The sequence below is a fragment of the Pelmatolapia mariae genome, linkage group LG8, assembly GCF_036321145.2.
Source record: "Pelmatolapia mariae isolate MD_Pm_ZW linkage group LG8, Pm_UMD_F_2, whole genome shotgun sequence".
NCBI classification, from domain to species: Eukaryota; Metazoa; Chordata; class Actinopteri; order Cichliformes; family Cichlidae; genus Pelmatolapia; species Pelmatolapia mariae.
Window position 1 is genome coordinate 17,394,314 of NC_086234.1, and position 117,881 is coordinate 17,512,194.

Here is a 117,881-nt window from a genome sequence, read left to right on the forward strand (position 1 = left end):
TGGAAAATGTTTTTGATGAATTCACAATGACAAGAAAGTTATTTTGAGGAATGGCTTTTGTCAGTTGGCACACCCAAGAAGTGAGAAAATGTTCTAGATGAATACATAACAATGACACCGAAGTTGTTTGGATGCATGGCCTTTGTCAGCTTGCACACAAAAAACACTCAAGGGAATAACGCATAATAAGGCGTGGAAGAGATGATTAGTGTTAAGGTATTGAAATCTAAATAACTCTCCAAAAGTTGATTCTGTTCATCTGGACGTAGCGTTTTGTGGGAGAAACGTTTCGTCACTCATCCAAGTGACTTCTTCAGTCTCAAGAAGTCTGAAGAAGTCACTTGGATGAGTGACGAAACGTTTCTTCTTCAGTCTCAAGAAGTCTGAAGAAGTCACTTGGATGAGTGACGAAACGTTTCTTCTTCAGTCTCAAGAAGTCTGAAGAAGTCACTTGGATGAGTGACGAAACGTTTCTCGCACAAAACGCTACGTCCAGATGAACAGAATCAACTTTTGGAGATTTACTTTCCTGGATGATTGAGAATGCATCAAAATCTAAATAACATTTTACACTGACATACAATGTAAACTCATAATTCCTCACCTGCTTTGTAGTGCAGTCCACGATCAGCTCCTTTATCTTGCTGACGTTTCGGAGGAGATTGTTCTCCTGGCACCAGGTCTCCAGCTTCCTAATCTCCTCCAGGTAGGCCTTCTCGATGTTGTCACAGATCAGGCGCACAACAATAGTGTCATCAGCAAACTTGACAATGGAGGTGGTGTCCAATGTGGCTACACAGTCATAAGTGTACAGTGAGTACAACAGGGGGCTTAAAATGCAGCCCTGGGGCACTCCAGTGCTGAGTGAGATGGAGGGGTAGACTTGTTTTCCCACTCTCACTTATTGGGGTCTGTCTGTGAGGAAGTTAAGGATCCACTGACACAGTGATGAGTCCTAGATCCTTCAACTTGGTGAAAAGCTTAGGGGGAATTATTTTGTGGAATGCTGAACTGTAGTCAACGAACAGCGCTCTAACATAATTCCCTCTGCCAGTGTCCAGGTGACTCAGGGATGTGTGGAGCAGGTGAGCTATGACAACTACTTTTGCTGAGTAAGAAGCTGCTCAGGAAGCATGTCAGTACTTGTACTGTCTCCTGGATTGCTGGTTATTTGTCAGAAAGGCCTCAGGTTTCTACGGCTGAGGGGCCACCCTCTCTGATGTGGTAGTAATACTAGGGGACCATTCATGTTTACTTTTCACACCTCAGATTTTGTATAACCGTGAAACATGCCACTTCCAGAAGTTCTCTAATGACACCGCAGTGGTTGGGTGTATTAAGGGTAAGCAGCACCCAGTGTCATTGTACCGCTTGATGGGTTTTTTTGGGGGACACATTTAAAGTTTTAGCAATTTTCTGGACTGCCATAATATGAATTCTAACAGTTATCTAAAGGGGTGTTAGTTGTGTAACAAGCGGACTTCTGCACAACACAATTAATGGTCCCAACCCTATTAAGAAGGCAAGAAATTCCATAAATGAACCCTTACAAGGTACACCCAATTCACTCACTAGTGCAGTGGTTCTTAACCTGGGTTCGACCGAACCCTAGGGGTTCGGTGAGCTGGTCTCAGGGGTTCGGCAGAGCCTCCACCGCAGAGGTCACAGAGGTCCAGACACACCTGAATTATCGTGTAAATTTGTGATGACACGCCCCCTTCTGGCCATCACTGGCTGCAGACTGTCATGCTACACTGCTTGGCCAATCAGGGCTGCGGGGAATGTAGCGCGCGCAGTAGTCAACAGGTGAATGTAGTGGTAGTACTTCGTGTGATTTATTTTAACATTTTAATCCATACTAACTATGTCGGGCAAAAGAAGAAAGTGGTCGGACGAATATGTACAGTATGGATTCACATGTATCACGGAACGTGATGGGAGTGAGCGTCCTATCTGCATGATTTGCAACGCCAAGTTGAGCAACTGTAGTCTCGCACCGGCAAAACTAAAGGAACACTTCTTGAAGCTGCATGGAGACGGGGAATACAAGAACACAACACTTGCTGAGTTCAAGGTGAAGAGAGCCAGATTCGGTGAAAGGCCCACTCTGCCTGCTCTTGGATTTGTAGCCGTTAACAAACCGATCCTCACAGCATCGTACGAAGTTGCTTACCTGATCGCAAAGCAGGGCAAGCCACACACCATTGGTGAAACACTCGTGAAACCAGCTGCGTTAAAGATGGCAAATCTGATTCTCGGAACAGCGGCCGAAGGTAAATTATCCCAAATTCCTCTTTCAAATGACACCGTCAGCGACAGAATAGAAGACATAAGTAAAGACATCTTGGCTCAAGTAGTCGCTGATCTGATTTCAAGCCCGGCAAAATTCAGCCTTCAGCTCGATGAGAGCACAGACGTTGCTAATCTAAGCCAGCTTACTGTTTTTGTGGACTATGTGAAAGATGACATGATAAAAGAAGATTTTTTATTTTGTAAGCCTCTTACAACAACAACTAAGGCAGCCGATGTGAAGAAGCTTGTGGATGACCTCTTCAGAGACAACAATCTTTCATGGGACATGGTTTCTGCAGTTTGTACGGACGGAGCTCCAGTCATGCTGGGAAGAAACTCTGGCTTTGGTGCGCTAGTAAAAGCCGATGCACCACACATCATTGTGACTCATTGTATTTTGCACAGGCATAAGATAAGATAAGATAAGATAAGATAACCTTTATTAGTCCCACACGTGGGAAATTTGTTTTGTCACAGCAGGAAGTGGACAGTGCAAAAGTTATGAAGCAAAAATTAGAATAAAATAAAATAAGAATAAATACAGTACACAACTGCATTGCATGCATTGGCAACAAAAAACTTTCCTCCAACAATGGCAGAAGTATTAAAAACTGTGGTGGAATGTGTGAACTATGTGCGAAATAGTGCTCTGAGGCACCGCATTTTCAGCGCATTTCAGCTAAGAAAGCCCTGGATTTTTTTATACCATTTGTTACAACATATCTTTGCGAGCAATCCTTTTCGACGATGCTGGACATAAAAACGAAGAAAAGGAACAGACTTTTCTGTGAAAATGACATGAGACTGGCACTTGCCAAGGTGAAGCCACGCATATCTGAACTGGTCTCTCAAAGGCAACAGCAGAAGTCACACTGATTTGCAGGTATGTAATTTCTTGTAAGTTCATGCATTGTGTTGGTTTTGTTCTTTGAACAAGGTGATGTTCATGCACGGATCATTTTGTGCACCAGTAAAAAAACATATCTATGTCTTGAATTTGAAAAAAAAAAAATTTCACTAAAGAGGGGTTCGGTGAATGCGCATATGAAACTGGTGGGGTTCGGTGTCTCCAACAAGGTTAAGAACCACTGTACTAGTGACTACATCATGAAACTCACTGAGAAAAGGCCAATGGTTTGCAGCACTCCCAATAAAGCAAAAGGTAGCTACTTTGAGGAATCTAAAATATAAGATATATTTAGAGTTATTTATCAATTTGTTTTCCATATAAAATTCAATATATCTTCCCTCATATATTTGATGTCTTCAGTATGCACCTATAATTTAGAAAGTAGTAAAAATAAAGAAAAAAACATTTAATGAGAAAGTGTCCAAACTTTTGACGGCAGTTAAATTTCCTTCACTATCCACTGCACCCTTATAGTGTCACCCTCTCATAATATAAGCCCCTTTACTGGGTGCATGTGGCATTTTTATTCATCTGTGCTGTTTATTTGTTGTGCACTGTAGACTGTACTATTTGTATACTTTATTGATCCCAAAAGGGAAATTTTTGTGTTACAGCAGCATGATAAAGAATCTATCCAGTTTTTAAGTTATCCCTTTAAATATGTTGAGTAATAGGATTATCTTTTGGTTGCCTTAAGTTGAGTTTAGTAATGTTTCACTTAGGTCTTCTGTGTTAGTCTGCCATATTTCTTGTCTTCTTGTCCATGTTGTCAAGTTTGTGTTGTCATGTCTGCGTTCCATGCTGTTTCCTGTTTTATTGTGAAAGTCCCTGTCCTATGTGCAGTGTGTCTAGTTTTGCTTCCCCTTGTCTCCTTAGGTCTGATTTGTCGCAGCTGTGTTCCCACCTGTTCCCCATCCCATCATTATCTCTCTGTGTACTTAAGTCCTCTGTCCTCTTTTGTTAAGTGTCAGGTCGTCTTTTGTGCCATGTTTCCATGTTCCAGGTCCATGGCAAGTTTCAGGTTTTGGGTTCTTCCTGTTTATCTTTAGTTTCTCCAGTTTAGGTTATTGTTTATTCTCGTTTTTGTTTGGCGTATGCATTACTTTGTATTTCTTCATATGTCACATTAGACGGCTCGCTATTTGTTCCCATTATGTTAATTTGTCTGCACCCAGGTCCACTATTCGCACTCCACAGTTTGTCTCTGCACACTGTGACACAGATGGGCTTACTGTAAAATGGCAATATAAATTTTCTGAAATCTATATGAAATTCATCTCAAATGGGAGCTTTTATAAGTGACGAGAAAAGATTAAAATGTCCTTGTTAAATTTATTCTGGGGTTTTTTCTCCAGCTTGTACCTTTGTCCTTGGCAGCTAGCCAACCTTCAGCACATTTCTTTGACATCACTGCCTTTGTCATTTTCACTCATCAAATACTTGTCATTCTCCAGTGGCAGTATCCTTTGTGCGTTGTTCAGTTACGGATCGGTTTGTTCAGTTACGGATCGGTTTAAGCTTTATTAGGAAAACCTCTTCCTTATCATGGTGACCTACTTTTCTCAATACCGTCAAATACCAGTTTTAAAAAACATTGCATACATATGAATTGAATACACTAAATCACATTATGTTTTATAATTGTTGAACTTGAGATTTCTTGTACAACCCTTAGTATAAACACTTTATACAAGCATGATTCAAAAATAATGAATTAACAACACTTCCTGTAATGCAGTTAAAATCAGCCAACTTCTATTTTCAAGTACAAGAAAGTATATTTGCCAACACACTGGACACCCTTCTGCTCAACAATAGCAAGTATATTGCCAAAAATGTAGTTGGTGTTATTTAATAACACTTTAAATATTATGAAATTTTAATCTTTATTTTTGTAAACAATTTAAACTTTAAAAACCTTACAATGAAACAAAGTCTGAGATTTAATTATTCTGAAACTAGGTTTAAGCTCCCCAAACTTTGTATTGCAAGTTACATTACTGACATAATCAATATAAAATGTATTTATTTTTAAGCCACAAGTGCAGTCTCTAGCTCAAGCAACACATTTGTTTAACAATGAAACTCAGAAGATTGTTATATTGTAACATTTGTAACAATGGTTTGTTTCCCAGTCCTGACATTACTGCCTGAATGACTGTCATGGATTTAGGTGATCCAAATGCAATGGTCTGATGAACATTGTTCGAGATGCAATGACCGTGAACCTGCATGTGGCCATCTTCACTGACCACACCATCTGAGATGAAGGGCTCATCTGTCCTGGTGTCCTGCAAGGAAACAATCCATATTCTTTAGAACACAAAGTTATATTTGCTTTTTAAAAACTTCTTTTTTTGCATTTGCTGTAGAACAGACCTCAAGTTTGACAATATTGTAACTTTGATATAAACAATTATACCATCCATCCATCCACCCATCCATTGTCTTCCACTTGTCTGCGAGGAGGCTGGCAGCCTAAATAAAGAATCCCCTCCCTCTCCCCAGCCACCTCCTCCAGTGGAATTCCAGCATCTCCCGGGTCTTCTCTGGGGCCTTTGTGTTAGCACATGGCCAGAACACTTCACCCAACAGATGCCCAGGAATCATTGTCATCAGATGTCTGTACCACCTCAACAGTCCATCTGTTGATCGCTTGTTCCCCCCTTTGCTCACTCGTGAACAAGACCCTGACATACCTAAACTCCTCCACTTGAGGCAGCAACTCATCCCTGATGTAGATTTCTGGCTGAGGACCATGGCCACAGAGGTGGTGATTCTTATTCCCACCGCTCCACAGTCAGCTGTGAACTGCTCCAGAGAGAGCCAGAGTCCACCACCTGATGGTTATCCAAGCCGGACAGGACCTGTCTTCAGCTTGATGGTGATTACGACTATGACAGGCATCAGCCACCTTTGCGGCCACTGCTCCTTGCAGCAGCCCCAGCTATCGATGTGCAGAACTACTGAGTTGATGATCTCCTGAACTGGGGTCTTTGTCAGACATCCTCAGTGCACCCTCACTATATGATTGCCATGCTCCTCCACCACCTGATCCAACTCACCGCCGAGTTTTGATCAGTTGATAGTGAAGACAGGGACTGAGCTGAGTGTAAAGAACATACAGCCACAGATAGTCAAGCTGTGCATTGAGATGAGTATCTCTCAACCTCTTGCACTCACTCCCCACCAGAGAGATGACATACAACCAAATTACACTAACACATATAGTACTTATTAATAAAAATAGTCATTTAAAATCTACCACTATGTCTAAATGCTCTCCTAAATGCATGGTATTGCAACATTTCTATTTCTATTTCTGTAATTGGCATTACAATTTCTAATGAGCACAATGACCAGATAAAACATGTGGCGGTGTTTATATTTAACATAGACTACCCCAAATTTTTCTGATTCTGATTATGGATATAGAATTTCACTTATTTATTTAGAAGCACAGACTAAATTACTTTTTTTCCCCCCCAACTTTAAAACCAACCAAGATGCTCAACATTTAGCAGGCCCCTAATCTGGTTCATGGATGTGTTAAATTTGGCTTTCATAACAAAACTTGTATCTGAATATAATTTTAAACAAAGCATATACTATTAAGACTACAAAAGGAAAGTTAGTAGTAGACTAGAAAAGTTTGCGTTACAAAACCTGTGCTGGCAAATGGTATGGACTGTAATAATTTTTAGATCACTTTAATAGTTAACTGCACTACTGAGCACTCAGAATAAAACAGAATAGAGCAGTTATACATTCACATGATTTGAGAGTTGTTTGTACAGACTTAGTGCAGGAATCAGGGAGTGAAAATTAGGACAAGGTCAAATAACAGTAAACTCTCACAGACAGTTCCTGAGGGATCACCTATTCCTAACTATTAAAAACTACTAGTATGAAATCACTGAAGCACCTGTTTGACACTCCTTTACACAAGTCTTCACTTAGCAATCAGTCTGCAAAGGTGCCACGTCTGTGTTGTTATTTACCAGCATGGATGGAGGAACTCAGAAGGCAGATGAGAGTCAGAGTAAGAGATAGAGGGGTCCGAGGAAGAGGAGTGCTCAGTAGTATTTGATAAACTGGAAATGTAAAGCTCATGTGTAATTTCTTATATTTTTAAATCAGATATTGGAACTGTACATGTGACATTATATTTTCTTTAAATTATGAAACATGCTGCAAATCAAACTGAGGTAGACTAACAGTGTTATTTAAAAACTGCATAAAAAATCCTCTGCAGGTTAGTACAGGATAAACAGGTTAGCCTGGTGTACTGTGTTGGTTTAAAGTAAAGAACAATGTGTGACTGGTGCACAGCAGCTGTGGTTTGTTTATCAGAGTGAGGTTACACGTGTAGCAGAGGTTCATATAAATTCTAGCTGATTATGCTTAGATCCACTGACTAAATTCTACCTTCACACCAAGTATAAGGAGCTTGAAAAGAAAAAGCATCTGAACTTCTTTAAGTTGCTTGAAGATGTTTCACCTCTCAAGCTTCTTTAGTTCTAGGGTCAAATGGTGGAGACTCACAGATTTAAGCCCTGTGGGAGTATCCCCTCAAGAGGGACAATGAACCCTCTAATGATCCAGGATTTGACGTCTGTCTGTGCCTCTCACCAGGGGCAACTCCAGACTGGGAGAGTCCAGCCCCTCTCCAGGAGACTGGTTCCATAGCCCAAACCGTGGGTTGAGGTGACCCTCAACGACTATATCTAGCTGGTACCTCTCAACCGCACTAACTCAGACTGCTTCCCCACCAGAGAGGTGACAATCCATGTCCCAAATGCCAGTCTTGGTAGCCAGGGATCAGTCTGCCATGACCTCCGCTCCTGGCTGCCTTGCAACACACCCAACCCCTAAGGTGCCTTCTGCAGGTTGTGGGCGTGCAGGAAGATGGGCCCATGTCCCTTTTTCGGGCTGTGCCCAGCCGGGCCCCATAGACTACGGCCCAGCCACCAGACGCTCACCCTTGGGCACCCCCCCTCCCTGGGTCTGGCTCAGGGGCAGGGCCCACGGTAAGCCTATCCCCAGCAGGGTAAACTCTTCCCTCCATGGTTTTCTCATAGGGGTCTTCTGAATCGCTCTTTGTCTGGTCCCTCACCCAGGACCAATTTGCCATGGGAGACCATAACAGGGGGCAAAATCCCCCAGACAACATAGCCCCTGGGACCCCTGTGACACACAAACCCCTCGACCATGATAAGGTAGTGATTCCCGAAGGGGGTCATCTACTGATATTTTATAATTATGTTAATATAGGACACAAAAATAGAAACGTCCTCCAAAGAGCCACTTTTAACTTTGTTACTTTGAGTACATTTCAGAGCCTGTACTTTTTCACTTTTACTTGAGTAAAGATGTTGAATCAGTACTTCAACTTTTACTGGAATATTTTTTAGCAGTAGTATTTGTACTTCTACTTAAGTACAGACTGCCTGTACTTTGGCAGCTTCACAGGTTTTAAACCGACAGAGAAAAAACTGGGGACTTTTGTGTTAAAGTACATTGTTTAAGCACTTGTGTTTAAGCACTTTTTGAGAAATAAGAATAGCAAGCTTGCAAAAGCTCAGATGGCTTCCACTAGTTAAGGGTAAAATGCAGTTATGAAAGACTCCAGTGAGCTATGTATCATTTCAAAATTTTCAGAAACTTCTAAGTCTTTATAAAAAGACAGTAAAACTGCAGAAACAGTCACAAATAATTTTAATTGTTATTTAATAAGACCAGGAAAGTCACACTTTTCTTTATGTTCAAGCAATACAGTACAGTATTAAGGACATGAGCAATATATATAATTATTTATAATATATAATATAAATAATTTTATTCATCTTAGAAAGTAACACTCAAAACCTTCATAACATGAACTTCATAAATGAGTCAGCATGCTTTATTTTTCCATTTTGTGAGTTTAGCTACCAGTGCATTTCAACTGTAGCACTGGCTGCCCTGATGGAGGCAAAAAAGGTTACAAAGCATGATATTGCTTAAAGTAAACAAGACTGATATGTAACAACAGGTAAGTGCAGGTAGCCATAATCACAAGATAGCAGAGATAACATGGGAGCAGAGGTAGCCTTCACCTAAACAGATTATTCTTCGCACTTTTCATGATTATGTCAAACATAAAGTGCTCCATTAGAAATCAGCAAAGGTCAGTTTTAGTTAAATGGGGAAATAACACATGTGCTGAAGTGAGGCAAGGGGTTGATCGGCAAAGTTGCTGATGGCGTCCTCTTTCTATTTTAGCTCCAACTCCAGCCCAGTGCAAAACTGAGGAGCAGAGGGCCCAGGGAGAAGCAGGTTGTGGAGGCAGAGGCCTTGATGCTCTGAGTCCAGACTTGCTGTGCAGGCTGCAGGCTTCTGTAGACGTTTGTCATCAGTTGTGAGGTGCTGTTGTTGAAGTGCACTGTGGTGCTGAAGAGGTCAATCTGGTCATGAGACATTTTTTGTTTCCAATTAGCTCCATGAACCACTAACAGGGCATCTATGCTTGCAGCAATGACAATTAGGAGACACAAGGAAGAAATGAAATAACACCTACCAGATCTTTGCTGACTTTAATCGGGTCCTTAAAAACGGTCCAGACCACCGCCTCACTACAATTGGGGGTCGTCAAGGATCCAAGGTAGCGGTAATACTTAGAGAGATCCACGCCGTTGAGTAGGTCTTTCAGAGAAAACCCGGCTGCAATTGAAACGTTCTGGCCTGCGAACAGAAACAAGATCTATATGAAGGAACTATGAATGACACAATTTAGAGCCAGAAACAGGAGAGAAGGTTTTTCACAAACAATGTTACCTTTTTCTGTGATGCTGGCCAAGTAAGAGGTCAAATTGCGCCAGCTTTCTGGTTGGCCAGTTGAGTTGCCTGACATTACCTGGAAAAAAGCACATTGATTGTACTGTTTTCACCACCTCATAGTATGAAATAGACCAACAAGGAAAAATACCCCCAAGATGGTGATTTAGCAATACTGAATCATTTTGTCTGAGATGTAATTGTTGTGTCTGAAGTAGACAGCAGGCATTATAAAACTTGTGCGTTGCTTCTCTCACCTCAATGAAGAAACTAAGTGCTGCAATTCCGGTGGAGTCAGTAGCAGCTTGAGTTATATTCCGATTGTAGCTTGACTTGGTGTTCACAATATGCAACTGGGAAAATTAAGTGATATAGTTGGATTTTTTTCTTGTTTGTAATATGAATGTACCAAAGAGACCTGTCAATATCACCATTATGGCATGAAAAAAAAATCTGTACCTCCATAGGATAGCGCTTTCCATCCACTGTGTGCTCTGAGCCGGGGACAGAGGAGCCATTGCCCCAGTGGAAGTGGAACTGCACGGCTTGATATTGTCCGGACAGGTTCCCTCCTGTAATGTTAACTCCTTCCTTAAGTTTAACTCTGACTGTAGATAATGGACAAACAAAAACAGGATGATGTTACACCTAACCTGCACAAAGTAAGAAGAAATGTTCAGGTGCAAGGCCAGTGCTTTTAACTGTGTAATAGGGAACTGCACTAAAATTCCAGCTAGACAATTTGGCATTTTTTGTTGTTTTGTTGTTGTTAAAGTAAGTTAAAAACATAACCTTTAGGGGACTAAAACACTATTGTAACCTCTACTTTCACATAAAGCCAAAAACCCAGTTCTCAGCTTTGAGTGCTCGCATAGAAAAAAGCACTGTATAAGAACCATTCTCACCTGTGTTGTCATTATTTTCTATGAAATCTATCTTGGAAGAGTCATTATAGTTTTCAAAATGAATTTCAGTCAGGTTATCATTTGGTCTGGCAGATGCTGAGATGATGTTAATGGGTGACTGTCGGGTTCCGTTGCAATACTGGGGGTAATTTATTGGCCATGTGGAGGCATCTATAAAAAAAAGGACACGAAGTCACCAAAGAGAGGTTACTTAGCAGGCAACGTAATAAATCAGTCATTGTGGAGGTATGCAAAGATGACACGAGAGCTCCCGAGGTTCTTCTGGGAACCGGAGTCTCAACCAGAAAATGTCTCCCTGAGTGTGAGTCCTCTATGAAGAGCAGCCTTTCCTTATCGCCAGCGGTTGCGGCCGCTACAGAGCGCTGGCGGGCTCGTTTCCCTGGGCAATTAAAATGGCAAGGCGGCAGAACGTGCAGTGCTGCGGCGACAAAATGCTGATGGTAAAAACATAGCCCTTTTTTGCGGTGCCGCCGGGCCGCAATCCCAACCACCGTCAATGAGTCTGAGGCTCCTGGGAGAATTGGTGGGGGCGCAGGAGATGCCGTTGGTGAGTCGGAAACTATCGCCTGGATGCTGAAGCTCCTGGTAGCCGGAAAAGTGCAATCAATTTCTTCTGTGAATCCAGCATGGCAAGGCCAGCTCGCACCGGTAACTGTCAGAGGAAGACGTGAGTGAAGAGGAATCTCATCTATTCCTAGGAGGGACAGCGTGCTCTCCATGAGCTCGAGAGCAGTAGCATTACCCAGCCCAGAGAGAGAGAGGAGTTTCCTGACCCGCTCTGTGTCAAAGAGGGAGTAAGGCTGCAGCAGCAGCGCCTTGAAAGCGGTGTATTTCCCTTGGGTCGGGGGATCCCAGAGGAGGGTCATCACAAGGTGGGTGGACAGCGAATCCAGCAAGGCCATCAGTATTAGTGATGGGATTTCCGGCTCTTTTTAGAGAACTGGCTCTTTCACCTCAGCTCACTAAAAAGAGCCGGGTCTTTCGGCTCCCAACTGGCTCTTCAGGTTGTTTTGTTGCTTTAATTAATTTATTATTAACAATAATATAAAATTATGCACAAAAAGAATTACTAATGTAAAAAAAAAGTGGTTTTATTTATATATGTTTATATATAAATATATACGGTGGACCCTAGAGACAAAACGCGTACAAACTCCAAAAAGCACGTACAAACTCCAAAACACATTTCTAACGTTAACTGAACTTCCAAAACAGAACTACCTAGATCACTTAAATTACACAATTGAAAGCATATGTGTATTGTTTGTGTATTAATACACAAGCACTCATATATATTCAAATAATTTTAAAAAATGTTCATTTACCTGTTACTACCACACACCAAATCCGGTCGTTGGTACTTCCTGGCTTGTGTAGCCACTAGGTAACAAAAGCTCAACACTGCGCCTAGCACAGGGGTGGGCAATCTCAGTCCACGAGGGCCGGTGTCCCTGCAGGTTTTAGATGTGTCCTCGAACCAACACAGCTGATTTAAATGGCTAAATGACCTCCTCAACATGTCCTGAAGTTCTCCAGAGGCCTGGTAATGAACTAATCATGTGATTCAGGTGTGTTGACCCAAGGTGAGATCTAAAACCTGCAGGGACACCGGCCCTCGTGGACTGAGATTGCCCACCCCTGGCCTAGCATCCTGGAGCACTTCTGGGGTTTTGTACGTGCTTCAGAGTTTGTACATGCTTTGTCTCTAGGGGCCACTGTAAATATATATATTTTTTATTCACTCCACATAAAATGTAATAAATAAATCATATAATACAAAAAGCAACTATTCACATTTCAATTTCTAACTATTTAAATTTTCAGCTTTTTCCTTTTAAATAAATTTAAAGTGAAGCAACAAAAACACTGCAAACCACAGCACAATTAAATATAAATTAAAATATGAAAACAAAAAGAAGATGCATATTCTCTGTCATATGGGCCTGCATGAATAAACTTTCTGAATCCTTTATCATCTGCAACTGAAAATAGTTGTGGATGATTACTATACCTTTCTAATGTGACGTTGTTGTCCCTGGCTCTCTTTCTCTCTCTCTCCCTCCCGCTCTGTTCCTGTGCTACTGAGAGTGTAACTACCGCCCCTCCCCCTCTTCCCAGCGCAAAGCACAAGGCTCGCTTGCGGAGTGAAGCGGAAAAAAGTGCGAGAGAGAGGGTGAGAGAAAGAAAAAAGAAAACCCACGGCTCCCAATAAGGAGCCGGCTCGCGTCGTTCACGTCAAAGACCCGGCTCTAAGAGCCGTTTCGTTAGCGACTGACACATCACTAATCAGTATTTCGTGTTGTCGGCTGAAACACCACAAAGAGCAAACTGAGCCAAAAACCTGGCAGCTTAACCACCACAGCAAAGATTCAGCTCCGCGATCACGTCCGACATAAATGAAGACAGAAAAATCCCACCTGCTGTGAATGTTTTTATGCAGTACAGTTGTTATTATTATCACTTGTCACATCCTGTTTATGACAGTTAAAATAAATAACATTCATATAAGAAATAATATTGTCTCGTAAAAACTGTGTATAGTGTTAAATAGGCCTATACTACTGTACTTTAATGTGGGTCACAAGGCTGGTACTTCAAGAGCCATATATTTTATGAGGTGATACTCATTGTGAAAAGTTTGAGAACCACTGTAATAGATAATAGATGTACTGAGACTTACTGCATATTTCATGGTCATAACACCAGCCTGGATGAGAAGGAAAAAAGTTAATATTCTGAATACCATGAGTAGAAATACAATTTCAAAATATCTCCAAAAAAAAGCTCATGAATAAATACACACTTGGTTCCTGTTGACAGGAAGCGGTGGGCACAAAGATGCACACTGTAAAGGCAGCTACTACAAACCACTTCATCTGAAACGAGCAATAAGCCACATTATTTACAACAACAACAACAACAACAACAACATAAATCAATTGACTAAATTAATTAATATACTAGGGTTTGAAATGACAAATTACCTATAAATAAACTTTGAACATTAACATAAAAATTTAGTGATGCTAAACCTTTAAATGCTACTGTCAGCTTCTATTTTATACTTTAGCCTAATTCTTCATTCTGTCTAGTTCACCTGAGCAGCACAGTGTCGTACCTTTGATGTATCTTTGATGTACCCGTGCCTCCGTTCAGCCTGCTTTCAGATTCAGCTCACCCTCCTTTTTATTCCCTCAGTCCAACCCTGCAGCTGGCTGAAAAACACCTCCAAAAGACATGTGACTAGACCGTCATCTCTGCAAAATAACTACATGGAACAGATTAATGATCTCTATATCTCTATCTCTACATTAAAATTAATATTTTTCACCTTGCAGAAGAACTGTCGAGGGAAAAGGGAAAACAGCCTTTTGCAAGAGAAAGAGGCTGCTTTGTGGCGGGGTTTTGCTTTGAATCATGTTAATTGTGTGAATTAATGATGAATAAGAGGAAGTAAATTGAGTGCTGGCTGCTATCTCAGTTTTTCCTTTTTCTTTTTTTATACCAACCCCTTTATATAAATAAAATATTAAAAATCCCCAACATATATGTGGTTTGCCCTGTACTTTCTGGGAAAAACAGAAACCAGTTCAGCAAATCCAAACAATCCTCTCAATTTTTGCTTCGAGCTTTCTGTTATAACATTTTAATTTAACTTCTTGCAACAGGACAAAATCACCAATCCCCAAATAATTCTGATCAAATGCTGAAACCTTAAACTACATACAAGGGATACAAGCTGACAGGAGACAGACTTTATCGTTTTTAATTTGGTTCCTGAAAGTTTGCGTACACACAGAGCCATCAGTCATCATCAATCATACATCAAACTTCACATACAGGAATCCATTCAGCCTTCATGAGCATTTCCTCTTGGAGACGTCATTAATCCCTTAGAAAATGTTTGATCTCAGTTTCTCCAAGACAGAAAGTACAAGAGCAACTACAAAATGTCCTCTAGGATTAATAAACTGATTTTTTAAAAACATTTAAATAAAGGTAAATTACAGCACTCAGCATTCAATACAGAGCAACAGAGACTACAGTAAATGCTTATGAAGGCTGGATGGATTGCCGCCAAAAGTACATTTTTATGTATGACTGATGTTGAGTGATGGATGGGTGTGTAAGTAGACTTTCAGGAATTAAATTAACTTTAGTCTACTTACACACCAAGCGATTACTCATACATGAAACTATACTTTTGGCAGCAGTACTTTCAGCCTTCATTAGCATTTGTCTTGAAGACTTCATTAATCCCTGAGGAAATTATGTGATCACAGTTACTCCAAGACAGTAAGGACAGGCGCAACTATTACCGCAAAATGACCTCTAGGATTAATAAAGTACTCTGATTTTGATTGTTTTAATATTTAAATAAAGTTAAATTACAGTCAGAGTCAGAGAGACTTTATGTATCCCCAAGGGGCAATTAAGATAGATGATACCTTGCCAACCATACATACAATACACAAACATCACATTGGGGAGACAGGTTAGGTTAGGTAGCACTGGCCGGTCGACCGCACGAGCAGCGACCCGAACCGAAACAATGGAAAATGCAAAACATGAGGAAAGACAAGGAGAAAAAAGGGCCCGGATGGCTTGGGGATAGAAGCTCCTCTTGAGTCTCTCTGTCCTTGCCCAGATGATGCGGAACCTTCTACCAGATTGCAGAAGTTGGAACAGTTTGTTGCCAGGATGGGACGGGTCCTTCAGTATCTGCGCTGCTCTAGTCCGGCATCTCCTGGTGTAGGTGTCCTGAAGCGGGGGGAGAGCAATCCTGCAGCAGCGTTCTGCTGTACGGGTCACTCTCTGAAGAGCCTTTTGGTCCGTAACACAGCTGTTCCCAAACCAGGATGTGATGTTCTGTGTGAGGATGCTCTCCACAGCGCCTGTATAGAAAATCCTGAGGATCTTTGGAGAGACCCTGAACTTCCTCAGTTGTCGTAGGTGGTACAGGCGCTGCCTAGCCTTTTTGGTCTGGACCTGAATATGGGCAGCCCATGTCAGGTCAGAGGAGATGTGGACACCGAGATACTTGAAGGACTGCACCCTCTTCACTGGAGCTCCATTGATGATAATGGGCTTGTAGTCTGTGCTGACTCCTTCTGAAGTCACCCATGCACACAGATGGCTGTTGATCTCTCAGCTTTGTGAACAGTCTGCTGGGCACTATTGTGTTAAACGCTGAACTGTAATCAACAAACAGCATTCTCACATAGTTACCCTATTTCTTGTCCACGTGGCTGAGGGTGGTGTGCAGGACGTGGGCGATGGCGTCCTCTGTGGATCTGTTGGGTCGGTAGGTGAACTGGAGCAGATCTGTGGTGTCTGGGATGGAGGAGGAGATGATGTTCTTCAGCAGTTTCTCGAACACCTTCATTACTACCGAGGTCAGTGCAACTGGCCGGTAATCGTTCAGGGATTAGGGTTTGCTGTTCTTGGGCACAGGGATGATGGTGGATCTTTTGAAGCATGTGGGGACCACAGACTTCGCCAGGGACTCGTTGAAGATGGAAGTGAACACACCTGCTAGCTGGTCAGCACAGCAGCGCAGCAGACGGCCGGTGGCGCCGTCTGGCCCCGCCGCTTTCCTTGTGTTCACTCTCCTCAATGCTGCTCGGACGTCATGCTCCGTGATGCTGATCACCAGTCTCTCACTGATTACGTCGCTGTCCTCGGTAGTCAGGCGGTAGATAGCATTAGCCTCCTGGCTAACCTCGAAACAGGCGTAGAACTGGTTCAGCTCATTGGTGAATGCAGAGTCAGCGTTGATCAGCGCAGTGTCCCTGGCTTTGTAGTCCGTAATGGTGCGTAGTGGAAGCGAGACTTCACCTGCTCCCGGTACTGGCGCTTGCCATCTCTCACCGCGCGCCGCATGCCGTATGAGGCTGCTTTGTAGGTGCTCATAACGCCAGTGGCGAGACCCACGTTGTAGGTGGCGGTCCTGGCGTTCACTGCAACAAAGCCATACCTGTGTCCACTTGCGGGGGGGGTGGGGGGGGGGGGGGTGTAGACCACCGTGGCGATGACCGAGGTGAACTCACGGGGCAGATAAGGGCGGCACTGAATGCTCAGGAATTCCAGATGTGGCGAGCAGCTGTTGGAAAGAGTAGAAATGCTCCTGGCATCACACCACCTTCTGCTTACCATGAAACACACTCCTCCACCTTTTTATTTTTATTTGACTCTGCCGTTCTGTCTGCGTGGAACACAAAGAATGAATCCGACGGCGTCACGGCCTGGTCCGGCACGGTGGGGGTCAGCCATGTCTCCGTGAAGCACAGAATGTTGCAGTCCCTCATGTCACGTTGGAAGGTGACTCTTGCTCTTAGGTCATCGAGCTTGTTCTCCAAGCTCGGGGGGGGGGGGGGTCTGTATCAGTGTACATGCGTGTGTGTGCGTGTTCCGTGTTCAGCCGAGAGAAAGTGTCCCTTCACCCGATTAGGCAAAAGTCGACAATCTTTTTTTGTTAATGAGGCATTAGAACTAAGTTAGCTTATTAACAGTGCTATCACCCACTCATCAACTGCAAGGCATATTTCCAATAGGACAGAAGAAACGTCAAACAAAACAGACATTTTGGATGTTTTTTCAGAGCATCAGGTGTCATCTGCAGAAAAAGGTGTGAATTCCTGATGATTGTAGTCTGAAGAAATCAGCTTAGATGTGATAAAGAGAAGATGTACATAGGCAGAGTTAATGGGTTACTCATCTGCCAGCCAGGTGAGATTGACAATCTAGTACACTGTAAAATCTAATTAGTTCCCAGAACTCAAAAAAATTATGGAAACTCGTTGCCTCAAAAAAATTGAGTAAAGCTTAGCTAAAAATGACCAAGTTAGGACAACGTATTTATTTTGAGTACTCTGTACAAGCTCATTTGTTCCCAGAACTCAAAAAAATTGGATCAAGTTTACGTAAGATGACCAAGTTAGGGCAACTTACTCATTTTGAGTACACTGTACTCAAAATGTACACAGCCGTGTTAGTTCCCAGAACTCAAAAAAATTATGGAAACTCGTTGCCTCAAAAAAACTAAGTAAAGCTTACTTAGGATGACTGTTAGGACAACTTATACATTGCAAGTCTGCAGTATTAAGAATAACTTGATATTTCTGACTGTACAATACTAATTGTTAACCTACTGACAAACATTTCAAGTTCAACTAAATGAAAAAACAATTTGTGGTAACCTGATTATGACTAAAAATAATTAACAACACTTTTTGTAATGATGTTAAAATGAGCACAACTTTTATTTTCAAACACAACAAAGTACAACAGCCAACATACTGGACACTGTTCTGCTGAATAAAAATTATATTGCCATCACTGTTATAATCTTACAATGAAACAAAGTCTCAGATGTAATTATTCTGAAAATAAGTTTAGGTCTACCACAAGTTTGTTTTGTACTCACTTATATAATCAAAATAAAATATTTATTGTTCTGTCACAAGTGCAGTCTCTAATTTAAACAACACATTCGTTTTTCATTCCAACACAGGAGCTGGAATGTTGTAATATTTTAAGGATGGCTTGTTTCCAGTCCAGGCATTACTGCCTGAATGACTGTCATGGATCGAGGTGATCCAAATGTAGGTGCAGAAGAAAGTCTTTAACTTCCCTTAAGTACAGTGGCAGTGGATGTGGGTTGGAGATGCAATGAGCTTGAACCTGCAGGTGACCACCTTCACTGACCACACCATCTGTGACGGAGGACTCATCTCTCCTGGTGTCCTGCAAGCAAACAATCATATTTTTGGAACATGAACTTAATTGCTTTCTTAAAACATTTTTTTCTGCATTTGGTATAAAACAGACTCCAATTTAGACAATCTCAGGCTCCCTCCCCGCCGGAGAGGTGACATTCAATGTCCCAAATTCTCAGTCTAGATAGCCGTGACCACCACGCAACACACAATATTGTCATGAAAGCATCATTTTAAAAAGGGCTATGCAAACATGGGCAATAACTTCCATTCTAATGATGTGCAAAATGATTTGTGGCACAAAACAGATTTTGCTGTTAGAAAACTTGCAGACTTCACTATATACAGTGTAGACCCTCTAAACTAAGTTTGGGGGATGTGAACTTTCAAGAAATGCAGACCAAACTGTTGTTGTTTGTTTACTTACACAGCATGTCTTGTAGAATTAACTGGAGTCACAGCAACAGCACAGTGCAGTCATATCTCAAGCCTAATAACAGACAGGAAAAGATCAGTAAAGAAACAACTTCCCCAAACCAAAGCACAAACAAAACAATAAGTAAAACAGGCTGATCTAAAGTATGATTAAAGTTCAGCCTGATTAATATAAATGTCACTGACAGTTGCTAATATATTGGAAAACCAAAATACTTACCACTGAGTTGATGTCTTTCTGTCCAACAACAGGAGTGCTGGTCCCGAGCCTCAAAGACAGAAAGAAGCAAGCAGAGGGAGAAAAAACAGAACATTTTTCAGAAACTGATTTGATCCTTAATGGCTGTGCAATCATTGTAACATAGAGTTTGCTTATGTTGTTAAATAAAGGCTAGATTTGACATTAATAGATGCCACAGATGTTCTAAAGCTGCCACAAAGCATGAAAAAATAGATGTCTCCGAAAACGTCGGAGCATTTTTGCAAATATGTGATGTCTTGATAAATCGAGCAGACATTTGAAATTCACACAGCTACATTCTCGCCTGAAAATATCTTAAAAGTTTATTTTGTGACCCAGAAAAAGTAGTAAGTTTTTTAGCCGCGCTCCTCCGCCATTGCCGCGCTTACAAGTGCGCACAGGCTCCGACAACCGTGGCCGACAAATGCGATCCTCCTTTTCACCAGACTACCCTTTCTGGGTCACAAAATAACCTTTTAAGATATTTTCAGGCGAGAATGTAGCTGAGTAATGCTCAAATATCTACTTGATTTATCAAAATATCACATATTTGCAAAAGTGCTTCCACGTTTTCGGAGAGCTCCGTTATCCACCCCCCACACCCACCCCACCCCTAACGGCTGCACCTCCCAAAGAATTTTGTCTGGGCTCTTATCTCACTTATTTATTTCAAACAATCAACAAAAAAATTCACCGACATAGTTTTATGTAAGGTTTTTAAGGCTGTGGTGTTAATTTTTAAGTAACATGAGCACAGCGGCAGCAGCAACGCTAGGCTAACACTAACTAGCTAGCAAGATTATAAACCTGGTGCTAAACTAAGAGAAGCCACAAAATCAGTTTGAATAAGAGTAAACATTTACTCACCAAGTCAGTAAAGATCCACAGCAATGACAACAATAATATCTCCAGGTTTGCCCAATATATTCCATAACAAATGCTGGCGCCATGAACATGCGGACTGATCCGGGAGGGAGGAGGATGGTAGTCACGTGGCATTTTCAAAACACATCTTTCATCCTTCCGCCCTGAGAAGCAAAACTTCCAGCTTACTTAGTTTTTCTAAGTTAGGACAGCTCAAATTAATCGAGTTTATCAGCATTTTTGCATAAAAAGTACTGGTAAGTTATTTAAATTGAGTTCTAATAACAAATTGATAAAAATTGAGTTCAGCCTATTTAATATTTTTAATTAAACACAATATTACATTTTACAGTGTAGTAAATCATTTAACAAAGTAATTTTGCATGCTATGTTTTGTTTGTTTGTTTGTTGTTGTTGTTTGTATCTTGAACTGGAAGATAAAGTGAATTCAATTAAAGTTAATTAAAATTAAAAAAACAAACAACAACATATTGATTATTCTTAGCATGCCCAAAAAGAAAGGCTTGCTTTGTATAACAAAAATAAATGAAAAATGAATTTGCTATGCACAGTTACAGCAGTTTGAGATTTTCAAAGTAATCATATCAGAAAACTTTTAAGTTTCCACACTGAAATCTTAATTATCTTAATTAAAGAATAATTGCTCAGAGCTCCAGAGTTCATAACTTAAAAATGTCTCACTTTGGTGCCCTCTAGTGGTAATGAAAGCAACACTATCGCTTCATTATTTATTATTAGTCCTTTATTTATCCAGGTAAAAATTCCAAGAGAGACCTGGAATCATGACAGCAAAAGTCAAAAACACATGCACAACATAACTCCTTAACAATTAAAAAAGTAACAGACTGCATCCAATTTACAGACTTTTTTTGTTTAAAAACTACTGCTATTATTCATTCTTCTTTGAGAAATGCTGCACTTTGTTTCAACATTGATCATTACTACTGCTATTTATTTATCTCTTTATTTGAATAGTAGTGCCCTTTTCACTGTGCAATATTTTCTATATTCAATGGTGCAATAGACTCACAATAGTTGAAATGTGCAATTACCTGGTATTCCTATCCTACTCATCGCTATTATATACTCTGTATTTATATATTTCTCTGAATTTATATATGTGTATATATGTATATATGGTATATTTTTTATTTCTGCTTACATTCTTTTGCCATTTCTGTCAGTGCTGTGCTACTGGAAACAAGGTTTCCTGGAGGAATCCACCCGAGGGAATAATAAAGTTTTATCTAATCTCTCTAATCTATCTAATCAGAACTATCATCTCTATTATGCCCCACAGCAATAAATAAACAAGAATAAAATACTGTTTAATAGAAAACATATGTAGTTTATTTAATGACAGTTTGCTCTGTCTTACATCATTGTCTGGATTTATATTTTTTATTGTGCTGGTCAGCGCTCCACTTGAATAATATGAACAAAATGGAATAGGGAACTGTGATGGTTTGCAGTTTGTTAAATGCATGAAGGTCAGTGTGCCTCCTAACTACCATAAAATCAGCTGATGTTTTTGTACATTAACTCAAGCATATTTAATGAAGCCATGCAAAATATTGTCTATAAACTTTGAAATAACCTTCCAAATAAATTTGACTGGGTCTGAATTTGTTTCTTTTTAATTCAGGTTTAACACATTTAAGCTGTGTTAAAGACTAACTAGTGTTGATATATTGACCACTTAAGTTATGGTGGCACAAAAATGCAAGGTTTTATCAAGGTAAAAATTAGCTTCTTGAAATGGGTCTAACTTTGTTTTTTCTTTTTTCTTTTTTTTTAATAAGCAGATTCTGAGGGATCATGTAGGATTCTTCACATTTTTGTGTGCATTTCTGCTCAAATTTCTTTTTGTTTCATGAATATTAAAAATTGATAAAAAAAAGACACCTGAACACTAAAACATGATTTCAATAAATGACTTCTCACAGTGGACTTTATTTATTACACTCCATTTGTGTCAAAGAGGTTCAGAGGCCTGTACGTGATTGCGGATTTGAGTGCAGAACCAAACACGGAGACAGCAGAGAACTTAAAGTATAAATAAAGGGGAAAACTCAACAAGGGACTCGTGGCTTGGTGATTTAACTTGGCGAGGTAAAACAGAGGAGTGATTTTACTGATACTTAGAGGAGGTAGGTGAAGGTCTGGTAAGCAAGCTGAGTATACTGACAGTGGGCTGGCCTGAGTTCCAAGGTTCCCGTGAAACCGGGGGCAAGAGGGCAGGCAGGAGGTGAAATCCTTCCAGGGAGACGGAGTGTGGAGCTGAATGACAGAAAATCAGAAATATATCATACTGTAATGATCATAGCATATGAATGCATGTCTGTATGTTCCTTGCAGATGAGTGGACAAATGTCAGTGATGCTTTTGATACTTGATGATACTTATAAATTTTGCCTGGTGCACTGTGAGTTTCAGCGTCTATATAATGTATACAAAAACTCACCCTGCCCTCTACTTCCTGAAGTATGGACACAGTTTGAAAATGTGAGTTGGTAAGTCCTGCTGTCCCCTACAAAGGACACATGGATCACATGATCGTATCATACAACCTCCCTTGTGGCCACAAAGTGCAGAAGCTGCAATCCCCAACATTTTGAAAAGAAAATCTGTGTGTTCTTTTAGCCCAAATCCCAAGAAATATGGCATCAATAGAAAGCCCAGGATGTCATCTTGACAGTAAAGTAGTACTCATATACATTGCATAAATGGTGCTTGGCATAGAGGTCTCAGAGTGATGTCCTCCACAGAGGACAAAAATTAATTATTGGATCTTTGGAAGTTATAAAACAGACAGTGCTGTCAGTATTGTAACTCCTATGATTTCTACATTTTGCCTTTAACAACTCCTCTGACACCATTTGAAGAAGTAATACCTCATTCATCTGTCAAGAAAAAACCCACTTTCATTTATTGTTTTTTCATGGGAGGAACACATTACATTGGATAATGTTACATCCCTGTGTCAGAACCACCGCCTATCAACGCAAGCCAAGAACAGGTTTAGAAAAGTTTAGGGGGAAAAAGCAGATCCCTTCGATAGTTTCTGTAGCCACACTATTCGTGGGATCCCTTCTGTCCCCTGAATCAGGCCATCTACTGTAGTAGCAAGGAAAGTGAAGCAGATCTTTTTAACATCACGTAAGACCTAATTTGAGCCACTTGCGTGCATGCGAAAGGGCGATGACTGTGGAAAACTTGTGCTGTGGTGAGTGCTTCCAAGGACACGCAGAAATGGATTCTTCAAATCACCGAAGAGGAGGTTGCATGTGTGAGAATCCTCGAAATGGGAGATTTTTTCTGCTTTGCATGTGAGTTTTGAAACTGCTGTTGTGCGGAGCCATAGTATCCCTTTAATATTTTTTATGATATATTACTTTTGAATGTTGTAATTTCTTATGATTCACTTTTTTCATGGGAGTAACACCATGTACAAAAGGAATTAAACGGAGAAAGAAAGCACCCAATGCTGATGTGGTCAGAGCTATCCCCTTTTCTGAATAATCCCCTTTTTAAATAAACAAGCACTTTATTGGAATAGTGGACTTTAACCCTCTCCCTGCCATTAATGTCAGCAACCAGATGCAGTGCGTTCAGGGCTCAAGCTCCAGGTGTTTTTTGAATAGCCGCGGATCTCATAAAATAACTGTTTCTTTAAGGGCAGGTGTATTTACCTGGGCAGGTGAAACTCTCCCGTCTCTGTCCGACCAAATTACCGTAATCGTAAGAACCAATCACAACTGAACACTCCACCACAAGGTCCAACCTAACATCAGGGCTGTGCTGATTGGCCTAACAAACTGGATTCAGTGTGGCGCGGGACACTAGCAACTGTGTTGCAAAGCAGGTAGAGCTGGTGGTGAGTAGCTAGATAAAACGTTTCAACAGGTGATCTAAGAAGCCCCTTTAAAAAGGGATAGATAGATGGCCACTGGCTAAAAGACAAACTCAGGTCGGTAAATCAGAGGCTGTCACTGCCTCTAAAGTGTTTATTGATACACTTTCAGAAGGTTGTTATCATCCATTCAGATGGAGGATCACTAACAGGAGAATGGGAAGACTCCAGAATCAAATGTCGCTGACTTACGGTGGATACTGCACTGTTTACAGGTAAGATGATAGCATTCCTGGAGTGATTATTATAAGTCAGCGAGTGCCAATAAGCACTCAATAATGTCAATGTGGTTCTGTTGAGTAATACAGCGAGTCCTGATATAACAGCTTTGAAATGCATTTGTAGATATTTGTCTTGATGCAAGCTCAATCATCCCATTAAGGAAATCCCAAATTCTGTACCTCAGGTCGTAGCGTTTTCAGTGGGAGAAAGGTTTCATCACTCATCCAAATGATTTCTTTATTCTCAGCTGACAGCAGGTTTCCCCAACCTTATACACAGTACCTTGCACAATATCTGAAACTAGCCCCACTGACAAACAATGGGCTGTGAGGTCAGTTTCTTGATCATTAATAAGCAAATTGTCATGACCACTGATCAACAACCACTGATATCATTGATCAGTGGCCATGATATTATATTATTACATGCTTCACTGTATTTGCGGTGCTTATGTAGGGTTTCTTATGAGAGAAGACAACTATGCTCCAATTATAAGTTTTCACAATTTATTGTCAAAATGGTTAGAACACCCTGTCTGACTCAGAGACAAAAGGCTGTGATAAACAGGACACTAAGGTGATTGGTCAAAAGTTGGAAGAAAGCCACAGTTCTCCTTATTTGGCTGAGATCCAGCACTTCGGCTCATATTTCTTCTTCTGCAGCTTTTTGGGCATCTCTTTATTTGGAGATGACACTTCTGCTGCTCTCTGCAACGCGCTCGTTCCCCTGGCAACCAATTCTTGCCTTCCAGTCAGGCCTGTAGACTTAAAGAAGGGGGGCAGAGTGCATTCCAGCAGGTTTATGGCCCACAGCAATATTTGCCTCTGTCATGGCTAACTTGTAATTAAGTTACTAGTTACCTAAAATGATCATTTTCAGCCACATGTTCTCAATAAATATTCTTATTAGCTATAGTTCTTCTAGCTCCAGTGCTTAATTTAAACTGTGTCACACAGCTCTGTGTCGTCATTGTCCACATGGGCGAGCGGGAACAAGATGCACACTGCTAATGTGCGACATTCAGCAGCATCCAGCATCCACACAGATAACATTTTCCATGGCCCTGTTGGACTTTGTCGTTTGTCTGTGCCTGGAGAGTCAGATTTTTGTTTAGGGTTTTTGCAGCACCCTGTGCAGGAGGAACAGACTCACACTTGCAGAGGTAAGTCAATTTGCAGAGGTCACACATTAGCTCTTCCAACAAAGAAGTTTGGTTATGTTTGTTTATAGTTTAATGATGGGACCACATGCTCTGCATCTTCAAAGTTTCTTTGTTATTATTCATACACAGTAATGTGATGTATAGTGATATCTAGTATAACTGGACCAACCTGGTCCTTCTTTAATTTATGAAGACTGTCTGAATGTTGGACCTTGTGTATCTTATTTATTTATTTATTTATTTTAACTTTGTTGACCTCAGTCTTTTTGCAGGATCAGAAAATAAAACCAGGAGTACTGTAAGTGCTTCTTCTCCAGGTGGATGATGATTACACTGTATGACACAGGATGTCACCTTTGGACTTGTGAGGAAGCAAAGCTCAGGAAAATGCTGCTGAGAAGGATGGATAGGGATGCCACAGCCAAATCCAGGCCTCGTCAGGTTGGTTGTAGTTGCAGAACACTAGGCCTGAGACAGCCGAGACTGTCCAACTGTAGCCAACTTCAACAAAAGAATAGAGCAGCATTCAGTGATCACCACAAATGACTGTGTTCCTGTAACATTCAGATCCCTGATCTGATCTGTCTCCTTCTGCTTTTAGTAACCCAGCTGTAGTAACCATACAGCAGTCACTCTCTAAACACATGCCATCCACTTTCTAACTTCCAGGTTACTGCCTGCCAGTTATTTTAGAAACCATGTGATAACCTGACCTAAAACTATTTCTTCTTGTTCCCCTCAATGTTGAAGAAGAGGACATTTCAAGAAGTCTTAAAAGACAGGGGACTGGGACTGAAGACTGGAGCAGCTGAGACAAGTACATCCTGTACCTCCATCAGCAGCATGCCATCAATGACACAGAAGAGCCTAGTGTGACAGCTTTTCCCATCCTGCATGTCAAACAGCTGGAAAAGAAATTATCCCACATCCCAATGTTTCACCAACATGTGCCAGACACTGTTCCTGCCATTCATGGTTACATCACCTGGGACAGTCACGCCTACCTCAGGACCTCCATTTGTCACCTGCTGATCATTATGATTATGAAGATGACAGTGAGAGCAATTAAGACTATAAACATTTGCTCTCTATAGTATTGATATTTTAACCTTTGCCTTAAGGCAAAGTCACGAGCGTGACTGTTTTGATGCTTTCTAATTATTAATGAGTATTAATAATTAGAAAGAGCATGTGTGTGCGTTTTGTCTATTTCTTTTGCCGTCGTTTATTACTAACAAAGTCAAACCAAATTCTGTAGTTTATATTCTGTATGCATTTTCATCTTTACCAGCCACACTCTAACTACAATTAAGAAACCAACATTCAGAAACTGTTGCCTCAGTGGCTTTATAAAATATGTAAGTAGTTCAGGTAATTTAGTCAGCTTTTGAATTACCACAAACACTTACCATATTGTACCTGCACAGCATGTTTTTGTATGAGACAAAAAAGTAAAAGAGGTCTTTCTCTCAGTAAGGTTGAAGTTATATAATTGATGGTAATTCAGTGAATATACTCAGGTGCTTCCCTTTGTTCCTTGGCACGTTGCTTTTCAGTGTCCTAGACTGTTTAATTGACTCCTTGTCTTTCTGTTTGTAATCACTGCCTGTTTTTGACTTTAATACAACTTCTATGTGTCCTATTCCTGTAAAATGTTTTGCTGATACATATGTTTTAATGTTAATAAAACAGCTTTCCTGTCAACAGCATGTATTCACAGCATATTTGAGAAAGGAGATGAAGTTTAGTACAGTAGTGATTTTATATACAGTGTGCCACTACCATTTTGGAGAATGGAATGAAAAAAGTACATAAGGACTAAAAAGTCACTTAAGGTTGAAGAAAGATTTACATTTTTTTTAACCTAGAGTATTATTTGTTGTTGTTGTGTTTCATGAGACAAGTTTCAGGCAGATCCACAAATGTAAGATGCATTCAAGTCCCAGTGTAAAACTGGGACATCTGTTTTTTGTTTGTTTTTTTTTCCCAAAAATGTGAACGCTCCTTTCTCTTTTTTCTAAATAAATGGAACAACTCATAAGCCTTTTACCAGAAAACTCAGATTTACCAATTACAGACAGTTAGCAGCAGCCTATAAAAGGTTTATATGTGGTTTCAATAATCTGCTGGATGTTCTGCTGGAAAAAATCAGTCAGTGCTCAGCTGCAGATGGGTGGGGCCGTCACTGTGGATCATCCTTTGCAGTCATTTTTACACTGGGACGAATGCATCTGAAATACGACCTCGATCTGCGCGTACCAGATGATTCATCCAAATGGTATTTAATGGTTTGTTAGTGAGCGAGAGAGATGTCACATATATTTTTCGACATTTGTACGCACAGAAAGGTAAAATAATCGGATTCGTCGAGCTGAACTTAATAAAGTAAGCTGTGCGTTAATGGTCATATTTAATTTTGTAAAATAGTCTTACGTGTGGTCAGGTTGCTTCGTATTTTGGTGTGGATTAAAGCTTGTAAGTCCTCAAATCATTGTACACATTTGTAACTCTTAGTTTACGCTTGTGGATCATATCGTATGCATTTACACTTTTAAAGCAAATGTCTCTCCATAGTATTTATTTGGTTCAGGACCGCAAGTGTCCTGTTGCAACTTGGCTGTAGTGTGTCTTTAAGGGAGAGTTGACGGGACAGAATTGCCTTAAATGATACAAAAGGAACAATTTAACAGTGTGTTAGGGAGAAGCGGAGAAAAGCAAACCAGGGGAAAATAAACAGGCTGTTATTTCTATTTGAAGGACTGGTAGAAACATAAAAAAGATTTGCATAAGAAATTACTTCCTGAATTTACAGATATATTTACAAGTATTGCTAACACAAAATGTTGTGGGAAGCCTTTCCAACGCTTTAAAACTAATTTACTTAGGACCCCACACTGGGACAGGAAGAGTGGACTGTTGTGGATTTCCCCAGTGATTTCCTGTTGCTTCCTAGCTGATAGAAAATACATTCAGTCTTACAGTTTCTCTGATATCCTCTACATGAATTTGTAATCTGACTCAAAACTTCCGGTACTAGTAGTGCTCTTTTTAAAAAAAAGAAAAAGAAAGAAAGAAAAGAAATCACACTTCATCTTTCGTTGGGAGCAACTCAATGGACTGGATATTCGGTGCTACGTTATTGTCAGGTAAGACAACTTTGTACCTTCTGATTTTGTTTTTCATTTTCTGTTTATGAATGACAGCAACCTGTGAGAAATCTTATAGCACTACCAATACTCTTGACATAATAATGGTTTCTTTCAAGTTGTGTTTTACCAACCAACATTGAACTGACAGTCGCCCCTGTGGCTTCACTACTTTTATGCTCAGTCCAGATGGTTGAAGCATGCACATGGTTGTGGCTGGGCACATGGCTCTGTAGCCACTTGTTTCGACCAGGTGCTGCTTTCCATTTGTTACAACCAATTGAGGTAAAAAACTTAAAAACTCCCTCTCATTAACAGTGCTGCCATATTTCTGACAGGGGAAAAAGAAGCATGCATCCTGCACAACAGAGTACTCCAGCCATGGTCGTGTGCCATACCAGGCAGGATTGATTGATCTTAATGTTGTACAACCAAATACACATTTGGGGTAACTACTCAGTATTGTGGTATATTGCAATTTAAGTCACTGGGTAGCTGAGCAGGTTGTTTTGGGGCAGCAATTGTTGGCAGAGGTACAGGAGAAGCAGCGCCTGTTGATGCCACAGGAGCAGACATGCTAGCTGCTGTCTCTGATGTACCAGCAACAGCATCATTGCTGCATTTGAGTGGCTGTAGCTCAGGCGGTAGAGCAGGTCATCTACTGATCGGAAGGTTGGTGGTTCGATTCCTGGCTTCTCCTAGTCTGCATGCCAAATATCCTTGGACATGATCCCCAAATTGCTCTCTGAGACTCTGTCCATCAGAGTGTGAATGTTAGTTAGAAAATGTGCTGGTGTGAATGCACAAGTTGTGTAAAGCGCTTTGAGTGCTCAGAAGAATAGCAAGTGCTATGTAAGAACCAGCCCATTTACTGGTACAGGCAGGAGCAGCACCACACTTTTTAAATGCTTGGGAAAAAGGATGCATCTCACAGCATTAACTTTCCTTTTGTGAGCTGCTGGAAGCTGGAGTGAAAGGTGAAGAAGCTTTACTAAAATCACTGTGATTACATCAGTATGTGAAATGAGAAAACTGTTGAGAGCAGAGTTGAAAACTGGGGCAGGTCTTTGTGTCGTGGTCTGACAGACACAGGCCCTCCAGTCGACTCTGTGCAGCAGACAGGCTCACAGAAAGAAACACTTCTCTCCCAGACTGAAACTGTGACAACAACAATGGACTAGTTGACTGTATAAATATGTTTGTAATTTTAGTTGTTAATTAACTCACAAGTTGCTATGATTTTGATGACAGAGATTTGCTGCTTCATTTTGCTCTGCCCTGCCTGCTGAGAAACCTGACACCAGGTCATTTGCATACTAACAGTGATTGGATGTTTAGCTGGGGGGAGGGTGAGTGGGGGTTCTCTGCCGAGTGCTGTGCGAGTCTGCGCACCAACAGAGCACGGAGGGAAAGCGCGAACGAGACGTGAAACCGTCTCATTTTTGCCTTTTCCAGTGGATTTTTCAGCTACTGTAGTAAATCTTGTCCATATTCAGTTTGTGGGTAATCTATTATTTTATTTCTTTATGCAATAAAAACTGCAGACTGCCTTCTAAATACACAAAGTGCAACAAAAATTCTAAATCAAATTTTAGGTTTTATTAATTTTGTGATATAGTGTACATTCACAACTGTGTAAAAATAAATAAAAAATGGTATATTCTTTAAAAGCCACAACAACACAATTCAGGCTGTGGTGAGAAGAAAAAGAACATTTGCATTTCAATGTAATTACAGAACATGTTGACATGCAAAAATAGCATCCTATGATATCATATTAACTTTTTTTTAGGAAGCTGTGTTATCATGTCATGGCATGACTTGTGTGGCAGGCATCAAGTCTGTCAATTAAAGCTGGTCATGGCCAACTAAATACAACTAATAACTGAATCATTCTTGAAATTATTAAGCTTTTGGGGAAGCAGAACATCTTTGCAATAAATATCGACTAAATCTGAATCAGAATACTTTATTAATCCCTAGCAAAATTATGTTATGTTATTATTGAAATAGTTAGTATTGGATTTACTAATGAGATATAAACATGTCCATTGGAATTTTTTGATTTCTTACATTTTTTGGATAACTTGGCATGCGTCGAGTCATATTGACCCAGGAACATCACTGCTCTGCCTAAGAAACTAACATAACAGGAGGGTTAAGTACAACTGGTAACTGCTTGAATTAACCATGAATGACAGTATAAAATAAATATTTATAAAACGTTAATGAATGCACTTGCAAACAATGAGCTCATATTCTAATCATATTCAATCATATATGTAAATCCACATCTAAATACTTGGTTATTCACTTATCTAGACTTTATAAAGATCTAAAGTTATCTTTGTACTGAATATAAGATTATCAATCAAGAGCAAACATCTAATAAACAAATCTGTATTTATAAATTACATACTAAGCAGGATTAAAGCTTTATAAATGATGGATTTAGCTCTTATTAATATATTACTAACTCTTTATAGTGTGGCATTATTATAAAGTGTTATTATGTAATATGGTAATATCACATAGCTTTATCAAACAAAAGGCACTCAGAAACTGGGGAAAACTCTGACAGGAAGAGGTCTGGCAGACCCAAAGCCACAACTGAATCAGAGGACAAGTTTCTGAGAATTAACAGCTTGTGTGATAGGTGCCTCACAGGACAACAGCTTTAAGCGCAGCTTAATAGTGGTCGTAGTAAGCAACCACTTTAAGCTGCAGGTTAGACAGGACGAGTTGCAGCAAGAAAGCCATTGCTACGATGCCACAATAAGACAAAGAGGCTTGTCTGGGCAATGAAACACCACCATTGGACTACTGAAGACCGGAAGAAGGTATTATGGACTAATAAATCGAAATTTGAAATCTTTGGTTCATCACGCAGGATCTTTATATGCCTTCAAGTAGGTGAAAGGATGTTTCCACAGTGTGTGGCATCAACTATCAGACATGGAGGAGAAAATGTGATGATCTGGGGCTGTTTTGCTGGATTCAGGGTCGGTGACTTATACAGACTGAGAGGCACCCTGAACCAAAATGGCTACGACAGCATTCTGCTTACAATACCCTCTGGTATGTGTCTAGTTGGTCAGGGGTTCATTCTACAGCAGGATAATGACCCAAAACATAAGTCCAAGCTGTGCCAGAACTACGTTAGGAAGAAAGAACAAGATGGTAAGCTTGAAAACATGGAGTGGCCATTACAATCTCCAGACTTAAACCCCATCGAGCTGGTTTGGGATGAATTGGACAGAATAGTGAAAGCAAAGCAACCTACAAGTGCCACACATTTATGGCAACTTGAGCAACAGACATTGGAAGAACTTTCTGAAGAATATTTGATTTCTATTTTCTGTGCAGTCAGTGCTGGTAGGGTTTGGGGTTCTAGGGGTGCTCCGCCTCTGCGCTGGGGCTCTGGCAGGGCCTTGGGGACTTGGGTCCTGGTTGGTGCGTCGCAGGGTTGTGGGTGGGAGCATGCGTGGGGGCCTCTGGTGCATCTGCGAAACTAGCAGCCTCTTCAACCGGTGGGGAGGTTGTTACATCCTTGAAGGAGATCCTGGGCCTCTAGACCCTGGGGCTCAGTCTGCTCTGGCTCGGTTGACTGCCGGCAGAGCCTGCGGGGACGTCACTGCAGCCCCCTCTGTGGCTTCTGCACCATGGCTGCTGGGTGACCCTACATCTGGGGCTCTCCTTAGCTCTTTCCAGGAGGGTGGCACGGGTGCACCCCCCCGGTGGCCCTTTCACACTCTGGAAGACCTCTGGATGTCTGGGGGCTGGATCTCCTCCATGTCTGCTTCATGCCCTGGGGGACGGGGCTATGGCTCCCCACACCTTCTAGCAGATCATTACATGGAGAAACCTTTTGAAAACAAGTGTGTTCATGCACACAGTTGTACACATAGGTGTACACACAGGTGTTCAAAGACACAAACTACCCTTCCTTGGCTCCGGTCTCAAAGCATACTGCGCACTGTCAGTCTTGCGTGCTCCTCAGTACCATCCAGTATTTATTATTTATTGTTACACTACTCATCTAGGTTGTTGCTGTGGTCTCCCTACTGTGTTGTTCTCTTTTTGCTTGTTTTCTTTTTTGTTCCAACAGTGATCCAGCTGATTTTTTTGTGTCTTCTCTCAGTGTCCCTCGTCTCCTCTGTTTTTCTTTCCCTCCCATTCTTTCTTTTTCCCTTTCCTAGCCTCCATTCATCTCTGTCCAGTCTATAATAACTTAAAATAAAATAAATAAATCAATAAATAAATAATAATAATGATAATAATAAAGATCAATCAAGTGGACCAATATGGGAAAGCCATACTCACCCACTTGGAAAAATAAATCCATTGACCTTCAGACAATAATTCTGATTGCTAAAGTACCGAACGGGACAGGCAAAAAAAACAAAACAAAATAAAACAAAAAAAGGGAAGCAAACAAACAAAATGGGCTCCACATTAAAGTTTTATAAGTGAAAAGTTACTACCTTTAAATTGTCTTACTCTAGTGCACTCTAGTGGTAATGAAAGAAACACTCTGGTACTCGAGAGGTAGAATGAAATTAGACTAACACAGCGTAAACAGTTTCCGAGATGTCATTATGATTAGTAGTGCTATAATAATAATGTTATCTTTCTTTACAGTGATTTTAATGATTTGTATTCATTATTCCTCAGTGTTAAATGCTGCACTTGGTTTCAATATTGATCCTGTGGCTTGGAAGACCCTAAGGAGCTCTGCTGCTGGTTTTGGATATCAGGTAGTTCAGAGACAATCAGAGTAAGTCACAATATGTTGTTGTTATCAATGTTGGTTGCAATTGCCTTAAACATTTGCTGTTTGAGATTATTGCTGTTTACTGTAGTTGCTTTTCTTTTCTTTTAAATTTTTGTTAGGTGCATGCCTGGAAATAAAACAGAATCAAGCATCAAATATTTATTAACAGAAAGAGTAAACTGTAGTTTACTTACAGACTTACATCACTGTCTGGATTTATTTCCTTAGTTTGCTCATCAGTGCTCCGCTTGAACAGTATTCACAAAATGGAAGAGGGAAAATATACAGGTGCACCACCTCTCCTCAAAACTGCCAGGCTATACTATTTCAAGGTAGTTAACCATTCATTTCTAAATATCTAGATATGCTGTCCTGAAACTTTGACAAGAAGTATTTCTCAAATGTTTAGATCTTGGGACATGAACTGAATTGAATCAAATAATAAACATAATCATATACTAAGATGCTTTGATTAATATATCACCTATGTCCTTCAGACATCTTAGAAGAGATTTATAAAAAATCTAATAATTGTCATGTCAGGGGGAGGTCCTTTACTCCTGGTAATTTGCAGTCATCAGTTAAACTTGTTTTCAAATGATCACATTTTTTTTTCATGAGCATTTTAATAAATATAAAATGCTTTAAATACAGCGCCAGGTTTTGCAGTCAACATGTCGCTTGGTTTGACAATGAAAAGTGATCCCACAACACGAAACACTCTGGTGAGTTACTGAACTCTAGACATTACCATGGCTTTAATGAGGATCAATATCCTCTGTGTGTGTCATATTGTTTTAGTAAGAAAATGCATGAAGGTCATTCCATGGGAAATCATTGTTCCTCCCACCTGCCCCCAATCAGCTGTTTTTTTTTTTTTTTAGACAAAGGAACTTCAGCATATTCAGTGAAGTCATGAAAAACTTTATAATTTGAATTTTTATTTTTTCTGAGGTTTAAATGCTTACATAAGAGAGATGACAATTTCACAGAACTGGGCCTAAATGTGCTTGTAAACTAAATTGTTTTTTGGTCCTGAAAACTTAATGTGGATATATCATCTACTTAAGGAGTTGTAGGGCCTCAAATGTGGAAACAAAAACTTTACGTAAAAATTTGCGTGGCTTCCTTAAATAGACTTGTTACTTCAACAAGTCGACAGATTTTAAAGTGCTGTGTAAGAATTGTTTTTACAATTTGTTGATATTATATGTAATGAATCATTGTTTAAGGGACATGACATGGAAATATTCAACCTGCTGTATTAATGGCAAGTTGATTTTGTCCCCCCTCAGGTGTGTGGTCCAACCATCTTACAGGACTGCAGAAATATCACCATGTACAGTGGTGTGTGCTTTCAGATCGGCAGTTCTAATACATTTGGACCACCCATACCTTCTTCTCCTCCAGGTACACACACGCACACACACACAAACCATGTATATCATTAATCCTGGTGCCTAAATACATTTAGTGATCACCAAATAAATGCCCTCTAAAATGTTTTAAGGGGACACTGTAAAGGGACTAAATTTAATGTTTGAGTGTGAAAAAATATTAAAATTAACGTTTAAAAATTAAATTAATTTTGAATCCATCTCTTTGACAGAGTGCCCACAAGTAGCCATTGCCTTTCTCTTGGATGGTTCAGGCAGCGTGTCTCAGCCTGATTTTCAAACTATGAAGAATTTTGTGAAAAAACTAATCAAATCATTACGATCAAGTGACACACAGGTGAGCAGCTGTTGTCTCTCTGTCAGAAAAATCACAGCAAAGACATAAAATAGCTACATTTTTATTTCCATTATGTATTTTTTCTCTCTTTTTCAGTTTTCTGTTTCCCAGTTCTCTACTTCACCGCAGGTTCACTTTAACTTTAAGAAATTTTCCTCATCTGGATCAGTGGAGACTGAGATCAATGGAATCAGTCAGTTGAGGGAACTGACTTACACAGCTAAGGCCATCAGACATGTTGTGTAAGTAATGCAGTAATAATACTGAAGCACTGCAGTTACATTATTGTCTGGACTTCCTGTCCAGATGACTTTTTACTGTGAAACTGACCACACTAATCTCACCGTGTGACTGAGGGAAGCCTTTTAAAAAGAGACACTGTACAAACTTGTGCTTCAGAGTATTATCTTCTGCAGAGTCAATGATACGGCCCCAACTAAGGCTAAATTAAAAAAATTGCAGATTTAAATTTGAAAAAATAATACTTATATTATCTTGATTTTTACAAATGTTTTTTTTTTTTTAAAAAGGCAAAACAGAGTGATGCATGCTGAAATAATAATCATGCAATTATAGAATCTAATTTACAAGATGGACTGTAAAACAATGTTTTAATATTATTATTTTTTAATTTGACAGGGAAAATGTTTTCACACCACAAAGCGGTTCCAGACAAAATGTGAAGAAGGTCTTGATAGTAATTACGAATGGAGAATCTCATGATCGGACTGATCTGAGAGGTGCAGCACAGCTAGCAGATAGTAAAAACATTGTTCGATTTGCTATTGGGGTAAGTACTTCCATTATTTAAACCTGCAGAATGTTGAGTTTTATACTAATAATGGGTTTTGTTCAGTTGTCACACTACAGTCAAATGAAGCTGCACTATAGGGAGAAAATTCCAGGCTAGTCGTTTACTTCTCTATAGGAATAGATCAGCTGGAGGATTAAGACTGCCTAATCTAATTGGTTATTATTGGGCATCCAGCATGCATAAAATATTATTGTGGTGCATGTCCCCTCAAACCAATTGGTGCCAGAGCGAAGCAGCCTCCTGCTCCTCGTCGTTACGCGCTTTAGCATGCGATGCCTTATAGTACCCTTATATAGTACCCTTATACCCTTATTAAGCCTACCTTCCAACCCAGTTGTTGCTGGAACATTAAAAATTTGGTACTTTGGATGGCTAACCCTCCCTCTAGCAACCCCGATTTGCAACAATCATTTATTTGTTCCAGCGAGAATGGACTCAAGATTTTCTGTCTTAGAAGATAAAGGACTTCATAGTCTAGGTGACTTATATATAAATGATGTTTTTGCAAGTTTTAATCAACTGGTTTCTCTGAATTTGAATTTTTTCAGTACTTCCAGTTGCGACATTTTGCAAAGAAATGCTCAACTTCTTTCCCACTTCAGAACTTCACATGAGATTTTCAGTGTCGTTCTGGGAGGGAGCTGTAGGGGCTGTAGGGGCCATTAATTCGTCATCTAGTTGTGCCAGACTTTCATTAATACAATTTACAAGTTTTCCACAGACACAGTAAAGAAAAACTGTCAAAATTATATCCAGATAAATTTGATGATAAATGTAATAGATGCTCACAGACACCTTGCAGTCTTACTCATATGTTTTGGGCATGTCCCAGGCTGTCTGAACTTTGGCATCAATTCTTCAAAATAATTTCAGATATATTAGGTATAAATCTAACTCCGACTCCACATATTGCTATATTTGGCAAACCACCAAATAACCTTCGTACCACAGCCATCCAAAATAACCTTATCGCCTTTGCTTCTCTTATTGCCCGAAAAAGAATTTTGTTGTCATGGAAATCATCTCAGCCACCATTAACCAAAGTCTGGTTACATGACATCCTAGGATATTTCTGTATGTACCTATGTGCTTTATGACTGTCTGGCATTTGTCTGGCATTTGATAAATAAAAATAAAAAATAGGAAGAAAATTCCTGAGCCACCCACTCATTACAGCTCTGAAAGCTGCTTGGCCAGAGAAAACCAGGTGATGAAACTCCTGTTGCACAGTTTTTGTGCTCTAAATGTTTCGACTTTAGAATAATACCACTTATAGTCAATCAGAGAACATACAGGAGCCATGAAATTTTACAAACTGACTTGCTGCAGCAGTGATATTGTATAGCAGTACCACACTTAAATTCAGTGAGCTCTTTAGAATGATGCATTCACAAATATTTGTAAATTCAGACTGCATGGCTAAGTGATTTTTTTTTTATGCCTGTAGTAATGTGACTGAAAACACTTGAATTCAAAGATTAAGAATTGTGATTATATACTGGCCACACACTTGTATATACACCATAAAATGTCTCTATAGTGCATTTCTTTAGATCAATTTATTTGTTTAGATAAAAGCTAATCTCACTGACCATGTAACCTTGAAAATGAAGCATGGTAAATAAATGAAATTATTAATGGAAACATGAGATATGTGGGTAATACATATATAGCTAGTTCAGGAAAAAAGATGTAAAAAAAAAACTATTTTATAGCATGAGATAACTGTTATCATGGATTTGGGTTCTATTCAGTGTTAGAGAGTTTAATACCTGTTTGTAAATATTAATATAATATAATATAATATAATATAATTATAAATCAGGTGAAGTTTAATGACTGTATTTTACTAAAGTGAGCAAATCATTTTGCATAGTATGAGGACTCAAACGTGTTTGTCAACAATCGTAGGTGGGGAATGCATTTAATAAACCTGATGCAATAAAAGAACTGCGCACCATTGCATCGTCTCCCTCAGACAAACACGTGTTTCAGGTGGAGAACTTCGAAGTACTTAAAGTAATAAGACAGAATGTGCAGGACAACATTTTCTCCATCGAAGGTACAAACATAAATTTATTGTTACAAGTTTATTGAAATTCTTGTAAATGTTCCAAAATTTAAAACATTGTTATTGTAATGACATTGTAATAATTGTTACTTTTAGCTGTACATGTATTCATAAAGGATTTTTCAAATCAGATGTCATTCCTAACATTACAAGGGTCTGGGTGTTCTTCTGCAATTGAAGCGGTGAATTTTTGTTTCTTGTGCAAACTGCTACACTACGAAGAAACTAAAATGACATTGTATAAGCTTTATTATATTGTTTAATAATAAACTGTATTTGAAATAATTACATGAAGCATAATGAAAGAATGAACGTGTGAAATTTATTTTGTTGTATTGTGTCTCTCTTTTACCTTCTCATTTATTTTTCTGTTACAGGATCTCAAAGCAGTGGAGAGTCACTAAAAATGGAAATGTCTCAAGAGGGATTCAGTGCAGTTTATGTGCCTGAGGTAATTAAAACTACCTGAAACTCACCAGACAGTCTAGTCACTGAAAAAAAGTCTCACATGTGCCTTTGTGCCAGTTTTTATGATCTAAAAGCAAACATACAGTTATAGAGTTAAATCAGTTTAATAAATTGTATATAAAATGTATTTTCTGTCTGCACTGTAGGGAATTCAGATGTCTATTGTTGGTGCAAACCAGTGGAAGGGAGGCTACGTGCAATACACAACAAGAGGCCAGAAAGTGAAAATATATGAGGATGTGTCTTTGGAGCCTGACAGTTATCTTGGTAAGAATATTATAGCTTTAACAATCTAACTCATACACATGTGATCATGTATATACACAGCTCTGCTGTAATTTTGTCACCCAAACACACTGATGAGTTTGCAAAATGGACACAATTTAAAGGAAGAAGAAGGAGTCTTAATCTGTCTTCTCCTTTTGACTACATAAATTCTAGGTTACTCCATGGCAATTGCTAAAAGCCGACATGGTTCACTGACAGTTGTTGGTGCTCCAAGATATAAACACAGAGGAGTTGTGGTCGCTGTTAACAGAGATAGCTTTAGAAATCAAAAGATTGAGCCCTTTCCATGGCAGGTACGTATGTGCAGTATAAAGTGATAGACCTGAATGACAATGTAAAATATATTTAGACTATATATAAACAAAACTGTACTATTTTCATTTATCTGATTCTTTTCATTTAATAATGTGTTCCTTACACATTATCAGACTGGTGAATATTTCGGGGCAGAGGTGTGTGCCATGGACATAAATAATGATGACATCACTGATCTAATCTTCATATCTGCCCCAATGCATATGGAGCCTGATAGAGAGGGAAGAGTTTATGTTTGCAGATTAACTGGTTTGGTAAATCACTGTTTTATCTACTCCAACTACATTAATCTGTTTATTTGTCATACTGTTATTGACCCTAAAATATTCACTCTCCTGCTTTCAGTTTGTTGAGTGTAATTTTGATGATCCATTAGTACTAAGAGGACATGCAGCTGTCAAAGGAAGGTTTGGCTCTTCTCTTGCTGTACTGCCTGATCTAAACTCAGATGGATTCAGGGATTTGGCAGTTGGAGCACCTTTGGAGAATAATGGTGAAGGCAGCATCTACATATTTAATGGTGAAGGAGGGGGAAGAATCAGTCCTACTTACTCACAGGTACACAACATCAAAGTACTCACAAAGATGACTAAACTCATTTATCACAATACAATCTGCAGCTTGATTAATTAAAATATTTCCATGTGTACAGAGAATTACTGGCTCTGAGGTCCAGTCAGGACTGAAGTGCTTTGGCCTGTCAATCAGTCAGTCGTCTTTTGACCAGAGTGGTGATGGACTGCCTGACTTAGCGGTGGGTTCAAAGGGCAAAGTTGTCTTACTGAGGTAAATGCAAGAAAGTGTAATTATACATTACTTTTGTCTATTGTAATTCTGCAGTATTTGTTGATATACATATTTAAGGTATGCATTAATGATCAAATATTTAGGTACATTTTAAAGTTCATTATTATAAAAATGGCACAGATTTTTATAATATCATATTTATATTTTTTAAAAAGCATTAATTATTTATTATACATTATTACATAAATCATTAACTCTAATTTACAGCATTTCTGGTAAGAATTTGGGGGTTTTGGGTGTGATTTAGAGCCTGTGTTTTGTTTCCTTGTTACCTATTTCCCTTGTTATCTGGTGTGTTTATATTGTCTGAGTCTCCCTCTGTTCCTTGTTGCATCATCACGCTAGACTGCATGTTTACCCTGTTTGCTTTTGTTTTGAAAAGTAGCATTAAAGCTACCTTTTGAGTTTAGATATTGTTTCTCGGGTCCATATTTTCCCTTCCACACAGCTTAACCCAGACAATTAGATGAACTCAGAAGTTCTCTTTCAAAAAGGAAATCCTCCCCTTTAACAGGAAGAAACATCTGGCTGAAAAAGGCTCGGGGAGGGGCAGCCATCTGCCATGTCATTCACGTCTTTTCTTACTTTCCAGATCAAGACCTATAGTAATAGTGAGAGCTGAGGTATCGTTTAGCCCAAACAAAATCCCTACACAGAATGTAGACTGCTCAAAACCATTGGAGAACACAGCTCAAATCTGCTTTACTATGAGGAGAGTGTCTGCAGTCAACACAGGTTAATCATCCTTCTCACTTCTTCTAAACCACGGTCCATCATTTTATTTTTAATGTATGTACATTTACAATATTTGAATCAAATTCTGTTTCTCTTTTTTAGCTCAAGCAATGATTAATTACACTATAACACTGGATGCCACTCGCAAGCCTCCAAACAACCGAGCTTACATCAGTGGGAAACAACGAGAGCAGTCTGGATCAGTTACTGTTGACTTAGAAAACAGACGGTGTTCAACTGTAAAATTCCTCATTGAGGTAAAATCTAATAACAATCTTAGAAAAAAGTCCTAAAACCAACAGAGTTTTAAGTCATTAAACTTAAGATTTTGTTTAATTAATTTTATTTTTAAGACTCCTACAACATTGAATCTAAACCTCTTCTTGCAGGCTTGCCCCGAAGATGCTCTCAATGAACTTTCCAATGAGCTCAAATTCACGTTTAATGGTTTGGCCTCAAACACAAATCCCAGACCAAGTCTTGCCCTGCAGGCCCAGACGACAACCATTCATCCTGTAAGTAAACTTATAAAAACCTATTAACTGACCAACTGAGGCTAGTCTTTATGAAGTTATGAGAAACCTTTAGGTTTGCCCTTACCTTTACTAAATCGTCGTTATTATAGGCATGCAACTGACTAATACTTCTTTGAGAGACTTCTTCTGAAGTACTGGAAGTAAATGATTCACCATTAGTGCAGTGATGGTTTGTTTAAAGCTGAGCCCATGAGGACATTCTGCCTGTTCACAAATAAACATCAAATTAAAAAAAAAAGTATTTTTTTTACAGGTTTATAAGCAATTCTACACTCCAGTCAAAAACATAAATAAGAAACATACTCTACATACAAGTTATAATATAATATAAATAAATGTACTTGTCCACTAGTTGATTACAAAACCATGTGAGGGCAGGGACCTCACAGCGCAAGCATACTCCCAACCTATTATATGACTGTGCTGTATGTTATTATATATAATGTTTTTTACTATAATGTCTACAAATGTAAAGAAGTCGGAAGCAAAGTGAGACCCCATCATAGTGCATGTTTAAACATGGAAGGTTTATTTATCAAACTTATTTATAGATTAAATAGACATAACATTATTTTGTCCACGTTCAAAGCACAACAGTAGCCTGATATCAGACAGAAATGTCACATGATATTAAACAGAGGTTAAATAACCAACTGAACTCTGTAGAGTGAGCAAGTATCATAAAGAAGTTCATTTTAATTTGTAGATTCAAGCTGGTCTTCATATTTTGGCCACCAGATGTCACCAAAGAGGACTGTGTCCAAACGCTTTGAGTAATGAGTTTGTGATGTGTTACAGACAAAATAGTATTTTACTTATTAATCACAACGTCCTTTTTTTTTTTTTTTTTTTTTTTTTTTAAACCTGTCCCGTTTGGTTCTTTTGCCATCAGAATTATTGTCTAAAGGCGAAGAAAGATGCCCAACGGATTTACTTTACCAAATGGACCATCCCAGCCTTGCCGTAATGGTCCATTTGATTTACCTTTTATTGTTTATTTTATTTTATTTTATTTTTTATTTTTTTACTTGCTAGATACGGGACAGGGGAAAAGAAAATGGAGAAAGAAAGAGGGGGGAAAAAACAAAACAAAACAAAAAAAAAAAACAGCGGAGAAGAGGGACGGGGATAAAGGGCAAAAAACAAAAACCAACAAAATAAGCAGACAAAAAATACATATATCGATCACCTGGATCACCTGTTGAGAAAGAAAAAAGAAAACAAGCAGAAGAAAACGAGAGTAATAGAATAAACAACATCACAATGATATATGGGAATATAACACTACATACTTAATATTAAACATTATTGTGCAGCACGTAAGATCGACAGCGCACAGTGTGCTTTGAGGTAGGAGCCAAAAAGGGTGTAGTTTGTGTGTGTGATCACCTGTGTGTACACCTGTGAGCATGAGCGCGCTTGTATTTAAAAGGTTCCTTAATGTAATGATCTGCTAGAGGGTGTGGGGGGCCACAGTCCCATCCTCCAGGGCATGAAGCAGGTATGGAGGAGATCAAAACTCCAGACATCCAGAGGCCCCCAGAACACAAGAGACCAAGGAAGACCAACAGAGGGGCAGCCGCGCCACTGTCCCAGAAAGAGCTGAGGAGAGTCCCAGATGAGGGATCACTCAGCAGCCGCGGAGCAGAAGCCAGGGGGGGTTGCAGTGACGTGCCCGTGAGCTCCGCCGGCAGCCAGCTGTGCCTGAGTGACCGAGCCCCAGGCCGAGAGGCCGAGGGCACCCCACCCCCGAAGTGGCCCGAGCGAGCCCCAGGTTCCAGGCCCCGATAAGCAGCCACCAAGGAGTGAGCCGGTGTGTACCCGGACGCCCACCCCCGGACACAAAGAACCACCAACGCATCGATGTCTGAGGGCGTCTGCCACCGGCAGGGGAAGTGGTGGAGGGAGATAGGCCTCCAAACCTTGGAGGGCCTGAGATGTCCCCAGAGAGGTGGCGTCTGATACCCAACCTGACATATAGACACAGACATACAGGCACACTCAAATACAAACATCCATTCCCACCCTCATGCTCTCATAGGCAATTACTCCACACTCAACCAACGTGGAGACAGACATAAAGAGACGCTGTACACACAATCACACTCCCCAAGCGTACTCTAAGAACCGGGTCTAGGTACCCTTGCCCCTGGAGGGGGAAACTGCACCCAGACCCAGGTGGTGTTACCCTTTTCCCTGCAGTGGGGAGAAGCAGACTGCCCCGACTCCGCAGCAGCAGGGAGGCCCCACACACCAGACCCCAGTCGGACGGCCAACTCCTCCTCCTAGCCCCCCCGCTCCAGCAGGCCGCAGAGACCGGGGGTGTGAGAAGACTCCAAACCTCCCTCTACCCGCTCATATGTAGTGTTGATGTATGTGTGTTCTAAGGTGCAATTAAAACCCAGGAGGGCATGGAGCTACCTGCCAGAGAGCAGCAGGTAAGCGCATAGCCCCTCCTGATAGCCCTCAATGTCTACGTGTATTTAAAATTGAGAGGTGGGCAACGACGCCAGGGGTGAGGTGTACACCCTGATGGTAATTTGGAGTCCGTGTTGTGAGCCCACCCCCAAGATCCTATATGTATGTGTTATGAGAGTGTGAGTAATGTGAATGTCTAAGTTGTGAGATAAAATTGAGGCAGAGGCAGCCAGAAGGGGACAGAGGGGGGGGGGATGCCTCCTCTGCACCCTGGTGACACACCCCTACCCCAAGCCCCTGCATGTGTGGGTGATTGTGGTGGAGCGGGAAGAGGGAGGCAGCTGGAGATGGGGAGGGAAGAAAGGGAGGGGCAAGTGACCCCTCCCTGGGGCCAGCTCCCCCGCTGACCCCAGTAGGCACCCCCATGCTCTGCAACCCGCCAGGGAAAGGGGGCCCAGGCCCATCCGGACCAGGGCCCAGTGCAGCAGCACCGCCCGGCCCCACAGAGCCCGGGACAGCCCACCCGACCCCACTACAGAGAAAACTGCACCCACCCCATCATCCACTCATCTTCCAGACTACACAAGACAATAGACGCCCAGGCTGAGATCTTCCTCCACCTCTCCTATATCTCCCCCTCCTGCAGAGAGAATTCCTGAGGAGAGGAAAGCTCCTGCAAGATGTGACAACCTCCCCCACCAGTTGAAGAGTCCCCCAGGTGGCTCGATGCACTGGCGGCGCCCTGCGCCAGGACTGGGCTCCCATATACCCACCCGCCCACAACCCCAGCAACACACCAACCAGGACCCGAGCCCCCGAGGCCCGGCCAGGGCCCCAGCCCAGAGACGGAGCGCCCCCAGAACCTCACGCCCGTCCCGGACCCACCCAGGGGCAGCCAGGCTACCAGGTCAGTAACCCACGTCCGTCAGCACAGACCCTCCCCTAGCCCCGCTGCACGCAGCCACGAGGAAACCGTCACCTAAGAGCCAACAGAGCCCTTAATTGGCCATGACCGCTACCCCGGGTTGAGCCCCCCAAGGAAGATGCTCCTGGGGAACCCCCCGACGCCCTAAGCCTGTCCCTACCCCCACACCAATCACAACAGTGAAGGCGGGACCAAACTATGACCCCCCACCCCCACTAGGTGATGGAGCTGATCAAAGGAGCCCAGAGCAATTGATCTGATGTGGTGGCAGAGGCTGTATCAAGACTAATGTAATCTAATAGATAATTTCTATACTGGTTAGAATTAAGATTATTTTTATTTTTCCAGTTCATGAGGACTGTTTTCTTGGCTATGCATAGGGCAGTGAAAACCATGTGGGCTATATTCTTTTCTGAAGTGACATTATCTAAGCTGCCCAACAAACACACTAAAGGAGAAGTTGGAATGTTACATTTCAGACACTTCGATAAGTCTTCACATATCTCACGCCAAAACTTCTGAACTGGTGGACAGAACCAAAGAGCGTGGATATAATTGTCCGGTGAATTGGTTTGGCAGTGTGAGCAGTTGTTGGTAGACGTAAAGCCCATCTTGAACATCCGATGACCTGTATAGTGCACTCTATGTAGTATTTTGTATTGAATTAATTGAAGACTGGGATTTCTAATTAGATGAAAGGTTTTTAAGCAAATCTGAGACCAGAAGTTTTGGTCTAAGTTAACTGATAAATCCGCTTCTCATTTTGCAATAGGAAGTGATATTGATTCATCTATTTTAGAAAGCATTCTGTATATTTTGGATAGTAATTTGGGGGTTTTAAGAGTAAGAAATTGAACCACACTTGGTGGTGTTTGTAGTTCAACTTGACCCGGTTTAAATTTCTTTTTTACTATGGATTTAATTTGTTGATATTCTAAAAATCTTTTCTTGTTGATCCCATATTGTGTAACTAGTCTGTCAAATGAAATAAATTCTGTTCCTTCTAGTATATGTTCTAAATATTTGATTCCTTTACCACTCCAATCTGAAAAGTTTATCATATTATTGTTTTGTAATATGTCAGGGTTGTTCCAGATAGGTGTACGTTTGCATGGGATTAATGAAGACTCTGTCAACTTCAGAAACTCCCACCATGCTGTCAGAGAGGAGCTAATGTTGACGCTTTTGAAGCATTCATGTCGTTGAATGTTTGAGCTGATAAATGGTAGATCTGAAATCTCTAGATTATTGCAAAGTGCTTGTTCTACATCTAGCCAAGGTTCATCTAAGAGGGTATGTTTTAGCCATCCTGAGATAAATTGGAGCCTGTTGGCTAAGAAGTAGTGCTGAAAGTTAGGTAGTTCTAATCCTCCTTTATCCTTGGTCTTTTGTAGTGTTTTTAAGCTTATACGTGGGGGCTTATTTTTCCAAAGGAATTTGGACATATATGAATCTAGAGATCTGAACCAATCTTGTGGCGGTTTAGTTGGGATCATTGAGAATAAATAATTTATTTTTGGTAAGACCATCATTTTTATAGCGGCAACCCTTCCCATGAGTGATATGGGTAGACATTTCCACCTAGCCAGATCGCCTTCTACTTTCTTTAAAAGTGGGATATAGTTTAATTTAGTTAGATCTGCAAGCTTGGGAGAAACATTAATACCTAAATATTTTATATTTCCCGATTGCAGTGGAGTAGAAGAGGAATTATGGAAGGAGCAATTAATCGGAAGGACTGTAGATTTTGACCAGTTAATTGAGTAATCTGATATTCTTGCAAAAGAGTTTATCAATTCAATCACCCCAGAGATATTGGTTTGTGAATTTTGGAGAAAGAGTAGCACATCATCCGCATAAAGGCTGATTTTATGTTCCACGTTCTTGCATTTTATGCCCTTAATTACTGAATTCTGTCTAATTGCTGCTGCTAGTGGTTCAATAAAAATTGCAAACAGTGAAGGGGAGAGTGGGCATCCCTGCCTGGTGCCCCTCAGGAGACAGAAGCTGGAGGATGTCTGGTCATTTGTTCTGACACAAGCTGTTGGGGAATTATATAATATTTTTAACCAGCTGATGAAAGAAGATCCAAAACCAAATTTGTGTAAAGTTGCAAATAGAAATTTCCAGTTAACTCTGTCAAACGCTTTTTCTGCATCTAAAGAAAATATTGTAGTTTCAAGGTTTTTACTGTATGAGTAGTCTATCAAATTAAGTAATCTACGTGTATTTGTTGATGAGTGCCTACCTTTTATGAAACCAGTTTGGTCAGGATGAATTAAGAGGGGGGTTATTTTCTCTAGTCTCTTCGAGAGAGCTTTGCAGATTATTTTAAGGTCTACATTTATAAGGGATATTGGACGATAGCTTGAGGGATATACAGGGTCTTTGCCTGGTTTTAGCAGGAGATTAATGTTTGCAGAATTCATATTTGATGGGAGTCTGCCATTTTCTTTGATTTCCAACAGCGTTCTGTAAAAAATTGGGGCTAAAATCGTCCAGAATTCTTTGTAGAATTCTGCAGGAAAGCCGTCTGGACCTGGAGCCTTATTATTGGGCATACTTATCAGGGCTTCCTGGAGTTCACCTGGTATCAGTGGCGAATCCAATGCCATTGCTTGAGAGTCTAATAATTTTGGGAGAGTTAGGTTGTCTAAAAACTGATCAATTTCCTTTTTAGATGGGTTTATTTGTGGTGAATACAACGTTTTATAGAAATCCCTGAAGATGTTGTTTATTTGTTTCGGGTCATATACTGTATTCCCAGATGAGTCTTGAACAGCACATAGAGTTGTTTTTTCTTTATTTATTTTTAGCTGGTTTGCTAGAAATTGACCGGATTTATTACCATGTTCATAATTTTGTAAGCGTAGTCTTTGTACTAAGAATTTTGTTTTTTTATCAATTATCTCATTTAATTCTAGTTTTGTTTTGCGTATTTTGTTCAATGTTTCCTGATCTTGGTCGGACGCATAGGCTTCTTCTAGTGATTTGATGGTTTTTTCTAATTCCTGGATATTTTTGTTTTCTTTTTTCTTTTTATGTGATGAGAAAGAAATTATTTTACCTCTCATCACAGCTTTCCCTGCTTCCCATAGAACAGAAGCTGATGTTCCGGGAGTGTCATTAAAGTCTAAATATGAAGTCCACTCTTTTTTAAAATATTTAATAAAGTCTTCATCTTTAAGCAGTGATGTATTAAATCTCCAGTTTTTACTAGGCGTAGTATTATTCTTGTGCATTAGTGTTAAAGATACAGGAGCATGATCGCTGACAGCTATAGGGTGAATCTCAGTGTCTGAAATGTCCCTCAGCAGTGAGCTGCTGACCAAAAAATAATCCAGACGAGAGTAGGAGTGATGAACATGTGAGAAAAAAGTATATTCCTTACTGGTGGGGTGAAGGGAGCGCCATGCATCGCAAAGACCAAAGTCGCTCATATACTGTTTGATTATATTTATGGACTGCCAATTACGCTGAGTTCCTGCTGTATTGAGCCTATCCATTTCTTCATTTAGTCCAAGGTTGAGGTCGCCTCCAAGAACAAGTGTGCCATCTAAGTGTTCAGAGAGTGCACTGAAAAAACCGTGAAAGAATGAGGGATCATCAACATTTGGACCATATACACTTACAATACATAGCTTTTTATCAAGTATAGATAGTTTAATGATTAAGAATCTGCCCTCTGGATCTATAACTGTATCGAGTACTGTGAAATTAATTTTTTTATGGATTAAAATTGCTACTCCCCTTTGTCTAGAATTATAACAAGCTGAGAACACATTAGGAAACTCAGGTGTTTTAAGTTCATTCGAACCTCTAAGAGGTCTGTGGGTCTCTTGTAAAAGGACAACATCTGCCTGTAGTTTTTTGAGTTGGTTAAATATTTTTAACCTCTTTTCTCTGGAGCTAGCTCCATTTACATTCCATGTAACGAATCTTAGTGCACCCATAGATGTCTGTGTATAACTAGGGGTGTGCGCTGTGTGTGTCGCTTAGACAGGTGGAGAGAATACATCACTTGTTCGTAAATAAAAAGAGGGGGAGAGAGAAAAAATGTGTGGTGAGTTGCTCCCTGAGTCTGACTATGTGTGTGCATATTTACTAATATGAGTACGCTTGGTTTAAGTGTGTGTATCCTATACGACTGTGTGCGCTGTCTGATGTAAATGTGCTGCCGTTGAGCGCATGGCTGTGCGTGATCGTGCTGTGCGTATGTGTCCAAATAAAGGATGTTGTTTGTGTATGAGTGTGGAAGCAGGTGATCGAAGCAGTGAAAGAAAGAAAAAAGAAAGAAAGAAACCAAGAACAAGGGTGAGCAGCATAAAAACAAGAGGGGGAAAAAAGAGAACAAAAAACGAGAAGAAAAAAAAAAAATCCGGAAACATTCTGATCAAACCATTGACGGAGAGTGACGGTGTTAATTCTGCTATGAAATCACACCTAAGATGTGATTTGATACTAGTAAGTTAAACAGATGTTAATGCAAGTTAGTGTGAGTGGGTGGGGAAAGGGTGTAGCGGATTCTTATCTGGTGTGAAGTTAATACAGCCACGGAGTGATGTCGGGGTCGCGGTGGAGCTGTCCGTCCACGTACAGCCGGTCCACAGCGATGACAGCGCGGGAGCCCTTCTGGATAAAGCTGCGTCGGATTGGGAAGAGGACCCTGCGTCGTTCCAGGATCTCTTTGGGGAACTGGTCGTTCACGCTGAAGTCCGTTCCTTTTAATTCCCTGCCGCGGCTTTTCACCTGTTCCTTTTGTTTGTAGTGGCCGAATTTGGCCACGATAGGACGTGGTCTCCCGGCCGCAGCCCGAATGGGGCCGAGGCGATGCACCCTGTCAAAGACGATGTTCTTCACCGTGTCCTCCGGCAGCTTCAGGTGGGTTTTGATGAAGCTTTTTACCGTGGTCTCCGCGTCCTCTCCAGCGGCTTCTGGAATACCAGAAAATACCAGATTATCACGCATGCTACGGGCTTGTAGATCTATAACTGTTTCTTTTATTTTTTTATTTTCTCTATTTAGCTGAGTAACATTTTCTGTGAGACATTTCACCGACTCCCTTAGCGTGGCATTTTCAGCAGCGAGCGTTTCCACCTGCTGCTGGCTGAACTCCAGGGACTCTCGCAAGGATTTAAATTCCCGGTGAAGAATCTCCACCAAGGACAGCCTTGCATCGAAACTGGACAGTCGTTGGTCGATTGCCTCCAGTATGTCGACAATATCTTTGCCGGCTGGCGATGTTGTGCCGGGGGAATCTGCCGGGCGAAGTCTTTTCGACGACGGCGTGTCAGGTTTGGCCGGGGAAGCTGCACTCTGAGCCTTCTTCATCACAAGATCCTGGAAGTACTGATCAATGTAATCTTGGAGAGCCTCTAAACTCTCCCCGTTGTTCTCCAGGGTGTTGGAGATGATTTAGACAAATGTTGTTAGTTATAAGACAATTGATAAGTGTATTTGGTTATACTGAAGCTTAAAGGAATTTATTCAAATCTAAACTACCATTCGCTTTAATTTTCCGCCAAAATCTCCGGCGTCTGACGTCAGTTACAACATGAGTCGCTTACCTTGTCCGTCACTTCCGTCACTTACCTCTCCAGCCTGATCTGCAGCTTCTACCTCCTCGCACAACGTCCTAATTCACCCACTTCTTAGAAAAAAAGACAACAGCAATAGGGGGTGACTATTATTGTTCTTCACAGCCTTGTGCAGTGGTATCTTCCTGCATACAAGCTGCACCAAGAACTATATAGTTTTTTACTTTTACCTTTACTGTCTCTTTACTTTCTCACTGACAAGAACCCTGTGCACTTGTGCTGCTTCAACAGTAGCAACAAATTTTAACTTTTGAAAAAATAACAAATTCAAAATACACAAACATTCACCTTATTAAAAGTGATTCTGTCTAACATCAGTTTCTTGGCTGTGCAGGGGACTAAGATGTTTTCCAGAAGTGAATGAAAAATATTAACAAAAATGTTGTTCCTGGTATAAAGTACCACTACTTGGTAAAACACACAAACTGGCTGCTGTTCATTAGCAACCAGCCATTGTTCCTCTTGGCCATCATGCATTAATTAATGACTGATTGATGCTTGTTTTATTTTTGAATGCAGGTGGTGTGAAGGCAACTCGTCTACCTGCAGAGAATGTTTGCAGAGTTGTCAGATGACTTAATATCACAGTTACAAATGCTCTAAATATTACTGTCTCTGATCATTTTGTATATTTAAAAAAAAAAAATCGTTCATCTGTCAAAACAAATACCAACCAAAATATCAAAAAGTATTATGTCAGTGCCATACATTATTACTTATTATAACTTTATTAGTGAATTTTCAAACTGTAAATTATCAGTACTTTTATTATGTGATATAATAACCATCTCTGTGGTACCAACACATCTATCATATTTTTCCTGTGAGAACTGTATAGCACTGTAGTATAGCACCTTGGAGAAACAGCGAAAAGATAACAATGACAAAAAGAATCTGCCAGGGAGAAAATATAGCAACAATAAACTACAAATTAAATGAGCTCTATAAAAACACACTTCAGTCTTACAGCAATGATATCAAATTTGCCAGACAATCCTACATCTCCCAACTGTTTAACAGTGATCAATCTGCTTTTTTATTTTTCTTTCTCCGATCAATAAATCGAAGGATGAACAACTTCATCCTTCCAAAACGAGACCAAGTAAATCTTTACACAAATAAATTTATCAACTTTGCTACTTACTTACTTACTTAACATTTTAAATATTAGAGATAATCTCTTAGTCTCTTATAGTAATTTATCTGACACCGCCTCATATTCGAAACACCCAGGAAGCAGATAGATGAGCAAGTACAGATCTTCCTTATTGAACTTACGCACAGGCGTCTTTATATTAGCAACAACTCCTCTCAAACTGGCATTTTCCTTGTTTCTCTCAAATATGCTGAAGATCATCAGTGATTTAGTTTCAGTCTTAGTCCTGTTTAGTCTCACTTATCCTTTGTTGATCATGGTATCTTAATTCAAATGCTTCATGATTCAGTTGGTTTACCAGGCCAGGCTTTTGATTAATTTTCATACTTAAAGGGTAGAAATTTTAATCAGGAGTTTTAGGTCTGCACAAAATAAACTTCAGCTCCCAAAACATCAATACTTGGCGCTTTACTCTTTCACTTTTGTATACATCTGTTTGATACGACCACAAATAGTGATGGGAATTGGTAAGAATTTAGTGATTCTGATTCCATTATCAATGTCACTTATCGATTCAGTTCTGTATTGATTCACATTGCGGTCTCATTGGTTCTGACTCTGTCATGTGTCAATGTCAATGTAGAGAGTGGGCCCAAATTGCAGACACGGTGACAGGAGTGAGCTCAGAACAGCTTTATTACTTGAGTTTGGGGAAGAAAACACAAAAAATATCAAAAACGGAGCCTAAACAGAAGCCAATAACTTAGTGATTACAAAACTGAATGAACAGAGTACACACACACTCACATAGGGAGAGAATGACAACAACGTGACAGTAATCATAGGGAGACAATAAATACACAGGAGGGATCAGGGCTGAGAGGAATCTAACTGACAAGAGACAGGAAGCAAAACTGAACATGAGACAAGGGACTATCAAAATAAGACAGGAAACGCATCACACTCAGAGACCGAAACCCAGACTTGAGAGACACAAACTTGGCAGAGGGACAGAGTGAGAGAGCAGAGAGACATGACTGAAAGAGGACACAAGATTCACCTGAAACAACTAACAAAGAGACCAGACAACCACAGAGACAAAGCACAGAGAGACATTTCAAGTTTCAAGTTTATTGTTATGTACAGAAACTTGAAATGTCTCTCTGTGCTTTCACATGAGAGTGACCACAGATGAAGATAACCAAATATTATTAACTGAGAAGATGGAACAAACACAAACAGACCAAAGGTAGCACATACAGAGGTAAAGGCTGACTACTCACAGAGACAAGACAAAGAGCAGGTGACACGAGAGGGGAACTAACAGTGATATGAACTAAGGGCTAAGAATAGAAATAATAAAACTCAAAAGCACAAAGAATGACATTAAACTAGGAGGACTAATATTAGAACTAGAATCTAAATTCTTTCACAAATCCAAAAATAAACTCATAACCACAAAAAGTCAAAATACATGGCTAAAAACTGGCATGCTCTTTGTTATGATCATGTTAGGGTCATTACATTACAAAAGTAATGCCTGACACATATTACAGATAACACTTACTTTCATGTTTCTCTGTAAAATGACCTGAAACCCCTCGTATTACCATTAATCAGTATAATCTATATGTCCACAGTCCCACACATGTACACAAATTCCTTTGCTAATGAGGACACACATAAGACCTTCCTCTTAGTATTTATGTATGAACACACAGCTGACAGGACAAGCAAAGATGAAAACCTGCAAAAAGAGAATTTCAGTGGATCGCCACAGTGATTCTACTTTAGAAACATGAACAGGTAGAAACAGAGGCCGCAGCCTGAGTGCCTGTCAGTTTGTTACCTGTTGAAGTTCAGGGTCTGGCTGCTGGCTTGAGGTCGACATTCACTCAGCTAACATCACTCTGACCACATGGTTAGCTTAGCGGCAGCATGTTGTCTGTGCAGGTGATTGCAAAGAGCTGAAGTTGTGTTAGCAGCATTATGCAGTTGTTTCTGTCCTTGGTGCACTTTACACTTTACCATCACGCTCTCATTCTTTATGAATAAAAGTACTGTCCATATCCATGCTGTAGATCACACCTTTATTTTCCTCCTCTGTCAAACAACTGAAACCAGCTGATTGTTGTTTGAGTACAAGTGGAACAGATGAGCGAAACTGAGGCAAGCAGTCTAACAATTGGAAGGGATTAAAATTTTGGGAACCTTTCTTGATTCTCACCCTTAACCACTTCATTGGCTCAATTGGTCAATTTAAAATCCTTCTTTTGGTTCTTAAAACACTTGTTTTTTATCCTCCAGTATAACTGCTTCCCCAGTCTCTCAAACAACCTCACATCAGATCAGGTGCAGCTTTTTGAGCTGTTCCCACAATTAGATTAGAGGTGTGCTAAGGGGGGGGGGGGGGGGGGGGGGGGGGGTTCTGTTACTGTGGCTCTGTGTTTACATTCAAAACAGGCTCAAAGTCCTTTTAATGTGTGCAGGGTTGCAGTTATTAACTGTGTTTTTGTGTGTATATATTAACTTCTATTTTCTGTCTTTGTAAAGTTTTATTTTGTTGATTTTATTGCCTGTAGACCTACATGTGGTAGCCCATTGGATCACCATAAAACCACTTATTTAGTCTTTAAATAATGTATATAATGTGTACTTTTCCATCATGCTCTCTTCCACAGTTAGGGTTTGACATCAACTGTGGCACTGATAATAAATGTGTTGATGACCTTAAAGTGGATTTCAACTCCACCAGGTGAGGCACAGTTACAAAACTTAAGCTTGTCTTATTATTATGTCTTGTCTTATTATGTCTTATTATTTTCAAGCTGAATTTAATGTTACTTAACTTGTCTTTACACAACCATCATTAATATTTTTGAAAGTAATGAGACTCAGTTGGTTTTTTTTTTGTGCTAACCAGCAAATATTAGAATGTTAACTCAGTAAAAAGGGATGAATTTTTTTTCTCACATTTAGCGGCAATATCTTAGCACAGCCATTTTTACCTTACTGTTTGAGCTGAAAAATAACATGGTTTATCAAAGCTCAAAGTACATTATATTTGATATACTCTGACATTAGTATGCCTGTAGTCTTGTCTTGTTTTCCCTTGTTCTCATCCAGCTTCATATGCTGACAGATCCTCAGAGGTTAAAGTGGGCATTGATGAGCTTTTGAATGTCACAGTCACAGTGGAGAACAGAGGAGAAAACTCCTACAACAGTCGTGTTATTCTCACGTACCCAGCTGGACTCTCCTACAGGAAGTTCACCATTCAGCAGGTAAGGCATCAGGATCAAGTCTGTATCAGTTCATCACTGATCTGCTGCTCTTCCAATACATCCAGCAGTCATTTTGTTTCTAATAAAGGGAAGAATTGAGTGCAACTCTGTGGACAGTGAAGATGGTTTATCCCAAGGAAGGACAGACTGCACTATTGACAAGCCAATTTTCAAGAACAGAACTGAGGTGTGTTTTGTTTGTTTTTTTGACCAAATGATCCATTCTCCCTTCTGCACAGTTTAGTAAAAACAGGAGTCATTCCAATCTGTCTTCTTCATTTCAATTTAGGTTTCCTTCATTGTCTCCTATGGGATTGACACCAACAGTCAACTTGAGAGGAAGATCTTTGTCACTGCAAATGCCACCAGGTACTGTTCATTTAGTCCAGGTGCACTTCATTTAAGCAATAACCTCACAGATACGGTACAAATCATTTCACTTTTCCTTTTCAGTGGAAATCAGGAGCATGCCCCTACAAGTGAACTCTACAAAAAGAAATATATTGATGTAAAATACAGCATTTTCATGACATTTGAAAGGTATGTTTTTTTGTGGTTTAACAAAAGCAAACCATTTAGAAATTAACAAATGATGTAATATTATTTATTGATATTATTTATAATAATAGTTATTTAATGATTGAAATATTTTTGTTTAGCTCCCTCAGCTACAGGAGTTTCACTTTGGGGATGAATAATTTGCAAAACCCCATCCAACAATCAATCAAGGTACAAATCTGTATATATCAGTATTTATTTTTTTACGGTTCATTGTATGATTTAGACCTAACTGTAATGATTGGTTGTCCTCTTCTTGTCTTGTTTAGGTTAAAAATGACATCAGAGCGCTTAATTTCACTGTGGTGATCAGGGTTCCAGTGAAGCTTGGCGAAAAAGACATTTGGGTGGATTTGAGCAGCCTACAGGTAATATGTCAGAGTTTTTTGCTGCTGACTCCAAAAATGGCTCAAGCTTAGCTGTGGGATGGGCACATGTGGCAAAGTTAGGACCATTCAAACAAAAAATGTAAATTTCAGATTCCAGACTGTCAGAGAGGAAATGATGAAGAATCAGATGTCAGAGATTTTGTTCCAATTATACAAAAGAATAAAGTAGTGGTAAGTATGCCTCTGCACCTTGCCTGATGACAAAAATTCAGAAATTCACCTCACACTGGTTCATGGCTTGTGTTTCATTTAGTCTCTCTTAAATCACCCACAGGATTCAATTCAATTCAATTCAATTCAATTCAATTCAATTCAATTCAATTCAATTCAATTCAATTCAATTTTATTTATATAGCGCCAAATCACAACAAAAGTCGCCTCAAGGCGCTTTATATTGTACAGTAGATAGCACAATAATAAATACAGAGAAAAACCCAACAATCATATCATATGACCCCCTATGAGCAAGCACTTTGGCGACAGTGGGAAGGAAAAACTCCCTTTTAACAGGAAGAAACCTCCGGCAGAACCAGGCTCAGGGAGGGGCGGCCATCTGCTGCGACCGGTTGGGGTGAAAGAAGGAAAACAGGATAAAGACATGCTGTGGACGAGAGACAGAGATTAATAACAGATATGATTCGATGCAGAGAGGTCTATTAACACATAGTGAGTGAGAAGGTGACTGGAAAGGAAAAACTCAATGCATCATGGGAATCCCCGGCAGCCTACGTCTATTGCAGCATAACTAAGGGAGGATTCAGGGTCACCTGGTCCAGCCCTAACTATATGCTTTAGCAAAAAGGAAAGTTTTAAGCCTAACCTTGAAAGTAGAGATAGTGTCTGTCTCCCGAATCCAAACTGGAAGCTGGTTCCACAGAAGAGGGGCCTGAAAACTGAAGGCTCTCCCTCCCATTCTACTTTTAAATACTCTAGGAACAACAAGTAAGCCTGCAGAGCGAGAGCGAAGTGCTCTAATAGGGTGATATGGTACTACAAGGTCATTAAGATAAGATGGGGCCTGATTATTTAAGACCTTGTATGTGAGGAGCAGGATTTTGAATTCAATTCTGGATTTAACAGGAAGCCAATGAAGGGAAGCCAAAACAGGAGAAATATGCTCTCTCTTTCTAGTCCCTGTCAGTACTCTTGCTGCAGCATTTTGGATTAACTGAAGACTTTTCAGGGAGTTTTTAGGACATCCTGATAATAATGAGTTACAGTAGTCCAGCCTGGAGTAATGAAGGCATGAACTAGTTTTTCAGCATCACTCTGAGACAGGATATTTCTAATTTTAGAGATGTTGCGCAAATGGAAGAAAGCAGTCTTACATATTTGTTTAATATGTGCCTTGAAGGACATGTCCTGGTCAAAAATGACTCCAAGGTTCCTCACAGCATTACTGGAGGCCAAGGTAATGCCATCCAGAGTAAGGATCTGCTTAGATACCATATTTCTAAGATTTTCAGGGCCGAGTACAATAACCTCAGTTTTATCTGAATTAAGAAGCAGGAAGTTAGCGGCCATCCAGGTCTTTATGTCTTTAAGACATTCCTGCAGTTTAACTAATTGGTGTGTGTTACCTGGCTTCATGGATAGATAGAGCTGCGTATCATCTGCATAGCAGTGAAAATTTATGCTATGTCTTCTAATGATGCTACCTAGGGGAAGCATGTATAATGTAAATAGAATTGGTCCTAGCACTGAACCCTGTGGAACTCCATAATTAACCTCAGCATGTGAAGAAGACTCTCCATTTACTTGAACAAATTGGAGTCTATTAGATACAGGACTGCTCTGTAGCCAGGTGCAGAGTGTTCAAATGCAACACTTTCATAGAAAGACTGCAGAGTAGGACGTATGAAATCTCTGCCAACCTCAGTTCAGGATGGATAGAGCAGGTAGTTAATGGATAATTTTTGTTATTTTTGGATTAAAACTGTCACTTTATTTTAACCATATTCTTTAGAAATGTCATATTCAGTTAAAGAATGCAAACTACATAAATTAAGCTTATCTCATTCGTTTTTTTTTTTTCTCTTAGACTGGACTTGAGTCTACCAAGTTCCTCTTGACCAGTACAGTCAGTCTGGAGTATGACGATAACCAGTACTTGTACTTTTCAACAGGGTCCAATTACAGTCCTCCTGTTTATAAGGTGATTACACATTTTCGCCTGTTTGAAATGCACAAGCGTGCATTATTTTGACTTTCTGTTACTTCATCTCTCAGATTGAGACAGTGGTGGAGGTGTATCCTAAGCCAGATTTCATCAAAGCAATTGTCATAGGATCCCTGGGAGGGTTGGCTTTTTTGGTTGTACTCACGGCTGGGCTGTATAAGGTGAAACACTCTTCTTACTGTTTTTTGGTGGATTTCACAACTTCAAAAAGTTATTACAGTTATTGTACTGTTATTTCATTTTTTTTCCCTCTATTCATTTTTTTTCACTGCTAGGCTGGATTTTTCAACAGTCATTATAAATGGACCCTCAATCAAGAAGAAGATGGCCCAGGTCCAGGAACTGATGGAGGTGCACCTAAAGCAAAACAAAGATAATATTTGTAGATGTATATGCATCCTCCTGTTTTAGAAATGAACATGTTAGATTAATATTGGAACAGATTGAATAAACAAAAAAACAACCTAACATCACTTCCTCACTCATTCATTCACTATCACCTCTAGCAGAGGTTCCCATCTGTTGTTCAAGGCATAAGGAGCAGACACTGTTTTTTGAGGGACCACTGTAGAAAAGGTCAGGAATTACCATCTTACATACAATACATTCAGTAATTTTGCTTCATTGTAAGACTTCTTGCATGATATTCTGTGATTTGCGATTACCTGAGTGATTTTCTGGACACTCATCTCACGTATGAGCTTTAAGGTGTATTTTTAAAGTAACTATTATTACTATTAAGAATCAAACTGCTTGTCTACAATTTGTTAAAAAGCTACTAAAGAACTGCTGTAATTGTGAAAACATTTACAATGTGAATGGCTTTGTTAAGAAATGAATTATGAAATATGTAACATGTATAAAAATAAATTATATTCTTCTTCTGTATTTATTATATGGAGGCTGTGGGTAGAATTACATTTCATATTAAGACTTATCATTCTATCATATTAATTAGAAAATAACAGCAGTATGACATACAGAGCAGATATATTATTTTATAATTAGTTTACAGAAGACTAGCATCATATTAGAAATTAATGCTTTATAAAAGTGGTTCTCAAACTGTGGCACGAGTACTGCTGGTGATACTTGGGCTCCCTGTAGTGGTACATGGGAAATCTCCCCAAAATTTTTTAAGATTAAATAATAAACCATTGTGGAGGTATGCAAAGACAACACAAGAGTTCCCAAGGCTCTTCTCGGAGCTGGAGTCAACCAGAAAACATCGTGAGTCCTCTATAAAGAGCGGCCTTTCCTTATCGCCAGGGGTCGCGGCCACTACAGAGTGCTGGCAGGCTCGTTCCCCTGGGCCTTAAAACTGCAAAGGTGGCACGGCGCTGTCACGCTGATGGTAAAAACACACCCCTTTTCTGGGGTGCCGCGATCACAGCCACCATCAATGAGTTGGAGGCCCCCGGGAGAATCGGTGGGGGTGCAGGAGATGCCGTCGGTGAGTCGGGAACTATCGCCTGGATGCTGAAGCTCCTAGAAGCCAGGAGTGAGTGCTCTCCATGAGCTCAAGAGCGGTACCATCACCCAGGCCCGAGAGAGAGAGAGGAGTTTCTCGGCCCGCTCTACATCAGAGAGGGAGTACCGCCGCAGCAGCAGCGCCTTGAGAGTAGTGTAATTCCCTTGGGTGGGGGTTCCCGAGGGTCAAAACACGGCCGGTGGACAGCGGCTCTAGCGAGGCCACCACATGATGGTATTTCGTGTCGTAGCCCGAAACACCACGAAGGGCAAAATGAGCTTCAACGTGCGCAAACCATGAAGGAGGGTTGTGAAGCCAAAAATCTGGCACAGCAAAAATTAAGACATACAGCTCTGCTATCATTCCCGACATAAATGAAGACAGAAAACTAAACAGCAGTGACGTTTGTAGGGTTACTGAAGTTGGGCTAGCTGGTATCTAATGATGTGCTACGTGGTGGCTAGCTACACAGCTATGTTAGCATAACATAAACACAGTGAAACTGGAGGATGAACGCTAACTTTTTTCCACTAGATAAAAGTTAACACGAGGGTCCCCGATGAGTAGGGACAAATGTAACTGCATGGCAGGATGCTATTAACGGACCAAACTTCAGTCAGGAGAACAACTGCAATATAAGGTTAATCATTAATATACTGCTGCATGGGCTGGGCTGTAGTTACATCGTAAGGTTTTAAAAACTGAGCTTTAAAATTAATAGTGGTAATAAAAATCGAGAGAGGCCGACGGTGATCACTGCCTTTTTTTAGGGGCTTTGTTAGCAGAGACGGGTCTTCCAGCGGAATCTGCATGAATATTGAAGATACTAATTATCTAGACGGAGGAATAATAACACGTGGGGCATCGGCTTTCAGCGGAACATTCACACCGCAAGGTGCCATTGTTTTTATTATGAACTCTCGCGCATACTCCGTGCACAACAGGAAGCATCCTTACAAAATAAAAGCATAACAAATGACAGTGAGGGCATACCTAATTATTAACTCAACACCCCCACTTGCACTCACATCAGTTTTACATACATTCCAACAGAAACAGTTTTTCTTTACTATTTGTTTACACTCCAAACATATATTTCTCAAACTTCAACAACTTCCCCTTTGTTGCTGGCTTTGTCATAACATCGGCCACCATCAGACCTGTCGGACAATATTCCAATATCAAATTTCCAGCATTAACTGTTGATCTTACAAAATGATACTTGATATCGATATGCTTACACCTCTGTCTGTTAACAGGATTCTTTGCCAATGCGATAGTCCCTTGATTGTCCTCAAAAATCTTTGGCGGTCCCTTTTGATGCTCATACATGCTTTGCAACAGTTGTGTCAAGTACAAACATTCTTGTGTTGTTGCTGCCAAAGCTACGTACTCTGCTTCACAAGTTGACAAGGCAACAGTTGGCTGCTTCTTTGTTCGCCATGACACCAAAGTACCTTCTTCATTCAGGCTTATGCAGTAACCTGTAGTACTTCTCCTGTCAGTCACATCTGCAGCCCAGTCTGAGTCACTGTGACCTTGTACTCTCAAATCTTTGTCACTTTTCCTGTAACACAATGTCTTGTCTTTTGATTGTTTCAAATACCTTAGAACATGTTTCACCGTAGTCCAATGTTCCACAGTTGGTTCTTTGAAGTGCTGTGACAGCTTACTTACAACAAAACTCAAATCTGGTCGTGTGCAAGAGGTCAAGTAAATAAGGCTACCTACTGCCTCTCTGTACATCCTGACATTGTTCATTTTCTCAGCATCATCATTATAGTTCAACTTTTGTTCACAAGGAGTTGATCTTGGTTTACAGTCTTGCATTTGAAATCTTTCCAGTATGTTTTCTACATATCTCTCTTGTGACATTTTTACACAGTCTTTGGTTTGCTCAAAATCAATACCAAGAAAATGTTTGAGTTTCCCCATATCTTTCATTTTGAACCTTGCAGTTAGCATTCCCTTCACAGTTTTCAAAACACTTTCATCACTGGCTGCAATAATAATATCATCAACCCATATGATCATGATCACTTTGTCTTTTCTTGTTTTCCTTGTGTAAACACAGTGATCTACAGGACTCTGCATGAAACCGTTCTCTATCAAATAGTCATGTAATGTCCTGTTCCAGTTTCGGCCTGACTGTTTAAGCCCATAAAGTGACTTTTCCAGCTTATAGACCAGTTTCTCATCTGTTTTTCCTTTTACTTCATAGCCTTCCGGCTGCTCAACATAAACTTCAAAGTCTATTGGTGCATGCAAGTATGCGGTTTTTACATCCATCTGATGCAAAATCAGGTTTTCTTGTATCGCACACTGCATCAATACTCTTATGCTTGTCAGGTTAGCAGTCGGAGAAAAAGTTTCATCATAGTCTATCCCAAAACACTGGTTGTAACCTTTAGCTACGTACCGTGCTTTATATTTTTCTGATCCATCACCACTGTTTTTCTTCACATATACCCATCTACCCCCCACTGCTTTCTTTCCCTCAGGTAAGCTTGTTAGGGTAAAGGTGTTGTTCTCTTTTAAGGATTGCATTTCCTCATCCATAGCTGCTTTCCACTCTTTAGAGTTGGGCGACTTTACAGCTTCACTGAATGTCACGGGTGAGTTACTTATCAGTCTGTAACAGTAGTCTATGTTAGTCAGCACTTGATCATCATCATCAATGTCTTCTCCTGACTCATATTCATTTAGATAATCTGGTTTCTTTCTTGTTCTAGAAGGATACCTTCTGGAGTTTTCAGTCTCATCACTAAGTAGCGTCTGACTGTTCACTTCTGGTTGTTTGTCAGTAAATGGTTCCTGTGAACTGGTACTGGGGCTTTCCCTGTTCATGTTCGGTCTCTCTCTCACCTGTATGTCCTCATCCTCAGATGTCGTATCAGTTTGTGTTTGCTTTTCCTCATTGTGTTTGGTTACAAACTTAACCACCCTAAACTTTTGCACTTTAGAGCTGTCTGGGAAATAAACCTTGTATGCTGGACTGTTTTTGCCTACAAAAATCCCTTTTGTACACCTAGAATCCAGCTTACCCTTGTCTTGCTTGTAAGCATAACACTCACACCCGAACTTTCGCATTCTGGATAGATTGGGCTTCCGCCCAGTCAGCAAAAAGTAAGGTGTCTGTCCTGTCCGGTTGTTAAAGCACCTGTTTCTCACAATAGCCGCTGTTTGAACTGCATACGTCCATAATTCCTTTGGTACGGCACTCTCAATAAGCATGCACCTTCCCATATCAAAAAGTGTTCTCCAGCCACGTTCTGCTGTACCATTCTGGTGAGGGGAATATGGGGCTGAAGTTTCATGTCTTATTTTATGTTTGTTTAACAATGCCTGGTAACTCTTTGCCATGAACTCTGTGCCGTTGTCTGACCTGATACACTTTACCTTCCCGTGTGGGGCTGTATCGGCCAAAAAGATTTCAGTTGCTTGCATTGTTTCACTTTTGCTTTTGAGAAAATATACAAATACTGCACCGGAAAATTCATCGGTAAACAATAACGCATATCTGTGTCCATCTCGTGATTCTGGATCTATTGGCCCTGCTAGATCCGTATGTACCAGCTCGAGAGGTTTCTCAGCTCTTCTGTCAGGGTTTCTATTCCTAGTCTGGACAAACTTTGGTTGTCTGTTTTCTCCTTGATTTTCATACCTTCAACCACATTTTGTAACTTCAAAATGTCACTATGATTGCAATGTCCCAAAATTTCGTGCCATGTCTGCACATCAAAACAATTATTACACTTATCATCATACTCACTTAAAGTTTCAAGGTAATAAAGTCTGTCATGCTCATGGATGTAGAACTTTGTACCGTCTCTGTGTTGAAGGACGTTCCTTCCTTTCTTAAAGATGATAGTAGCTCCATTCGCGGTGGCCGCTCTCACAGAAAAGATATTCTGTGGAAATGAGGGAATGTACAGAGCGTCTTTCAGTGTTGCTTTACACTGTCTCCCTCTGCTGTCAATCAAGCACACCTCTGCATCTCCTCTGCCTTCAGCCACGCCTTTACACCTGGTGCCATCAGCTAATTCCACACAGTGTGTTCCCGGCTGGAAGTCATCATTAAATTTCTTGAACGCTGTTTTATCATTCAGGATGTGTGATGTTGCGCCAGTATCCACTGTTGTGGAAGTTTTTCCACTTAAATAAAGCCTGCAGACGAGCGGTGAGCGGTAGCTAACATTCTTTAATCCGGACACACAAAGACAACGGACAACCAAGCTTGATGGAGAGCCTGCATGACCACGGGGCAGGGTCAGCAGAGTCTCACTGAGACTAGTGTGTCTCTCAGTTAAATACTTTCTCCATGAACAAAAGGCAGTACACAGCTGTTTCACACCTTCCCAGAGTCCTTGCAGAGACAAAAGACTCTTCCTGTGAAGTGGTCTGCCTCCCCCAACTTCCTAACTAGACCCCCACCATTTGTCTTACAGTATGAGTGTCAGACATGTTAAAATCCAGTGGCACCAAGGCATTACAATAAAATAATGTGATTAATACATAAGTGAAAGAAATTCCTATACAATCCCACCCTTTGATTCTCAAATCAAGAATCACATTAAAACCAGAATTTCTTTCCCGACATTCTGTATATCACATCAACATTATTTTACACTTAAAGGAGTTTCACACTGTGTATCCTCACTGCACTGTTCTCCCACCACCCTTTGTTCATCTTTAATCTTCCCCCCAATCTAAGCTCTCACATGCAAATGGCAACAACAATGATACAGAGGAAAGGTCTTCTCCAGAGTGTCAAAGTACTTTGCATGGCAAAGTGAAAAAGCATTAGATGGTCATTCTCAGTCCCTGATCATGGCTCCTGGTGTCTGTGCCATTGACAGAGTCCTAATTCCCACGCTGATCTCCTTCTGTGCTGTCACCTTTGGAGCTTGGCATGCTCTCTCCATCCCTCGATTTCCATTCCAACGCGGCTGTAGATTTAAGGCAGAGCACGTCGTACACCTTAGTTGTCTTCCTCAACGTCAACGTAGAAAACTCTTTCATTTTATTTAAGATTTTGCTGTTTAAAATCTCCTCGTGACAATCTTTTGGAAGCCCAGTGGTGCAGCCCACTGTCGTTTGTCTGCTGTCCTGCAGATGATCCCTGCTTCTCACTGGTCCTGTTGAAGCGTTCTCTCCCGGTCGTGGTCTGTATCTGCGTCAATCCTTCCATATCCCTCATGTCACGGTCTCTGTAATTTAAAAATGAAAGCTTCCACGGAAAACCCTCTTTTGCCCTATGTCAGCTTAGCACAATTAGACATGCACAATGAAGTTGTGCATTGTCTCTTAAAAATTCCCCAGGGATTCTCCCCTGGAGTAGTTTCACTCCAGGCCCTGTCTTAAGAAAAGGCAAAACATTAGCCAGCGGTGTGTCCTGCTGTAAATCATGTGATTAGATCATATGATTAACCCTTTGCTGTGGAAAAATAGATGTTAGCGCAGCGCATCTGTATGCACACTTTCCCACAGTGACCTCTGCACTGTAAACAATACAAGGTCATGAATAACACACCGCTGGTAAATTCACAAAGGCACAGAAAGTGGCGATTAAAGGTTAAGTCTGCATGCCCCAAAAGTCATGCAGCCTGTTGCTGTCATCTTTCTGCTCCTGTAAAAAGAAACATCCACCCTTTTGTCAGGTCAAGGTGGAGGTGCAATCTTGCATACTGGTGTCAAGTCAGTCAAAGCTTTTGTCAGTCCAGTCAGTCCCCATTTTTTATTTGCTGACAGTAGAAGCTCTCGTGACGCAATAAGTTTCTACTGCCAGCAATGACGTCATTTCCAAAAAAAGAAAAATAATTTAGACTGGATTACATCGCGGAATCCTTTTTGGCAGGGACTTGTTTTCTGATTGTCCCAAATAAGTGGCTTTCTCCCGAGCCCATTTTAATTTTTGGAGAAACTCACTTGCGATTGTTCAACATGTTGTGTAGCGCTTTCGATCCCGATCTTGCAGGCCTGCTTGAAAAGAGAAAATTGCCAAACAAAATCTCAGTGCACTGTTAAAAATCAAAAAATATGAAGGCCTTGTTTTAGAAGTTGTCTAAGCATACTCTCTTGAATTATAGATCAAAACAAAACTAATTGGCAGTTTCAAAGTGGTACCAAAATAAAATGCAAAATCCCCAAAACTTTCATTCACCAGTCACACACCTCACACAACAATATTCTATTAGATAATGAGTTTTGTTTCCCCCATGTAACCAGATGTGTGTTATGATAAGACCTCCCCCACACATCAGAAACCAGAAACTCAATAATCTACTAGTCCCCACTCATCTGACCCCCTGCAGCATTCTGTTCACCCCTGCAATGATTCAATCATCCTTCCCCAAAATAATACTAGTTCACTAGTCTATGTATCACTTCTTAACCCACTAAGTGAACCGGACAAGATGATGGTGACATCAATGCATGCTTAAAATACTATTTGGTCTTCATGAGCTTCATTGCATGTGTGTTTGTGTTAGTAGGATTAATGCATTTTCTGTTTGTGTAATTTTTGTGTACCTCTCCTCTTTGTGGTGCTCCAGACACTTTTCAATTCTCCACGCAAGGCAGTCTTTTTCTCCCCAGTTTCCTAAACCCAAATTTCATTCCCCACACTAAAACAGCCATGTTCTCCCCTGCTCCTTCCACTGTGGTCTCATCTCTCCCCCTTGCAGCAGTCCAGTGAGAGTCAGTTGTCTTTCAGCTTTGTCCTGTGTTTTCCACTGTCTCATCTTGCCATTTTGCTCCAAAAGTGGCAAATGTCCAACTCAGACAGTCTTTTCAAAGGTCCATTCACACACAGTGAAGTTGCAGCTCGTTGGAAATGCACATCCATCCATCCAGTCATGATGATGCCATTTTTCTCCTTGCTGTCACTGTCTTGCACAGCTGCTGCTGGACCTTTTCTTCACTGCTCAGGGTGCTGCTGTGAGTTCTTGAGATCCATCTCGTTGTTCTGGAACTGCATTTCTTGTCTTCAGGGAGAGATTCTTGGAGCTTGTGTTCTCAGGGTGACAAACACATGGAAGTTAAGCTGTAAAACAATTCAGCCAAAACTTGGCTTGAGTGTTTCTAATGATGTTAACCTATAATTTCTTCTGACTGCTGAACGTGGAAAATTGATCCGGGTCTGCTCTTCACCTGCAAGTGACACACTGAGACATTTTGATCATTCTTATCACTGCTTAAAGAAACACATCTCCCCTCTGTGGTTCTGAACTCCCCTTTCTTAAAAACCCAGAAAGATTGTAGTTGTTCTACATTGAAAACCACCAAACCCTCTTCCTATTTTTATTGCTTATTTTTTATCAACAATTCTGCTAAAAAGAATTTTCTTGTGTGTCCACACTAGGGGAGCTGGTGGTCTGCAGTACCACCCTCTCCCGCTGGTTGGAAACAGCTTTTACACACATTTCTACACTCCTCTCTTTTTTTTTCTTTTCTTGTTTTGTTCCCCATTTTCAAAATTTTGAACCCCATTTTTCTCTGTTTTTTTTTTTTTTTCACACACAACAACTTTTCCCACACATCCATTCTCTGCAATCTTGCACACCACACATTTACTCAGTTCTTAACATACAGTCACACATTGAGTTTTGCCCTGGCCGCCCGGTGGAGCGCTTGCCGCAGTCGCCTCTCGAGCCGCTAATCCGGCTCCGCTGACTGCCCCTGGAATCTAGATTCTCTATTACTGCACGAGGCGTCCCCCGTGAGGTTCCTTGCCTTCTACGGACCAAGAAACGAACACCGCCACCCCCAGTCTCCTTTGAAGAAGTTAGGATCTTTTAGAAGACGCTAGAGATGTCACTCCGTGATTCTACACGAAGACTCTCCGTGATTCTACACGAAGACTCCCTCGGAGCTCTTGCCCTGGAAGGTCGTATCACTTTTACCTTCTTGAGCTCTCCGAAGGCTGCAACACACTCACCTCCTCGGCCATACACAAAACTCTCGTGACTTGTTACAAGTTAGCTATCACTCACCCATCTGCAGGAGTCCCCTCAAAGTTGATGGTCTCGGTGGTGACTGAAACACACGGCTCCGTGACTCCTCCATTTCCTTTGCTTCAACAGCTGGTAGGACAAAGGTACCTTTTCCTCAGGGGTGATCAGCCCATCCACGGAACCGTTGTTCAGCGACCACACGGACCACCCTGCTCACAGCGCCATTCTGTTGTGGAAGTTTTTCCACTTAAATAAAGCCTGCAGACGAGCGGTGAGCGGTAGCTAACATTCTTTAATCCGGACACACAAAGACAACGGACAACCAAGCTTGATGGAGAGCCTGCATGACCACGGGGCAGGGTCAGCAGAGTCTCACTGAGAGTAGTGTGTCTCTCAGTTAAATACTTTCTCCATGAACAAAAGGCAGTACACAGCTGTTTCACACCTTCCCAGAGTCCTTGCAGAGACAAAAGACTCTTCCTGTGAAGTGGTCTGCCTCCCCCAACTTCCTAACTAGACCCCCACCATTTGTCTTACAGTATGAGTGTCAGACATGTTAAAATCCAGTGGCACCAAGGCATTACAATAAAATAATGTGATTAATACATAAGTGAAAGAAATTCCTATACACCACCATCAGGCCTTTGGTCCTGATGTCCTGTCGCTGTTGAGGTTCTGCGTAGTCATCACTCATCCGGAAGACATAGGTTTCGTCGCGCTCTGCGTTGCCGCCCTCCTCCGAGGCTGTGCGCGCTTCATCATTCCGTTGTCGTCTTCTGCAAGTCGACTCTCGATGGGTGTTGCTTCTGCAGTGACCGCACCACTGTTTGTAGCGGCATGCTCTGGCCTTGTGTCCCCGCTGGCCACACTTAAAACAGACTATGTCTGACATGTCTCTCCTGTGGTCACTAGCAGCTGCTGCGGGTCTCGCGCTAGGTTGCACTCTCGCTCTCATGATGTTATCCTCTTGTTCCACTAAGCGCATTTTCTCAGTGTCCTCATAACTGCGGAGTTTTGTTTTAAATTCCGCAAACTTGATTTCTGATTCACTTTGCGTTATGTGAACAGAAAAAGGTTTAAAAGCTTCTGGTAAACCTTTTAACACCATCGCTACAAGCAGACCATCACTAAGTGTCTCTCCAGCATTTCTCAGGGCTGTAATAAATGTCTCTGCGCGTATGATGTACTCTGTGACGCTCTCACTGCTTGCCTTCTTCAGAGAAGTCAGTTCAGTATAAAGGCTGATAATTCTTGGTTTACCTTTTCCCGCATAATAGTCTCTTAAAATTTTCAGTGCCTCGCGTCCATCATCGGCAGCTTCTCTCATCACGAGTGATAAACTCTTATCATCCAGGAACTGTATTAACTCAGCATAGGCCTTTGCATTCTTTTCTTCATCGTCCTCATCTTCGTCATCACTTTTCAATATTGTCTCTTTTAGACCTTGTAATCGAAGATGTCCCAAAAATTTTGTCTCCCACAGTTCATAATTCTTCTCATCTCCGTCAAAAACCAACCTTGCCCATCGGCCACTGGGTTCACCAGCACGCTTACTCATGGTGCTAACTTAGCATGCTAGTCCTCACCGAACACGCTGTACTTTGCGACTTTTCTGGTGGTAAACTTTCCCCTGGCGTAGCTTCAATATTTTCCTGGGCCCATAACCTGTTAGCAGAGACGGGTCTTCCAGCGGAATCTGCATGAATATTGAAGATACTAATTATCTAGACGGAGGAATAATAACACGTGGGGCATCGGCTTTCAGCGGAACATTCACACCGCAAGGTGCCATTGTTTTTATTATGAACTCTCGCGCATACTCCGTGCACAACAGGAAGCATCCTTACAAAATAAAAGCATAACAAATGACAGTGAGGGCATACCTAATTATTAACTCAACAGGCTTGTTCAGATTAAATAGAACAGAATACAATGCATTAAAACATGTCAAAAAAAATGCAACAGCCTTAATAAGCACAGAGTAGTTTGGACCTGGAAGCAGGTTTCATCAGGTCATCACTTAAAGATTGGATGTCCCACCTGCTGTAAATGTTTTAATGCAGTACAGTTGTTATTATTATCACTCGTCACATCCTGTTTATGACAGTTAAAATAAATATAATTCATATAAGAAATTAAATTGTCTTGTGTAAACTATATTTAGTGTTAAATAGACCTATACTACTGTACTTTAATGTTGGTTACAAGGGTGGTACTTCAAGAGCCATATATTTTATGAGGTGGTACTCATTGTGAAAAGTTTGAGAATCATTGTGCTAAGCCATTTAAGGGACTTACATACATTCTCTCCTTAGACTAAGCCACTTAACGTTTGTGAAATGGGACCCTGATAACCCTATCCTGGGCAGGGCAAACTGTTCCCTAGATTTTTCACTCATAGGGGTTTTTGAATTGATCTTTGTCTGGTCCCACACCTACTACCAATTTCAACCAGCTTTTGACTATTAAAATAGTTTCTTAAATGAAATTTTTTTAAAATGCACTTAATGAAATATTCTTTAACACCAAACTCAACTAAATAGTGAATCATGAACCATTAACAAGCTCTGGAACTAAATGTAAGAGCCCAAATAATAAAAGAATTCATGAGGTCATTACATATACCTGCTTCGTAGCACACTGAGCCACAGGAATGTCCTAACACCTACACCATCACACCATATACTGGACTGCGAGTTTCTTTCATTATTTTTCACTGTATGCTATAACGTTACAGTGTCACTGCAGCAGTGCTGCCAGCCTCTCACTGTACTGCTTCCGAATGATCCCAGAGCTGTTGGATAAATAGGAGAGGGAGAATTAGAAAATGCATACCAACTGAGCAAGCCAGCCTCTTCTGGCATTGCACCCTACAGACACAGACACCCTACAGACTGGAGGATATGCTACATCCTCCTATTTTTAAAAAGGGGAACCACAATCCGAGTCTGTTAACACAGAGCCACTGTGCCTCATCTATCATGTTGCAGACGGGTGTCAACCACCCCCTTCATCCCCAGGCTCAGCTTCCTCTTCACAAGACATGTCAGAGGGACTAAAGACATCCACCACCAGAATATGTCCTAGGTTGAAGTTCCCACTGTGAGCAGCAATCCATCTTGCATTAATCTGTCTGTATTTATTTGGATCTGGCAAAGGTTTCAAATTACTCAGGTTTTACTGCACATTGCATCTGTTTCAGTTTCTCTCACCTGGAGAGCTAACGAAACAAAACATTTGAAAAGATATGAAAATGGTGCACCTTCGATCAGGAGCATCAGGTGTTAAGGTGTGGCGACAAAAGTACACTATACCACTGGAGAGTGGTATAGGTTGACTTCCTGGTGGTTCTAGTCTGAACAAATCTCTTAGTCATCTACCAGCCAGGCGAGGTTCAGGAAGTAATTATTTTTAGATGTTCAAAATAATATTGAATGCTATTGGGTTTTTATTATTTTAAACTGGAAGATAAAGTTAATTAGCAATGACAATATCTGTGGCTCCATGTGGGCATTAGGCATCTCTACAGAACATCTACTCTACTTTTCTGTTTTTCAAGATTACATACAGTCAGGGAAAAAAAATATCTGAACCCCAGCTGATTTTGTAAGTTTGCCCATTAACAAAGAAGTGAGCAGTCTATAATTTCAATGGTAGGTTTATTTGAATAGTATGAGACAAAATAATAACCAAAACAATCCAGAAAATGCATTTCAAACAAGTTAGAAGTTAATTTGCATTTTCATGAATGAAATAAGTATTTGATTCCTGCAAAATGTGCTTTAGTACTTGGTGGCAAACCTTTGTTGGCAATAACAGGTCAGACGTGTCTTGTAGTAGCAACTGAAACCTTCAGCTCCCTCCACAGATTTTCTATGGGATTAGGGTCTGGAGACTGACTAGGCCATTTCAAGACCATAATATGCTTCTTCTTGAGTCAATCCTTTGTTGCATTGGCTGTGTGTTGTGGATCACTATCATGCTGGAATACCCACCCAACCCATTTTCAATTCCCTGGCTGAGGGAAAGATGTTCTCACCCAAGATTTGATGGTACTTGGCCCCATCCATCCTCCCTTTGATGCGGTGCAGTTGTCCTGTCCCCTTGGCAGAAAAAACACCCCAAAACATAATGTTTCCACCTCCATGTTTGATGGTGAGGACAGTGTTCTTGGAGTCAGAGGCAGCATTCCTCCTCCTCCAAACACAGCGAGTTGAGTTGATGCCAAATAGCTCGATTTTGGTCTCATCTGACCACAACACTTTCACCCAGTCCTCCTCTGAATCATTGAGATGTTCAGTGGCAAACTTCAAATGAGCCCTTACATGTGTGTTCTTGAGCAGGGGGGACCTTGCGGGTGACTATGGTCACAGCTGCTTTGAGATCATTGATAAATTCTTCCCGAGTAATGTAAGCCAGTGTTCCACACTGTTCTCATTCCACACTGTTCTCACTGTTCTCATTATCATTGAAGCTCCACGAGGTGAGATTATGCGTGCTGGTCCAGACTGAGGGAGATTGGCAGTTATATTATGGTTCCTCTATTTGCGAATAATCACGCCAACTGTTGTCACCTTCTCACCCAGCTGATAGTGATGGTCTTGGAGCCTATTCCAGCCTTGTGTATGTCCACAATCTTCTTGGAAAGCTCTTTGGTCTTGGCCATGGTGCAAAGTTTGGAATCTGGATAGATTGATTGCGTCTATGGACAGATGTCTTTTATACAGGTAACAAGTTGAGAAGGCTTCCACTGTCAGCTCATTACCTGTATAAAAGACACCAGATATCTTGCTGATTGATAAGGGATCAAAAAATTATTTCACTCATGAAAATGAAAATTAATTAATAACTTTTTCAAATGATTTTTTTTTCGATTTTTTTGGTTTTTGTTCTATCTCTCACTATTCAAATAAACCTACCATTGAACTTATAGACTGAACATTTCTTTGTTAGTGGCCAAACATAATAATTTTTCCCTGACTGTATAAACAGCCACACATAGACATGAAGTAGGTGGATATTAAATACAGGCCCGTTTAACCAACTCATGCTGACTCCCTTTTACAAAACTGGCACAAATGTCTCAGACAGTTGAGACATTTCACAGGAAGCCAGGCGAAAAGCAGAAATGCACACTGTATTTTTAGATTTTTCTGCTTTTTTACGCAGAGGTTTCACTTTCTGTCCATAATGAGGTTAAATGTTTTTGACATTGTCAATCCATTAGTATGAAAACAAATTGACACTATATACACAATAAGCCTTTTTTTCCTTTTTACAATTTGAAGTGAAAAGTTCAAGTGAAAATGCTTTTTGTGAGTATAACAATATTTTAGCAAATAATTTTTGTTTCACATCTGCATATAAGAACTTAAGCTAGACTAAAGGTTTTATAGGCTATTGACTATTTTAATTAGCGCCAAGAAGGTTATATTTTTTGTAGCATATGTGTGCATGTTCATGCATGCACGTCATTCTGTCTGTCAACAAAATAGCTCAAACGTTTCTAAATTAATTCCAATAAAACTTTGCAGGGATGTAAAGTTGGGTCATGCCAATGATCCATTAACATTTGGCTTACATTCATCAAGATCTTGAAGGTAATCTTGAAGGCAATGTCAACATATGGAATGTACTATTAAAGATTTACAATATGATGTCATATTTGACCTCTGACCTCTACTTCAAGATCAATAGATCAATCTGAAGGTCAAAGTGATATTAATGATATATAGAGCTATTTAAACATATGCTTCTTATTGCCATTGTTGTATTAACAACATATAGGCATATAGGGAATGTTGTTTAAGATTCTCAATATCACGGGGGAACACCCAGGCATTTCCAGCACAGGTGAGAAGTGTTGTTATGCTGCTGAAGTTGTGGCTGAGGTGGGAGTTGAAGATCTCACAGATAGGGGTATCTGCCAGTATCCTCCTCTGCCACCTCACCACCACAGGTGGTTATCAATTGACAGCTCAGCTCCTCTCTTAACCAGAGTGTCCAAAACATAAGGCCTTAAATCTGATGATACAATTGCAAAATCGATCATTGACATGCAGCCTAGGGTGTTCTGGTGCTACTTGCACTTATGGACATCCGTATGTTCAAACATGGTGTTCATTATGGATAGACTGTGATTTGCACAGAAGTTCAATAACAGAACACTTGAGTTCAAATCACGCAGGCCTCACAGTCACAGTCCTCCAGGTCTGACTGTCATTACCCACATAAGCACTGAAGTCTCCCAGAAGGATGACGGAGTCACAAGATAGAGTTCCCTCAAACACCCCTCGGAGTGACACCAGGAAGAGTACTCTGAACTGTCATTTGGGGCATAAGTACACAGGACAGTAAGGACCTGTTCTCTGGCCTGAAGGTGCAGGGAAAAATTCATCTCATAAACATGTGCAAGCTCCAGCATACAGTACAGACAGCAGGCACACAATTATAGCCACCCCAGCCCACCTCCTCTCATCAAGGGCAACTCCAGACTCAAAAAGAATTCAAGCCCTCTCCAGAAGACTGGCTCCAGATCCAAAGTCACGCGTTAAGATGAGCCCAACTATATCTAGCTGGTATCTCTAAACCTCGTGCACTAGCTCAAAGTACTTCCCTACCAGAGAGATGACGTCCATGTCCCAATCACCAGCCTTGATAGACAAGGATTGGTCTGCCAAGGCCTTTGGCTTTAGCCTTTCCAACACACATTGCAGGAAGTGGACCTATCCGGTCTTTAAGTGATGACGTGATGAATCCTGCTTCCAGGCCCAAACTACTCTGCGTTTAATAAGGCTGTTTTGTATTTAACATGTTTTAATGCTTTGTACACTCAAAAAAATCTGTTGTTGGATGAACACAATTTAATCATGGCACCTTTTTCCACGTGATTTAATCAAGTACAATAACCCATTTTTGACCATGTCAAACCAACACATTTGGCATTTGGTGGTTTAATGTAATCAGATTACGTTGGATCAATGTAGTATACTTGCATTGACTTGAAGTGATTTAAATAAGTATGTAGAGTGAAATTTGTTTTAATTCAATCTACACAGTCAAGGAAGTTACTGCTAGTCTTGCTTAATGAACCAGTATGGGGGTTGATGATTTCATAGAGACAAACAACCATTTGCACTAACTTAGAATCACCAATTAACCTAACTCTAATTACACACTGCAAACCAGCCAGATTATGCATTTGAACCCAGGCCCTTCTTGCTGTGAGGCAACAGCACTAACCATCACGCCACAAAGCTGTCAATCCAGGCTCAACAAAACTAGGAAAGCTATGATTACAAGGCTTGATACAGAATTCGCTGTACGTTTTTGTCCTTGACAGGTTAAACCACAATAAATAGCTAGAGCATACACGTGGTGTGGGTATAGTTGTCTGCCTCTTAAAACTCCAGCGACATCTAATGTTATCTTGTGAATTTTGTGAGTCCAGGCAACTAACCACTAGATTGTATCATGTCATATCAACAAGAACAAATTAAGTTGCTGAATTTAATGCAGATGCCACATGATTTAATTACATTCACCATAGAAACATGAAATTACTTAGTTCAAATTACAAGTTTGAATCTTGTACATGTAACAACCACCCAATTTCTTTTTTTCGAGTGTATCTTGTTCTATTTAATCTCAACAAGCCCCTAAAAACAGTCAGTGATCACTGTTGGCCTCTGTCAGTTTTTATTAACGCTAATCATTTTAAAGCTCCGTTTTTAAAGCCTTACAATGTAACTACAGCTCAGCCCATGCAGCAGTATATTAATGACTAACCTTGTATTGTGGATGGATTATCTCATTTGTTCTCCTGAGTGAAGTTCAGGCCGTTTACAGCATTCTGCCATGCGATTGCATTTGTCCCTAACGTTCGGGAACCCTCATGTTAACTTTTATCGAGTGGAAAAAAGTTAGCGTTCATCTTCCAGCTTCACTGTTTATATTATGCTAACATAGCTGTGTCGCCAGCGATCACGTAGCACATCATTATATACCAGCTAGCCAACCTTCAGTAACCCTACAAATGTCACTGTTGTTTACTTTCCTGTCCTCATTTATGTCGGAAGTGATAGCAGAGCTGTCCGTCTTAATTTGTTTTGGAAATCCCCAAGTCAGAACATGGTATATTATATACCATACCATATTATATATGGAAACTGATAACTTCTAACGCCATTAAATTTCATAAATTTGCTTTTCATGGATGACTGGATTTTAAACTGATTGGTACACCTGGTAGAGCAGCAGCGGTGATCATTTTATTACAGATGAAAAGATTTAGACAGTTTTTAACTCTCAGTGATGCTGCTGTGATCGTGTGACTTAAGGACCTGCAGCGGAGTTTGGGCCCAGGCACAGCTAATGACGTCAGACTTAAAGACCGGATAGGAGGCAGAGACTATGTCTGCTCTGTGGACTGCAGCCTGTCAGGCACCATGGGCTAAGGCCCAGCCACAAGGTAATCTCATTCAAGCACCCTCCCTAGGCCTGTTTCCTTAGTGTTTCTGTGACAAGGGTCGTCTGATTTCTTCTTTGTCTGGTCCCTCACCCACAGCCAAATTGCCTACCAGTGGGCAAAAGCCCCCTGAAAACATTTACACTGTCAGATTGCTTCCTGTTTTTACTTGTGATTGCAATGATTTCATCTGGTTGCCCAGAAACTAATAGATTATTCAATCTTTTTAGTATATGTGATGTTGTTTTTAATTGTGCTTTAACAGTCACATCAATTTTAAATAGTTTACCAAAGTGTTGTGTGTCAAATAAAACAGACAGTGATATCAGTATTCTAACTCCTCCTATATTAGAGTTCCTCTAAATGACTGTCTTAACTTTGAGCATTCACTCTGTGCATTCTGCATTTTAGTTTCAACAACTCCTTCAGCACTTTCAGAAGAAGTAACAGCTCATTTGAGTAGTCACACTGAAACAGAAAAATCACACTTAAGTTTATTTTTTTCATGGGAGTAACATAATGGACTGGATCATCAGTGCTATACTGTTCTTGTCAGGCAAGTTTGTGCCTTCTCATTTTGTCTTTCAAAATTGTGGCAACATTTTTCACCCAAAAAAAGATTTTTTGGAGTACTGGTAATAAAAATTAGAAGTGAAACTATATCTTCTAGACATACTTTGCTAGTGGCCATTTACTTATTACTTATTTGAATTTCATCCTCTGTGAACAAAGCTACCTACAGAAATGTGTGTTTGAAACCATAATGACCACAGTAAGGCTGTCCTGACAAAAGGTTGACAGCATGTTATAATGATGAGGAATATTTTTTTTTATTACATTTATATTTCTCACTGTAAATGTGTCACTGTTGAACAATGTAAGATGCAAGAAGCCAGGAACAATGCAAAGTTAGCACCATATTATATATTGATTATTTAGAGAAAGATGTGTCAGGTCATGCCCAAAAAAGTGTAATTTTCTTTGGTGGTAACCGAAATGACAGTCCCTTTTGATTTTTACTGTATCCTAATCATGTGACAAAGTATTTGCTACTCTGTATTGTTTGAAAATCCAAAAAAATCACGGTTTGCTGATTTTAATTAAAATTTTGGATTTGTAGAGTTGTAATACAAACCTCAGACATTTTCTGTGTTAAGTGTGTGTGTGTGATATAAACTGATGAATCTGACATAGTTGAGGAGGACAGGATGTATGTGCACAATGGCGTGATTGTCCATTCAGTTCCTTTTTTTCAGTACTGTAAAAGGGCAAATGTATACACTATTATAATGATCAGTTTTCATACTGTGTACGTATGTATGTGCATCATACTGTTTAAATACCTAATAATTAGTTGGAGCTTTAGAAAGAACTACAATATCTTTTGTCTAAAGTTCAAGTTTCAGCATTTACACTTGGACTGATGAAGTAAAATACAACAACTAAAGACACAAAACTGATTCCAAATGGAAATATTAAAATGTGTTTTTTAAAACTGAATAACTGCTCTGAGCAGTTACTTGAACTTGTTTGACTTTAGTGTAATTCCATCCATCCATCTTCTTCCACTTATCCGGGGCTGGCTCGCGGGCGCAGCAGCCTAAGCAGAGAAGCCCAGACCTCCCTCTCTCCAGCCACCTCCTCTAGCTTGTCCGGGGAAACACCAAGGCGTTCCCAGGCCAGCCGAGAGATATAATCTCTCCAGCGTGTCCTAGGTCTGCCCCAGGGCCTCCTCATGGTGGAACATGCCCGGAACACCTCACCCAGGAGGCCCCCAGGAGGCATCCTTGTCAGATGCCTGAACCACCTCAACTGGCTCCTTTTGATGTGGAGGAGCAGCGACTGTACTCTGAGCCACTCCTGGATGGCTGAACTTCTCTAAGGGAGAGGCCAGCCACCCTTCGGAGGAAGCTCATTTCAGCTGCTTGTATCCGCGATCTCGTTCTTTCGGTCACTACCCACAGCTCGTGACCACAGGTGAGGGTAGGGGCATAGATCGACCAGTAAATTGGGAGCTTCACTTTTACGCTCAGCTCTCTCTTCACCACGACAGACTGGTACAGCGTCCACATCACTGCAGTTGCAGCACCAATCCATCTGTTGATCTCCAGCTCCCTTCTCCTGTCACTCGTGAACAAGACCCCGAGATACTTATACTCCTCCACATGGGGCAGGAACTCATCTCTAACCCGGAGTGGGCACTCCACCCTTTTCCGTCCGAGAGCCATGGCCTCAGATTTGGAGGTGCTGATCATCATTCCCGCTGCTTCACACTCGGCTGCAAACTGTTCCAGTGTGAGCTGGAGGCCATCACCCGATGAAGCCAACAGAACCACATCACCCGCAAAAAGCAGAGATGAGATTCTGAGGCCACCAAAGTGAAAGCCCTCCGCCACTTGGCTGCGCCTAGAAATCCTATTTATAAAAGTTATGAGCAGAATCGGTGACAAAGGGCAGCCCTGGCAGAGCCGATCACCCACCGGCAATGAGTCTGACCTATTGCCGGCTATGCAAACCAAGCTCTTGCAACGGCTGTATAGGGATCGAATGGCCCGTAGCAATGGGCCAGACATCTCATACTCCCGCAGCACCTCCCACAGGACACCCCAAGGGGCATCGTCGAATGCCTTCTCCAAGTCCACAAAACACATGTAGACTGGTTGAGCAAACTCCCATGCGCCCTCAAGTATCCTCGAGAGGATAAAGAGCTGGTCCAGTGTTCTGTGACCAGCACAAAAACCGCATTGTTCCTCCTGTATCCGAGGTACGACTAACGGATGGACTCTCCTTCCAGCACCCTGGCACAGACTTTCCCAGGGAGGCTGAGGAGTGTGATCCCCCTGTAATTAATTTAGTAACTAAAGAAACACAGAAGGCTGAGCTGTTGAAATAAATCACATTATCATTCCATAATCAGCTTTAATAATGTTTTTCTTTCTTTAATTATCAGTGTTAAATGCTGCACTTAGTTTCAATATTGATCCTGTGGCTTGGAAGACCCTGAGGAACTCTGCTGCTGGTTTTGGCTACCAGGTGGTTCAAAGACAATCAGAGTAAGTCAGAACATGGATTTTTATGTTTAATATGGGTTTACAATTTCCTGCTTATAACATTAACCACTAATGCTTTTTTCTTTCAAAGAAATATTGAATCATTTAATAAAACAACTGGAGGATTTTCACTGCACTTTACTCACCAAAATGTTATCTAATGTCTGGATTTCTCTCCTTAGTTTGCTTGTCAGTGCCCCACTTGAACAGTATTCACAAAACAGAAAGGGGAAAATATACAGGTGTACCATCTCTGGTGAAAACTGCCTAAATATACAATTTCGAGGTAGGTAGTTTCTTGATGTCTTAACACAATATCCTGAAACTCTGACAGTATCTTTCAAGTATTGAGATCTTGGAATATGACGTTAATTAGATTAATTTGCAGATAAGGTGGATTTCTAGAGAAAAAAAATGAAATGTGTGAGTTTGTAATGCATTATTAAGCTTAAACATTTGCCATTTCATGATATAACAAAACACTTAATTGAATGTAATGGTTTGTTTAATTAATTCTTGCTAAAAGTTATTTATTTTTTCATGATTTTCAGACACAGTAATAGTGAACTTAAATTAGTGTATTTTGCATTCTTTCCCTTTGTAATGTGGTACGAAAAGTGGCAGTCAGTCAAATAAAATGTATTTTCTAGTGACCCCAACATTTATTTTATGAGTGTTTTAATATATACTCAATGCTTTCAATACAGAGCCAGATTTTGCTATCAACATGTCTCTTGGTTTGACAATGAAAAGTGATCCTGGAACCCAAAACACTGTGGTGAGTTGGTGAACTGCAGATGTGTCACACTGGAATGGAAGAATAATTAGCATGCTTGATTCATCATAATTTGATCTTTTCTCTTTTGAGGCATGTGGTCCAACTATTCCAAAGGACTGCAAAAGTATCACCATGTACAGTGGTGTCTGCTTTCAAATAAACCGTTCCAATAGATTTGAGCATTCCATACCTTCTTCTGTCAAAGGTAACAGGATACTAAGTTTGTGAAAACAAACTCATAATAATAATAATAATAGAATCTATAAATACTTATGTCACTGCACATTCACACAATTAATCGCTGTGACCCAATAACCTAATACATTTTAAACAGTCTGAAGCTCATTTATTAAAGTTATTGTGCTTTTTAAAATAATTTTTTAAATTTGTTTTAATTATGTTTTGAATTTTCAATTCAGTTTCATTTTACCCCCCAGAGTCACTTTAATAGGTTGAGATTAGTTTTCATTGCTTTAAGTAGTAATTTTTGACTTTTTAATTATTTTCAATTATTAGGATTTTAGCTTGGGTAAGATTTAAGAGTTTCAGAAATCATATTACAACACAAACATAATTTATGAAGGCAGTTGACTCCCAGTTATGTAAACATCCCAAGTCACAAGTAAGTGTGCACCAAAGATTGAAATGGCAAATGGGACCAAAGTGTGAATCTTCCTCACAAAGAAAGGACACTTAAAGTTGCTCAACACTACATTTCTTACTCATCTTTTTGGCAGAATGCCCGCTACAAGCAGACATTGCCTTTCTGTTGGATGGTTCAGGGAGTGTACATAGCGAAGATTTTCAAACAATGAAGACCTTTGTGAAAAATCTGGTTCGGTCTTTTCTCTCAAGTGATACAAAGGTGAGGAACTCTACTCTTATTCTCAGATAAATCACAACACAGACATTAAATATTTCTTTATTTCCATAATTGATGGTTTTCCTATTTATTTTCCACACTTTTTCTTCCAGTTTTCTGTTTCCCAGTTCTCTACTTCATCAAAGGTCCATTACTATTTTGATAATTTTTTCTCATCTGGATCATGGGACTCTAACATTGATAGCATAAAACAACTAGACCAAGCAACTTACACAGCTAAGGCCATCGAACATGTTGTGTAAGTGCTGCCATGATGTTACACATCTTTCACAGTTAATGAAGTGTGTCAGAGGTTAGACATAACTTGTAGAGCTTTATTTAAAAAAAAAAATCATAATTCTTTGTTATATTAGCGAAAATACTGTAAAAGAAGGCATCATGATTTTTATGTAAGCAGTTCTCTTCAACATCTAAAACATCTAAAAGATGCACTGTAAAGAAAGATGGACTGAAAATCTATTTTCTGCATTCATCAGCCAAAATGTTTTTACACCACAAAGAGGATCCAGATCAAATGCAAAGAAGGTGCTGATAGTTATTACTGATGGAGAATCTCATGACTCACATCACTTACCATATGTAGCAATGCTAGCTGAGAGTAAAAAGATTGTTCGATTTGCTATTGGGGTAAGTACCTGCTCAGTTTTCCACTGTACCAGTTTCTTCAAAACGTTAATCTTTTCAGTGACCCTTTAAAGTTAACCTAATTTTCTGACACTAATGAAATGAGGCACCATTCTTTATTAGAAAGAAGACTGTAAAGTAAAAGCTCTGTGTGTGTTTCTAGGTGGGGAATGCATTTAATAAACCTGCTGCAGAACAGGAACTGCGCACCATTGCATCGTCTCCGTCAGACAAACATGTGTTTCAAGTTAGGGACTTCAACGCCCTTGAAATAATAAGACAGAATTTACAGGACAAAATTTTCTCTATCGAAGGTACAAACATTAAAAAATGTTACAACTTTGTTAAAATTTCTGTAAACATTCCAGCTATAAATATTAAAGCAACTGAAGCCACCTGCAGTAAAGGACTGAGAGATGTTCACCTTTGTATCTCTTCACATTAGTGTGATAAACAATACATAAATGACATACTTTTAATAAAGAGCAAGTGATTATCTAGAATCAGTCCTTCAGGTCATGAACAAATTGAAATTACACAGTCTGTCCTTTAAGTCCTTATTTATTATTTTCATGTTACAGGATCACAAACCAGTGGAGAGTCACTGAAAATGGAAATGTCTCAAGAGGGATTCAGTGCAGTTTATGTGCCTGAGGTAATTAAAAACACTTTAAACTCAGACAGTCAAGTGATAAAAAGAAAGGAAAACCAAACAAAACTCCAAATTTAAATGCACTGTATAATACATTCACACATTTATTTTTCTGTACATTTCTGTCTGCACTGTAGGGAATTCAGATGTCTATTGTTGGTGCAAACCAGTGGAAGGGAGGCTACGTGCAATACACAACAGGAGGCCAGAAGGTGAAAACATATGAGGACGTGTCTTTGGAGCCTGACAGTTATCTTGGTAAGAATATTACTGACAACTAACACATAAACATGTGATCATGTAGTATATACATAACTGTGCTGTAATTCTTTCCCCCAATCAGTTTGGAAAATGGACAACATTACGCTTTAATTAGGTGTTTAATGTTAGTCATGTTGTTTTTGATTGTGCTTTATGTCACATAAAATATGAAATACCACAAATGACAACATTTCAAGAAAAAACATCTTCCATGCACCTTAAATATTAATGAAAATATTTACAAATTCTCTGTATGACTATATTTGACTATTTCTTTACTATTTTAACTGAAGACTGCTTGACTATTAAATTCTAGGTTACTCCATGGCAATTGCTAAATCCTGGAGTGGCTCTCTGACAGTTGTTGGTGCTCCAAGATATAAACACAGAGGAGTTGTGGTCGCTGTTAACAGAGATAGCTTTAGAAATCAAAAGATTGAGCCCTTTCCATGGCAGGTACGTATGTACAGTATAAAGTGATAGACCTGAATGACAATGTAAAATATATTTAGACTATACATAAACAAAACTGTACTATTTTCATTTATCTGATTCTTTTGATTTAATAATTTGTTCCTAACACAGTATCAGACTGGTGAATATTTCGGGGCAGAGGTGTGTACCATGGACATAAATAATGATGACATCACTGATCTAATCTTCATATCAGCCCCAATGTACATGGAGCCTGATAGAGAGGGAAGAGTTTATGTTTGCAGACTAACTGGTTTGGTAAATTGCATTTTAACTGCTGCAGTTAAATTAATCAGTTTATTTGTCAACTTCCTTGAAGATCATAAAATATTCACTCTCCTGCTTTTAGTTTGTGGAGTGTAATTTCGATGAGCCGTTAGTACTAAGAGGACATGCAGCTGTCAAAGGAAGGTTCGGCTCTTCTCTTGCTGTACTGCCTGATCTAAACTCAGATGGATTCAGGGATTTGGCAGTTGGAGCACCTTTGGAGAATAATGGTGAAGGCAGCATCTACATATTTAATGGCGAAGGAGGAGGAAGAATCATTCCTACTTACTCACAGGTACACAACATCAAAGAACTCACGAGGATGACTAAACTAATCTATAATGTACAGTCATTTTCTGCAGCTTGATTAATTAAAATATTTCCATGTACACAGAGAATAACTGGCTCTGAGGTCCAGTCAGGACTGAAGTTCTTTGGCCTGACAATCAGTCAGTCGTCTTTTGACCAGAGTGGTGATGGTCTGCCTGACTTAGCGGTGGGTTCAAAGGGCAAAGTTGTTTTATTGAGGTACGTCAAAGATAGTCCAATCATGCATTATTACTGTCCATGTTCACTTCTATTAACTATTTCTGTTAAATAAAAAAATGAATGCCCCACTGGTTAAAAGTTTAGAATTAATTCCATAAATAATTTTTAAAAATTATTACATTAATTTATGACATTTCTAGACACTCTGATATAAACTATTACATAAAAACAAATTATCTTTACTTTCAAAAAGGATTTTGCATGACCAAAAACTTTTAAGCAGTAGTGGTTTGTAAAATATGCAGTGTGGTATTTTCCTGTGACGTTCATTTCCAGATCAAGACCCATAGTAATGGTGAAAGCTGAGGTGTCATTCAACCCAAACCAAATCCCTACTCAGAATGAAGGCTGTTCAAAACCATTGGAGAACACAGCTACAGTCTGCTTCACCATGAGCAGAGTGTCTGCAGTCAACACAGGTTCATCATTCGACTCTACATCATTCAACAACAAAGCCACTGCCCATCATTTGTAGCATTGAATCCAAACTGTGTTTTATTCCAGCTCAAGCAGTGATTAATTATACTATAACACTGGATGCCACTCGTAAACCTCCAAACAACCGAGCTTATGTCAGAGGGAAACAACAAGAACAATCTGGATCAGTAATTGTGTTCTTAAGAAGACAACAGTGTTCAACTCTGAAGATAATTATTGAGGTAAAAATCTAATAATATCAGGAAAAACAACAAAAAAACAAAAAAACAATGCAAACAATCAAAGTTCAGTTCAGAGAGTCCTACAACACTGAACACAAACCAAATTGCTCTTTTTTTGCAGGCCTGTCCAGAAGATGCTCTTAGTGCTCTTTCCAATGAGCTCAAATTCACGTTTAATGGTTTGTCCATAAACAGAAATCCCAGACCAAGTCTTTCCTCACAGGCTCAAACAACAACCATTTATCCTGTAAGTAATCTTTAAACACAGTGTATTAACAAACAATTGGGCCAAGAAAACAACTTTAGTCTTTCCCTTGTATTAATTAATTGTATGAATTAATTTAATTATTGACGTGAAATTGACCATTAAACTCAGTTAAAGTGTCAGTTCTAAGTGATCCAGGTCAATGTGATGTTTGGTTGTGCGTAAGGCCACTGAACGTCTTTTTAGTTCCAGAAAAAATTTCTGTCATCCAAAAGGATTTACAGCATCTGATGGAGAAAACAAAGACTAAAGGCCTTTACAAACTGAACATGTAAAATCCATGCAAACATTTTGTGCATTAAAACATTTTTCGAAATCACTTATTTTTAATGTAGCTATGGACAAATTTGCAGCTTTTATTTTTATTTTTTTAAATCAAGCTCAATTTCTTTGGCGTAAATACACAGATCTAACAAACAGTTGTTTTTTGAATACAAATGTTCTGAAGAAACACATTCCTTTTTTATAACGTGCTCCCTATATAATGGCCTTAAGAGTGAAATAAAGTTTGAAACAAAGAGAGGGTCATGGTGTTATTCCTCTAAGAGTCACTAGCTCACCAGCTACCATGTGAGCTAAGGCAGCAGTCCCCAAACTTTTTTGCGCCACGGACCAGTTTATGTGTGACAATATTTTCACGGACCGGCCTTTAAGGTGTCGCGGATGAAAAGAACAAAGTAAAACTGGTGCTGGTACCAAAAAAAAGAAGATTTATTCATAACACATGGGAAAAGACCCAGGGAAATTGAGTTAATGATAAAAAAAATAAAAAATAACACTAAAAACCGATAAAAACCCTGAAAACCATAAATTTCACACCCACACCTCAACTCTTGTGGCCCAGTACCAAATGACTCACAGACCGAGACTGCTGAGCTAAGGGATCTCGAGACTGAAAGCAACCAACTCCACTCAATGAGAGTTTTTCCACAGTGGATGTAGAGCACATCCTTTACTATTCTCTCGAACCATTTGTCCAAGATTAGCTGGATTTAAGCAGACTTCAAAGAATTATAACGAGAATAAGTGATCAGCTGTTGTACTTCCAGCTCTCTATGTCCACCATGGAGCACAGTAAAAGGTTTTAATGTTTAAGTAATCATTTTATTTCCCTTCTGCCACCAAAAAGAAAATGATTAATGGATATTAATATATGGCTAATTGTACTACCAGTCAAAGACTAATGCAGTAGTAACAAGAAGCAATTAAAAAAAGAGCTCAAAATACACAATTCTTAATTTAGAATGATAGCTTGTGTCTGAGATCAAAGTTGTCCAGAAGTGGATCAAGAATATTATCATAAATTATTTTCTTCCGTGTAAGAACTGCAAAAAACCTCCACGAGATGGTAGAACGAAAAAATTGGTTGTTGGATTTGCCTATACAATGTGCTAATTGGAAAAAGTCGTTCATCATTTAAATATGTTTTCCAAAATGCTCTCTTCCACAGTTAGGGTTTGACATCAACTGTGGCACTGACAACAAATGTGTTGATAACCTTAAAGTGGATTTTACGTTCACCAGGTAAGGCTCAGGTATAAAGCTTTGTTTTGCTTGTGCTTGTATTCCTTTTCCTTTATTCTCATCCTCCTTCATACTCTGACAGATCCTCAGAGGTTAAAGTGGGCATTGATGAGCTTTTGGAGGTCACAGTCACAGTGGAGAACAGAGGTGAAAACTCCTACAACAGTCGTGTTATTCTCACGTACCCAGCTGGACTCTCCTACAGGAAGTTCACCATTCAGCAGGTAAGGCATCAGGATCAAGTCTGTATCAGTTCATCACTGATCTGCTGCTCTTACAATCCATCCAGCAGTCATTTTATTTTTGTAATAAAGGGAAGAATTGGGTGCAACTCTTTGGACAGTGAAGATGGTTTATCACGAGGAAGGACAGACTGCACTATCCACAAACCAATTTTTAAGAGCAAAACTAAGGTTTTTTTTACTTAGAATATCTTTCTCTCACTTCTTTATAGTTTTGTTTATAGCAGAAAGAGATGATGCAATTTGATATGTCTCCTCCATTCAATTAAGGCTTCCTTCATTGTCTCCTATGGGATTGACACCAACAGTCAACTTGAGAGGAAGATCTTTGTCACTGCAAATGCCACCAGGTACTGTTCCTTTGGTATAGGTTTTACTCTATTTATTTCATTAAAGCAACAGCCCCACAGATACAATATGAATAATTTCACTTCTTCCTTTCAGTGGAAATCAGGAGCATGCCACTACAAGTGAACTCTATAAAAATAAATCGATTGATGTGAGATATAGCATTTTTATGACATTTGAAAGGTATGGGTTCTTCCACTTGAAATAAAAAGCATCGTTTAGAAATTAAGAAATGTTGTTTTACATGGTATTTATTTAATTTTTTAAATATGTCTGTTTAGCTCCCTCAGCTACAACAATTTCACATTTGGGAGGAGTGATTTGCAGAAACCAGTCCAGCAATCAATTAAGGTCAAAGTATAAGTTCTGTATAAATCTATATATGTGTATTTATTTGTTCTGTATAATCTAAATCTAATTGTAATGCTTGGTTGTCCTTTTCTTTATCTGTTTAGATTACAAATGATATCAGAGCACTTAATTTCACTGTGGTGATCAGGGTTCCAGTGAAGCTTGGTAAAAAAGACATTTGGGTGGATTTGATCAGTCTACAGGTATTGTGCAAAATTCTTGAGTCACCCATCATTTCTAAAAATGGCTTAATGTTATGTATGGAGGAATGGATGTGGTATAATTAGGACAAAAACCAAGCATACCTGAATTAAATGTATTTTAGATCACAGACTGTCAGAGAGGAACTGACGAAGAACCACCTGTCAAAAATTTTGTTTCTCAGATCAGAAAAAATAAGGTGGTGGTAAGTATACCTCTACACTTGAGCTTTTGAAATTCAACCTCTTTTAGATTTTAACATTCACCTCACCTATCACAAATTCAGCTATCACAGTTTTTGTTGGATTCAGTCTTGTTTAAATCATTCTCAGGACTGCTCTGTAGCCAAGTGCAGAGTGTTCAAGTGCAACACTTTCATGGGAATACGGGAGAGTAGGACGTATGAAATCTCTGCCAACCTCAGTTCAGGATGGCTAGATCAGGTAATGGATAGGTAGTTTATGTTAAATTAATATGTTTTGGGTTTTTTGCTAAATGTTTAGATATATAACCATTTTCCTGTTAAATCAAACAATATCTAATTTAGGGTCAACTCGTGATGTATTTTTTTCCTTAGATTGGGGTTCAGTCTGCCAAATTCCTCTTGACCAGCACTGCCAGTCTGGAGTATGACAAAATCCAGTATATCTACTTTTCAGCAGGGTCTGACAACAATCCTCCTGTTCACAAGGTGATTATACAATATTTTCTTTTGTTCGACGTATTAAGAGCTTTAATTTTATTCACATTCTGTCACTTCATCTGTCAGATTGAGGCAGAAGTAGAAGTGTATCCTAAGCCAAATTTCACCAAAGCGATCGTTGGAGGATCCCTGGGAGGGCTGGCTTTTCTAGCTTTACTCACCGCTAGCCTGTATAAGGTGAAAGACTCTTTTTATACTTTTTCAATTAAAAGTTTACAAGTTTTTTTTTCTCATGTAGCTTGGTTACATTTTTATTGGAACTCTAATATGTGATTACTGTATTTTATGTGCTTTTTCATTCACTCCTAGGCTGGATTTTTCAAGAGTAAATACAAACAGATGATAATTGAAATGACAGAAGATGATCCAGGGACGGCTGCAGGTGCACCCTCAGCAGAGTAACAAAGATGGCATTTGTAGCTGTACATTTAATCTGAATGACAGATGTAGACCATCCTGATAATTTCAGGGGTGAACATGGTGTGTAGAAGTGTCCATGCTACCACATTTGATTAATTAAACAGAAAACAGCTTGCTGTGTCTCGAATCACTCCCTTGCCTAGTCATTTGCTATGATCTGTAACAAAGGTTCCTACCTGGTGGTCAGGATCCTCAAGACTCAGGACCATAAAACTGGAGCACCTACTTTAAATAAGAAACCACCACTAGATATTTGTCTTAAGAGGATATATTTATGTAGATTTTCAAGCCTGTAAGTCCAGCAAGAAAGATTAGGTCTTTAAAATCAAATCTAACCTTTATTTTAATGGTCTGTGTATTTTATTTATATCTTTGTTATTAGTTAGTTAATGTGCTGACAATGAAATGTCTTTCCACATCTAAATGAATCCAGTGTACTGTATAAGATGTCATCTCAGACATAAAGCAGTATTCATTTTATAGGCTGAATGAATATAGTGCTCAGATGTTTACAGCCAAATTATAAATAAGGAATGAAGATTATTAATCATGCAAAACAAAGAAGAGCAGATTCTTTAGCAGCCTGGACTTCAGGATGTGAAAAAAGACCATCTTCTTTTTCCAGCTTTACCCTACTTAAAGCACCACCTGTCCTCGCCAGTGTCTACTTTCACAGTATTAGTTAACTCTTTGAAATCTTCTATGTATCGCAATGATTTTGACTGTGAACATAATTTAACTTTATGTCATTTCTAAAGACTGGTAAGTCCAACAGATCTATGACACTCTGGCATGTATTTTTTGGTACTATTTCAATATTTGGTGAGAGGGCAAAAGCGGATAAAACTTTAGAGGTAAAAATGAAAGACAGGTTTTTCCAGTCAGTGTGATATAAGAGTGTTCCCTGCTTTGATTTGTAGGGAAAATTATTAATTAATCAGAAATGTAAAGAAATATAAATGTTTAAAAGTAACATGACCATGTGACCTTTGAATAAAGGAGTGATTATTACAAAAATGCGCACTGCATTACTGTGTAGATATGTTCTAAAACAACATAACTGATTTATTAAAAAAAAAAAAACATCTGTGAAAACATTACTGTTAAACTTCATGTAATATTACATTAAAGGAAATGGAAATTTGTATTTAAAACAATGACTTTTTAATCTGACCTCAAACTTGTGTATTGTATGCATGTATCTGTCTGTATCGGATGAGGATTTTGTCATCATTTCAAATCCAAGACTACATTTTTTAGCTCTTTCATCAGAAATGTTGGTAGCATTTCAAGGATGAAAGACTTTCTCTACAGCAAGACAGTTCATAATGTTTTAACGGTGCGTTCACACCGAACGCAATAGACGCGACCAAAAAGCGCCAGACGCCCCTAGCTGATCGCGTGCACATTCGCACCTTGAAGCGGGTCCAGAGCGAACTAGTCGCGCTTTAAAATATGCAATTTTCATGCGTGTGAAGCGGAAATGTGGGAGGAAGTAGTGCCAGACGGTATGTTTGCAAGATGGCAGCTGTCGATCTAGCGTTTGAAGAGAGAGTCTCCCTTCTCTATTCACAAATTTACAAAAAATTATTTGAAATAATATTAAGATGCTCAAACAGAAAAACATTAAACATAAATCTATAAAATATAACTAATTACAGAGAGACAGGAATAAAAAGGATCCAGCTTAAAGTGGAAGAGCTTCAGGGAGAAGGAGGAGAAGAATAAGAACATTGTTTCTGCCCTGGAGAGCCCGCTGCCTCATCAGAAAACTACTGATTGATAGAATGAATGGCTTTGGCTGGACCTGCCTCTTTGAACTAGGTCAGAGCATCACATCACCAGGCTCCTGATTGGTTGTCGTGGCGCAACTTGATGCTGGAGTTCAGATTTTTCCAACTTGAGCGGTAGGCGCGATAAGCGTGAATGCACAAAATGCACCACACAAACTGCAGCGCATATTTTACTTCGCGCTTCAAACGCATCAGTTGCGCTACTTGGTTGCGCGAATCAGGCAGAAAAGCGTTTTCGCCATGCAAATCTGCTTCTGAAGTTTCGCGTGACCCCCAGTCGCGCTTCATCGCGCTCCTCCATTGACTTTACATGTAAACCTGAAGCTCTGGTCGCGTCTATGGTGTCTCTCCGTGTCCTGATAGTCCTATATCATCTACTATAATCCAGAGCTATACACTATCACTGCATTCTACACTACAGCTCAAAAGTTTGAAGTGAATTAGAAACATCTTATTTTCTAAAAATGCTGAAATTTATTTCATATTTTTAAAATTAAGAAATATGAATGTTTAAAAGTAACATTTATCATAAATGATGAATGAGGTTCAAAGGAATATCTGCAGAGGCCCATTTTCAGCAATAATATCTGCTGTGTTTCAGTGGTACATTGTGTTAACTAACTGTCAGTTTGTAAAGTTAAACTCCAACTAGTCATGCAAGTCACGCACACCAAGAAAACACTACATTTTTCCACATTATCGTAGTATCACAAAAAAATTTTCAGTGATAGACTCACAAATGAACCATTTTAAATGATTAATTTACATGGGCATTTTGGTCTTTTTCCCAGTTATTACAGAGAGCCAGGTCTTAGCTGTCTTATATGTATATTATATGTATTTTTCATCTATTGTATAAGGAATAATGTATTGTGTAAGCAAAGAAAGACCACACCATGGCATGTTTAAATAAGGAAAGTTTATTGATCAAATTTATTTTTAAACAAACAGACATGATAATTTTTTCACTGCCCAAAAATACATGTTCAAAGCAACACAACGGTGACCCACAGAATTGTGAACTCTACTCTGCAGAGTGGGAAATCATAATGAAGCGGTTCATTTTATTTGTGGATTCAAACTGCACTTCATATTTTTGGCCACCAGATGTCACCATGTACCTGCTTCCATTGTGGACCGCTACAACTTTCATTGTAAAGACACATCTTTACTCACAGAAAAACAAAGTCAGACCAATCTTCACAAGTTTACACAGCTACAGTCCACTACCAGAATCCCTGCAGCTCAAAGCTCAGGGAAAAAGGGAAAGGCATTCTGAGATGGCAGTCTTTATGCAGTGGCTGATGAGCTGCAACGTATCTCAGCTGTGGTTATAAGGCAGACCTGAAACACAGGAGGAGAAAGAGCTCTCTCACATGGGGAGAGCCCCGAGAGGTCAGTGACCATAACAGAAGCGTTCTTCTATCACAGGGTCTGTCTGAGCAGGAAAATACAATTGTTAATCAACTGCTTAGATCACACAGGAACCAGAAGAGAAAATATCACAAGCAGGTTTGTTTAAGGCGTCACAATAAAAGTCATCAGGAATTCAGCATTTTCTTTTTCTTCTGAAGTCATCAGGAGTTTATTTCTAATGTACTATTCTTATAGTTTGGATCCTCAAATAAAATAGATGAGGCTAAATGTAACTGTCTGAGGAGATGGAGCAATGACGTGATGTCCTGTGATGTATTCTGGTAGGAAGTTTAAAGAGTGTGCTCGTGGCTGCTCATCTACAATAAGCCTTTTCTGTGTTTATGTTTCTACAAACATTGTATGTATGAATGTAAATCTATGAAATTCAGTATATATTATTTAAAGCATTTAACTTGTGGAAAAAGAGCTGCAATTTGTTAAAACTGTCACTGATAATGTGAATGGCTTTGCTCACAAATAAGCAAAATATGCAATATTTAGCCCTGAATTATTTAAAAAAAGAACAACAAAACAATAACATTATTTTATCCATTATTTTAAACATTATCAATGTTTATTATAATAAGTATGTAATTAGAATTACATTTCAATTTTGCTCTTACGGGATTTATACAATTTTTAAGTAGACAACAGCATCAGAATGCACAGAGAAGACATATTCCTGTATAATTAGTTTAGAGAAACATACCATCACATTCCAAAATGTAAAAAAAAAAAAAGATTTTAAACTTTATTTGAAATATTCACATGAATAACTTTCTTCATATTGACCTGAGCATCATAACTACATTAAGTAAATATGAATGGGTGTTAATAAAGACTTCTGGCATCTGTTGGTAATTTGTAATAATGAACTACACCAACCACCCACAAGAGCAAATCATGACAACAGGAACAAGGAGATAATGAGGACAGCAAAAAAACATCAATAAGGAAACTGAGATATCAGGTGAACTTCCTGTTAAAAGTGCTGCAGCAGATGGTGTTTCATCAATAATCTCCTTTAAGAATGAACCAAAACTTGAGATTTTGGTAAAGACGTCAACATCTCCATGGCTCAGTCTACTTTTATATACTGTTACAACAGCAACCTGGAACCATGATGACTCTGACTTGCACAGCAATGGGCAGCCCTGACCTCCCTGTGGATATAAAACAGGTTTCATAATCAGTGATCAACAAACACCCAGCCTGAAAGAATCAGTTCAAGCACATTTAGGATACAATTATAAATATTGTTTTTACCTCTTGAAGGTCCATGATGTGAGTACAAATTTGATCTGAATCAGAAAGATTGCCACAACTTGCAACTTGAGTTTTCATGTTTTGAAGAACTATGCCAGCTTTAACAGCACCTGCAATAGTCATATTTGCAAATGCAACCAAAGATATTCAGACACTGCAATTTTTTAAAACAGCAAACCCTTACCTCTGCTGTTGTTCCTGTTTTCCCAGCCTGTCACCAAACACTGACTACCAATGGGGAAAGATCTTGAATCACTAATGTCCAAACACACAGGCTGGATATAATTGTTGAAACTGACTGATTCAAACAGCTGCAATAGTGCAATATTGGAGCCAGTCATTTTGCTCACTGTAATGTTCAAAACACCCAAAGATGTCTCAAACTCTTCAGAACCATTTACGAGTCTAAGACCAAGAAACACATTCCATTCACTGGCATTTGGACTGGTGCTGTCAGGAGGATTGAAGACACCATTAAAAGACAAATCTCAAACAGCTCATATTTTAAAGGTAAAAATTATAAATGCTGTTTGTGTACTTACGTAGAGAAGCATTGCGCAGTTGTGAGTATAACGTTGTCAGATATTAAGCTTCCTCCACATTTATGCACTCCATTTTGGTGAAGACTTACCATCCAGGGCCAAATTCCTTCAAGTACAGTGCTCTTGTCTCCTCCTGTGTCACTGTTCACGAGGGTGTTGCAACAAACTGACACTGAAAGAAGAAACAAAAAATGAAAAAAGCAAATGGTTTAGGTGGTTCTAGGCTGGACTACTGTAATTCATTATTATCAGGATGTCCCAAAAATCTCTGAAAAGCCTTCAGTTAATCCAAAATGCTGCAACAAGACTACTGACAGCGACTAGAGAGAGAGAGAGCATATTTCTCCTATATTTGCTTCCCTTCATTGGCTCCACCATTAAATCCAGAATTGAATTCAAAATCCTGCTCCTCACATACAAGGTGTTGAATAATCAGACCCTATCTTGTCTTAATGACCTTATAGTACTGTATCACAGCATTAGAGCGCTTCGTGCAGGCTTACTTGTCGTTCCTATCGTATTTTAAAGTAGAATACAGAGCTCTGAGCTGTGAGGCCCCTCTTCTGTTGAACCAGCTTCCAATTTGGATTTGGGAGACAGACACTATTTCTACTTTTAAGATTAGGCTTAAAACTTTTCTTTTGATAAAGCAAACACTTCGGGTTGGATCAGATGACCCTCCTCCCTTCTCCCGAAGCGGCCGTGTTCCTCCCTGAGTCTGTTTCTGCTCGAGGTTTCCTCCTGTTAAAAGGAAGTTTTTCCTTCCCACTGGCCACAGGGCTTGCTCATAGGGGGTCATATGATTGTTGGGGTTTTCTCTATTTTCTATTATTGTAAGGTGAAGACCTTACAATATAGAGCACCTTGAAGCACCTGTTGTTGTGATTTGGTGCTGTATAATAACACTGAATTGAATTACAGATACAGAAAATTTTAAAACATTATACTTATCCATATTCATTTATTGGTACTGAAAACTGGAACTGGAACCTGAGACTCACTTGAGGGTCTTGTTAGAGGACCAGGACAGGTGTAGCTGCTATCAGGATCCAGCCCGCTGGAGATGAACCGCACAAATCCTGGCCTATAGGAGCAAATGTGTGACTTGATCCAGGACTGGTAACGGGACACTCTGGAGTAGACTCCTGGCAGATTGGGCCGAGCACAACCAAAACCAAAACTTACAATTCCAGACTGGACCCAAACAGAGCCCTGTTTACTCACCATTGGACCTCCTGAGTCTCCCTGTAGAGATGAAGAGGACACATCTGAGAATCTTTGAAACACCTGATTATGTAACCAAATGAGATGAGGAAGCCTACCTGGCATGAGTCTTTGCCTCCTGCCAGAACACCAGCACAGATCATGTTGTCTGTGACTGTGCCCACTCCATTCAGGCAGTTACACTGTCTGTTCCCCACAACTGGCACCTCCACTTCTTGCAGCGTTTGAGGGAAGGGTAAGGCCACTGATGGGAAGAAAGATGAGGAGCTGTTTACACATAAACCAATGAACCACAGAACACATGAACACTGAAACACCAACACCAGGCTCACCTCCCTCCTTGACTGCACCCCAGCCAGTCACCCAGCTATCAGTGCCATTGTTGAACACACTGCCACTCGCTGCCAGGCACACAGGTCTGATGTAGTCAGTGAATCTGACTGGTGAGGAGAGTCTGAGCAGAGCGATGTCGTTGTTGTTGGTCACACTGTCATAGTTTGGGTGCAAAATGATTTTAGCAACATTTCTTGACACTTTGTTTGGATTTTCACCCTGCAGACTCTGAAGCCCAAGATAAACCTTCCATCTGGAAGGACTTGAACTAAAGTTAAAAAAAAAAGAAAAAGAAAATATAGAAGTTTTGATGAAAAACAAAACAAAACATTGAACTGTAAACATTTGTATTTATGCATGAGCCAGTATTTTAACATTTATGTTGATGAAATGTTTCAGGAATGCTGGCAGTTTCAGTATTCCCAATCTGATATTTGCCTTCCTTGACAAATATTAGTCAAAGCCCAGTGCTCTGCGATACTGCAGATTTGGTATCAATCTGATACCAAGTAAAACAGGGCCAGTATTGCCAATACCAATACCGATGTCAGTACTTTTAACCGATATAGGCAGCTTTCTTAGGTTCAAGTTCCTTGGTGTGCACATCTCAGAAGATCTCTCCTGCTCAAAGAACACAGCATCACTGGTCAGTAAATAATAATAATAATAATTTTATTTATAAAGCGCTTTCAAACAAAGTGCTGTACAACTAAAGAGATAAATAAAATAAAAGTGATACATATCAATACAGGTAAAAGACACAATACAAGTTAAAAACAATAAAAAATTTAAAACTAAAAGCCATAGAATTAAGACATGTAAGATAGGGTGAACAAATGTGTCTTCAACTTAGTTTTAAAAACCTCCACAGAGCATGCCTGCCGAATATCTTGAGGGAGGTTGTTCCACAGAAACGGGGCATGAAAAGAAAAAGGACCCTCTCCAATTGTCTTTTTTCTGGCTCTAGGAACTTTTAGAAGGCCAGAGTCCTGAGATCGGAGAGCACGAGATGGAACATAAAGGTGTAAAAGGTCGGAGAGGTATGTAGGTGCCAATTGTCCTGATTCGTATTTGAGGTGAAAGACAAACGACTGCAGAGTCCCCGTGAGGTTGCGTCAAATCAGTGATTTTATTGAAACACATATATGTGGGAAGCCGAGCACGATCACACAAACAGCATCGAACTAATAAAATAATATTCATTTTCCACACAATCCGTTTAAAGCCTTGTAGGTGAGCAGCAGGACCTTAAAAATCTGCTTGGACCTGACAAGGTAGCCAATGCAGAGATCTCAGAACAGGGGTAATGTGCTCACATTTCCCAATTCTTGTTAAAATGCGAGCAGCTGCATTTTGCACCATCTGTAGACCTCTAAAACTTTTCTTTGGTAGGCCAGAAAGAAGAGCATTGCAATAATCAATACGGGAAGACACAAATGCATGGACAAGAACCTCTGCAGTGTCGCGTGACAAAACTTGTCTGATTCTGGATATGTTCCTCAAATGATAAAAGACAGTCTTTGTTATCTCTTTTACATGAGATTCAAAGGAGAGCACCATGTTGAACCACACACCCAAGTTTTTTACCTTGTTCCTACAATTTATGACACTGTCATCAATTTTCAAGATGAAATTTTGGGACAAGTGCTGAAATTTGTGTGGCCCAATGACCATCAACTCTGTCTTATCAGTATTTAGGAGCAAGAAATTATCCGATAACCAGCCCTTAATTGCAGATAAACAACATTCTAGTTTTAAGACTTCAGCACAATTTCCAATGGTTAAAGGAACATAAAGCTGCAGGTCATCAGCGTAACAATGAAAGGTTACATTAAAAGAACATAAAAGAACACCAAGATGCAGCAGGTACATAGAAAACAGCAATGGTCCAAGTACGGAGCCCTGAGGGACCCCATGCCTCACTGCACAATTTGTCACGGCTGCCGAGGCGAGCCGTGTGGTGTTGGAGGAAGGAGGACCCAAGATGCAAGCAGGAGATGAAATGCTAGTGAAGTTTTATTTACACAGAGGTGAGGTGGCAAAACAGGTAAGAGAGAAGACAAAACTAAAGACCTAAACTGGGAAAGCTAAATGACAAACCTGAGAACATACGAACGGGGTGAGAGGCAGAGAGACGCAGACGAGAAACAGGACACCGAGGAACACAGTAACGCAGACTGACACGGAGTAACACAGACGAACCGGCAACAGGCAGGAGAACACACAGGGCTTAAATACACACACCGGTAATCAGGGGATGAGAAACAGGAGGGCAACACAGCTGGGAGAACTCAGAGCTGACGGGACAGGGGAAACGTAAACTGAGCACACTCACATAAGACACCGACCTTCACAATAAAACAGGAAACTCAGACACGGGGAACCAGACAGGACGCTGAACTAAACAGATTCATAAACAGACGGGGTGACATCATATACAGGCAAAGACACAGACTAAGGCAGAATATATATATAACAGAACTCAAACAATGATAATCATCATCATCATCATCAGACAGCTAACGAAACAGAACGTAATTAATATCAAAACAGCATCCCCAGAGAAGAACTAATGCAAAACGAAACCAAAACATAAGAAACACAAAATGCTGGGTCGAACCGACCCAGGACCGTGACAGGACCCCCCCCTCAAGGGATGGCTCCAGACAGCCCAACCGAAACACAAACCGCCCAAACCCCCCCCCAAAAAAAACCAAAGAACAGAAAACGACCCGACCAGGGCGGGCGGTGGGGGCCCAGGACGGAGGGACAGAGTCCAAAAAGGCCCAGATGGCCAAGTTCAGGGGGCCGACCCGGAGGCCGACAGCGCCAGAGGCCAAAACAGTTCAGTTCCGGAGGCCGACCATGCGAAAAGCAGCGGTAGCGGGGCAGGTCCGAAGGTGAGCCACGCAGTAGGCAGTGGCGAGAGGACAGTTCAGGGGGCCGACCGTGCGGACGGCAACGGCGGCGGCGAGGGGACAGTTCAGGGGGCCGACCGTGCGGACGGCAACGGCGGCGGTAAGTCAAGTCCGGAGGCCGGCCACGCGGAAGGCAGTGGCGGCGTTCAGGAGGTTGTCCCCAGCGGAGAAGAGGCCCAACAAGCGGCCTGACAGATGACCGACGATGTGGAGGCGGTAGTTGGGGACCTGAAGGCGGCGGAGCCCCCGCAGCATCAGGCAAGGCAGAGGCTGGACCAGACGAGGACGAGGCAGCTGATGCGGGAGCTGGACCAGGTGACGCTGAGACGGAGGCTGGACCAGACGACGGCGTGGGTGAAGCTGAGACGGGGGCTTGGCCAGACGAGGGCGGAGATGAAGCTGGGCCAGACGAGGCCGATGAAGCAGAAGCAGAGGCTGCAGCTGGCGTGGATGATGATGAAGACACAGAGGCTGGACCAGCTGACGATGAAGCAGATGAAGCTGGGGCTGGACCAGCTGACGATGAAGCAGATGAAGCTGGGGCTGGACCAGCTGACGATGAAGCAGATGAAGCTGGGGCTGGACCAGCTGACGATGAAGCAGATGAAGCTGGGGCTGGACCAGCTGACGATGAAGCAGATGAAGCTGGGGCTGGACCAGCTGACGATGAAGCAGATGAAGCTGGGGCTGGACCAGCTGACGATGAAGCAGATGAGGAGGCTGCTGCAGGACCAGCTGACGATGAAGCAGATGAGGAGGCTGCTGCAGGACCAGCTGACGATGAAGCAGATGAGGAGGCTGCTGCAGGACCAGCTGACGATGAAGCAGATGAGGAGGCTGCTGCAGGACCAGCTGACGATGAAGCAGATGAGGAGGCTGCTGCAGGACCAGCTGACGATGAAGCAGATGAGGAGACGGCTGCAGGCGGCGCTGAAGCAGATGAGGAGACGGCTGCAGGCGGCGCTGAAGCAGATGAGGAGACGGCTGCAGGCGGCGCTGAAGCAGATGAGGAGACGGCTGCAGGCGGCGCTGAAGCAGATGAGGAGACGGCTGCAGGCGGCGCTGAAGCAGATGAGGAGACGGCTGCAGGCGGCGTGAATGAAGCTGCTGCTGCAGCAGGCGGCGTGGATGTAGCTGATGAGGATGATGAAGCAGGAAGCTGGCTAGGTTCTCCAGAACCTCCAGCCGACGAGGCAGAGGGCTGGACGGGCTCCTCAGGCCCTCCAGCCGACGAGGCAAAAGGCTGGACGGGCTCCTCAGGCCCTCCAGCCGACGAGGCAAAAGGCTGGACGGGCTCCTCAGGCCCTCCAGCCGACGAGGCAAAAGGCTGGACGGGCTCCTCAGGCCCTCCAGCCGACGAGGCAAAAGGCTGGACGGGCTCCTCAGGCCCTCCAGCCGACGAGGCAAAAGGCTGGACGGGCTCCTCAGGCCCTCCAGCTGACGAGGCAAAAGGCTGGCTAGGTTCTCCTGAACCTCCAGCCGACGAGTCTTGGGGCTGGACGGGCTCCTCGGGCCCCCCAGCAGACGAGGCAGGTGGCTGGACGGGCTCCTCGGGCCCCCCAGCAAAAACAGTCCAAAAACCAGTGGGCACAGGGGCCCCTATCACACGCAGGGCTGAACCAGCAGGCACGTGGGCCTCTGGATAACACAGAGCAGAACCAGCAGGCACACGGGCCTCTGGCAGGAACAGGTCAGGACCAGCAGGCGCACGGGCCTCTGGCAGGAACAGGTCAGGACCAGCAGGCACACGGGCCTCTGGCAGGAACAGGTCAGGACCAGCAGGCGCACGGGCCTCTGGCAGGAACAGGTCAGGACCAGCAGGCGCACGGGCCTCTGGCAGGAACAGGTCAGGACCAGCAGGCGCACGGGCCTCTGGCAGGAACAGGTCAGGACCAGCAGGCGCACGGGCCTCTGGCAGGAACAGGTCAGGACCAGCAGGCGCACGGGCCTCTGGCAGGAACAGGTCAGGACCAGCAGGCGCACGGGCCTCTGGCAGGAACAGGTCAGGACCAGCAGGCACACGGGCCTCTGGCAGGAACAGGTCAGGACCAGCAGGCTCACGGGCCTCTGGCAGGAACAAAACAGGACCAGCAGGCTCACGGGCCTCTGGCAGGAACAGAACAGGACCAGCAGGCACACGGGCCTCTGGCAAACACAGGACAGAACCAGCAGGCACGCGGGGACCTCTGGCAGGCACAGGACAGAACCAGCAGGTGCGGGGGCCTCTGGCAGGGACAGAACAGGACCAGCAGGCACACGGGCCTCTGGCAGGGACAGAACAGGACCAGCAGGCACACGGGCCTCTGGCAGGGACAGAACAGGACCAGCAGGCACACGGGCCTCTGGCAGGGACAGAACAGGACCAGCAGGCACACGGGCCTCTGGCAAACACATAGCAGGCTGCAGCTGCACAGAGCATTGACTCAGGTCAGGCAGCGTCAGCCGGGTGCAGTCCTCGGCTGGTTTCTTAACCTCCAGGGGTCCAGAGTCATCTGGGGGCTGAAACCCAGCCACTGGGGAGGCCCTGGAACGGGCCAGCTCTTGAGGAACGTTTTCATTATCAGTAGGTTTGTCTCTCTGCTTGGAACGGATGGACGAAGAACAGTTTCTTTTGGGTTGAAATGACTTGCTTTGTGGTACAGGTGGAGCAACTGAGACAGAATGCAGGACTAGATTCTGCTGAGCAGGAGGCTGAACTGAGGGTGACTGAAATAATGGTTGGGATGACAACAGTGGAGGAATGGGAGACTGAACAGATGATAAGGCTAATGACTCTTCTGCCAACTTAGCTATAGACCGGGCTATGGATTGTAACAGAGATTGCAGTTCGTCTGGCTGTGACTGTAACTGAGGTAGTGAGGCTGAATGTGGTGAAGGTGGCGACTGAGCTTCGGGCCGGGCGGCTAACTGAGCTTCGGGCCGGACGGCTAACTGAGCTTGAGGCGATAAGCAGTCATTGTCCTTTACCGTACAGAACACTACCCCTGAGTTAAGAGTCCCACGGTTCCGACCAATAACATTGTCCTGTCCACTCACCACAGACGGCCGCTCTGAAATCCCTAGGTCCGACTGTGGCGAGCGTCGGCGGCGTGAGCGCCGTTTCCCTCTTGAAGGCTGGGTCGACGGACCGGGCAGAACATCCTCCGTCGGACCGGACAGTGATGCATGAGTTGCAGGGTGGGTGGTAGCAGCCGGGGGTTGAAGATGGAGCTCGTTCAGGATGAAACTCTGTACGAGCGGGTGAAGTGAGCTGAGCAGCCAGGGGAGACCGGAAACCAAGCGCTGTAGCCGATTAGCTACAGCCAGGCGAACTTCCCTCTCCTCGTGCTCCAACCAAACGTTAAGTAATTTGTCCACAGAGTAAACAATATCCTCCCGGAGCTCCTTGGGCGGGTTGAATGCTGCTGGGTCCATAGTGGCCGGTTCGTACTGTCACGGCTGCCGAGGCGAGCCGTGTGGTGTTGGAGGAAGGAGGACCCAAGATGCAAGCAGGAGATGAAATGCTAGTGAAGTTTTATTTACACAGAGGTGAGGTGGCAAAACAGGTAAGAGAGAAGACAAAACTAAAGACCTAAACTGGGAAAGCTAAATGACAAACCTGAGAACATACGAACGGGGTGAGAGGCAGAGAGACGCAGACGAGAAACAGGACACCGAGGAACACAGTAACGCAGACTGACACGGAGTAACACAGACGAACCGGCAACAGGCAGGAGAACACACAGGGCTTAAATACACACACCGGTAATCAGGGGATGAGAAACAGGAGGGCAACACAGCTGGGAGAACTCAGAGCTGACGGGACAGGGGAAACGTAAACTGAGCACACTCACATAAGACACCGACCTTCACAATAAAACAGGAAACTCAGACACGGGGAACCAGACAGGACGCTGAACTAAACAGATTCATAAACAGACGGGGTGACATCATATACAGGCAAAGACACAGACTAAGGCAGAATATATATATAACAGAACTCAAACAATGATAATCATCATCATCATCATCAGACAGCTAACGAAACAGAACGTAATTAATATCAAAACAGCATCCCCAGAGAAGAACTAATGCAAAACGAAACCAAAACATAAGAAACACAAAATGCTGGGTCGAACCGACCCAGGACCGTGACACAATTCTCTGAGAGATCATTTTTAAAAATAACAGTCTGAGACCTTCCAAACAGGTAAGATCTCAGCCATGATAAAACATTTCCTGTAATTCCAATAAAATGTTCAAGCCTATCCAATAAAATGCAGTGATCCACAGTGTCAAACGCAGCACTTAGATCCAGCAGTAATAAAACTGAAGTGCGATCATTGTCTGCATTTACCAGCAGATCATTTACCACTTTGACTAAAGCTGTTTCTGTGGAGTGATTTGGTCTAAAAGCAGACTGAAATGGTTCAAACAGATTGCTTGTTGACAAATGCTCAGTGAGCTGCTTAAAAAACACTTTTTCAAAGATTTTAGATAAAAAAGACAGATGTGAGATGGGTCTATAGTTTGCGACCATGTCAACATCCAGTCCAGGCTTTTTCAAGATTGGCACTACCACAGCTGATTTAAAACATTCAGGAAAGACTCCGGTCGTCAATGAAGTATTTAAAAGAAACAGAATGTAGGGTCCTAATACCGACCACAGTTTCTTTATAACCCAGGCTGGTAGAGAATCCAAAGAACAGGTTGTACATCAAAGCAGAGAGTTGACTTACTCTCTGTAAGTTGCGACACTGTGTTGAAAAGGAGTTTTGAGTTATGTTTATGACTCATGATGAGTAAAGCCTAACAACGACTCTACTTCCCCACAAACGGAGGAGAACAAGAGCCTCAACCCCCATTATGAGCGCCTTCAACAAAGGCACTGTTAAGAGGATCCTCACCAGTTGCATCACTGTGTGGTATGGCTCCTGATTGGGTCCTGTCAGAAAAAGCTACATTGAGTAGTGAGAGCAGTAGAGAGGATAGTGGGTGATTCGTTTCCCTCCCTCCAGGACATCTATTGCACTCGCCTCACCCAAAACCCCCTCTGCATTACAGATAACTCCACTCATCTGTCCAACAGCTTTTCCAGTTTTCTACTATCGGGAAGGAGACTGAAGAGCCTCTGCCCTGGAACCAGCAGACTGAAAGACAGCGTCGTCCATCAGGCTGACAGGATGGATGAATGAACTCTCTCCAGACCTTTATTCACCTCTTCCTTCTGAACATAAAAATCTCTGAACCTCCACCTTTGCTATTCACTGATTCCCCACATGCACTTGAACTCATGCCCACAAACACAAAGTATCGATCGCATCGCGCTAGTATCGATTTGATATCAATATCAGAGTTGATATCAATACTATTGATATTTGGATCGATCTGCACACCTCTACCCTGTTCAAGCTGGATCAGTTTAGGTATAAAGATTAAACGGATGTTTTTTGTTACTCACGTAAAAAAGCAGTGAGCAGCAGACATCACCCACTCTTTGTTGATGAGGGAACCGCCACAAAAATGTTCACCAAATATCTGCACGCTGACCTGCCACGGCCAGTGTCCAGGTGGAGCATCTTCACCTCCGACTATCCTGCTGCTGTGTGGAGCAGTGCCACATACTGAAACAAAGATCAGCAGGATAAAACTTCAGAAGTCATTGAAATCATTGTAGGAACACGGAAAACATCTTTTCCCCTGTTTTTAGTTGGATCGATGAAATGAATTGTAATGTCAAAAATATAAATTATAAAATGAAGCAGTTTATAACTTTTACAAATTTTTTTTTTTTTTTTTACTCAGAGAAACTCTTATTTGTACCTACCATCAAGCTGAGCATTTGATTCTGGAAAGAAACACAAAAGGATCACTGATGTTCAAGAGAGGAGGCAATTTTCAGATCCTGAATTTATATTTGCATGCAGTTATGTTACATGCAAATGTTGGTCTGACTTACCTGCAGACAGGAGGCTCACCAAAGCCATCAAATGAATCCACTTCCTTAACACCATTGTGTAACTGCACAGTTCTCGTGTGTCCCTCTTTTTATACTTTTTATACCCAGCTATCAGTGAGTGGCAAATATATAAACAGTGTGTCACTTCTGTATTTGCCCCTCCCACGTGCACACCCCACAGCCAGGATGCTGAAACATTTCCTTCTTCCTTTAATTTCTGGGACAAAGGCTACAGAACTCCAGAATTTTTTTTTTAATGTCCAGAGCTTAAAGACCAGAGTGCACTTAAAAAAAATGATGTGATTTTTTTTATGTCATTTTCCATGACAGACTTCTGCCCTTTTCACAGTTCAGTAATTCTTGCTACATTAATATTAATTTCAAAGTCAATGAAAAACCTACCCGTGGACTTCTCACTTTTAAGATTGGGATGAAATTCTGTACACGTGCCAGTTGTCATTGATGTGTCAGTTGTGTGTTTCAGCATCATGGCTTACTATGTAGACATAAAATTATATTTTAATTACAAAATATTTACTGGTGCTGTCAAGTGTCTTAATGACTAGCTAGAATCATGTTGCCATGATGTGACAACTATTCACATTGTATTCGGAAACCATTATGACTCATTCCCTTTACATCCCAAAACTAAAATTGTTTATGGTCATTTTTCTTTTTTTTTGCCTCGTCATGAATGATTCCATACTTCATGGGTAAAAAACAGAAACATGAAATCTTTAAATGTTTGTAAAGTCTTCAGACTATTTAAAAAATCACCTTAAGTTAAGTCACTGATATACTAAAACTACCTGAAATCAAAGATGTATGCAGATATAGTCACGTTAATTTATTTTGTAATATAACCAAGCCACATGCAGGTGAAGAACAAATTACAAAACCATGAAACCAAAGCTGTCTGCAGAGCTCTGTAGACAGTAATAATAAAACAAATGTTTCTGTTGAGGAATGCAATTAAATGACTGTACAGTTTACTTAAAATTTAGAATTCATAAATAACAACTATATTATATTTTAGCATTAAAAAAGCTTGATTAAGAACTTGAATAGCAAAACGTAGTTCTTCAGAGAATTATTAATTATGTATTTAACGTCATTTAAAGAAACTAAATACTATTATCATTATTGCATATTTTAGAAAACAAAAATCTAGACATTTCTTTGATACAACTTGAAACTTTTATCCTGATTAAACTGATTAACAATGTCAGTAAAATACTGGAAAAAACAAACCTCTGGGTTCTGTATGGAGGCCTGTTTGTAGGTTGCAGGTTAAGCAATTCAACTGAATATCTATAAGAAATTTTAGACAGATGTGTTAGATGAGGGAATATCTTTTGGAAGACATGTCATCACTGCAGTAGAGCTTTAGAGAATTGGAAAATTAGTACTTTAAGTAAACTCTCTAATTAAACATGTTGACATATGTCATTGATAGAAATAAATAAAGATTAATATTAATATCTTTAGAGTACAACTCATCACTAATATGTTATCCAGTATCCTTGCCTCTAAAAAACACACAAAAAGTGCACAAAAGTAAGAAATGCTGACAAAGATGGCATGCACAATAAACAAAACTACACATTCATCCAAGAGTTCATGTTGCACCTTTTACTTTTATTATTGAATAAAACGAATAATATCGTCTATCCGCATGTCCAGATATGCTTTTTGACTTTTTCATGACATTTTAGAACAACTGAGCTTGCTGTTTACTTTGTTAATATTTTTCTAGCTGGTTCTTGTTTAACTTCTGTTAACATTCCCGCTTGGAGAATAAGTAAAGTAGTTTGGTATTCATTCAGGTCAAAGCTGACTGACTCCATGGTCAAACATAAACTAACTGAGGAGGGCTGTTCTTAATATAGACAACCATTATGAGATTTTTCAGGTCTATCTCATTTTGAGTTTTTGTGTGTATCCAGTTTCGTTGTATGTAGTGCAGTGTGTTCTGGCTCATTTAAGTGTAGTTTTGGTTTAGTTTTCATTTCTTTCAGTATTTGTTTTTGTGATCATGATTATTACAATGTGGAGAGTATTTGTCCGGGTCAAGCTTTAGGGAGTTCAAAAAAATCATATTACAAACAGTAAATTTTCAGTGTCATCTTTTTTTTTTTTTTTTGGTCAAGGTCTTTTTATTGAACAAAGAATTGCTTTTAACAACAATTACGGCAGTATTAACAAACAGTTGTGTATCCCCCCATACAGAACAATATAACTAAAACCCAGCCAGAGAGGAAGGAAGAGATAAGATAAAAGAAAATTACAGATAAAAAGTCAATAATAAAATAAATGAATAACAGCAAGGGAAAAAAACAACAACAACAAACAAACAAACAAACAAACAAACAAACAAACAAACAAAAAAAAAAAAAAAAAAAAAACCCACACACACATTAAGCGATAGTATCTGGACTTAGCTTTTCAAAGTAAGTAAGAAAAGGTTGCCATGTGTCATAAAACCTCCGAGTTGAACCTTTTACAGTGTAGCGGATCTTTTCCAGCTGAGTATAGTACATGACATCCTTAACCCATTGGCCATATACAGGTGGAAGTGGCTCTTTCCATTTCAATAAGATCAATCTACGGGCCAAAAGAGAACTAAAAGCCAGAAGATCAGAGTGTGACCTGGAAAGGCTGGCATCATAAAGTGTCACCCCAAAAATGGCTATAAATGGGCAGGGTGCAATTGGACACCAAATATGTTGGACATAGTTTCAAATATACTTTTCCAAAAGCTGCCCAGTTTTGGACATGCCCAGAACATGTGAAACAGAGAAGCAGGCTCTTGTTTGCACCGGTCACATGTGGGGTCAAACCCACCCTTGACTTTACTCAATCTAGCTTTGGACCAATGGAGACGGTGAACCACTTTAAACTGAATCATCACATGTTTAAGGCAAATAGATGACGAAAAGATTCTACTGATTATCTTATGCCAAGTCTCATCCACAATCTGTTGGCCAAGGTCTCTTCCCCATCGTTCCCTAAGTGATTGCAATGTGGACAGCCTAAAATTACTTAACAGCTCATAAACGTCACTTATAACCCGCTTGGCATTTGGTTTAAAATCAAAAATATCATCCAAAAGGGATGGAGGTGGACAGAACGGAAAGCACCCAGTATTAGAAGCAACAAAATTCCTGAGTTGTAGATATCTGAAAAAATGTGACTGAGGGACCTTGAACCTGTTCACCAGCTGTTCAAATGAGGAAAAGACATTGTCCATGAAAAGAGCATTCATTGAGGTTATTCCAAGCTTTGTCCATATATTAAATGCCTTGTCCGTTAAGGATGGAGAAAACATGCAATGTCCATGCGGTGGCGCATTAAGAGAGAGTTCAGTCTGTTTAAAGTGCCTTCTGAGCTGGTACCATAGTTTCAGTGAATGGATAACAAGAGGATTCGTGGTGAAGCTGGAGATCGGTCCCGCCAGAGGCAATCTGGCACACAGCAGAGACATCAGGGAGGATTGACTCACTGACAACTTTTCCAGTGTTACCCATGATGATAAATTATCATGGTCCTTTATCCAGTACAATAATGCCCTTATATTAGATGCCCAATAATAAAACAAAAAATTTGGGAGTGCTAAGCCTCCTGCGCTCCGCGGTCTTTGTAATACACTCTGTTTCAGCCTAGGTGTCATCTTAATGATATTTAATCTACCACCCAGCGAAAGAGGCAAGGACTCCCACTTTCCAAAATCCTCTTTTAGCTTAGACAATAAAGGAAGATAATTAGTTTTATACAAGTCTTTATGGTTCTGCGTAATCCAAATGCCCAAGTATTTGAACTTATTATAGCTGAGTTTGAAAGGTGCTAAAATAGACGAAAGTTCCCCGGTTATTGTACCTAAAGGCATTGCCTCACTTTTCCCGAAATTCACCTTATATCCGGAAATTGTCCCAAATTTCTTAAGTATATCTAAAAGTTTAGGGAGGCTATTTGAAGGGTTGGAAATAAACAAGAGCATGTCGTCAGCATAAAGAGAGACTTTATGTTCGACATCCCCACGACGTATTCCCTCAACCTCAACACAATGTCTCAGAGCAATAGCTAGCGGTTCAATTGCGATGGCAAAAAGAAGAGGTGACAAAGGGCACCCCTGTCGTGTGCCACGCTGAAGCTGAAAAAAGGGGGACAGGCTATTGTTGGTCCGAATAGCCACTACAGGGGCACAGTACAATACTTTTATCCAGGATACAAAATTACTTCCGAAGCCAAATTTTTTAAGCGTATAGAAAAGAAAGTCCCATCTCACCCGATCAAACGCTTTCTCTGCATCAAGCGAGATTACGGTTTCCAACACATTACCTTTGACATGGCTATAGATTATATTTAATAAACGTCTAATATTAAAAAACGAATACCTGTTTTTGATAAAGCCTGTCTGATCGGGTGAGATAATGGAGGACAGATGTTTCTCTAAACGGCGGGCCAACACTTTAGCGAGGATCTTGGTGTCCGTGTTCAGCAAAGATATTGGACGGTATGAGCCACAATCTAAATGATCTTTTTTAGAATTAAGGAGATCACTGCTTGACGCATTGTTGGAGGCAAGGATTGTGAGAGGAAAGATTCTTCAAAAGTTGACTTTAACAATGGATTCAATTGGTTAGAAAACTTCTTGAAAAAATCAGAAGGATACCCGTCGGGGCCAGGTGATTTTCCAGACTGCATACTCCGTATAGCCATTTCAATTTCAGCATTAGAAATGGGCTCCTCCAAACTGGTGGCCGCATCGTCTCCTAAGGACGGGATATGAAGTTTCTCAAAGAACTTTTCTAGTGCCAGGTCATCTTTAGCTGGGGGGGAGCTGTATAAAGTCTGATAAAATTTTAAAAAACTATCATTTATACCTTGGTTATCCGTACACCTTATTCCCTGGTCATTTCGGATCTCAGGGATAGCTTGATTAGCTGTTCTTTGTCGTAGCTGATGAGCTAGCAGCTTGCCTGTTTTTTCTCCATGTTCGTACGAGTAGCTACGCAACTTCGAAATTAGATACTCGGCCTGTTTTGTAGATATAAGATTATATTCAGTTTGTAATTTCAGCCTACGTTTATATAATACCGGATCAGGGGAATGGCTATATACAGCGTCTAGTTTAGTAATTTCATCAGCTAATTGAGAGAGTCGCTCAGTATCACGCTTTCTTTTGTACGCACAAAACGAGATTATCTGGCCTCTCAGATATGCTTTTAGGGATTCCCAAACATTTGATGGAGACATCCCTGGGGTTTGATTGATAGCAAGGAAGAAATTTATTTGAGACCTAATATAATTAACAAACTCGTCGTCTGCTAACAATACTGGATTGAGTCTCCATGGTCGATAATTAGAATAGGCATTGGGAATACGCATTGAAAGAACAACAGGTGAATGATCTGAAACCACCATGGCCTTGTAATCACAGTCTGTTACTGAAGGGAGAAGTTTTTTGTCCAGAAAGAAATAATCTATACGAGTATATGTTTTATGGACATTAGAAAAAAAAGAATATTGACTTGAATTCGGGTTACGGAATCTCCATACATCAGCTAACCCATAGTTATGAAGAAAACGCTGAATAACACGTGCTGATTTTGAAACAGGTGTGCTTTTGTGCGAGCTGCGGTCCATAGCAGATAGTGAGCAATTTAGGTCCCCACCAAAAATAATATTATGTGTTGCCATGTTGGGAAGTCGTGCAAAGACGTTAGTGAAAAAACTATGATCGTCCCAGTTAGGGGCATAGACATTCGCTAGAATCAAGGGGAACCCATATAAATGTCCTACAACTATAACAAAACGGCCTGCAGGGTCTTCATCTATAGTTGTGGCTATAAATGGCAGAGTTTTACTTATCAAGATCGCTGTCCCCCGAGCTTTAGAATTAAATTTAGAGTGATATACCTGGCCTACCCATCCAGACTTGATTCGAAAATGATCAGAGGTACGCAGATGCGTTTCCTGGAGAAATGCTATATCTGTTCTAAGTCGTTGTAGATGAGTAATAACCTTTTTCCGCTTGACCGGATGGTTAAGCGATTTTACATTCCAGCTTACAGCTTACAAAATTCACTACCCGATCACTAAATGATCGCGCTTTACTCATCTCTGCTCAAATAGTAAAATATGAAAGCCCCAGATGCAAGACACGCGTAGAGAAAAAAGAAAAGAGAATGAAAAAAAAAAATTGAAAAAAAAAACAACAAAAAGAAAAAAAAAACCAAAACACAGTGATAAGTAAAATAAACATATCTGGCTGAAGCCCAAACCAAGAACATAATGAGCAATTACACCAGATTGAACATGGTGACTGCCAAACCCCCTGCAAACAAATCCACACATATAGCCTAGTGCTTGTTTGGTTTACTATAAGCCAGCGCCTTAGGCTCCCGCTGACCGCGTGACATAACATATCCTACAGAAAATAACAATAAAAATCGACGTCCATACAGGGTATAAAACTTTTCGAAACCCAATGGTATTGTCATAAAATAAAATGAACCAACATGTGCTTATGAGATAAGTTTAAATGTCTTAACAAGAAGTGTCTCTGTAAACTTTTCATCACAGTGCGAACGCTACAATAAACAGAGTCATGTATACGCAGCAGTAACTGAAATAACCAACCGTACCGCTGAACTTAGGCATGGCGCTCCCACACAGGGCATCAGGCGCAGCCTCCTCATATGTTAATAATATGTTCTTTAACATATTCCATTGCGCATCCAGAAATTCTTTCTCCTCCCCGTTGTGCGTGATACAAAGTCGCGCTGGGAACCTGATCCCAAAGCGGACACCTTCTTGTTCACGAAGAAGTTTCCGGACTTCTGTGAAAGCAGCCCGAGCTCGGGCCACCGAGGTCGTAAAATCCGGGAATATTACAATTGGTTGTCCATTGAACCTCAGCGGAGCTTGGGTCCTGGCACGGCGTAGAATTTCCACACAATCCTGGTAGTAATGAAGCTTGGCTATGATGGCGCGCGGGTTACCACCCGGCTTCCTCGGGGCCAGACTCCTGTGTGAGCGGTCGACAATAACATCTTTGTCCATACCCAGCGCTTCACGTAATAGCGCGGATACGGCCGTGGTGGAGCAAGAATCTGGGCCCTCCGGGACCCCTATGATACGGATATTAGATCTCCGCATCCTGCCCTCCATGTCATCACATTTGTCCTTCAGGTCAGACAGCTCCTTCCTTAAAGTCTTCACTGTAGATTGCAAAGTGACCACCTCATCGCTCCACATTGACAGCCCGTCCTCCACTTCTTTCACCGTGGCCTTAACTCCATCAATTTCAACGCGCGCTGCCGCCGTACTGTTAGCGATCTCATTTCTCACTTCTTTCACGTCAGCCCTAATGTTATCAAAATCTTCTTTCAGTGCATTCCTGAGTTCTTCTTTTAACACCACACTGATATCGTCTTTGATGGATTGAAGGAGCTCCAATTTCAGGGCATCAGTATCCACAAAACGCCCATCGCTCTGCTGAGTCTGTTCCTCAGTGGTCGCTGAGCCGGGCGCCGCCCTTGGGTCATCGTTAGTACTCTCGCCCGAGGATGTGCCGGGCCTAGCCGCCGCTCCTCCTGTGTACTTATATTTTCTTAGATTAGATGCCATTCTGTCTCGGATGGAGCTGTAATATGGTATATAAAACTGTTAGCTTCCCCTGCGACACAAAATGAGATTTTGTAGGTTGAAAAAAAAACAGTTTCTGAAACTCAGTCAGCGGGAGCCTTCATGAACGCGTCTTACTCCATTGCTGGCTCACTAGCGCCCCCCTCAGTGTCATCTTTTAATATATTTTTTATTTTAGTTAACTATAATAACCTATATTGTAAATAACTGTTTTGGCAGGGCTTCACTGGAGTCTCGTGGAGAATAAAGCTGTGATAAGAGGATAAGAGGAGGAGAGAAGCTGCAGAGAAGCGTGTAAGACTGCCACTCTGCTTCCTGGTCCTAACTCTGAATAGTCAGATTTTGGGGGGGTTTAATAAATTTTCGAGAAATTTGGGAAATAAGAGCTGCCGCATCCAACATGGGATGGATACCTTCTCTTCTAACAAGACCAGGTTTCTGTCAGAAAGTTTCCCTATTATCTATAAAGAGCACACTGTGCATGGGTGATCTCTCTGACTTGGACAGTGGGTTTTTTTTCTGAGACATTTTAATACAATAAATCTGTAATGGACCCAAATGTTTGCAAATTCTTAGTCGATGCCGAAGGTTTGATAGCTGCGTACCAACTGAAATGTGGTTTCCTTGGAATTTCTCTTGCTTACTTATGAGTTCTGATAAGGCTGTGTGTGATGTCAGATTCTAATGATGTATCACAACTACTGACAAGGTCAGCATTATATATGCATATTAGGTTGTCACATGACATTTTTGACATTTTTATATGCTTACGTTTTTTTTAAGATGGCAAATTATTAAGCACATGCCACAAGAACAAGCAGTGTATATTCTTCCACATGTGCTTCTCCACATTTTTACCCCAGTTCAGGAATGGGGAAGTAAGTAATTAAAAAATATCTCACTAGTGCTGTATTTTGGGAACACTATCAGGAATTAAATTGTGGTGGATAAGAGAGAGTAAATGATTAAATGAGGTATTGATTCATGAGAAAATAGAGCTCACTTTCTTTGTTTTTGAGCTATTTAGACAGCTGTTATGAACTGCCATGTTTTAAAACCTGGCCTAGGATGACACAGCAACATTATTTTAAATGACAATTTAAAGAGACAGTGATTTAAATTCTACAAAATTTAACACACTGAAAAGATATGCAGACAGTAAATGTTTAATATGAAGCTTTGGCTTACAGTAAGTTGGAGAAGAAAGATCTGTGTTCTCATATCTGACAGCATAATAATGTGTTTTATCAGTTCTCAGCTAAATAAAGAAACAGAAACAATTAAGCGTCAGAAACTGAGGTGTTTGTTTCATAACTATTCCATTCAATAACTGTAGGGGGGGCTGGTACATGTAAGACTGGAAAGTAGAGGACTGCTCCCTGAAGCAGAGAACAAGCAAACAACTGGCTCTTTAGGCACTCCTATTCAGTAGTAATGTTCATCTGCACACTTTTCACACCTTGGCTCATGTGGTTAGGTAGAGGATCATCAGGGGGTCCTATTGTCCCTCTTTGGGGGGATACTCCCACAGGGTTTAAATCTGGGACTCTCCACCATTTGACCCACTGAAGAAGCTTCTCGGATGAGAGGTGAAACGTCTTCAAGCAACTTAAAGAAGTCCAGACGCTTTTCTTTCCAAGCTCCTTAGACTATGATGACATGGATGACTGAGAACCTTCACAGACATCTGCACACTGTCACAACACCAGGAACTCACTCAATTGCAACAGAGACACACAGTAAAGGGAGAAGACAAAATGGGTCCGAGACAAGTTGCACCCAGCAACGGTTGCTCCCTCACCTGGAAGCCCCATCCCACCCAATGGGCCTGCAGGCACCCATGACATGAGCCCCAAGGCGTAGATCGGGCATCTCAATGTGGGTTGACCCACCCTACCATTTGAGGTGGCCAATGGGGCACAGACCACCCAAGGAGGGATCAGCCACAGATCAGGAGACTCTTACTCCTGAAAAGAAAAATTTGCTTTATTGGATAAATGTTACACTTGATTCATTTCAGAGAAGTCCAGTGTACAGGGTTTTAAAACTGCCTTATTTCTTCATGTCCAAACCTATATTGCCCTGTGTTAAACTGACCTGGAAGACTTGCTGTGGTAAATGAACTAAATTTCTTGAGCAAGAATGTCTGGTAAACTGTTTTGGACCTCAAGCTGAAGCGCATTTGGGTTCTGCAGCAGGACAATGATCCAAAACACGCCAGCAAGTCGACGTCTTAATGGCTTAAGAGAAAGAAAAAGGACTTTGGAGTCAAAGTCCACCAAAGGGAATTGGATTTAATCTGAGGAAATTTTCTGAAGAAGTTTTTCAATCTGAGTTAAGATTGGCTAAGTTTGGCCAATAAGCTAGGTCCTGTGAGCCATGGCCAAGCACTGCAATTGCAAGGGAACCTTTTAGCTGTTGTAACATAAAGGAACTTAAATGAAATTAAGGTTGTTCGTGAACCACAAATGTGTTTATAATTCCAGGGACATGTTTACTGTCTACTTTTGGCATATCAAAACACAATGAAGCTCTGGTGGCTGGTTGAGTTTTTTGGGTTTTGTTGTAGCGGTGTATTACTTCTAAGTGCAGTCATTTCTTTCTGGTTTAATGATTCAGTATGTAAATTCCTGTCAGGCTTTTTGTAGGTTGTTAACTGAGTTTAGTTCTTGAGTGCATCTTGTATTTTGGTTTATTTATTCAGTCTTTGTCTCCATGTTCAGTGTTTTTCTGTTACTTCCTGTTTTATTTTATGAGTACCCTGTCTCACAAAATAAAACAGGAAGTTCTGTTACACTTAGTTGAGTTTTACTTCCTCACAGTTATTGTCTTGTTTCCACTGCTCCTCCTCACCTCCTGTGTGTACTCAAAGCCTCAGGTTGCTCATGTTTTTATATTGGGTCATACTGTGTTCCTGTGCATTCTTCTTAGTAGATCATCTCTGCAGTCTATATTTGTGTCCTTTTTTCCCTGAATATTATGACAGTATCTTGATGCATTCTCAATCATCCAGGAAAGTAAATCTCCAAAAGTTGATTCTGTTCATCTGGACGTAGCGTTTTGTGGGAGAAACGTTTCGTCACTCATCCAAGTGACTTCTTCAGTCTCAGCTGACTGCAGGTTTCCCCAAATCTTATAAACAGTACATTTGCATAATGACTGAAACCAGCCCACTTAAGGAACAATGGGCTGGGAGGTCAGTTCCTTAATCATAATTATGCAAATTCTCATGACCATTGCTCAACAACCACTGACCAAAACCCACTGATCAAAGACCACTGATCAATGGCCATGAGTACCATTCACAGAAAGTGGGGGAATGGCTGCAATCACAGCATTGTAAGATGGCAAAAGATGTACCCTTAGGCCCCCTCCTCGATTCAGAGATGGTCTTTCCCTTTTCACGTAAATGGCCTCCTTGACTCCGCGCTCAAACCAGTGTTCCTCCCTGTCCAGGATGTGTACATCCTCATCATTGAAAGAGTGTCCACTGGCCTGTAGGTGTAAATAGACTGCAGAGTCCTGGCCTGACGAGGTAGCTCTTCTGTGTTGTGCCATCCGCTTCACCAGAGGTTGTTTGGTTTCCCCGATGTATAAATCCTGGCAATCCTCCTGGCACTTAACAGCGTACACTATGTTACTCTGTTTGTGTCGGGGGACCCGATCCTTGGGGTAACCAATTTTTGGCGCAGCATGTTTTGGGGTTTGAAAGCCACAGAGACCCGGTGTTTAGAAAAAATGCGTCTCAACTGCTCCGATACTCCTGACACATATGGGATCACTACAGGTTTTCGCTTGGGCAGCGGTTGTCCTTCTCTCCTGGATCGGCTGGAGCTTTCTTTAGGTGCCTTTCCTGCTTTGACAAAAGTCCAGCTGGGATAACCACATTTACTCAGGGCCTTCTTGATGTGCTGTCCTTCTGCCTCCCTGGCCGCTGTGTCAGTGGGGATGGTGTTCGCTCTGTGTTGTAGCGTCCTGATGACACCCAGTTTGTGCTCCAGTGGATGATGAGAGTCAAACCTTAGATACTAATCCGTATGTGTAGGTTTACGGTACACATCAGCTTTTAGATGTCCCCCATTACTGATGGAAATCTCACAGTCTAAGAAGGCTAACCTGCCAATTTTCATATCCTCCCTGGTGAATTTGATGTGTCGGTCCACCGAGTTAATGTGATCCGTGAAATGTAGTACGTCCTGAGATTTGATTTTCACCCAGGTGTCATCCACATATCTGAACCAATGGCTTGGTGGTGTTCCAGGCTAGGATAGCAAAGCCCTCTTTTCCACTTCTTCCATGTAGGTTAAATATGTCATCATCCTTTTACTTCATGTTTAACAGTGTTCAACAGAATAATTTATATTGGACCTTTTTTTCAAAAAAAACCATAATGAGCTACATTTTATTAAATTTCCATCTCTTAGATATCCCATTTAAAACACACACACACACACACACACACACACACACACACACACACACACACACACACACACACACACACACAGAGAAAGACTTACAAAAACTGATGTGAAACTCACACTTTGGATGTGGTCAGATTATTTGGTGTTAGGCTGGGTTGACAAGTCCATTTTTATCAGTGGTGCACACTTGCAAAAGAAGCAGTTTGAACTAATAAGCATGCAGAGATGTAATAAGACTTCAAAAGAACTAGAGCTGGCTGGTTAGTTATCCACCAGCCGGGCAGCATTCAGAAATAAACTGCTGCTGAAGATGTTTTTCTTAATAAAGGAAAGATTGTGCAATCATCCACTTAGAGCAGAATAGAATGGCCCTTTATTGTCGCTGTACATGTACAACAAATTGTTGTACTCTGTGGTCTTTTAGGCTTGTTGGTGTTGCTGAGCATTGATATGCACACTGATGCCTCATAGAAATGAGAAAGTACACACATCACTTGAGCAAAACAACAGATAGTTGTGTTTAAAAAAGTCACGTAAAAGGTTTTTATTGAATCAAAAGTACTGATGTGTGTTGTCTGGTAGGGTGTGAATAAGTTTCATGTAGCAGTGTCACTTGTGAACCAGGGTTAGAAATGCATGTAATCAGAGCAAAGAGAAAGCCACACAATTTCTCTATGGTTGTTGTTACCAGAGGTCGCTTTGTGTATGAATTGTGTTTTTAGCATTCAATTGTGTACCCATCTTTTGTAGCTTTAAAAATCTGGATGACAACATGTTAAAAGTATTGAAGAATCACACTTTTTTCACCATAACAAGTTTGAAATGACTTCACTTCCCTCCTGTGAACTGTTTGATGGTTTGATATACACTACAGTCAGTTTGCATCCACATCTACACAGGAAAATTAGGCTACGGTCACACTGCAGGTCTTAATGCTCAATTCCAATTTTTTGATCAAATACGAATTATTTGTCTCGTTGTTCACACTACAAATAAAATGTGGCAGCAAACGCGCTCTAGTGTGAACAGTTCACGGCCCTCAAAGTGGCCCACATGTGCAAAAGAAGACGTCACACACAACACGCTCTGTTTACGGAAGTAAAAATGGTGGCTACAGAGCTAGTAGGTGTTGTTGCAGCAGTCTATCAATTTCTGCACAGTCGTAACTGACAGAATTGTGACAAATTAATTAGAGAAAGAAGGACACTGTGAAAAAAGAGAGCCCGTGCTTTAACAATGGCTTTCAATTTTATTGTTTGCTTTGTTTGGAGCAGTGGCTGCTACCTCCGTGCAGAGGTATATATGGACACGGAGTCGTTTAGCTTGAATAGAATTGCCTCCCCATATGCTAATCAAGTCCAAAACCTCAGTTTCTGTCCATACCCATATGGAAAAGATATATATATAAATCTTATAAAGTTTGTATCTGTCTTGTGTGAAACGTGTTTGAAAAGCATACAAGAGTGAAAACAGATATAAGATCCCTTGAAAAATCATATAAATGAAACTTGTATGTTTTGGATACTTACTAAAACCATATATGAAAGTAATGAGAAAGTGGCCACTTTCATGAGTAAATCATATAAGCCTTATATGATTCACTATATGAAGTAGGCCACATCTTATGCAAGTCTTTTATACGCTTTTACTATTTCTTTTCCATATGGGTTGACTCGCTCCATCTCCAGTTTCCGCCGCCATGCTTTCTCGTTTGTCTACTCCGGTGCTGATAATTGACTTCTGTCTTGTGTCAGTGATGTAAAAGAGGGATTTAATGCGACATGACCATTCAAACAGCAGTTGCTTTTTAAAACATCAGATATGTATGGGATTCAGTACCACATACGAAAGTGACCTAGGTCGGATTTGAAAATATCAGATTTGTGCCGTTCAAACTGTCATACCATGATTGGATATGGGTCGCATAGGGTCAAAAAAGTCGGATTTGATGCGCTTTCGCTTGCAGTGTGAACGTAGCCTTAGTTAAACTCACCAGGTGTGTGTGAACAGTATGATTGTCATTATGTATAGCATGTATGAGCACTTGCACTCACACATTAAGCATAATCACAGCAATACAAGCAATTTTTTAATTATTTTTTTAAATTTTATTTTAATTTTCTTTTCATGGAAAGCCAAACTGAGCTGAATTGAATTGTCAAAGTTGCCTGCCCGCCCAAATCAAATGGTCTGCTGCTGTCGCCTCTTCTTCCTCTCACCCTTAATTCATCTTTCTCCATCTTTGACTGAAGTTATCTCACATTTTTTTTCTCTTCCAGTTAAATGCAGCAGCTGCAGCTTTAGCTAGCTGAGGAGTGTGACTGCAGCAAACTGCACAGAAAGTTTGTGTGATTACTGATGTTTATTGGGCTGTTTTCAAAGTTACATCTAAAATTACCTGCCACTTAAAAAGTTAAGCTAAGCTAATATGAACACTGCTGAATTTCCTTCTTCACTGGTATTAGTTTAAGTCTGTTGAGCATTTGACGTATTGAGGAGTTAAGTGCTAATGGAACTAGCTAGCTATATACTTGCTAGATATAAAAGTACCACAACCACAACTTCCTGACACTTTTACC

At 40.7% G+C, this 117,881-nt stretch overlaps 4 protein-coding genes across 9 annotated transcripts; 2 read left to right on the forward strand and 2 right to left on the reverse strand.

Moving 5' to 3' along the window:
• Nucleotides 1-9,462: 9,462 nt before the first annotated feature.
• Nucleotides 9,463-13,820, reverse strand: LOC134632952 (carbonic anhydrase 4-like). The gene is made up of 8 exons (XM_063481834.2): nt 13,748-13,820; nt 11,591-11,779; nt 10,924-11,094; nt 10,478-10,626; nt 10,276-10,371; nt 10,019-10,097; nt 9,762-9,925; nt 9,463-9,648 (listed from the first exon to the last, which is right to left on the reverse strand). Exons 1-8 carry the CDS (start codon nt 13,818-13,820, stop codon nt 9,463-9,465), a joined length of 1,107 nt encoding a protein of 368 aa, XP_063337904.2.
• A 13,897-nt stretch (nt 13,821-27,717) lies between these two features.
• Nucleotides 27,718-58,498, forward strand: LOC134632613 (integrin alpha-M-like). 4 transcript variants are annotated; one of them, XM_063481311.1, is made up of 30 exons: nt 27,718-27,798; nt 28,580-28,666; nt 33,341-33,443; nt 33,669-33,772; nt 34,095-34,165; nt 34,736-34,850; nt 35,050-35,174; nt 35,271-35,416; nt 35,814-35,964; nt 37,900-38,050; nt 38,437-38,510; nt 38,674-38,794; nt 38,969-39,108; nt 39,244-39,384; nt 39,476-39,688; nt 39,783-39,916; nt 40,530-40,672; nt 40,775-40,929; nt 41,062-41,187; nt 53,926-53,999; nt 54,387-54,528; nt 54,617-54,715; nt 54,818-54,897; nt 54,982-55,068; nt 55,188-55,257; nt 55,356-55,454; nt 55,566-55,646; nt 57,517-57,630; nt 57,705-57,815; nt 57,930-58,498. In XM_063481311.1, exons 1-30 carry the CDS (start codon nt 27,783-27,785, stop codon nt 58,029-58,031), a joined length of 3,375 nt encoding a protein of 1,124 aa, XP_063337381.1. In that variant the 5' UTR covers nt 27,718-27,782; the 3' UTR covers nt 58,032-58,498. The 4 variants fall into 4 exon arrangements, with proteins under 4 accessions (XP_063337381.1, XP_063337383.1, XP_063337382.1 ...); XM_063481313.1 differs by lacking the exon at nt 55,566-55,646; XM_063481312.1 differs by having other exon boundaries at nt 27,749-28,666.
• Nucleotides 58,499-78,511: 20,013 nt separating this feature from the next.
• On the forward strand, nt 78,512-88,778 carry LOC134632617 (integrin alpha-X-like). Of its 3 annotated transcripts, XM_063481320.1 has the most exons (29): nt 78,512-78,600; nt 78,780-78,883; nt 79,305-79,375; nt 79,466-79,580; nt 80,113-80,240; nt 80,351-80,496; nt 80,735-80,885; nt 81,046-81,196; nt 81,464-81,537; nt 81,672-81,792; nt 82,112-82,251; nt 82,381-82,527; nt 82,619-82,831; nt 82,931-83,064; nt 83,362-83,504; nt 83,590-83,744; nt 83,866-83,991; nt 85,460-85,533; nt 85,616-85,757; nt 85,848-85,946; nt 86,046-86,125; nt 86,220-86,306; nt 86,405-86,474; nt 86,579-86,677; nt 86,800-86,880; nt 87,008-87,118; nt 87,253-87,366; nt 87,445-87,555; nt 87,688-88,778. In XM_063481320.1, exons 3-29 carry the CDS (start codon nt 79,325-79,327, stop codon nt 87,778-87,780), a joined length of 3,156 nt encoding a protein of 1,051 aa, XP_063337390.1. In that variant the 5' UTR covers nt 78,512-78,600; nt 78,780-78,883; nt 79,305-79,324; the 3' UTR covers nt 87,781-88,778. The 3 variants fall into 3 exon arrangements, with proteins under 3 accessions (XP_063337390.1, XP_063337388.1, XP_065327660.1); XM_063481318.1 differs by lacking the exon at nt 78,512-78,600 and having other exon boundaries at nt 78,797-78,883; nt 86,860-86,880; XM_065471588.1 differs by lacking the exon at nt 78,512-78,600 and having other exon boundaries at nt 78,797-78,883; nt 82,387-82,527.
• Nucleotides 88,779-91,882: 3,104 nt separating this feature from the next.
• LOC134632953 (polyserase-2-like) lies at nt 91,883-103,253 on the reverse strand. The gene is made up of 11 exons (XM_063481835.1): nt 103,229-103,253; nt 103,097-103,117; nt 102,731-102,893; nt 94,372-94,640; nt 94,138-94,283; nt 93,787-94,060; nt 93,304-93,327; nt 92,816-92,987; nt 92,458-92,723; nt 92,274-92,383; nt 91,883-92,170 (listed from the first exon to the last, which is right to left on the reverse strand). Exons 3-11 carry the CDS (start codon nt 102,754-102,756, stop codon nt 91,883-91,885), a joined length of 1,575 nt encoding a protein of 524 aa, XP_063337905.1. The 5' UTR covers nt 102,757-102,893; nt 103,097-103,117; nt 103,229-103,253.
• Nucleotides 103,254-117,881: the final 14,628 nt, after the last annotated feature.

Coding starts and splice junctions, on each gene's coding strand:
- LOC134632617 (XM_063481320.1), top strand. CDS start 79,325: ATGTCTCTTGGTTTGACAATGAAAAGTGATCCTGGAACCCAAAACACT. Junction 79,581..80,112: donor CATACCTTCTTCTGTCAAAG/GTAACAGGATAC, acceptor TCTTTTTGGCAG/AATGCCCGCTACAAGCAGAC. Junction 86,881..87,007: donor TCAGAAAAAATAAGGTGGTG/GTAAGTATACCT, acceptor AATCATTCTCAG/GACTGCTCTGTAGCCAAGTG.
- LOC134632952 (XM_063481834.2), bottom strand. CDS start 13,820: ATGAAGTGGTTTGTAGTAGCTGCCTTTACAGTGTGCATCTTTGTGCCC. Junction 11,095..11,590: donor TCTTCCTCTGACAGTTACCG/GTGCGAGCTGGC, acceptor TTTTTTTTATAG/ATGCCTCCACATGGCCAATA. Junction 10,627..10,923: donor AGAAAATAATGACAACACAG/GTGAGAATGGTT, acceptor CATTATCTACAG/TCAGAGTTAAACTTAAGGAA.
- LOC134632613 (XM_063481311.1), top strand. Junction 54,000..54,386: donor GTGGATTTCAACTCCACCAG/GTGAGGCACAGT, acceptor ATATGCTGACAG/ATCCTCAGAGGTTAAAGTGG. Junction 55,647..57,516: donor TACAAAAGAATAAAGTAGTG/GTAAGTATGCCT, acceptor TTTTTCTCTTAG/ACTGGACTTGAGTCTACCAA.
- LOC134632953 (XM_063481835.1), bottom strand. CDS start 102,756: ATGTCTGCTGCTCACTGCTTTTTTAC. Junction 94,641..102,730: donor GCTGCTCACTGCTTTTTTAC/GTGAGTAACAAA, acceptor TTTTAACTTTAG/TTCAAGTCCTTCCAGATGGA. Junction 93,328..93,786: donor GGTTCCAGTTCCAGTTTTCA/GTACCAATAAAT, acceptor AAAATACGATAG/GAACGACAAGTAAGCCTGCA.